The sequence below is a fragment of the Acipenser ruthenus genome, chromosome 4 (genome assembly GCF_902713425.1).
Source record: "Acipenser ruthenus chromosome 4, fAciRut3.2 maternal haplotype, whole genome shotgun sequence".
Classification (NCBI taxonomy): domain Eukaryota; kingdom Metazoa; phylum Chordata; class Actinopteri; order Acipenseriformes; family Acipenseridae; genus Acipenser; species Acipenser ruthenus.
In genome coordinates, this window is record NC_081192.1 from 37,016,219 (window position 1) to 37,160,397 (window position 144,179).

General features: G+C 37.8%; 2 protein-coding genes across 6 annotated transcripts; both read left to right on the forward strand.

The window, feature by feature from the left end:
* The first annotated feature begins 2,325 nt into the window (after window positions 1-2,325).
* LOC117400435 (zinc finger protein 40-like) lies at window positions 2,326-102,955 on the forward strand. Of its 5 annotated transcripts, none has more exons than XM_034000403.3 (9): window positions 2,326-2,394; window positions 3,968-4,126; window positions 59,039-59,092; window positions 69,712-75,584; window positions 76,135-76,271; window positions 79,852-80,027; window positions 84,470-84,571; window positions 98,573-99,081; window positions 100,006-102,954. In XM_034000403.3, exons 2-9 carry the CDS (start codon window positions 4,087-4,089, stop codon window positions 101,212-101,214), a joined length of 8,100 nt encoding a protein of 2,699 aa, XP_033856294.3. In that variant the 5' UTR covers window positions 2,326-2,394; window positions 3,968-4,086; the 3' UTR covers window positions 101,215-102,954. The 5 variants fall into 5 exon arrangements, with proteins under 5 accessions (XP_033856294.3, XP_033856297.3, XP_033856293.3 ...); XM_034000406.3 differs by having other exon boundaries at window positions 2,343-2,471; window positions 69,712-75,575; window positions 100,006-102,955; XM_034000402.3 differs by having other exon boundaries at window positions 2,343-2,471.
* A 23,047-nt stretch (window positions 102,956-126,002) lies between these two features.
* LOC131736862 (endothelin-1-like) lies at window positions 126,003-131,018 on the forward strand. Its single transcript, XM_059022331.1, has 5 exons — window positions 126,003-126,353; window positions 127,453-127,603; window positions 128,157-128,315; window positions 128,581-128,688; window positions 129,376-131,018. Exons 1-5 carry the CDS (start codon window positions 126,293-126,295, stop codon window positions 129,512-129,514), a joined length of 618 nt encoding a protein of 205 aa, XP_058878314.1. The 5' UTR covers window positions 126,003-126,292; the 3' UTR covers window positions 129,515-131,018.
* Window positions 131,019-144,179: the final 13,161 nt, after the last annotated feature.

Below are 144,179 nucleotides of genomic sequence, written 5' to 3' on the forward strand. Positions count from 1 at the left end.
ATATAGTACTGTATTAAAATAAAGAATGTTATATGTAAAAAGCCAGTCTTACAAGTAACGACATTCTTTAAAAATGTAACTCTTTCAACACATTGTAGCAGGCTTGTTTCTAGTCTGTATCTGAGTCCCCATTATAGAAATACAGTTATGGACAAAAGTTTTGCATCACCTAGAATTTTAGGATTGAAACATAATAATAATTTATATATAATTTAGATATTTTATTTAACATCATGTAATCAAATAAAGAAACTACAAAATGATATTGCAGTCTACCGGAAGCCATAATAGTAGTACATTATTCCATGTTACATTTTGAAATGTCACATTTTTCAATTTAATTTTGTGTTATGTATATGGAAAACTACAAAGCAGTATGTATTTCGATATGTTAACATAACATTATTCAGCAGGTTTCATTTGATTTTATGAAGCCAAATTAGTTAATTCTATAGGGTGAATGGCTATAACTGTAGGGTTTAACAAGGCAAGATGGAATTTTGTTTACATTGAACTCTACAAATTGAATAACATTTGCATAACTAATGGGGATACATGAAAGGAAGTGGATCCTAATTTTGGAACCAAGACTAAAAAAAATATTTGTTATTTTTCCTTTTAATTCTGGTCAATTTATTATAGAAAATATGACACAGGCTCTGGCTGATATCAGGTATGGCGCCTGACAGACTCATGTGAGGTTCTCTTGTTGGTCTCCCTGATTGAATGGCTTTTTCCAAACACATTACTGCAAATGGCATCCCTAAAGCATGATATTTACACCCATTAGTGGGACTTGGACAGAATGTTGTGAACTCTTCTTAATAATAGCATCCCGTGCTGCAGCATAAACAGAGCAGCAACTGAAAGAGATCAGGGCTCTGGTATGAGAGCAATCATTCTGTGAGGCTGCCAGTCTGCCCTGTCACAAGCTGTTAGGAGACCATTTAAAATAGTGACAAGGCCACCAGGGAACTGCACAGAGATGTTCATGTATAGTTTTTTGGAGCAGCAGTGTGGAGTAGTGGTTAGGGCTCTGGACTCTTGACCGTAGGGTCGTGGGTTCAATCCCCGGTTGGGGACACTGTTGCTGCCCTTGAGCAAGGTACTTTACCTAGATTGCTCCAGTAAAAACCTGACTGTATAAATGGGCAATTGTATGTAAAAAATAATGTGTTAAAAAATAATGTAATTGTATGTAAAAATAATGTGATATCTTGTAACAATTGTAAGTCGCCCTGGATAAGGGCGTCTGCTAAGAAATTAATAATAATAATATAACCAGGTTACATTTTTTATTTATTTGTTTATTTATTTATTTGTAAAGAGACATTAATACTTCATAGAAAATGTTAAGTGCCAGGAGGCAGGCCCAAATAAAATAATGAACGAAAAGAAATTAAAAAAAACAGGACAAAACAAAACAAAAAACTAGCACCGTCGAAAACACTAGGGTATAATTTGTACTTTAGAAAACGGGACTCTAATTTAGTACTGTTTTATATATGGGTGATCTGTCTCTGGCAAGCGGGGAGAAATGCAGAATACGGCTTTTCTTCCTAAATCACAAGTGCCGCATTCCAGTCTATGCAGTATGTTTAGTGTTTAGGGGCTGCATGCTTTACGGAAGTGAAAACAACTACGGCCACTTCTGGTTCTATGCATTGAATGTGCTTCTGGAAAAGGTATGCTTGTTTCAGACCTGCATCAGTTCTCAAAGAGAGAAATTCTTTACTGTACCAATGAAGAAAAACCAGCTGTTGTCGTAATCCAATGAGTGTTCTGCAACCTGACACCATTCCCAGAAGCTTGGCAAAGCATCGTTAATGCAATTTTGAAAAACGTATTTATTCTCTGATTTGAACTTGGAACACATCCAATTAATTAGTTTGGTGTGTAAAGTCTTCCAGGGGCGACAGGTGAAGTGTTTCTGTCTCTTACTAATTTACCTTTAAATGAAATAAACCCGAGTTTAACGTTACCATGCGTTGGGTTGCTGGATTAAGGGAGATCTGAATGGGAAAGCCCAGTCGGTAGTGAAGGGACACAACATGACCTGACAACAAGGAACCTCCGGGATATCCGTCAGTCCTCAAACTATGTACAAAAGGGAGGTAGCAAGGGGACCAAGACATACAACTCTTATGTACAATAACGTATTGTATTACATAATGTTCCAAAAATCTGAAAGACATGAGTAGAGTTTATTTATATTTAACATTTTTACTCCTGTGGTGTTCTTTAAAAAATTAAAATAAAAAAAAAGTGTTTCCTTTATTGATGTGCGTATATCACAAACCTCCCTTCTTACGTTTCTCCAGTTGGGAGGCGGGGACGGGACCCCCGTTGACGTCAGTGGGCCTGTCTGTTTCCTGCAATAGAAAGTGAGCGAAGGTAAAGAAAAAAAAGCAGACCTTAATTACCGTAAACGTTTGTTATCAAAAACCTGAGATTTATTAAACTCAAGTCTCGTAAGTATGACTGTTTAGGTTTCCAACCGTTGCCTTTTTAGTGCGTTAATGTTTTGGGTGCATTTGTGTGAGATGTGTAAAAAGGGTTGTGTGTGTAGTCAAGTCAGGACGTTGCAAATATGAAAAGGTCAGTTGTTTGTTTAAGCTGCAAAAAATGCCTAATAATTTTACGCTGACAACGGCAAAGATGCAGTCGTGATAATATACTTGTGGTCTAAACCAGCAGGCCAGTTATCAATCGTTGCAAGCAACGTTGCATTGTTTTGGTGAATTTTCATGCAGTATTTAATTTTTTTTCAACGGACGGTATTCTGTAAATTCATTGTTTTTATTTTTTGTTTTGTGGTAATAGTTTTATTTAATTTAGTTGATACTGCGTCTTAGAGAAAACAATAACAAATGTTTTAGTCCAATTATAATTGTATTATTTTTGTTTGTTTGTTTGTTTGTTTGTTTGTTTGTTTTGTTTTTCCCTTTCCTTTTCCAGTAGGGAATTGTCTTTTAGTTTTACACGGTTGTTGCAGAGGGGTTTTCCCAGGCTCCTCCCCTTAACCACATTTCTGTTCTAGTGTTATAAAAATGCAGTTTAATCCCGCGCAATTATTTCTGATGAGATTTAAACGAAAACGCAAAGCGTTTTTACCTCCCGAGCCTGCACCGGAATGAAGCGTTTTAGAGCCTTGTCTAGACTTTTTTGTTAAACATAACCTCGTTTTCAGAACTCAGTCTGTTTCAACATGACTTGTTTTAGTTAAAAACAACCCCCCGAACAGACCATTTAGCAATTAATGTTTATTAATTTTAACAGAAGAATAGCAATAAATACAAACAAAAACGTACCCCCCCCAACCAATATATATATATATATATATATATATATATATATATATATATATTCGCTGAAATGCCAATTGTCATGCTTTGAAATTTAAGAACTGTTACTGTAAATACATCATATCATATTGTGGAAAGCTGTGTTTTTATTGCGGGCTTTCTAAGGGTTCTTTTTTTTTTTTTTTTTAGTGAGGGAAGAATCCTCCGTTAACATGGTAAACTCACAGTAAAACCAGTTTTGAATTGTTCAATTGTCTATGTAATCCTATTCTTAAAAGCCATTGCACACGGGAAATGTGTCATCATTGGCTGCAGTGCCACCCTTAATCTGTAAGTGTTGTGATACAGATTGCACAGCAGATGCGTTTGGGGGATGCTATGGCATGAAGGTCAGGTGTCTCCCAACAGTAAATATCACTGGTTGCAAATATCAATGCATCACTCTTGTATTAGACAGTAGTGTGCAAGGTACAATAAGAAATGTGTGTTACAACATTTTACAGGTTTTGGTAATAAATAAAAGTCACCATGGCTGATTTGTAGGTAAACTATTGTCTTTATTTGCTGCTGGGTATTGATAATGTCATCAGTAAGGGTAAAGGTATAACATGTGTGAGAACTATTTAATGTTTTCTTCCATTCCTACTTTTTTTTTTTTTTAGACAGACGACTTGATGTTGTTCAGGAGGGTCATAGGAGGCTCCCCTCTTCCTTGGCCAACTGACCTTCTGAAACATAGTCAGCAGTAATGTACCAGTGATTGGAAATATAAAAAAAAAAAATGCCTCGAACAAAACAGAATAATCCTAAAAACCTGAAAGGTAAGTTACGGCTGTTGCTGTTATCTCTTTACTTATTTCACAAAAAGTATTTTAAAATAATAAACATATCCATTGATAACTAAGCAAAACTTGGAATTTTGTATATTGGGCAATGCAACACATAACTCCAGTGGTTACAGCAATTGTTTTACATGAAATGGATGGATTTAAAAAAAAAAAAAGAAAAAATCTTAATACCTGTACATTATATTTAGGGCTTCTGATTTTCATTTTTAACCGATAAACGATAAAACACCCCGGATACAAAAAAATTAAACACTGGAAAAACACTGGAAATGGTTACTAAATTCACATTGACTTGACCCCTTGTGCGTTTTACAGGGGTATACCAGGCAGCATTTCCACTACCCTAAAATATCTGGCTCTGGCAGCATTTCATGACACAACATGCGGGTGTATTAACTGCTTAAGGGCCAACATAAAAGGTATATGAACATAAATAAATAGGGATGCACATAGTATGACATAGCAGCTACTGGATAACACAGAAATTGGAATTTAAGGCCACCTTTCAAAAACTTGTAGAAAACAGTATTGGACCCTATATAATATAAAAAATATACCATATCTTTACTATTGTATTTTGTATGGGAGGCTTTGTTTGTCAATCAGCATGGTCCCATCTATAATATTTATGCTTTCTTTAATACTTTGTATAGGTCTGAGTGAGGAAAATTGACAACTTGCTGTAACTCAATTGTTGTTTCCTTAATTTGTGTCGGTACTGTATATATAGTTGTTGTGCCATGTCTTCAAACACATGCTCCCTTAAGAAAGGTATGAACTATTCCAAAATGTTGGGCAGTTGGTTCTTTTGGGCAAAAAGAGGGGGTACACATACAGAACATGTATATTGATCTAAAACAGGCTTTATAATTTAACTGTCTATAGTAGCTTGATTTTTACACATCAAGAATACATCGGATTGAGTCTGATGTTTTTTATTACCAAGGAAAAACTGAAAGATCAATACCAATTTATGTTTATAGCTACAGGTGTAAGAAATAAAACATGGTTATGCTGATGACCTTCTAACCAGCTGAACAGAAAGTAAGCAGCATGTTTCTATTGTTCAGTTAAACTGGCATATGGAAAGCCCCATCGAGAGACAGCTTATTGTTAAAGTTGTACTGACAGCTGGCAGGCACCAGGATTTATCATTCAGATATTTAAAAAAGCATGCAAAATATCAGCAGTTGGAACCATATATTAATTCATCATCAACAGGTAGAATCTTCTACATTATATATGCTGTAATTTATACAGTATACTGTTCTATATCTTACCTTGGTTTGCAGAAGTTACGTGTAACACTCATTTAAATATTGTGCAGGGGGCACAGCAGGCAATTTGTCGCAGGGGGGTGAAAACAATCAACTACTTAATGCCAGCTCTAAAAATGCAGGGATTTATATGAAAAATTAATTAGCCTCGCCACAATATTTTTAAAATGGTGCACAAACAGTGCCTGTATTTTATGTATAGTAGCTTGACTAGAGCCCTTCTGTGACTTTTGTGTCCCTCAGGTATAGGAATATTGCGATGCCACTATTTATATAATCAATATTGGTATATGCTAAGAGAAGATGAATGACCCAAGATACCTTGAAATATTCAAATATTCATGTGCCCAAGCTGTTGAATACAGGGTTGCTAATTGTTGGCAATGAAAGTATACATTGTTACGCATTCTATTATTCTATTAATTTCCTTTTGAGAGAGAATTCTGTATGTACAATCAATTTTATGTACATTTAAAGATACAAATCAGTTATCTATGACTCCATTCAGAGTAGCCGGTTCAGGTGAGCCATCAAAACCTCAAATAACATTATGGGCTGTATTCTGATCACAGCTCAAGTGCAAGCGCAAACGGCGCTTGCCCCCGATTCTGTGCCGCAAAAATGGAGTGGAGACGTAAAAAAAAAACCCCACTGCGCTGAAATGGTATTCTGAAGACATGTCCTGTGCCGTTATATAGCGCTTGCCCCATCGCCACATGTCGGCATAAATTTCGGGGCGTGGTATCATTAACATATTCGCCGAAGCGATTCTGATGACAGCGCAATGGGGTCCCAAATAGACAATTGAGCACTGCGTTAAGACCCGCTGAAATCAGGTTTATTTAGTGGCGCAATCAGGAACTTTAAGAATTGAACACACTATTAAAAGCAAAGTAGTCCTAAGTAACAACTGTGTGCGCTTGGACTGACATAGAAAGAGGAATTCAAAGAAAGAAAAGACAAAAAACGACAAAACATAAGAAACTAACAATATTATTTGTAAATGAACTATTTTGCAGATACAACGGAGTACTACATTTATTTTCATGAGGACTGTAGCAATTTATTTTCATGACAATTATTACAAGTGAAAATATTTATGTACAGTATATGGAGAGCAGCATAACAGGAGTGCCACTTCTGTATCTGTATGTGTATGTCTGTCCTTTCTTTCCTTGGTTGTTGCTAGTGCTGTGTGCGTGTGCGTGTATCATGTGCAACTTTAAACAAGTTAACTGCTGTGTAAACGTAACACAATGTATTTGCTTTGTCTCCGTGATTGAAATAAGTCACTACTATCGGCAGACCTGAAACAAGATATCGGTTTCGCTGTGTTATGAGCTTAACTAGTTTGAAACATTGTAACAAATTAGAAAATTAGAGATTTCCTTTAACCTGATTGGTCAATATGAGGGCTTAAATCTTTCATGAAGGATCTTGAATGTTATCTTTCAAACTATGTTTAATCACTGTTCCAAATCAACCCGCCGAAAATACGTAAGTACGGTATTTGTTTATTTTACCTTTTGCCTGCTTGTTGAAAGAAAGTCTCCATTCTTGTAGTGCACACACCCTCTGAATGTTGTCTGTCAATTCTGCTTCCTCGCTGTCCTATCTATTTATTTAAATTTAGTATAGCAAATAAAGTAAAAAATAAATAATCGAGAAAGCGTTTGCTGTCAGTGGCAATACAGTAACCACAATACTATAGCAACTAGTCTCCGTTTTGAATGACGAGTTGAAATCAAACAACTGCACGCAGTCCGATTACTTTCAGCAACTTTATTTAAGCATATCACAGTAACAACACAGGCACGTTCATCTCTTCTAAAGCCAGGAGAAAGAGGATTTGACTTTATGAACACACACTGTGAACAAGTAACTGAACAAACAGCATGATCAGGATGAACACATATTGCAGATAACTAGATTATTTTTAATGACCTAATACGGTATCTTAAATACTGAAATGTACTCAAGTGCACAAACATACACTCAAATGAATGAATAAATAAATAAATAAAGAGTTAGCTGTACTTTTATTCTTTCCATGATCTTTTCACAAATTGGGGGGGGGGGGGACGGACACGGTTGGGCTCCAGGAAATATTCCATGAGAATTAAAGCCCTGGTTATATTGAAACTCTAGTACATTACAAGCTCAGAAAATTAATCCGCTGCTGCTACTGGTAGAAGGATCAGGGAGGGAGTAAGTATTTTACACTTTACATATAGTAATGTCAATGCCATGAAATCATGTATCTTGTGTAATTATTATAAATAATAAATGATTGCCCTATGTGCCTCTACCTCTTCTATTAATATAGCAATCTCCTGTGTTGTGAAGCATGATTTACGTGTTCTCTTGGCGAGTGACCTACTACTTGCTCTTCTGACTTACACTGTTTTTTCTTGCTCTATGCTACTGCCGCTCGACATGATCACCACTTCTACATTCAAAACGGAGCCTTGCGGTGACGGAAGCGCATTCTGTCTCTTAAAGGGATTTTTGCCTGGCCCTGATTGGATAGCAGATTCCCCAGCCTAGTCAGCATTGATTGGTTGGACACTGTCACTGCGCCACTAAACGCCCTTGTGCTGGGTTTTTATTTTGATTAGAATCGCACTTTTGGAGAGGCCACGCCCTACTAGGCAGACGCGTTTGACTTTAACCACTGCGTCTGCGATTGCACTCGTTTCATCAGAATCGAGTCCTATATATACTTGTGAGTTGATTACTGTTGATGGTGGGGGTCATTTCACTGTTACTTTGTCTAAAAACAAATCAAATGTTATTAAGAAAGTACAACATAACTAGTAATGCCAGTAAACATGTGCCTGGTGAAGTTGTTTTTAATGCTTCTGACTCTCAGATACTTTTTGGTGTGCAATGATTCAAAGACACAAGTTCAATGAACTTGAACCTGTACAGGCAGAATTTTATTTTTTAGTGATATAGCTAAACGTCTTCCCGTCCTGACAACTTTTTACACTTCTAACTTTAAAGTCTGTTTCAAAGATATTTTCAAAATGGCCGCTCTAGTGCACTGGGGTTTGAGATCTGCCCTGTAAATCACTGCAGGAAGAGCGATTTAAAAAAAAAAAAAAAAAAAAACCCAAAAACCATAACAACAAGTGCTCTGGCTTTTCTGTTCTGTACCACATCATGGGTAGTTATTGCTGTGTTACCTGTATGACAGTGTGGACAATAATCCTTACACTATCAGTGCACTAGAGTGGCCATTTTGAAAACAGCTTTGAAACATACTTTTAAGATACAAGTGTAAAAAGTTGTCGGGATGTTAGCAATGAAAATAAAAATTAAATTACATTATTTAAACAGTTGTAGCAACACATGGGGACGTGTAACGCTATATTTCTCGGAACCCCGATACTTACTCTTTTAAAGGGTTAAACTTTTGGCTTTACTTGTAGGTTCATGTTGTTTTTTGCTTAACCTGTAAGGTATTTCCTCAGCACTTAAATGTGTATAAAGCAACCAGTGTACAGTATTGGGAATTTCTCTCCTGGGGACATATTGAGGGAAGGTTTTTAGCAACTGTAACTACAACAACTTTTTAAACAGAAACAGGTTCAGTAACATCTGCTTAATGGAAACCTCTGTGGAACAGCTCGACTTTCGATTTTACATGATTCCAAGTGCAAAAAAAGAATCTTCATAATTTGTTCTTATGTTTGCACTGACTTTTTTTTTTTTTTTTTTTTAAAGATGAATCCCTTCCATTGACAAATGCAGTAAGTATTGCATATTGTAGCAAATGTTATATAGTTTAATATAATTAATATTTATATTTACAAAGTTTAAAACAGTACCTACTCTCAGTATTCAATAATGTATGTAATTTATGATAGGTAAACTACTTCCATTGCTGTTACAAATGGCTTTTGACATCCTCCTATAATTATATTTTTATTCTGATTTTGAGATAAATGTACAGAATGTACATGTTTTTATTTTATTGTAAACAAAATGCATTCATTCAGCCTTCTTTGGCTTGGGGGGGAAAAAAACTGTGCTTTGTTTAAAACTAAAATTGCCGGTACTTGGTTTGAAATCTGCCTCACCTTTGTCTGGATACATTTGTTGGTACAGTAATTTTGCCTTCATGACCAGCACGCCACCTATCTGGTTGCATTGCACAAATGGTTGAGTGATTGCATACTTCCGGCTGAAAGGGGTGTTCGGTAGACCGGTCACTTCGCAAGTTTGGTGTTCGTAACTCTGAGTTTCTACTGCAATTTTATTTTCTCTGGTTCAGATTTTTTGACAGATCTTTGAAAATCGATTTCTTATATGTATTAAAAATATTTTTGGTTGCAACTTCCATTTCCCTGGTGATGCACAGCCTACATAATATATTGTCAAATCTCAAAATATGTAAGGTATTTACTATTCGCAGTAAGAAGCCAAAGCTACAATGAGCGTAATGGAAACTATCACACATGTCCTTGGTAACATAGCAGGAATTTGAAGTTAACTTTTGTTATGTTGCTATATTTATGTAGCAGAGAGGGTGTATCAACTAAACCTCTTTATCTTCTGTTATTGTCCTATTTTTTCAAAATCGTGACTTTAATGGTATGGTGATTTATAACTTTACACCACTGCACACATTTAAATGACAGTCATGGACACCCACTGAAATGAAATGCGTTAAAGTAGTGGTTCTATTTATAGTTCTTCTGTTCTTTTGTCTCCACATATCAATAGAATAATTGCCATCCTCAACTGATTGAAGCATAACATTTCCTAACTATATTCTGGTTAACAATTACAATTTTATTAAGAGAAATTGTATGCTCAAGATTGCTGTTTAGACAGTATACAGTAATATACAGCAGGAAGTGGCCTCCCTATCTCTGAAATACTAAACACATGGAGGTGCTTTCCAAAAGAATGTAGAGTATATCAGCATCATCTGCGATAACCTGGTTGAGCACTGCTGATTCAGTATCGGCTGTTGCCACTCACATAATGTTGGAGAATCCCAGTGTAACAGGGTGATGTTACTTATGTGGGTTGTCGCTGAATAATAACAAGGCAGATACAGAGCAGTGGGTGTTGACACGGCACACCTATTTAATAACAACCCAAGTGCTGCTACCAGGGTACAATTGCTAGTGTCAGATTTAATAAAGAAAACAAAACAAAACAAAGCTAACATGGCGAGCACCAGCCTCACTAAAAGAGACGTCCCGGAATCTACCCTACGAAACCTCTCTTTATTGGTTGTTAGAATCAAATCCCGTAAACTAACCTAGCCAAGTCCCGGTGTCCTCCCGGCGACTCCGGCCTCTTCCTGACGGCCTCGGCTGGGCAATGGCTTCATGAGCAGCGTCTTGGAGTGGAAGGGTTTTGTGCAGTAGTTCTCTCCTCCTCGGTGTACACAAAGCAAGCATTCGCTTAGTGCCCGTCTGTATGGCTATGGCCGTGTAGTAGCCTCTAACGTCGGCACTGCTGCGTTCCCAAACAGACATAGGCTCCCTGGGCATGCCCCCCCCCCCCCCAACCAATCAGCAGCATAGCTGAACCAGTGACAGGGTCCTCCCTGTCACACCCATACACAGGTATTAAGGTTGAAGTGGTTTGTGCACCATGCATGAAGTTCAGACCTTTCTGGGTAGATCTCTACATTGATTTTAAGTAGGGTTGCCTACTTCACAATTTCAAATGCTTGTTCTTAGTTTAAGCGATGCACCTAATTACCGATGGAAATTAGATTTAAGAAGTTCATACTTAATTGAGCATTATTTTAATAATATAATCACAAACATATCAATGTGTTAGGAAAATAGAGCTGGAGCTATATCTATTCAATGCTCTGTGTGTTTGTATCTCAAATTAAGACAGTAATAAATAGATCATGGTGTTCTGTACATTTATTATTAACATTATTATTATTATTATTATTATTATTATTATTATTATTATTATTATTATTATTATTATTATTATTATTTCTTTCTTAGCAGATGCCCTTATCCAGGGCGACTTACAACTGTTACAAGATATCACATTATTTTTACATACAATTACCCATTTATACAGTTGGGTTTTTACTAGAGCAATCTAGGTAAAGTAACTTAATCAAGAGTCCAGAGCCCTAACCACTACTCCACACTGACTGTAACCCTTTCAGCTTTACAGACACGCTAGTGTCCTAAACTGAAAAAGTAATGCTGTTGAAAGAGTGAAGTGTGACCTGGAAATGTATGTATGATCATGACACATATTATTTTTAGAGGGAGGATGGGAAAGTTTGAGTTGTCTTCAAACTTACTTCGCAAGTTGCTTAGCATGAAAACACAAAAGGTCACAATCTACATATTATTTATTGCATTTATATAGCACTTTTTATACAAAAGTATCGCAAAGCACTGTACAGAGTACATAGCAGAAAAGAACAAACCACAATACATTTGTATAGCATGTCACACATACAACTCATACAACTGCCACAGTCATACCATTTAAATAACAGATTTAAATAACAGTATACACATAATACAAAAGCAGCAATTTTAAAGTTACATTTAAACCCACAAAGATAAGAAAGCCATTTTATAAAAGTGTGTTTTTAGTCTTGACTTGAAAACTGCAACGGCCCCAGCTTCCCTGACAAATGACGGCAGAGCATTCCATAATCTCGGAGATCTATGAGAAAAAGGCCTTGTCTGTTGAGTTGGAGGTAATGTTAAGGCCAGGACTAGCTGTGTATTGCAAATGTTAGAGCTGCATTAGCAGGAAACAAAAATAATCCTACATTAGAAGAGGACTTGCATGACTGACTAAAAAAAAAAAATACATTTCATATTTGTAACCAGTTCAGAAAACAAATTAAGCTGAACATTTTTTATCAAGTTGACCAACATTCTAATGAATGCCAATAGCAACCACAATTTGTAATGGAAAGTTGGAAGAAAAATTATTTTGATAAAATCAGGGTTGTCCTACAAGGAACTTCTTGGCAAAGGATATTCAAGGGACCAAATGAAGGTACTGTAGCAAGTTGGTGTATTCAAATATTATATATTGATTGAAGATTATCCTACCACTAACCTTTGAAGCGTGAAACTCTTTCTGTAACTGTGCAAAGTAAAAGTGCAAAGTACAAGAACATATTTCAATAATGACTTATACACTTTTGGGGCATTTTAATTGTTTGTGGTTTGCACTGTAGGACCACAATACTATATCTCACTGTTTCTTTTACGACATTTTTGTGCTGTGACTTTATTATTTCTGCTGTGACATTATTTCTGCCTCTACCATACCTTTATCCAATATCGGAAAAAAAATAACTCCACAGCAACAGAAAATTTAACATATTACGGAATGTCTGCTTGACAAAGGGTTCAGAAGTAAGCTGCTGCAACATCTAATATAAAAAAAGGTAGAAGCAGAAGGGTAGGTGCAGTGGGCATGAAATTAGAAGTAGCTAATGTTACTGCTACTTTTTTTTTTTTTTTTTTTGCAGTTTTCAAGTTGGAATTTTTATTTATCATCACCTCTGCATTTCTTGCTAAAAAAAAATAAAGTTCCAATTTAGTGCACTTCAATACATTTAAACTGTGTTTTTGATGTACTGGTTCAGATTTCTGTGTAATGGATGTTTGCTTTGAAGCCCAGCCTGTGTTCTTTTTTTTTTTTTTTTTTTAAATAAATAGGTGTGGACAAAACATAAAGAGCAGAAAACGGTGACTGTATCCTCCAGGAACAGTTGACTGCACAGTGCATTGTCAGTTATTGTTAATATTCGGTCGACATTTTAAAAGATTTTTTTTATTTCGACAATAACAATGGTCTTTTAGAGCTTTTAGATCCAAAGATATTGCTTTTTCTCAGTTAAGATCATTTAACATGCCTTTAAATTTTGTACCTTTGTACAAAATAATATGTAGAAATTTGAATCCTGGTTTAAATTTTCATGTGGCACAGATGATTCCATTTCAAGAGTTTTCCAAGATCCTTTGTAATAACGATCTCTTCATAGAATTGATTAGCATACCCTGGTGGATAGAACTCTTGTATTGGTAGCTGAATAAGAATTTGTATGAACAGGCACAACTCGTATGTCTTTGGTTCTCTTCATTACTAATTTTGTTAGTCAGGGTATCTGTGGTCTCTGTCTTAGAACTACTGAAATGTATCTGTATTCCCGCTGTGTGATTTACCATTATTGTGTATAATTTCAGACATGGCCTTGGGCCTGGTGGATATACATTTTGGAACTTACTATAATGTAATGAAAAGCTAATTTGGGAAGCATCAAGTTTTAGGAAGCCCAATAATCCCATGCTGTACTGTATGTTATGAACTAATTTAAGACCAGCTGATTAAATGCACAAAGGTATATATTTTAAATAAGTGATCTACAATCAAAAGGTGAGAATAACAGCAATCGTAACATATTTAGGGATCAGATGGAAGAGACTAGTTTAATAAGAGGGACATATCTAACATTACAAACCACAGCTGACCAGATGAGGAATGGCTTGTATCCTGAAATCTGAATGAAATTTCAAGCAAGATCCAAGTATTTGGAACCTGCATAGTCGCTACAGTAACAAAAATGCAAAGAAGTACACATGGTTTATTATTATTTGTTTATTTAGCAGACGCCTTTATCCAAGGCGACTTATAGAGACTAGGGTGTGTGAACTATGCATCAGCTGCAGTCACTTACAACTACGTCTCAGCTGAAAGATGGAGCACAAGAAGGTTAAGTGACTTGCTCAGGGTCACACAACGAGTCAGTGGCTGAGGTGGGAGTTGAACCGGGGACCTCCTGGCTACAAGCCCTTTTCTTTAACCACTGGACCACACAGCCTTCTATACTTAGTATTCACATTGTGTCAGGGTCAAACGGTCAAGTGCAGACAACAGCACATTTAATAAATGTGCCCTACTGCATGCTTTTGTGAAACACAATATCAAAATAACTGTTGAAGCTTTCCTTTGTAGACCCAGTGCCTTATAGTGATTCAGGTGACTCAGAACTTGCTTTTGTGAGAGTATTTCCACTAAAAACATCCTCTCTCCTTTTGAAGATTTAGGAGTGTCTGGAATAGTAAGCCTTTGTTAACCTTATACCACCTGTGCCATCTGCTTAGTTAGATCCCTTTCATACCTGTATAGGTAGGTGCGCGATGCTGTATAATTCTTTTCCTGGGACGGTGCTTGGTGTTGTGCCCACCATGCCAGAGGAGAGTATGACAGAGACTTCTAGGCATCTTCCATGGCCACCCCAACCCCGGATCTCAATCCAGTTAAACTTATTCGTCATCAGTTTCCTTTGCCTACCTTTCTACACACATTGTTTGAAATAATGTGAATGAATGGGTTAACATTCCTTAAGACACCTTCTAGCACCCGACAGGTACAGGTCATGTAAAGGATACCAAAAAATTCAGAGTAGAAACACAAACATTGTGGAATGGATGTGTGTTTATATACATATTTTTTTTTATAAGTGCTAAGTTATGAAATGTGTAGGGTAAGGCAAAATTGATTATGGCATTTATTTTATTAAATGTATGTTTTTATTTTTAGAAAGACAATCTTATGAACAAGCTGCAACATACAAATGCTTATACAGAAACAATACACAATAGAACATTTAAAGTATTTAATACAGGAGACACTGTTTTAAAGGGGTGGAATAGTTTGATGCTGGCAGCATAAGCAAGCCTTACTGTAACCAGCCGCATGAGTAGCTGGCTGTAGGTGGTTTCCCCCATGTCATGTTGCCTGCAGGAGTGTATAAGATTAATTGGCAGGGGTGTTGAGAAGGAGAGAGCTGGCTCAGGGTCAAGAAAATAGGAACAATCCAGAGAAATTGAAAGGGCAGAAAAGAACACAGTATGAAGGAGAAAGGCTGAAGAGCAAAACCACAGAGGAAGTTGCAGTTGAATGGTGCATAAAAGAGGCAGAAAGTGGCATGGAGATGTGAAGGATAAACAATAAGTAACACTGACAGCAGCAGAGAGAAGCCGAACATTTTCTGAGAACCGTAAGAAAAGTAAAGTGGATTAGGGAAAAACTAAATTCTGTATTTTAATTATATATGTATTCAATGTTTTTTTTATGCAATGAATATAATCCAGTATAAAATAGATGAAGATAAAAGTGTTAAACGAAAATATTTAATGATGTGGCTTTAGACAATCAACAGATCCTTTTTATTTGGAAAAAGACAAAGTCATCATCAGTATACACACCCTGATTCTGATACTGTTAATAAGTTGTGCTAATACATGCAGACAGGCTAATATACCCAGCATTCTAATGCTCTCAATAACCTGATAAAGAAGATTCTTACCTCATGCCAAACTCTGAAGCCCCTACGATGGCCTCCTCCTCTGGCAGGGAAATGCATCCCGAGTGGAGGATAACTGGCAAACTTGCCTAGTGCCTGTACTGGACCAGACCAGGGTTTAAACTCAAGGGGTCAATTGCAGCGTACCAAATTTAGTCCACTTGATGTGTCTAACTAGTGGATTAAGCAGGTTTAGTCCACTTGAATGAAGTTAGTACACCTTCTAATCCCGTACCAGAAGTTAATCATCACATGTAGATCATCTGCTAAATCAGGTTAAACAAAATCCTGAATGCAGCGTACCAAATCTGATTCGTGATGATCCTGTTCAAGTGGACTAACTTATTACGCTTGCTTGTCCTAAGCATTTACTGCTTACATTGTTTGCAGAAACCGCTGCATTTTTCCTCTGAAATGATAGTCCATCTGAAAACTTTATTCCGTACATTTCTTATGTCCGTCACGTTTGGGCAGTCAGATCTGTCAGAATATATATTATTAATCATGTTCCTTTTGATACTGTTTTCAGTTTAACGCAATACAATTTCTGTCAATATACCTGAACTATAAACAACTAATGGTCCATTATCACGCAATTAAATTTTTTCTGTGTCGGCACCTTTAATGCAAGTATGATCTGCCAGTTTGAAATGTGCATGAAAAAGTGCACATGACATTTATTTTTTACTTAAATATGTTTGATGTAATGAAAATGTGTCTGTATGAACATCATTTTGATCTTTTTTTTAACATCAGGTAATCAAAGAAACTATAAAATGTTAATGCAAAAGTCTACCAGAAGCCATAATAGTAGTACAGTGTTTTCATGTTAGATTTCGCAATGTCACATTTTTCAATTTTTCAGTTTTTTGTTAAGTATAAGGAAAACTACAAAGCGGTATTTAATTGAATGAATTAACATAATATTATTTAGCAGGTTTCATTTGACTTTATGAAGCAACATGTGTTAATTCTATAGGGTGATGCAAAAATTTTGGCCACAGCTGTAGGTTAGTCCCCATTATCGGTCTAACTTGTTCCACTTGTTCCGATGACTTAAACCAATTACCGGGATCATCTGTTTGATACGCTGCAATCTGGATTAAGTTAGTAGGATTTTCTAGTCTGCATTTTAGTCCATTTGATGTGGACTTAGTCACTGGTATGCTCCAACTGACCCAAAGTTTTGCGCTGGTATTTGTAAGCATGTTTTTATTTTGAAAAATAGATATGGGTACTGCAGCCAAGTTAGAGAAAGGCATTATATGTAGCTAGTTATTACCAACAAAACAAAGGCACGGCAATGCCATCATATTTATAAATAAATCATCATCATAATAATAATAATAATAATAATAATAATAATAATACCACAAAACAAATACAAAATAATAAATTGCACAGGGACAGAGGGGTATCCCATTCTAAAAATAAACAAACAATCATGTACAGGGCTCCTCACCCTGTTACATATCCACCCCCCCACCCCCAACAGCCACCCCCCCCCTTAGTCCAAAAGTCCCGCTTCACAGTCCCGGAACAGGGGCAGCAATGGGCCATGGGTGGCGGCCACGGTGGGAGATCCACCTCCCACCCCAAAAAGCTGTAGCGGCCAGGCTGACCGCACACAGGCCGGCTCCTCCGGCCAAGGTAATTTTAGCAGCCGCCCAGCTGCCTGTGGTCTCCGGACCTCCTCCTCTCCCCCCCCCCCCCCCCCCCCTTTTCCATGGCCGACAGCTCCCCATTTTGGGGCTCCGGCCACATGAGCTCCTGCAGCGAAACTGATGCGGGGGGAGCGGGTCTCCTGACCTCTTCCCCCCCCTTCTTCATGGCCGACAGCTCCCCTTTGTGAGGCTCCGGCCACAGTATTTCCTGCTGTAATGCGGGACCGGCAGCGACCCCAGGCGAAGCGGGACTGTTGGCAACCCCAGGCGATGCGGACGTGGCATCCCTGAGAGGAATGGGTGCAACTTCCCCGGGCGAAGCAGAGACGACGACGACAGCTCCTCCCCTTCTGGCTGCGACGGCAGCAGGGGCTCCCCCCCTTCTGGTGGTGGTGGAGACAGAGGCAGCTCCTGCTGCTCTGCTCCTGGCGGTGGAGGTGGTGGAGGCAGAGGCAGCAGGCATTCTCCCTCTGCTGGCTGAGGCGGTAACAGCAGGCACCCTTCCTCCACTGCTGGAGACCTGGGTTCTGGATCTGTGGGCCTCCCCTTCCTGGGCTGTGGCTGCACCGGCTCCCCCCTGCAGTACCTTTTCTGGCCTGGGTCCTGGAGGCGCTGGTGATTGCACGATGAGCACCACGTGTGACAGGGTAGCCGATGTGGTGACGTCAGGCCAGTATGCAGGAAGAAACCAAACACAAAATACTGCGGTGCAGCGCCGTTTAAAAAACAAAAATAAATAAAATATTTAAACAAAAACACTTGCTCACAGAGCGAAAATGAAAGTTTAAACAAAATAATCACGAGCACTAAACACAAACATTAGGACAGGCTGGGCAGTTGCTGTCACTGTTCCTATTTATATTTCAGGTTTGTTTATAATATTAATCCACTCGCTCACTCTGCTTGCGTTCTCCACTTCTGAACACCCACCCTGGACTGAGAGCGCTGCAGGTTTATATACCGTGGCTGTGGGGTTTAATTAGGTAGTAATTATTCTATTACCCCTCGGCCACAATCTGCATGAGTTTTTTTACTACTACTGGCAGAGGACTAGCTGCCGACCTCGCTTCTGCTAGGAGACATTTAAAATAAAAATAACAAAACAAATGCACGCTATGCTGTCATATTTATAAATAAATAAATAAATAAATAAATAAATAAATAATAATAATAAAAATAATAATAATAATAATACAACAAAACAAAAACAAAATAATAAATTGCACAGGGGCGGAGGGGTACCCCGTTCTAAAAATAAACAAACCATCATGTACAGGGCTCCTCACCCTGTCACAAGTAGGTTAAAGAAAATTATGTTCATTTTATTTAGTATTTCATTATGCCAAGCATAGTGCTTATTCCCTAGAAATAACCATTACAGAAAAACAAACAAACAAAATTAAACTCTCCCTTGCTGTTTGCAGTTTGATGGCTGTAAAGGGGTTTCAAATGCTGCCTATAGGCTTCTTTGTATGACTGCAAAGCTGCTACCTGGTAGAGAGTGTGTGCGTGTGTGTTTGTTTGTTTACGACATGCTGGTTCAACTTTGGTACAAGAAATTGGTTCTATTACAGTACCACAGATTTAAGCTTTCTTTTGACACCTCAAATGCAAATAAGGGATCTTTACCTTTTAATTCTGTGTAGAGACTGCTCAAGCAAGCAAGAGGGGAGGAGAGGACGACTGCTGACATTTGTAGACTGCTGACAATGTTTCATATTCTGTCAGGTTGCGTAACATATGGGTTGTCCTTACTATAGCTACTGTTACCATGGAGAGATAGCGGGGTGGATTTCCTAGAATCCCTAAACCTCTAAGGGAGGGAGTTTGTTTACGTCTGGGAATGGCACACTATATATACCACTGTGACGAGGCAATTCAGATGTGCCTTTGCATAGATGATAGGGGATAATGGTAATGTAACTGTTGCTGCAGGTGTAAATAAAGCAGAACATCCTGAAAGCTTGCAGCATACTGTATCTGATTGAAACCGTATATGTTTGCTTGTAGCATGTGTTTAAATGTGAGCTGCTGTCAGGCGTGCTGCACATTTTGTCTGGGCTGATAGGATCAATGCAGGAAAGGATTGATGCATATTTTTAGTGCTCATTTAAGTGTGGAAGGCTGTGTGCCACACGTAGGCTGTTCTTTGTGGTTATAAGTTAACGGTACAGAAGCTGCATGGATAGTGCAAGTGTTGTCTTGTATATTGAACTGTAGGGTGTCCATGTGTAAACAAGACAAAGCAAGTGGATGTTGGTAAATGGCAGTCTAACGTCACTGGCATAATTGATGGCAGTAAGCCTTGATGTACGTAAAGGGAAATGACCAAGAACCACCCAGTGTCTGTGTAGCAGAGGCTTTTAGGTAAGTTCACAGCTTTAATGCTGAGGTTTCTCTTTGCTTACGTTCTGTAATTTCTGCTTTTTGTGAAGTGTGAAGTGCTGACCATACTTTTCAAGTATTCTCTGAAAACACGGTTAGGACATTTCCGGAGCATGCTATTTGTACTTATTGTCTCCTTTTATCACTTATTTGAAATGAAATATATGATAAACACCTGTGTTGGGAGCTTGGCATTTCAGGTTAATGTAAATATTGTTATTTTAACAATATTATGTGCTGCATAAAGTATTTACTGATTTAACAGAACAGTACATTAGAATTGATTGGGAGGAAATAAAAAGGAAGCTTTTTAAAGATTAAGAAAGCTAATTATTATATGTGAAATAAACAGCATTCAACTAATTTTGCCATGCATGGAGTCTTGCTCTCTGTACAGAGCAGAAGGTCTCTGTGTGTCAGGGATTCAGACAGTTTGGAAATGAGGTGCGTTTGAAGAACTGTATTTTGTTTCCCAAAATGAGCTGTAGAGAGTGAGTGTTTTTCATGTGAAAGGGAAAATACCAGGAGATCCTTTGGTTTGACCTTCGAGCTGGCAAATGATCAGGGACTCCCAACAACTGGTTTAAGGAGATTCATTTTAATCTGATCTCTTACCAACAGAACATTGCTGTAAAGCTTTACTGATAATCTTTGAGTAGACATGGGGTTTAAAGGTGGGGAATCTTCCCCCTTATAAAGTATTCTTATTTTATGAGCTTTTTATTTTAAACATTTAAGAATTCGAGTGAGAGAACCAGCAAAAAAAATGGATAAAATAAAGATTTGAATGTGATTTGGGACAAAGAAAGAAGGCTGGAAAGCAGCTTAGGTTACTGTAGTTGTCTTTGAGAAATTGTCTCGGGTACAGTTATTTATTGGATGTTGCACCGGTTTTCATTTGGTATTATTTACAAACATGCAGATTTGCAGGTGGTAAAAAGTAGTGTGGCAAAGTGGTTAGCAGGGTACAGGTGTAGGAGTGAAGTGGTGCGCAAGGAAGAGACAGACAGTGATAATCCTATCAGAAAAATAGATTTCATTTACAATCCAGGTCAGGTGACCAAAACAATAATCCCTGTTTAAAACAAAGGGTTTGCAGTCCCAAATAATAAACACAGTCCAGTTACAAACACAAGATACAAACACGGTCACCAGTCCTGGGTGCGTGCTGCAGTGCTTGTGGTGCTAATACAGTTATTATCGTGACACAGATGTAGTGATGTCCGGGTTCATGCAGGCCTCAGACGACAGCTCCGGAACATGTTAGCCGTCTACTAATAATAACAATCAACAATTAGAGACGAGACAAAACAAACAAAATACTCACATACGATATCACAACAATGGGCCTTCCGGGTCATGTCCTTAACCATAAACAAAGGAACAGATCCCATATTTGTACCGTCACACATGACCCCGTGGTAAACGAGTGCAGCTGCTCCTCCAATCCGCGGCTGCCACATCGTTTCCCTTTCGGGTCGATGAGTTAGTGCACCGGAGTTCCGCCCCCTTTCTAGATGACCGACTTCCTTTTAACCCTGGGAATGAATTCTCAGGCCAACCAGTCCAGAAACTAAAAACTGACATTGAAAAATGTGACATTTCAAACTCTTTAACATGAAATACTGTACTACTATTATGGCTTCCGGTAGACTTTTGCAATATCATATTGTAGTTTTTGATTACAAAAGATCTAAATTATGTTCATGGTTTTTTTTTTTGTCTCAGTCCTAAAATGTTGGTGATGCAAAACTTTAGTCCATAGCTGTAGTTACTGTTCAATGATTTAAAAATAAATAAATAAGAATAAATTTATATATATATATATATACACACATATATATACATATACTTGTAGTAGTAAGTATTGTGGTACACACCCAAGAAAAAATATTGACAGACCTTTGTGAAACATTTGACAAAGGCACCTGACACTAACAACAGTAATGCAGTGTTCATGTATGGGCCAATAATGATTTTAGTATTTAGCTACAAGTATATTAATTTACCCGCTTTGTTACTGACACTTCATCAAATGTTCGGGAACATGTAAAAGTCTAGGGTAATCAACTAGTGCTTCTTGCAGAACAGTTTATTCCAAAGCTAAATCAAAATGTGCAAATCCAACTTTCCTTTGTACAGTGCAAGGTAGTATTACAGTGGTACAATACTTGGAGATTGAGATTTCTGATCATTTGCTGTCTTCAGATGTACATAACAGCAAATCCTTGAATAATAAAGAAAAATATTGTTTCTTATTTGTGAGTTCAGTCTCATAGATTTATGCTAAGATTTTGGTCCTTCAAATGGCATCTTCATGACAGTAAATTTGTTTTCAGTGAAAACAAAATACAATAAAAAGCAAGGTACCAGGGTAATCAAGAACATTATTTTTATAAAGTGATTAACACAGACATATGTGCTTATTCGTCAGTGTGCTGTGCATTTTTATTTAGTTTATTCAATATGAATCTACAATTGTGTGTAATTTACGGTAATTTCGTAGCTGTTCAGTTCTGGCAAGATTTAGCCCAGACAATAGAGCAGCGAGAGGTTACAAGCACATCAACAACATCAATAAATTAAGCCTGGTACAGTGTGTAAAAAAGAGAAAGAAAAAATGCCAAAACGTAATTTAATAATAATAATAATAATAATAATAATAATAAACGCAATATCAAAGTAGCAATATGTATATAACACAATACGGCAAGTTAAACTAATTAGCCACAAATTATATACCTGTGAGTGTACTGAAATTAGCCAGCTGCTTTAAAATATATATATATATATATATATATATATATATATATATATATATATATATATAAGTAATACTAAGAGTGAGATGATGGCTATTTAAATAACCATTACAATAGCCTATATTTGAATTGTTTAATTAGTCTTATCTATTATTTAACAGTACACCCCGGTTTTGAGCTTTGAAAATCTGGTCAACCTATCTATCAATCATTCTGTTGAAATACTACATTTATAACCATCCACATACACTAAAGTGAATAGCAGCAATCTTTATTTTTGGCATTATTATATAAAACTAAAAAGTGAAAGTGATTGACAGTCATCCTTACAATTATTTTTTGGCTACACTGGGCATGTGCAGATAAAGTGGTGAGCTAATTGCTGCTGTTTTGGCAGGGACCATTGACAGCGTAGGATTTCAGTAAATGCATCTTCTGTGTAGGAGGCTGACATTTGCCCTGCTTTCTGATTTGATATATATATATATATATTTTTTTTTTAAACACCTACACACTTCTGCTGATGGATTCCAATACGAGTGAATCAGGTTTGCATTTGTCAACCTTCAGAAAAAAGAGTTTGAAAACTCACTGTATAGAAACTTTATGTAAACATAGGAACAATGTTCTGTCAATTCTTGATAAATAATTGTACCAGTGACTTAGTCCACGTCAAGTGGACTAAAATGCAGACTAGAAAATCCTGCAAATCTGTAGTAACTTAATCCAGATTGCAGTGTATCAAACAGATGATCCCGGTAATTGGTTTATCGGAACAAGTTAGACCGATAATGGGGACTAACCTACATTATAGAATTAACACATTTTGTACCTACATCACCCTATAGAATTAACACATTTTGCTTCTTAAAATCGAATGAAACCTGCTTAATAATGTTATGTTAACTTATTGAATCACATACCGCTTTGTAGTATTCCATAACAAAAAAACAATCAAAAATTGAAAAATGTGACAATCATGTTTTTATAATTTTAAATAAAAATAAACATTGATTTATCGACTGTAAATCATCACAGTAATCATGATTATCGTCTGAATAAATAAAATATATAAACGTTCTTATAACTTGTCTTGTTATTGCTAACAAAATAAAAAAGAAAAGTTTAAAAAAATGCTGAGTTTTCGAAAATAAAATTATTGGTGTTAGGGTATATTTTATGTTTCATATTTATTCTACCATAACACTTTTCTTACATCTTGTACACTAGGTATTCGGTAAATATGTTATTGAAGCAATACAACTGCTGTAGGTATCCCCCCCCTCTGTGCCGACTCAGCTACACCATTGCTGCCTATGGAAAATAGTACCGAAATCTATCTATCTATCTATCTATCTATCTATCTATCTATCTATCTATCTATCTATCTATCTATCTATCTATCAATCATACTTGTAGGACGAGTCCGGGACTCTGACTCGAGTCGCATTTTTCGTGACTCTGACGAATCACAGCCGCAAAAGACTCTGACCCGACATGTGACTCTGACTCTGACTCGAACATTTGGGATCCGTGACTCCAAGATATAAATGACAGGTAATTTTTTTTTTTTTTTTTTAATTTTCTATTATACCAGTAATATTACAGTTAGTAGGAAACCCACCCAACAAAAAAACATTGCCCAATCACTGGTTAGCCCTGTTGTCTTTGCAGCCAATCATAGTAAGATTAAGAAATTGGAAGCGAGTTAGGTTGTAGTGTAAACACACAAATCCAACTCAACCATCACACACCAAGTTTTTTTTTTCTCTTTTGCATTAAGTTTTATAAGGAATAAATAATGTCAGCATGGTAAATTCATAAGTGAGGGCTGGCACACATTTTATTTTTTGTAGTAATGTTTTAATAATAAAGACAACAAATTTTATTTCAAATGAAAAATGGGGTTGATCACTTTCTTTAATTATAAGATGACCGTATAAAAAGAAGTTTCTGACGAGTGTGCTGCCAAACCTGTCTCTGCGGCTGTCTGACAAGTAAGAGTTTGAAAATTATATACTAAAGAACGTTGTTGTAGCGCAGGCACCTGATACTACATTTCATTTCCTCATGGATAGCGCCTCATTTAAAGAGTTTGTATAAAATTAGCTGTGCACGAATGACACTTGAATTTTATATATACACACACACACACAGTGCTTCCTCGCTGTAACGCGGGTCTCGAGGGACACACAATATGAGCGTTATAACCGAAGAGCGTTATAACCGAAGAGCGTTATAAACGGGGGAGGGGGTGGGGGGCGCCGCGGGACACATAACACACACCTGACTAAAATACAAAATAAATAAACTCCCTCTTTACAGTGCACATAGAGTGAAGCAAAAATTGAACTTTCCGTGAATTAACCATGCATGAAGCACCATGTAATCAACGCACATTACAAATAAAAAAAAGGTAACATTCCCACTCATGGATCATTTTAATTAGCAGTTTTTAAACTATAAATAGCCTGGCTAAACGGCAGCTGGGAGTTCAGTTCGAAGTGACAGACAAGCAAACTAAGTGTGAGAAGGAGAGTGGGTCGGTAGAGGGGAAAGAATGGGCTCGCCCCAGGTTCGGCTGCCGGAGCGGGGCTGAAACGTCTCGTCCCCCTGAGAAAGCTGCAGCTCCTCTCGCAGCAAAAAAGTAAATACATTAAGAAAGATAACCACATAATAGGCCTAATATTTATTTAGTTATAAAATGAATGCTGAATAAGATGTCTGTGTTATAAAGTGCCAGCGTAGCTTTTCTTCAGTTCAGATACTGTATCAAAAGAGAGAAACAGAAGTGGAAGTTAGATTGAGAAGTTGTTTACAGTTTGAACAACACCGGTACTGTATTTACTGTAGAAATATTGCATGAATCACTTGTATAGGGAATTGGGGGACATGCTATAGGAGCGTTATATCCGAGGTGCAGTATAATCGAGAGCCTTATAACGAGATATATATATATATATATATATATATATATATATATATATATATATATCGTATTACTTTGAATTAACGCCTCAGATATCAGTTTTTTAATAGATGCCGCCCTCGAATAAACGCCGCTCTCAATAAAGAAACGTTAAGGTATTTTTTTCTACCCCTGCTCAAAAAATAAAGAACGAAACACACAACTCTGTCTGTGTACATGACACCCCCGAAGAGACTGCAACCTCACTCCAGCATGTAATACAAACTAATGTACACCCACCTTAGTAAGCAAATGTTATTTTATAGTACCGTCCCGACACACAACCCAAGATGAACTACTTACAGAACAGCAGTCCTTCACATCCCTTTTTTTCCAGCAGAGTTCAGTGCCAAAACAGCAGGGGATAAAACAAGGGCTGTCTGTTTACCTCGTCGTGAGCTTGGATGGTGAAAACTTACTCAGAGGAACTAGAGAGCTTTGCCGGTCACTCTAAGCACTGGAATTTTACTCAGTCCTATACAATTATATATATATATATATATATATATATATATATATATATATATATATATATATATATATATATATATATATATATAAAAACTTGCTTACTATCAATGAGAAGATTTAGTTTCAGTTTCTCTTAGAGAAAAATTACAAACAAGCAGGTAAATTACAGTGAGAGAAAAAAAAGAGTAGGATATATTTTAGTTTTAACAGAATTCAAACCGATAAACTACCATTCTCTCTCCTCTTCCTATCCCGCCCCATAGCAACCAATAAACACTCCTGATTCGCTGGTACACTCCCACTTAATAGGCTCTTGTTAACTGTCAGTAAATGTACTGTATTCAAGCCCCAAAAACACACAAGAGTATAGACGTGCTGCAGATTGGAGCCTCTCATGGCACCGTTTCTAAAATGCTTTAAGTCATTTAATAAAATATTGCAGCATTTGTAAAGCATAGTATTATTAATTAAGGCCACCCTCGTATAATCGCCGCCCTCATTTAAGGTCCGCAGTCATTTTGATCAATTTAAAATATATATATATATATATATATATATATATATATATATATATATATGGGCGAAATCGTGAAAAGTGGTCCTAAGTCAAAATCTAGATTTGTTATACATTATTTGAAAGCCAGAAGTCTCTAGTTTATGAATTTTCACTTTTCAAGATGAACAGGTTCAGTGACAATTAAGTTTGTATGACATGTGTCAGCTAATTGGCTACCTAACCTGAGTTTTTGCTTTTTTATAATAATATTTTCCTTATTGAAAAAAAAAGTATAATTAACTGCAAGCCAGTTGTGTAATGTCCGTCACGTGTTTTTCACAAAAAGTTTTATTACAGCTAAAGTATGACAGATAGACACATCCATTTTTAAATGCAAAGCACATTTGTGGCTACCAATAGCTTGGTAAATTTGCTTAATTTTTTGCCTGTTCTTAATACTTAATTTTGCTGTGACGGACCTGGGGAAAGGGTTAATTGTGCACTGCAGTATTTATAAAAGATGTCTGCCTCACCCACACCACAGCATAATTATTTATGGCAAAGACATATCAGAAAGAATACAATTAAATAATAATAATACCGGAAATAATAGTAATATGAATAATTTCTTGCATAGCTCATTGCATACCTTGTATGTATTTGCCATAAAAAATTCTACCAGCTTTTTTTTTGCTAAATGCTCATTTTAAAAGCCTCCTTATATAACAAAAGTTGATGATGAGCCCCCTCAAATCCTTTTGAATAAAAATAGCCATCAAGTAAGAATTGCCTTCTCCCTCCTTTTTATTTTTCCAGAGAGGTACAATTATTTGTTTCATGTGCAAAGTTACAAAAAGAAGTGCGGTTTTATGGCATACAACTTGGAATCTATTTTCTCCAATCTTTGTGGTGAAAGCTCAAACAGCAATTTGTATCAGCTTGCCTTCAGTGATTCCCAACAGATTAGGAAGAATAGGATTTTTCTGTCTGGGTCCCGTCCGTTGTATGAGATCATTATGACTGTAGCATTATTACCAGCTCAAATGTTATTTAATAACAGTATCAGATTTTTCCGAGTTCTGTGGTATTAATGGCAAAGAAAATATGCCAAGTGCATTTCAATTACTGTAAATATTACAAATACATTTGATCAATTCTGCTGCTCCTCTGCAAATTGTTTAAATTAACCATCCTTAGTACATTGAAACAAAATGTAAAATTCTGAGAAAACATAACAGTAATGTACTTATTTACTTAAATTAGTTTACCATCTTAACTACATAGGAGCCTGCTGTTTACAGTGCCTTGCATAAGTATTTGCAAAAAGACTCACAGCTGTAATTGCTGCCAAAGGTGCTTCTACCAAGTATTGACACAGGGGGGTGAATACTTATGCAACCAACAAATGTCTTTTTTTTGTTTAATTAAAAATATTTTGCACCTTCAAAGTGTTAAGTATGTTGTGTAAATCAAATTGTAAAAATCCCAATTAAATCAATTTTAATTCCAGGTTGTAACACTACAAAATGTGGAAAAGTCCAAGGGGGGTGAATACTTTTGCAAGGCACTGTAGATTGAATAAATCAACTACATGGTTCATGTTTATGATTTTAATGTTCTGAAACCATGGGCCTTATTTAGAAAAAATGTTTTAAGGAATGTATTGTTAAGGACACCGTTTTCTATATGTTAAATCTTTAAACTAAATATTATACAAAATAGTTCTTGATTTCTTTTTTTAGTTTTGTCAACAGTACATGCAACCAGAATACAGAAGTAAGCTCAGAGAGAGAGAGAGAGGAGCAACATCACTACTGTTCAGCGAGTCTGGAATTCCCCTAATTGCATTGCACTTTGAGGATGTGGTTCAGGCTTGGCTCTGGTAGTTCATGCCTCAGCTTCGAGCTAATTGGAAGGAAATTTTAATGTTCTGAGAAACAGAGGGTTATTCCTGGTTGAGAGGTTTTCAGACACAGGGTGGATGCTTGTTGTGTGGAGTTAAAAAAAAAAAAAAAAAAAAAACTTCCCTGAGATTTATATATGAAAAAGAATTTGGTCTGAGGAAATACTTGCAAGGTTGACTTGTTTCCCTCATTTAATATAAATATTAAATTCTCCATTAATTGCCATGATACAAATGGAATTGTAATGATTGCTCTTAAATGACAGCCATTATGAATGGGAGACAACTTGAAATTGAATGACATTTTCTTGCAGTGTTTTAAAAGTTTTTCAAAGTATTTATATGGAATATTGTATATGTAATGTCCACTTTTGCTGCCATGTTTAAATGTAAATAAAGACTCGTTATAGTATTTTTTTTATTACATGTAATTTACACGTTTCGTGCCAGAATACATTCATTTTAAGGTACTGTATTTATCTGACCAAAAGAAAAAAAAAAAAAACAATAAAGAAAAAAAAAACTCTCATGGCAATGGCAATTAAACCTTAAAACATGTAGTCAATTTAAATCCCTACAAGTCAGCAACATCTTCATTTACTAGGAATTTTTGAAGAAGCTGGGTCAACCTGGGTGACAGAAGTAAGTACACAATGCGTGTACGCAATGCTGCAGAAGCAGCAACGTTCACATGACCACCCTTTCATCTGTCCAGGCTTTCAACATGGTATGCTTGTTACAGACACTTCCATCCAAGCTTCTCTGGATTGAAGTTTCGGCCCAAATGTTGATTAGAGCAAATTTTCTTCATCCCTGCTGCAATCTGGTTCATGGTGTGTCTCAGTCATCAGAATATGGCTAACCAGAATGCCCTTAGCTGATGACAAATGTCAAGATAGAAATATACTGTACTTTCCTGTACATTTTCTCTCATGTTTTTCCTTGAGAAAATTACAGCTTTACTTGATAGACCGGGGGTTCAGGATTTCAACTGGCAATATTACATTTAAAAAAAGGGAAAGATAAAAAAGGATTGTTTTAGACAGTTATGTTTTAATATACCATTTTTAATAACGTTATCACCTGCAGTCCCACAGTTGCTTCCTTCTATATAATTTGTCTTGCCAGTTCTTTCCTTGTCCCGCCCCTATCACTACTAATTATTTTTATATTATATGTTAATTATAGTAATTATTTCATTGGCTTCTATGTGCAAACCTTGGCACTGTTTTTTTTCATTCAAATATCTGTATTAAGGATTTACAGCATAAATAAGCAAAAACATTTTTAAATGATTCTTTTTTTAAGCTATAACAGGCTTCGGAGTTAAAACGTTTAAGCTAACTGCAAAGTAAACACCAGGTTAAGCTGAGAAATAGTAGCTGTGATGGTAAGTGATACAGCTCTTCAAATTGTAGCATTTGTTAATTGTGCAGCATTTCACAGAGCACCCTGAATTAATTTACACAATAAAACTCTCATTAGGTTTCTGTATTCTTATTTAACCCTTTACTAATTACTTGCAGTTGCATAACACTGTCTGTGCTGACTTTGCAACTGTCAGACGGTATTTACATTCAAATTAAATGTTTGTTATCTGAAGAATCTGAAGATTATTCAGGTTTCTTAGAATTGGGGGGGGGGGGGGGGGGAGGTTAGGTTTTGATTTTTTCAAAGCAAACCAAAAATATTACTTTTCAAAAAATTTGCCAGACGAAACCGAGACCTTAATCTTTTCTTTGGAATTTTTTTTAGATTTCTATTTTTGTTAAGATGTAACTTCCTTTTGTTTTCTTTCAAATGTATTTAAGCCTAGCGCAAACCGTTTTTGAGTAAGATTGGTTTTTGACCTCTCTACTTTTGACCCCTTGACCTGATCAGTCTGAAAATGTAAATATTATCTTGTTTGCCTGAAACAACACTAAGAACCAAGATTGTTTGTAAATCGGAGATGGTAGGGTTTAAAATCCAACTATTTTTGGGGTGATTTGTCATGGAATGACCCTACTGTTACACATGGAATTTATCCCAAATGTTGACTGGTCGACAAGCAACCCACAAACATGACTTTTGACAGCGTTCTGCTGTTGCACAACTGTGAGAGCCATTATGCAAGAAAAAATATTTGAATCATTAATATATCTATGTGTGCTTTTGGTGTTTGAACCATTTCTTGTTATCAGTCCTTGCACTTAATTAGTTTATATAGAAACCCAAACCGTATAGCCCTTATTGTAGATAGTCTTACAAAAAGTTCAGTATTGTTGGCATGTTTCCATCTCAAATTGTCCTGGTAAAATATTTTCAAATTGAATGATTTTTGGCTAGCCTCATTCATTTTGACTAATTACTATACTTAGGCCAATTCCCCAACACATGCATATTGCACAAGGACCCTGAAAATGTAGTGCATTCCTTTTTAATTTTTTCTTCAGTACAGCATTAGTCTAGCACATTTTGTTTATTGCCCTACATCAGTCAGTATTATTGATGAAGTAATATTCTTATAAATCTAGTGTATTTTATCTTTGTCAGAATGTACTGCCCTTTTTTTTTAATCATAAGCAAAATGTGTTTTCAGATTGAAACTAATGAAAATTGCTTCCTGTTTGATCTGAGTAAAGGTTGCTAATGAAAAGCTTTTTGTTCAGTGGTTTTAGCTCAGTAAAACACTATGGTGAATGCTAGATTTCAAACACAGTAGAGAAATTATAGGGGTAATTTTAATGTAAAATAAAATAAGTTTGACATTTTTTGCTTCTGCATGATGAACAGTACAATACACATGACCATCGACAAGTTTAAAAAAAGACGTACATTTCATTATTTTGTAGGGCTGCAAAGAAGTGTACATTTTGACCTTCGAAGGTTCGGAACACATTACTGAAGGAAGGTTCGAACCTTCAATGGTACTCATTTGCATAATTTACTGGTGATGTCACCATAGCTACTTATTTATATAAAAATCCTATTATTTTACGGGTAATCCATATAAATGGAATAAAACATTCACATGCAGTTTAAAAATGTTATATAGAACAGTAATCATGTTTTTATCATTTAAATAAAAATACATGTTTATTTACATGTAATTGAATATGTTTGCGATACATACAGTAAGCTTGCATTGCACAACTGCAGCGGACTTAGGAAAAACAAAGCTTTATTTAACAGTCACCGTTCCAAGCAGGTTATCCGTCACATTTTACTACTATTCAAAATATTAATAATAAGACTAATAATATGAACTTACGCTTGTCAAGTGACCCCGGAGATTGGTTATACCTCCATGATGATACGAGTTGCTTGCACAGTTTGCATTCAACTTTTTTTTTTGGTCGCCTGGGCATTTAACAAAAAAATCAGCAGAGGTGTTTTGAGACATTTCTTTCAATACAGCTTACGCTATACAACGCTTTGCTGTCGTGATAGATAACACGAGCTGGAGGGGGGAGGGATGGACAGTGCTCTGTTTTCTAAATTAAAATAATTAGTGTTGTCGTAGATTTTGTATGTTTCAAACATATTCTACCATAGCACTTCTCTTACACTGTCTTGTACACTAGATATTCAGTACATATTTTAGTAAAGTACTACAACCGTACCTCCCCAGTGGTTTGGATACTATACCCTGCTCCATACACTCCATATAGGAGGCTGTGTGGTCCAGTGGTTAAAGAAAAGGGCTTGTAACCAGGAGGTCCCTGGTTCAAATCCCACCTCAGCCACTGACTCATTGTGTGACCCTGAGCAAGTCACTTAACCTCCTTGTGCTCCGTCTTTCGGGTGAGACGTATTTGTAAGTGACTCTGCAGCTGATGCATAGTTCACACACCCTAATCTCTGTAAGTCGCCTTGGATAAATGCGTCGGCAAAATAAACAAATAATAATAATAATAATAATAATAATAATAATAATAATAATAATAATAATAATACACGGCAGCGGCACCATATAGAGTTGCTACATATAAAGATTTGGTAGCAGATTTTAATACAACAACTTTTGTTTATGTAATATGCATTATACAAATTAAAGATCGAATTTTGCATGTGAGTGACATTTAATGTGTGATTTATAGTATTCATATATATATTTCTGTTCGAAAGTTTAAAACAACCTCTGAATCCCTGGCTAGCGAACGAACCTTAGAACACAGCCCTATTTTTTTGTGAGGTAGCCAGGGTCAATACGGTTTTAGTCAATTGCTTACTCAAAAGCGATGACTCAATAATTAACGTAACTGACTGTAATAATAATAATATATCTATTTTTATATAGCGCCTTTCATAGTGGACCACCATCACAAAGCGCTTTACAGAGGTAGGCAGTGAACTGTACATTATATGCAGAGTCACTTACAATAGGACATTGATTTAACATCTCATCCGCAGGATGGAGCACAAGGAGGTTAAGTGACTTGCTCAGGGTCACACAGTGAATCAGTCAGTGGCAGAGGTGGGATTTGAACTGGTGACCTTGTGGTTACAAGCCCTGGACTTTAACCACTGGATCACACTGCGTCCTACATGTACATTTACCATAATGATTGACTGTAGTTTTCTTGTATTTGTACCAGGCTACTGTGTGTGTGTGTGTGTGTGTGTGTGTGTGTGTGTGTGTGTGTGTGTGTGTGTATATGTGTATATATATATATATATATATATATATATATATATATATATATATATATATATATATACATATAATCTCACGCACACACACACACACACACATAAAATATATATTTCTTTTTTCATTAAACAAGTAATGCAACTCTCTTTCTCTAGTGAAACGTAAAGTATATGATTATATGATTTTAATGGAGTTTGTGTTTGAATAACCAAGTGACTTTTTGCATGGACAGTTTTTGAGATAAAAAAAAAAAAAAAAACTACATCCAATATAAACATGTTATTAGTATTGACATAATGTAAGTGCCGCTATGAGAGTCCTCAACGTCAGCATGATGTCACTCAGTTTGTAGTTGGCAGTGTGGGAGTTTCGAAGGCCTGGTTTTGTTTGATACAGATTTGAGTAGTCGTAGGAGGAGGTGGTAATTTGATATAGCAATTCAAGTAGTAGGTGGAAGCAGCTCAGTGTGACCATAAAATACAGAAAAAAAAAACATCAGAATGACGGAGGTAGAAAAACAAGAGTGGAGAAGAAACAAAATGAAGAGACAATAAGGGCACAAAGGTAGATTTTCATAATATTATGATTTTACAAAATGTATTATTTTGTGTGATGTGTGATGCAAATAATAAGTTGCATTAGAAAACTTCCCAACAAACTAAATCTAAGTAACCCATATATTTTAAAAAAAAAAATTTAATTATATATTGGTGTGCCAATATAAAACTGCTTAAAAACATCATAGTACTACACAGAGATATTACAGTTTTGTAAAAATATGTGTTTGTTTGTTCCTGTTCACTGTATGGTGCAGTATCATTTTAATCTTCACCGTGTTTTCAAATAAACTTTTTTGCTTACATAACACCAATCATTCACACTGTATATTGTGATGCTGAGAAAGAACCATCTGTAAAGAACCTGGAGTTTAATGCAGTTGCACCATAAATTGTAATGTCATTGCCAGTAGGGCACAGCACCTGTAACAATTATGATTTATAAAATATGATTTTTTTTTTTTTTATATCAATATGATAAAGAAAATAATATTCTTATTGATATTTTATTTGGTCCTATTTTTAAGGAAGTCCAAGGACAAAGGCAAATGTTCAATAAAGATAATAATATTTACAAATGCAAAATATAATAGTATTAGTAATCCTCCCTGAAACTAAATTGGAATACATTTTCTTAAAAAATAAGACCATTACATTATGTCTTACCCCCAATTTTGCCATTTTAAAATGAAAGCATTTTTGTTTACTCTTGCAAATATGTTTTAGGGTACACTGTGTATTGCAGTGTGTTCCTCATACATTGGCTTTCATAATGTGTGAAAGAATATGAAAATCTGTCTTGCTAAAAGATCTTGCCAGTTTTTTAAAGAATAAATATGTTATCTTCTACACAGAGTATTGCTGTAGTGACAGTTCTGCTGTGAGTTCACTAAAGGTTTTGCCGTATCAATTTTTCAACAGTAGCATTTTTTCTTCTTCTGCAAAGCCGGTATGTTTTAATATTGTTGACTATGATGCACACATTGCCTCCTGTTAGTATTCTCCTAAGAGAACACTTTGCCTAAGGGAACACCCTTGTGGTGAAACAGATTTTTCCCATTGTAAATGCTTCAGCTAAAGAAACAGGAACTTTGCTTAAAAGAACACCTTAGCACCGCTAGCGATTCGCTCACAATGGATACAGTACTGTTTTGTAAAAAAGCGACTTGTCATTGCGAGAGTGAGAGTGTCTTGAGGGACACTGATTTGGTTTATTAAATTTTTCTGAGAACCGCCATCATATCATTGAATTGTTTTGTATTCTGATATACACGACTGCACCTCATCGCTACAAAGTGGCATGTAAACAAACGGCAAAATGCACCACTGTGTCTCTTGCTACACAAAGTTGGAAATGGTTCAAGCTCTTGAAAAAAAACCTTAATCGGACACAAGTCGCCTAGCAATTTGGTGTTTCCTGTTCTAATGAGTTGCTTCACCATTCTGTTAAATAATGGGCATGTCTTGTATATTGCTGCTGCATTTTGTAACTTGTGTAGGGGTGCTGTGTTAATTTAGTTTGATAGTTAGTTTATTAACACTAAGTTAACCCTAAGTAACAACCATTATTTTTGTCTGTGCCGTTGTGATAGCCCGAAACACACCTGGCCAGCTAATTTCATAGTATATAGAGATTTAAGCCTTTTGACTGTGTTGTTTTGCTTTAGTTTTATTAACGCTAGTTTGTCTGTTACTTTATTATTATAGTTTATTAACATACATCTGCCTATTGTTTTGCTTTTTACTTATTCAGTTCATTTCATATGTTGCTCCATGTGCAACATGACAAGTAATACATATGTATGTATGTATGTATGTATTTATTTATTTGTTCATATTGTGTTTGGTGGCTAACTCCGTCGGCTATAAGAATACTTTGCTTGCTTCCCAAGAGGTGTAGCTGGAGACTACCATACCGTGTACTATTCTGGAACCACAATTAAGTCCAAAGTCATGTTTTCATATTTTAATGAGGTTGATCATTGAAATAGTTATCTATTGTGTATATTTAAAAAGGCATTTTATACAACATTAATATTCCGTATTGCTTTGAATTTAGGACATCCTCGAATTTAAGACGCAATTTGAGGAAAAAATTAAACATCAAATAAATATGCATTTACAAAGATACAACCTCAGTTACGCATATGGAGGCAGTTTGCATCCGTCTGCTATCGCACAGAGCATTATAGTTCTATACTGCTTGTCCTTTCCAGTTGTGATTACTCCCACCTGCTTTTCTCTCTGCCTGCATTACGAGCAATATAATGGCTTTTATTACTTTTTGAAAAACGAATGAATATCCAAACAAATATTTAAATTATGAGCATATATTCGAACATGAGAATCCCATGTTCGTCCCAGCACTATTTAATATACATTGATATACTTTGAGCTTATATATATATATATATATATATATATATATATATATATATATATATATATATATATATATATATATACAGACGTGCTCAAATTTGTTGGTACCCCTCCACAAAAAACGAAGAATGCACAATTTTCTCTGAAATAACTTGAAACTGACAAAAGTAATTGGCATCCACCATTGTTTATTCCATATTTAATAGAAATCAGACTTTGCTTTTGATTTTTTATTCAACATAATATTGTAAATAAGAAAACAAATGAAAATGGCATGGACAAAAATGATGGGACCACTAACCTAATATTTTGTTGCACAACCTTTAGAGGCAATCACTGCAATCAAACGTTTTCTGTAGCTCTTAATGAGACTTCTGCACCTGTTAACAGGTAGTTTGGCCCACTCTTCCCGAGCAAACTGCTCCAGCTGTCTCAGGTTTGATGGGTGCCTTCTCCAGACTGCAAGTTTCAGCTCTTTCCATAGATGTTCGATAGGATTCAGATCAGGACTCATAGAAGGTCACTTCAGAATAGTCCAATGTTTTGTTCTTATCCATTCTTGGGTGCTTTTAGCTGTGTCTTTTGGGTCATTATCCTGTTGTAGGACCCATGACCTGCGACTGAGACAGAGCTTTCTGACACTGGGCAGTACGTTTCGCTCCAGAATGCCTTGATAGTCTTGATTTCATTGTGCCCTGCACAGATTCAAGGCACCCTGTGCCAGGCGCAGCAAAGCAGCCCCAAAACATAACCGAGCCACCTCCATGTTTCACTGTAGGTATGGTGTTCTTTTCTTTGAAAGCTTCATTTTTTCGTCTGTGAACATAGAGCTGATGTGACTTGCCAAAAAGCTCCAGTTTTGACTCATTTGTCCAAAGGACATTCTCCCAGAAGGATTGTGGCTTGTCAATATGCATTTTAGCAAATTCCAGTCTGGCTTTTTTTATGTTTTTCTTTCAAAAGTGGAGTCCTCCTGGGTCTTCTTCCATGGAGCCCACTTTCGCTCAAAAAGCGACGGATGGTGCAATCAGAAACTGACGTACCTTCACCTTGGAGTTCAGCTTGTATCTCTTTGGCAGTTATCCTTGGTTCTTTTTCTACCATTCGCACTATCCTTCTGTTCAATCTGGGGTCGATTTTCCTCTTGCGGCCGCGCCCAGGGAGGTTGGCTACAGTTCCATAGAATAAAGTTAACATACACAAGTACCTACTGATATATAGCTGTTCTATCACATTATCATACAAAATTACAAAGCTTTACAAATCATTAAATTAATGCAATTCAGTAAAACTTTAACACTTACAGTTAAGGTAATGAAATACTGTAATTAAATGTACCATAACCAAGATTTAGAAAATCATCAAAGAATACAATTCAGTCAAATGTTTCTATACTTTGATACTTGCTGTTAAGGCATTGTAATAACATGCAATTGAAATGAATAAAATAAAAGATCTGCTCAATAACATAGACAGGATCTCCAGCGCTTACTGACAAAATATAAGAGAAACCAAGAACAAGGCTTAATTTGCTTAACTGCAACAGTTTAAAGCACACAATGTTCCATCTAAAGTTTTGCTGGTCTGAATAATTCTGTAACTTTCATTTGCCTCAGTCTGCTGGTGCTTTTTATGGCAGCTAAATCTCGTAGCCGTTGTAGCAGCAGAAGCTGTCTGCGTAATACACCACACGTAGTTCATCACGTGATTACAGGTGCGCTCGGTTGATTAGACAGTATGGTTGATCAAAGATCGACTACTGTGTGTGTGTGTGTGTGTGTGTGTGTGTGTGTGTGTCTATATATATATATATATATATATATATATATATATATATATAAATACCTATCATTTCTTTTTCACTTTTAAATTTTGAGGAGGCACTGCCTCCCTTGCCTCCTCTAAGGATCCCCCTCTGGTGTGTATATATGTTAGTGCTGGGACAAACATTGGATTTTCACGTTCGGATATTCGTTGAAGATTTACATATTCGTTTGGATATTCGTTATTTTTCAAAACGTTGTTAAAGCCATTATATGTATCACTGTATTAAAGATGAAAAATATCCCAGAGGTAAGAAAGGCCTTATTTACCCTTGTCAATTAACTACAAAACAAAGAATGCAATACAGTAGGTACAGTTTTAAAAAATAATCCCTGCCATTGTTGTGTCTTCGCAATAACCACAGAAACATTTTCATAAACGTTTTCATAATAACATTACATTTATTTTTATGTATACATTACACTTAACAAAGACTAGGATCTCATCATGAAAGAAAATTAAACGCTGATTACGAGTCATTTCTTTTGCAAGTTGGAGTAATGTACCCGACCTGTAACATATTGTAGACAGAAACAGACCCAGAATGACTTGCTTCCTAAATCTGAAGCAGCACCGGTGGCAACTTCGCAAGTATACACACACGCACGCATGCACGCACGCACGCACGCACGCACGCACCCACACCCACACCCACACCCACACTTTAGCTCAAAGAGCCAGGTGCCCAACGTTTCGATATGTTGCGCATATCATTCTCAAAGGAGCATTGTGTGTGTGTGTGTGTGTGTGTGTGTGTGTGTGTGTGTATATATATATATATATATATATATATATATATATATATATATATATATATATATATATATATATATATATTATATATATAAATATACTGTATATATAGTATGTTTATCCAACATTGGGAAAGTTAATTAAAATATGACACCTGAAGCAGGCCTAATTTGTAATAAAATAAGAAAAGATAGGTAATTGATATAAACTCTCTATATGTTTACATTCAGGTTCCCTCCTGAGTTCCTTGACACCCACTTTAGCACATCGCTCGCTGAAGCAAGTTCCCTGCAGGCTTAATCGTTTATTTCCAAATGCATTAAGGAGCAGTACGAGACAACTTACTGTGACTTTCTCCCACGCAGTCCTCACCACCCCCTCATTCTCAACCAGACTTTAAGCAACTGGACTTGAATTCCAAATAAAAATGTGCTGCAGTGTATGCTCAGTTTTCCTGTCACACAGTGCTTGTACATGTTTGCTCCTTTTAGCTGCCTGTATCCTAAGAATTTGTGTTGCTGTAGATATTGTCTGGAAAAAAAAATCCAGAGTCAGAGTCAATACATCTACAGACAGGATAAACACTGCCTTTTGTTGTTCCAAGCTGATAAATGATTTTCAAATCTAAATAAAAATGATAGAATTAAGCTTATATTTGATCAGGTAACCACACAAAGTAATGTATGATGTTGTAGTAGGCAAGCCCTTCTTTTCCAGGTATTGACATTTTTTTATTTCTTTACTTTCCATGTAATTCATGAGGTTTTGGGGCATGGTCAGATCCTTTGACTATTGTGGTTAGGTGATTTATGTGTGCCTTTATCAGCCTTAAAAGCAGAGCTTTTACCTTTATTCTTTTCTGTCAGGGCTTCTGCAAATCAAATGTTTCACAAGCATTGAGTAGCATTTAGCTATTAAAGTGCTATCTTTAAGCACAGGCTGTTAATTAATACTGCTCTTCGTTTCTTTGTGTGAAGTTTAAATAGAAGCAGGGTCACAAGAACTGCCAGTCAGGGAAACCAACAGCGGAGGAGTCCTCATTGTACAGTCTCCTTGTTGTTTTTTTTTTTTTTTTGTCTACAGAAAATAGTATTAACATATTAATGTACAGAACAAATTAAATATGTTGCATAATATCCTCGTAAATATTGACTCTCAAATTACCTTATATATAATTACCATATAGCCTATATATATATATATATATATATATATATATATATATATATATATATATATATATATATATATATATATATATATTACTGAAGGTATTGTAATGTTGGAATGTATTTTCTATTGTTCTGGCCAGGTTACAGTATTTGCACTGTTCAGATTATTTTATTAATGTTATTAGTGTAGAATAATAGTTTGCAGCGATCCTGAATTTCTAAAAGAGCACTCTGTCGAAACCGACATGTTTAATTTGTTTTTGTATTGTTGTTTGTAGCAGGAAAACTACTAGAGTGTATTTTGAGAAGTGAAAGCATGTTTAGCACGCAGGATGAACTTTTGTGATACTGGAACTCATTTTGACAGTGGATACACGTAAAGTAACCCTCTTTCTATCCAATGAACTGTTAGAACGTTTACAAAAAATAAACTTTCCATTCACAAGCCATTCAGCTTGAGTGCTTTGCTACATAATGCGGTTCCGTGACAAATGTTACATTCAGTCCTGACATGCACTAAAACGGTGCAGCAGGAAATTACTTACGGAATGCTAAGAGGGACAAAACAGTAGTGCTATTAACATGCGTTAACAACATTAAGCTCGCAAAAAATGTAATAACTGCAATTAATTGACAGCCCTTTGTATATATCTGTGTATATATATATATATATATATGGCTGTTCTTAAGACTCCCTCTTTATCACAATTGGAAATAAAACGCTTTACGCTGTGTTTCATTACAAGTGAAGAGTTTCAGCTAACAGTAATGATGCATAACATACAGTACTTGCATAACAGTAAAAGCTCACTCACAAACTTGAACAGCCACTACAGCATTTGCAAAACGACAATAAACCTTCAGGCACACAATTTAACAGTAAGTACAGTACTTGCATTACGGCCCACAGTCTTCTTTCCCGTTGCTACCTTTCACTGTATTTAATGTATTATGCATTTTTCACCTATTCATGTGTTATGCATTGTTGTTGTTTTTTTGTGTGGTGTGTTTTTTTTTTTTTTGGTTTGTGATGGTGATGGTGGTCCACTATGAAAGGCGCTATATAAAATAAAGATTTGATTGATTGATAACACTGCCTTACATCAGCTGTGACAGAAAGAGACACTTATTGCAAAGCAGGAGTTTTTGTTTGTTTGTTTGTTTGTTTGTTTGTTTTTTCTGCACACGCTTCCCACCCCTCTGTTACCAGGGAAAGTCAGGAAGCAATTGGCACAACGCACAAACATACTAGATGCTGATAAAAGCCTGGTGTATTAATACAAAAATAAATTAAAAAAAAAAAAAAAGAAAACGTCAAGAAATAAAGACAAATGTATTATCTTTGATTAATTGACAACCCTAATTATATATATATATATATATATATATATATATATATATATATATATATATATATACACACACACATACAGTGTATATATATACACATACATATATATACATATACACACACATACAGTGTGTATATGTATATATATACACACACTGTATGTGTGTGTATATGTATGTATGTATGTGTGTGTATATATATATATAATATATACATATACACTGTATGTGTGTGTGTATATGTGTGTGTGTGTGTGTGTGTGTGTGTGTATATATATATATATATATATATATATATATATATACACTGTATGTGTGTGTGTATATGTGTGTGTGTGTGTGTGTGTGTGTATATATATATATATATATATATATATATATATATAAAAAATTATATATTTTGTAGCAAAGCACTCTCTGGCCCGCAATGAAAGGAGCACCTGCCACTTGATTTACAGCATTTACAGCAGATGTCCCCAACGCGGTTTGATGATGTTAAGCAGCATTCAGGCAGACAGGAGAGGACTACGTAGGAAGTCTCATAATATAGGAATATATTTTTGCATGTACATGAAAGTTTTAATTTATTGAATTGAGTGTTATTGTCACTGGCAACAGGAATACATGCTAATGCCATAGGTTAATGTTTACAATTCCAAAGTTGGGATTTTGTCAAAGAAATTTGTACTAAAAGTCACAGAGCAGATACGGTAAATTTGTTCAAAATCACGGAGGAAGGGGGAAATGTTGTGTCACTGTTTTTCTTCTTTTTTTTTAATACATTATAGTAGGCCTATATCTACATAACAATACAAACAGTCTGTCTATATAATTAGGAAACAAGTAAAATTAATCAATTTTTTTATTATTTATTATTGGTTTTCACAACATGAAGTTAAAGTTTTAATCCTGTAAATCGGTAAAATTTAGGCTATACGCTGTGCAAAACTGCACAGCGTATACAACTATAAACAAAAATGTTCGTTTTTACATAACGTTTTATACAAGTCAACAAGCAAAAACTAGGTTTTCATACCTTTAAAAAAAAAATAACGTTTAAAGTTCAAAAAGACTGCCTGTTTGTGTGGATCTGTTGCTTCTACTGTGGTACAGTTTGCAGTTATTTTACATTTTTGTTTGTTTACATATTATTCTGATACAACAGGTATGTTCGTCTTTCGCCGGTCATACCGAAGTACATTTTTGTGTGCAGAAAATGATCTTTCTGCGTCAACACTATTTACTGGTACTGTCAAACACCTGACGGCAATTTGAACAAGAACTGGGAATCTCGTATCCATGTTTTTTTTCCAGAACTGGTAAACTTCAAATTTCATTTCACTGACAATTTTGTACAAGCACGGTATTCACACTGTGTTACACAGTTGTCTTCAAACAGTGGAATGGCGTCAAACACTTACGGTATCTTTCTCAGCTATGCTGAGATATGAGGTCAAAGACCGGACCGGCACTGAAAAATGCAGCTGCAAGTCAGGCAGTAGAGTAGCACCTGTATGTATATTTCAGTTTTTTTCACCGCTGTCTAGTATTGAGTTAGTGTGAACGGCTACTGCAAAGTAAGGAAACACAGGTATTTCAACATCATTAGCACAACAGAATCAGAATCCCTGACCACCGGGACTTAACCCCAGCCTTAAGAATGACTGATGCAATGGTTTCCACGTGCATGCCAGTTCGTTAGATTGTGAACCGTGCTACGCAACCAATGACAGCAGCGGGAAAAAAAAACGAGAAGTGCAAAAAGAGTTTCGAACGTTTCAGCTGACAAAAAATATTTTGTGTTTTGAGGGCAAACCTCTCGGTCTAATGTTAAACGCTACTACGAAACAAAACACGCAGCATATGATCAATAGGTGGGTGAGCAGAGGAAAAGGTGGGGCGGAGTGTCTGCAAAGAATTAACAAGTCTGCAATCATTTTTTAAAAAATAATGACAATTTACACATTTTAAAGTTTAAGATACAATTGATTATTGTTGAGGGCCGGGGGGTATAGCATTGTTTATTTGCGATAACTCAAGTTATTTGACTTGACATGTAGAATACCCATCGCCTCAATGGTAATCGATTTGTAGAGTGAAGGAGTCTAAAAAACACTGTTTGTTTTAGTCCACTCCACTTACCGTGCCCGCAGATGGTAATCATATTATTCAGAATTTATTGAATCGTTTTTTGTAGTCACTGACAGCAAGAATAAATGTTAATTATTTAATTTTACAGTTTATTGAATTGGCTGTTACTGGCATTGTTAATAAATGCCAAGATTTTTTTTTTTGTATGTATTAAATTGACTGTTATCAACAATAGTAGTATAGTAAATGATTTGATAATTTTAATTTATTGAATTGAGTGTTATTGTCACTGGCAACAGGAATACATGCTAATGCCATGGGTTAATGTTTACAATGCAGCGTTACCCATCACACATCACTCATATTTATTTTTCAAGTTATGTTAGTTAATGAACTCCCCAGTAATGTTGTTGAAGCTGACACCCTGGGATCCTTCAAGAAGCTGCTTGATGAGATTCGGGGATCAATAAGCTACTAACAACCAAACGAGCAAGATGGGCCGAATGGCCTCCTCTCGTTTGTAAATGTTTTTATGTTCTTAAACAAAAAAAAAAAGAAGAAATCAGACTTCAGGATACTTGCCTTTCTAATGTAATGTCCATGTGTGTTGCAGAATTAGGCAAGATACTGAATCTGATGAGATTTGCTCCGAATGGTGCTTCAGCTATTGTGGATTTGCCCTAATGTTTGCATTATGTACTTTTTTAATACACCTTTCGCACTGAACTTGATGGTATCCAAAGTACAATCTATATATTTTTTTCTGAAATGACATCTGAAAACATTTTTAGGTTTAAAAAAAAAACATTTTAAATACTATTTGGTACTGGTTTTGCGTTTGAGCGAACACAGATGAACTCCTGACCACACTGTGACTACTCTCTATTTTCAAATATACCTGTTATGCTTGTAAACCTAAAATTACTAAAAATGAGAAATAACCACTGAACCGCCATAGAGTAATCTGTCTAGTGCAACAGCAGATGATGATGGATTGCCGTATAATGGAGCTGTCAGATCTGTTTTACTTGGCAAGATTTCTTCATTACCTTGTCATCTTTACTGAATGTCTCATCTTGACAAACATTTCATGGCCCCACAGCGGCGGCTTGCTATGTTACTTAATTCATTAAGAAAATGGTTGCTGTCAAAGCAGATACTTGACAGACTTTTCTAAGAAATGTGTTCTTTAGTATGTCTTTACTGTCGTGTAATGTTGCTTTTTTTAATATGAGGTGTTCATCTCCATCATGTGCATGTGTTAAATATTGAATACTTGAATAATGAATTGGCAATTATTGAATAAATTAACCAACTCTTAAAAAATAAAATCGGATGTTATCTTTGATCCAAAAGCACTGACCAGAAAGGTATTATTTAAGTAAATAAACAATTGTGGTTTAGCATGAAGACAGTTCTCATACCAATTAGCATCACGTACACTATATCTGTGGGACATTACAGATTCTGTTGCAACAGAATGTAATGTTAGGTCAGGTGTGCTTACTAATGACGCAAGAATGTTGATACAGTCATTTTCCCAGTGCTGTGTGACGTGCGATCATCCTGCAGTAAATAAGTCGGTAAAAAAGCGGTGTTTGGATTTTTTTAATTTTTTTTTATTTCTGAAGACAACAATAGGATAGCGAGTTGTGTGCAGCAGAACAGACTTGATACTACATTAAATCCAATGATGAACTGTTAGGTAGAATATTATTCTGATGCTTTAAAAAAATAGGTTGAATCCTAAATAACATTGATGGTTTAAGTTCTGTGGACTTAGTCAGTGTTTTAATATAAATTCTACTCGGAAGCCAACTTGGAATTTTGGAGCCTCTTGGAATGAACATGCTATTCTGACATCATCTTAACATCATCCTCAGAATTCACTGCACTGTCTATTACTTTTCTTTCTACACAGCTGAAGAAGGGCTTTTGCTCAAAATGTCCTGAAATTAAATGTGTTTTTTTTTTTATCTTTTAAACTTTGTGTGTACATCTTTTAAAAAACATTTGCTTTCATATATATATATATATATATATATATATATATATATATATATATATATATATATATATATATATATATATATATATATATAGTACTGTGCAAAAGTTTTAGGCAGGTGTGAAAAAATGCTGTAAAATGCTTTCAAAAATAGACATGTTAATAGATTATATTTATCAATTAAACTAAATGCAAAGTGAGTGAACAGAAGAAAAATCTAAATCAAATCCATATTTGGTGTGACCACCCTTTGCCTTCAAAACAGCATCAATTCTTCTAGGTACACTTGCACAAAGTCAGGGATTTTGTAGGCATATAGTCAGGTGTATGATTAAACAATTATACCAAACAGGTGCTAATGATCATCAATTCAATATGTAGGTTGAAACACAATCATTAACTGAAACAGAAACAGCTGTGTAGGAGGAATAAAACTGGGTGAGGAACAGCCATACTCAGCTAACAAGGTGAGGTTGCTGAAGACATTTTACTGTCAAAAGTCATACACCATGGCAAGACTGAGCACAGCAACAAGACACAAGGTAGTTATACTGCATCAGCAAGGTCTCTCCCAGGCAGAAATTTCAAGGCAGACAGGGATTTCCAGATGTGCTGTCCAAGCTCTTTTGAAGAAGCACAAAGAAACGGGCAACGTTGAGGACCGTAGACGCAGTGGTCGGCCAAGGAAACTTACTGCAGCAGATGAAAGACACATCATGCTTACTTCCCTTCGCAATCGGAAGATGTCCAACAGTGCCATCAGCTCAGAATTGGCAGAAAACAGTGGGACCCTGGTATACCCATCTACTGTCCGGAGAAGTCTGGTCAGAAGTGGCCTTCATGGAAGACTTGCGGCCAAAAAGCCATACCTCCGACGTGGAAACAAGGCCAAGTGACTCAAGTATGCACGAAAGCACAGGAACTGGGGTGCAGAAAAATGGCAGCAGGTGCTCTGGACGGATGAGTCAAAATTTGAAATATTTGGCTGTAGCAGAAGGCAGTTTGTTTGTCGAAGGGCTGGAGAGCGGTACACGAATGAGTGTCTGCAGGCAACAGTGAAGCATGGTGGAGGTTCCTTGCAAGTTTGGGGCTGCATTTCTGCAAATGGAGTTGGGGATTTGCTCAGAATTAATGGTCTCCTCAATGCTGAGAAGTACAGGCAGATACTTATCCATCATGCAATACCATCAGGGAGGCATCTGATTGGCCCCAAATTTATTCTGCAGCATGACAACGACCCCAAACATACAGCGAAAGTCATTAAGAACTATCTTCAGCGTAAAGAAGAACAAGGAGTCCTGGAAGTGATGGTATGACCCCCACAGAGCCCTGATCTCAACATCATCGAGTCTGTCTGGGATTACATGAAGAGAGAGAAGCAACTGAGGCTGCCTAAATCCACAGAAGAACTGTGGTTAGTTCTCCAAGATGTTTGGGCCAACCTACCTGCCGAGTTCCTTCAAAAACTGTGTGCAAGTGTACCTAGAAGAATTGATGCTGTTTTGAAGGCAAAGGGTGGTCACACCAAATATTGATTTGATGTAGATTTTTCTTCTGTTCACTCACTTTGCATTTTGTTAATTGATAAATATAAACTATTAACATGTCTATTTTTGAAAGCATTCTTACTTTACAGCATTTTTTCACACCTGCCTAAAACTTTTGCACAGTACTGTGTGTATATATATATATATATATATATATATATATATATATATATATATATATATTTTTGCTCTTCTGTTGATTTTGCACATTTGATTCTCTGTTGCCGAAACTAACTGTCCTAAATATACATAGTTATTGACTTCTTCAAGCTTGATCCCATTGACTTCAATTGCCTGTGGAATGGTATATTTATTGAACATGACTTGAGTCTTCTTCAGGTTCATTTTCAAGCCCACTTTGAAGCTAACTTTGAAGCTAGAGTAGTTCTTGTGTTTTTGTTTGTAATTCTCCGGGCATGTTGTAAATATGAGGATGTCATCAACAAATCGTAGGTGATTCCGGTAGGCTCCATTGATCTTCAGCCCCTTATTTTCCCAATCCAATGTTTTGAAAATGTCTTCTAGGGTGTCCGTGAAGAGCTTTGGGGAAATTGTATCTCCTTGATGAACTCCTTTTTTAATCTTGATTTTGTTGCTGTTTTTATGGAGTCTTACTGTGGATGTTGCATTCTTGTATATGGTGCTGATCAAGTCTCTGTATGTTTTCTCAATTCCTTGTTTTTTCAGAAAGCTTAATGGGTGATTCTCACCAAATCTTGTCTGTTTGTGTTTTTTGTGTGCAAAAATGAAAAATGCTTTTTCCATCAACAATTTATGTTAAATGCTTTGAACAAAGTCTCAAGTATATTATGCAAGTACATTTTATAATTCAAATACTTGAATTTTGTATTTTTAACATTTCATGTGATTAAGCAAAACATAATCTCATCACCGTAACCAATTCATTTTTACATTAAAAACATATAATTATATATTTCTGGCAATTTTGTGATAATTACTTATAACAAGTTATTTTCTTAAACATATCAATAATTATTTATGTATTTTTAAATAAATATAAAAAATATCAACACTTTTCTATCATTACAGAAAATTGACACATTTATCAAATGTCTTCTTTTGTTTTACTTACTTGTTTAATTATGGCTATTAAAATACACATACATATCTTGTGTAAACAGAGTCAAAAGCTTTTTCATAGTTGATGAATCCCAAACAAAGTGGTAGCTCGTACTCGCTGGTTTGAATCACTTGCTGTACAACTTGAAGATGATCCATTGTGCTAAATCCACTCCTGAATCCTGCTTGCTCATTTGATTGTGCCTTGTCAAATTTATCTTGAAGTCTGTTGGTGAGTATCTTGGTACACTTGTTGTAGATTATAGGAAGTAAGCTAATAGGTCTGTAGTTCTTGAGGTCTTCTTTATCTCCTTTCTTATGTAAAAATATCACCAATGTGTTGTTCCAGTCGTGTGTCATTTTCTTTCACTTAATGCAATCTGTAAAAATACGCAACCATATTTTTGTGAATTCTTGTCACAAAGACGGCCGGAGTGGGTGGTGTCAGACCAGAGCCAGGAAATAAACAGACAGAGATTTGGGGTTTGGTGAAGCTGAGCGAATGCTTTCGCTCAGCATTTAATAACAGAACAGAAAATAAAAGGTTTTAAACACAAAAACACGGGACACGGCACTTGCGCCAAAATAAAAGGACAAACAAAACGTACTAACACACAAACGGTGGATGCACAGACAAACAAACAAACACGGTGAGTGAAAACAGTATTTTTACGTTACGTTACGTTATTTTACTTTTTCTTCTCCTCCTCTCTCCCGTTCTCCACTCACCGAACACCCAACCCCGAGTGAATGCTACGTGTCTCTATATAAACTGTTGTGCTGGGATTCAATTACTAATTAATTATTCACTTGAATCCCAGCACGTGAATTAATTCTGTGCAACCCCGTGCTTACATATTACATTTAACCAGCACGTGAAGTGATTTGTGCTCTCCTCGTGCCTAAATACAAATCTACACTTTTTAAATACACGTGAAACACAGACCCGTTTATATCCCGTGTACCAATCTATACACCAACATTAACACACGCAACACGCAACACACAACACATAATATGCACACAGGGGCGGGGCACATTGCCACAGTTCTTCACCTACTTCTTTCACGATGTCAATCATTGCCATCTTCTCCGGGCGCCTTTCCAGTATTCATATGTTTGATAGCATGTTTCACATCTTCCGGTAGATTGTCTGGAACTTCTTCATCAGGTTGTATTTTTTCCGTCTCGTCTTCGTCATCTGCTACGTTGCTCTTTTCATCAAGATGCTACATTAAAAAATACATTGATGCTACTTTACAAAGGCTGGAGTGCCTTTGGAAGATTAAGCATGGTTGTGAAAGGGAAACTACCCTTATGCCTCAAGAGGAAAGTCTTTGACCAGTGCGTGCTGCCAGTGCTAACTTACAGATATGAAACCTGGACCCTCAATGCAAAAATGACTCAACGGAGTATGGAAAGATGCATGCTGGGAATAACAAGAAAGGAAAGACTGGATAAGAGTGCAAACAAAAGTATGCAATGTTATTATAAGAGCGAAAAAACTGAAATGGCAGTGGGCCGGACATGTAGCAAGAAGCTACAGACCATTGCTGGACCAAGGAGATACTAGACTGGATCCCAAGAGATATAAAGCGACCAAGAAGTAGACATCCAGGAAGATGGCAAGATGAAATTAGGAAACACGCCGGAGAAACATGGATGAGGGACACAGCAGACAGGCTTTTTGTGGAAGAATCTTGGGGAGGCCTTCATCCAGCAGTGAATTGAAAAAGGCTGAAGATGATGATTATGATGATGTATAATATAAAGTTATTGATGGGCAACAATATAAAAATTGTATATCGATATCGTGCACGCATTTCGATATCGGTCTTCCAAAAAAATATAATAACAATTGCAATATCAAACGTGTACATATATAGACATTAAGGGATATTTACATATGAAAAGCAATAACTTACTTTAAATTAGTGGTGCTTTACTTCACAATATCAGTGGAGAAAAACAAGGTCTTCTTATATTGTTTTACTATTCAATCATCACCCACCTCAAAACCGAAATATTCCTATACTTCACTGCGCAGACTTCAGGGTTGTTCATTTTCTAGCCAGTGCGGAAGTAATTGAATCTTCAGCTGCTCTGCGTATAAATGCTGACTCACAACACCTCTGAAAGTATTAAGTTCAGTGTCATGCTGAATTTTGCATGTGTTTTGATGTTTTAAAAGTACATCTCATTTATAATACCGAAAGTTCACATTTTAAAAATACATTTAATAATAGCGTAAGTAATAACACAGACACAATGCAATTAACCGCTGACACATGTTCATATTCCAAATAATGCCAATAGTGCTTAATGCAGCATGCAAATAGCGTTTGGTACCTAAACACCAATCAATGGAATAAAATGGTTAAATAATACTTTAGTGTGTGGTGTTTGCCTATGAGACTCACAATGATAGGCATGTATAGGGTTTGTTGTATTTTAATATAAAATAAACTTGATTACACTGCATTTGTCTCTACAAGCGTACGCAAATCAAAATATCATTCTGTCTCGGGCATATATCATCCTAAATCCTTAAATCACCCCGAACTTCAGGACGACAGCTGGAATGTGTGAAGGTGCTTTTCCGTGCAGCATCAGAGACACAGCAGGAACCATTTGTGTGCACTGCCATGCTTGTGTATTGAAAGCGTTGAAGCTATTATGTTAGAAATGTTGTTCTTGTTCCATGGAGCAACTTAACCGCTGCTTAATAAAAAAGGATACAAAAAATAACAATAGCACAGTAAGGGGCATATTAAAGACAATTTGAAAGGGAAGGTTATCCCAGAGTACCAGAAAAATTGAATAACACAGAGATCACTGGCAACTAAAATCACAGCATGTGGATCTTAGGTTTCCTGTAATGGGTAATTTTTAGACGGCTGAAATCATATTTGATACTGTTATACTTGCTGTAGGTTTAACAGATGTCTCTGTTTAACATAGCTGCTTAGGTAACTTGGAACTTCTTTTAAAATAAATTAAAAACAAATTAATTTGTCTTTTTCATTCATTATGAATTAAATCAAAATAATAATAAATCTACACACAGAGATGGCTTATGAAAGCTTGGTAACATCTGGGTATCTGACAAGGAACATCATCTTTCCTTGTATTATTTTTTTTAATGGCAAAAGGTTATTCGGAATATATAGAGAGCAAGACAAGCCAAGAAGCCCTGCATTAAAAGTTCTGAATGTTTCTTATTGTATAAAGATCTTGTGCCATTTGGGTGGGAGAACCATGAAGTGAAGCTGAGTGGTTCTTGCTGCTCAATCTGTGTGAAATAACCTCTCTTAATGAGACACCGTATTGATTTCTTATATGTGATTTGTAATACAGCAAATAATGTACCATAGTCTTTAGAGTATAACATTCAACCCTTGCATTGTGCACATCACTGCACAGTTTCATTTACACATTTGCTCCTCTTTATATGCCAAAAGCAAATGGGGTAAAGCTTAGAATAATACTTAATGTAGTAGTAATACTATATTATCAATTAAGCATAAGCTGTAAATGTGTTATGAAGTCAGACAATCCCAATTTAAAAAGTTTGGTTTTAGTTGTATTTTTTGTCAGACACAAATAAACTTTTAAGTATTCATGTTTCTGACTTATGATACACATGTATACTGCATGCCTCGAATAGCCTATAACATGCATTCTAGTGGGGTAACCAGACCATAAAGGATTGAACTACATTAGTACAACTTAAAAATCAAAAAATCAAATGTGCAGTGTCTCTGTCAATTAAAAGTAAAAGTAGCTGTTTTTATGAGTAGCAGTACAATATGCTTTTTTTCTGTACAACAGAACTGATTTTAAAAAGGAAAAAAAAGAAAGCAGCATAACTGGTTAAAAAATAGCAAGGACAGTGTTACAAGCACAGCATAGACTTTGAAAATAAATAATCTTGTTGCTGTAGTACTCTTTTGAGAACATGTGGGAGTATTTACCTGTCTAACTAAATGGAATCTGAAGCAGTTTCATTTTAAAGCCGTCTCTGCATGAATGGGATTTTTTTTCTTCTTTACATTCAAATTAAATTAGTACTTGATGTCTCTTGGCTGGGAAAGTTGGTTATTCTTGACTTTGTTTTGTCATTTTAGTGTCAGCTGCTTGTTAGCCTGAAAGTGCTATTAAAGGTAAGGCTGCAAGTTTACACAGAGGGTTAAATTCTTCTGAAAGTGGTGGTTGGAGTTTTGAGCGATTTATAGTCATTTTCAGAACAGCTGATCTGTGGTGTTGTCAACCACTACACGTACACAGTTGAGGATTAACTTGCACCAGGGTACAGGAGTTCCAAGAAAATTATGAACTCTTGTCAGGAATAGAAAGCACACACACACCACTGCTGACCTGTGTTCAAAAGAACAAGTATTATGGCTTGGTATCAGTTTTGTGAAATTCAGGAATAACCGTATTGGGGAATATAATTTTTTAAAAGTTCAGATTCCAAAATATGGTGTGTAGCTTGCTTACAAAACTGGAAATTAACCACAGTCTTATGAAGTTCATTAACTAACAAAATTTAAGTAACTTGAGGTTACACAAAGTAAGAAACCAAGAAGACAAGAAACTGCATTTGCATTTTATAATGGAACCTTTATCTTGTTTCTCATGAGGAAAAAACAACCTTGTTAGTATTACCACCTTTACAGTTACATTTCCCAGTAATAGAGCCAGTAGTTCATATGTTTTGGCAAATATGCTGGCCAGCTCCAACACAATTGCAACACTTCATGTCTTAGAAACCATTTGAGAAACCCTCTAGTGTGTGTTATCTGTGTATAGAAATGTGCCTTTGTTGTTTAAAATTGTTGAGATATGTGTTCAGGTTGTTAAAAGATTAATTAATTTGATTTAAAAGAATTTCTTTGTGTTATAAGATTGCATGCTGTTTTTTAGAGGACATTTTCTTTTTTTTTTAAAAAAAAGGGGGGGTGGTTCCTTTCTGGTTTAGGGATGCTTGGAGACTAAAATGTCTTTGAGTGAAGCCATATAAGCCTTATAAGCAATTAAATACCATTTCCCAATGTTTCCCTTGCATATAACACTTACATTTACTGTTTCTTTGTGCTGATTATTCTGTTTCAGTAGCGCTGCTAAAGGTGGGAGCTCCCCGAGACTAATGCCCTGGGAGTTCTACTGCAGTGCAATACTTGGATCTCTGCTGATTGGATGATACTGGTTAACACACGTCAGCTTCATAATCTGATCAGATTAAGGAGACAGAACCACCAGGAACAATACTGGCAATACTCTTTTAAAGCACAAATGCATTGGCCTCAGTAGAAATTCATAGTAATTCAGATTGATTGGTTCATGTGTTTGGGGCTCTGTCATCTAGTATTATTGTTACATTTGTTCTTACGATGGAATGTTGTTTTATAGTTCAAGATGAGCGGCTAAGACAATGTGCTGATTAGCCAGTAAAGTAAACCAGTGGAAAATACAGTCTTTTATGCACTGGCCTTGTCTTTTGGTATTTGACACTTGGTCCTATATATCACCCGTTCTGCAGCTAATTGGCTTAGAAATTCTCAGAATACAAACAAAACAAATAAACTCACCCATTTTAAGGGGAGGGGGTTAAATGTCAACCCTATTACTATTTTGTTTGCTTAGCTATTTGTTAATAGATGCTTAACTTCTACAAACAGACTGCACAACAAGCTACATTCAATGATGTATGTAAAACCTTGAAGCACCAAATAATAATATTTAACAAATACTTTGAATCCATGCTTAAGAAATATAATAGCAAACATAATAAAAATGGCTGTTTGAAATGATTTATATCATGGTTTTGTATAATTTAGATTAAAATTTGTTTACATCAGTACAGTAAATGCTTGACGAAGGAAGCCACAAACCAACTGATTTTGTAACTAGGCATCCCTCTTACATGCATAGAGTTGTATGGGTAGTTCCCTTTTTTTCTCTCTCTCTCTATTAGGCTGAAGCAAGTGCTTTCTCTACCTCTTTTTTGCATCAGTGTTTACTACAGGTAGTTACATGTGTACAGTATGTAGCTAATACATTTGCCTAGAAGGAAGTGAAAGAGTTCCCTGGCTGCAAACCAAAAGGGTTTTTGCCAAGTCAATTCCTGCCAGCTTTTCTCCCCTTTTGGCTTTATCGCTTACAGTCAGTCTGATCAGAAAAATGTTCCTCTAACACCTGTATTATTTTTTTTTCTTTATTGAATATGGACACCAAGGGGCCCTTTTTAATTTGGAATAAATCACTGAGGAATGTAAGAAAAAACATCTTTCGATAGGTTTCAAGTTACATTTTTCTTGTCTGGTACATATACTATAAATATACAAATTTTAAAAAGCCAATTTATAGTGTTGCAACTGTGTTTGTTTAAAAAAAAAAAAAAAAAAAAAAAAAATGATCAGGTTTGCGTATTTTGTGTAAATCCAAAAAGTACCTAATTGTATCGGCATAAACATATTACACTGGTTTCTTTGTTTTCTCTTTTCAAATTGTTATTTTGAGATTATTAAGTCCTAATCTTAAATATGTATAGTTCTACTTATTTTTGTGTTACTGATCACTTTTCTTACTAAATTGTGCACTTCTTTAAGTCTGGGCACAATATTCTTTACATGTCACATGATTAGGGAAAACTTAAGAAATTATGTAAAGTATACAAACATTTTGGCGAGTGGCTTCATCAGTGCACTAATATTGTGTTTTTAAGTTATGGACAAATTATGGATACTTTTATTAAAAGATATACACATTTACGCAATTCCCACCTACATGTTCTGACCTGACAGAGAGCTCGAGATTTTTTTTTGAAGTGTGCTCATTCACCTTTATTATAAGTGAATCCATTCGACAAGAGCCGTGCACTCACCACTTTAATATCTAGACTGTTTCTGCATAAATTACAAATGAAATTAGTCGACTGGAACAAGTCAGTCAGTCATGAGTCTACTTGAAAGCAGGAAGCCAATGAAGAGGCTCTGAAATGCTTTACTGCTTTGCTTGGGAAGACTTTTTAATGCCATACAGATCATGTGTACACTCATTTTTCATAGTGAGTGTAATTTTACAGAATTTTAACACCAATTAATGTACAAATGAGATTGACACAAGACTTCTTGTTGAAATGTTTGTTTCATTTTGTTACTTTTTTTTATTACTGTATATTTTGTGATGACTGATTTTAAAGTTCCCTTTCAGTTCGAAGACAACCACCAAAACATTACGTATGGGATATGCCTGCCTATTGGTAGGTATTTACCAGAGCTCGCGTTGCAGGCTGCTGCTTTCAATCTGTGGTATTTGAGTCGACTGCCTGTGCAGCCTTGATTTAAAGGCGTGAGTGTTGTTGTCTTTTCCAGCCTTCACTTGTGTGGGAGCACATCCTCCAACGGGGCTAGGCTTTGCCTTACCCCTGCTGTTGAGCGACTCTTCTGGCTGCTGTTAGCAGTTTAAATATATACAAAATATATATTTCTTGTTGACGAAATAGCTTGCTGGCACATCTGCAGTGTACACGTGGTACTCCCGCTTGCCTGTGTTGTGCTACAGCTTGAAAAACAAACAAACAAACAAAAAAAAACAGCAGGCCTTGTCCTCCACGGGGCTGCATTTTTTACTAGCCCAGCAGTAGAGTAGACCGTTTCGGCTGCCTCGGCCCACCCACTTTGTGCGTTGGGGCCTTCAAAAAAAACGAACAGCAGCAGCAGCAGTGTGTTTCCCACTATTATTGTTTATTGTACTCCGTCCACAGATTCGCCTTCTGTGGCTTCGGCCTGTGTGTCCCCTGGTATATGCCCGTGGTACTTCGGTGCTCGGTGCTTAGTGCACTCGGTGCACCTTGGTGCATACATTACCTCGGTGCGCACGGTGCTTAGTGCACTTGTTGCGCTCGGCGCATAGCACCCCAGTGCTCGGTTCCCTCGGTGCGCGTAGCCCAGGTCCACACCAGCTCCAGCCCCTGGGTCTCCCATGGGACCCCAGGCCGAGCCGGAGCCGCAGCCCTTGATGGTGGAGGAAGACACGCTATCCATAGCGGCCTTCTGGAGTGAGGAATCCTTCCCCACGGAGATGGAGGAAGGAGAGGAACCGGTTGCCTCGGAGATTAGTTTGCCACCGTTGTCCAGCTCCATGTCGGCATTGATGGGGCGCACTGTAAAGTTTTTGCAGTTCCCCTGGGCGACACTGGCAGAACCCCACCGGACACAGGCGGACGCAGGCAGTGACTCCCACAACGCAGCCCTTCCCACCGTTCCTTGATTTTATGGAGGAGGTGCGCTCCTCATGGGATCAAGGTGTGTTGAAGCAAGCAAGTCGTACGGCTTGCTTCATTGGAGGGTGCGGAGAAGCTGGGCCACGCATCTTCCCGGAGTGGCGAACTGGGCAGCGGACCTCCTGTCGAGGGAGGGTGCACATCCATCAGAGTGTCGCCTCTACCCATAGGTGGTGAAGCACATTTGGGAACGGTTTGGGAAGGCGCAGGTCGATCTCCTCACCTCGGAGGAGATGACAAATTGCCTCCTGTAGTATTCCCTCCACCGCTTGGGTGGTCCACTCGGTGTCGACGCCTAGCCCACGAGTGGCCCAGGATGTTCCTTTACGCATTCCCGCCAGTACCGTTGCTCCCGGCCTTCTTGGAGAAGGTCCGGTTAGAGAAAGCGACAGTTCTCGTAGTGGCCCCTCGGTGGCCCAGGAGAATCTGGTTCTTGACCCTATGCCAGCTCATACAAGGCCAGCCCCGGGAGATCCCGCTTCGCCTGGATCTCCTCAGTTAGACGAGAGGCACTCTGGCATCTGGAACCGGGCAGGTTCTAATTATGGGTCTGGTCCCTGAACGGGACTGCTGGACAGCCCTAGGGTAGTTGTGGGCAGACTCCACTAGGTCGCTGTTTGCCTGTAAGTGGAAGTATTTTCAGAATTGGTGTCTGACTAGCCTCACTGTCCGATATATGTACGGCGGCTAGCAGGGCTACGCTGCATACATTCTCCAGGTTCTACCACTTGAATGTGGTAGATTTATTCGTTGCTTTCAATAGGTACGAGGGTCCTTGAGGTTGCACGCTTGTACCGCTAACCTAGGGTTAAGCAGTTCTGACGTGTCCCTCTTATGCTTCTTCGTTCCTTCTCCCTCACAACGACTCTGGTATACATTTCCCATACGTAATGTTTCGGTGGTCGTCTTCGAATTAAAAGGGAACGTTGGGTTACTTACTGAAATCCTGGTTCCCTGAAAGAGAAGACGACCACCAACCACGAGGTCGCGTTTGTCGCGCTCACGTGTTCGATGCAAAAAGAGAAATGGCTTCCGTGGAATGATCATCCCAGGATGGGGCCTATCAGCAGCTCTGGTATAGAGAGCTCAGAAAATACCTACCAATAGGCAGGCATATCCCATATGTAATGTTTTCGTGGTAGTCTTCTCTTTCAGGAAACCAGGGTTACGGTAAGTAACCTAATGTTATGTGTAAATACCATATATAAATACATTGGTTATGCATTTAGCCTGCTATATGTATTACTTATTAGTCATATTTCATATTTGTACAGTGCAAAATCATCTTCAGCAATCTGACGTGGTTTGGATTTTTTGTGATTTGATTTTTTCTAGAATGAAGGTGCTGGATGCTGAAGTTCACTTTATGTATGCAAAGACACAAATGTGAGCCTCTCCACAAGCTCCAAGCCACCTTGCAGGAAGCACTCTCTTAGGAGTGAGTGAGCAGTCTGGTGTTTTTGTGTGACGTGAAACACATTTGACTAAGTCAGATTTAAACACAGACCTCCAGAGACAAAAGGCGAGTGTATTAACCGTACCATCTAGCCCAGTTTGATCGTTTTCTACAGCTTTTTTTTTTTGTCGTCTTTTATTCTTCACATCAAAAGCATTTTTACAGCTCAGATTCCTAGTGTTCTGCAGCCATTAAAACCTGCCCATGCTGCAATCTGTTAGCACACTCACCACATTGAAGCTCGCCAAACAATTCTTCTTGAAAGTGTTCACACACACACACAGACACACACAAGATCCGGAATCTTCCAGAATTGGGGTGATTTTAAGCACAAGAGAAAACCATGTTATCATTAACATGTTTGCAAATGTTATCAAAGACCGCCGGGATGTGGGAGAAAGTAAGAGACAAAGGGAGCCAGAGGGCCTGTACGTTTTCTGTAGCAGAAAGAGAGATTTGAAAACACATATTGTGTGTTTTGATAAATCTACATTACTGAACAGAGCCATTCTAGGAAAATGGTTAGTTTTGTTACATTGCTAAATCATCGATGTCAGACTAAGGGCAAGCCCACAATTTTAATGGTCTATTCTAATGTACGTAGACAGAGCATTATCATAAACATGTATTGTATAGCTGTTGTTGTGCATACAATGCATTCAATACATTCAGATGTTACACAAGTTTATTTTGTAGAATTTACTATATATTTTGCAACTGTTTCCTGTTGTGTAAACGTGTTGATCATTAAGTTAAACATTATTGTTCTACTCGAATAGCCTTTTTCAACTAACTGCATTTTGTTTACTCTGGGAGTGCTAAGGCTGCAGTACCTTTAAATAGATATCAAAGTACCTTTACTATTGCTAAATTTGACATTAAGCTGTTTTCTGCATGGAGAAAATAATTGGTTAGAACAAAGGGAGCACTCATTAACTGGATGGACAGACACTGTTCTCTAGGGACATTTTTGTAGAAAGTAATGGTGCCAACTGGTTTATCGGTTTTACTAGAGCTTCAATTGAACTGTTTGTATATTAAATACACATTTATTTTTGTACTTGTGCTGATTTGAAGAATGGTATTCAAATTGCCTGGACATACTTTTTTAATAACCAGATCTCTTAAGTGAATAGCCTTCTCTTCAATGGAAATACTTACATTGAGACAAGGAAATGTCAGTTGGGTTTCAAATATAATACCATTTTAATTTCTACTACGGCACAAGATTTGCAGAGGGCCACGTGGCTTAATTCAGCTGCCTCTTGATGTTGGCATGTACTGTACCAGCCTGTATCATTCCAATACCACAATTACAATTCTGACTTTGTTATGCCATGTTAATTGAAAGCACATTCCGGTGAAAAAATTGTTTTAATGGATTGTTGTCACAGTAAACTTAACAGATCGGAATCCTATATTAGTGATTTATCTTCACAGAAATACAAGGATTTTTTTTTTTTTTTTGTTACTGCAGATAAAATTGAAGAAGCACAAAAAGAACTTAATGAGCCAGAAGACGCTGAAAAAGGTAAAATCTAGAATACATTAATATGGTAGTTTTAATCCCTGGTTTAAAAAATGTTAGCTCAACAAGTCAGCTGCAGCATTTAGAGAGTTTTGCACAGAACTGATTTTGTAGTAATCTCCAATACCATTCACGTGCTGGAATTTGTAAGGCACTGATTATGCTTCTGTCTTTAAAGCCAGTGAGCAACCAACTGAAATCAACATAAATGTCATTTTATTTTATTTGGAGAAACCAGTTCTAATGTCCCATTGTTCTTTTACACTACATGTGTGCACTAGAACCTCACATGTGTATACCTAGACCACACTATTAGGGGTGTGTGCATGGGTATACTGTACATGAAGAACAATACAAACTGCACAGGGCACACCTTGGATCAAGCACATGAAGAAAAGTGAACACGCGGGTGTTTATATATACTGTATTAGTAAATATGGACTGGAGAGGAGGGCTACAGTGGAAAATTATTGACCCAAGGGGAAACCGCAGACAGAGGGCATTGCACCCTGGAGGTAACAATAGTCTTCCCGAGGGGCATTTCATTTTCCACTATGAGCTGAGTCTGCAGTACATATTTAATATATGAATCCGTCAAGAAAATAAGTGAGATAAGGTTGGATAGTAAGTACGGCTTTATATATATATTGTTTAAATATAGCTGATACAGCATAAGTACATAAATAAATATTGACATATATTTTGTTTAAATATAGCTGATACAGCATAAGTACATAAATAAATAACATAAATAAATAACAGAAAATGTTTCTGAAGTTCATACCGCATAGTTATCAAAGTTGTTTTGGCATACAGCTCTCCGTCTGGTTTGCTGACTGCTGCATTATCCAGTTTATATCCCGTCCGTCATATTTGTTTACATCGTCGAGTTGAATTTGTTTGAATTTCAGAAAGTCAGAAAACAGTGACAGTGATGTTTTAATCACCATTTTATTGTTTGGAGCATCTTTCTTTTCTAGTATGTTTTTGTAATTTAATTTTCTGTTAAGTCACAGAATCAGTGTTCAGCCACTTTCTTTTGTTGTGAGGAGTAGTGATGAAAGACGTTCCTTTATGACAGATGGAGACTATTGCCCGGTGGTGTAAGGATGTTCTGGCAATAGTTCAATCTATTTTTTCTCCTATGATGACGTTTTAACCAATCACAGGCCAGGATTTCCATATATGTATATAATATACACATACATACACACACAGTATATATCTGATGTTAAAGCAGCAAGGATGTCCTACATTTGCATTTGTACAGTACTAATGTTTTAATTGTAGAAAAAAAAAAACAATTGATGATAAATTGTCAGGTTGTAGTGGGAAAAATGGTCTTGCGGAATAGGTACCCAAAAAGTCTGATTTGCATTTTCAGCAGGCAGAATGTTAAATGTATGCCTGAGAGATCATTAAGCTGTGGGTGTTCTCCACTGGGCTCCAGGCTCCAACTGGAAGGTGTTTATGCATAGGCAGGCTGTTACAGTAGCAGGGACAGAGGCACTGAAAGTCGTGCTTCTCTCAAAGGTGCAGTGGGGGATTTTGGAAAATCATTATTCATCAGCCAGTAGACACTGGGGTAACAAAGACTATTATATTCAAAAACCAACTGGGTTTAGCTTCGTATCACAAAGGCATTCCGTAACTAAAATGCACTGGCTGGAATCAGTTGTATCTAAAGGTTCACTGACATATATACAGACTATTAAATCAAGTATACTAAAACTGTTCTATCTGGCAGTGTAATATATAAGTTAATCATTACTTATATAGTTAAAAGGTACAATCCCTTATCCAAGTTACTGTATGATTTTTTTTTTACAAAAACTGTAATGTAGTTCATTTGAAGTTCTATAACAAAGGTAATATAATTAGGGCTTCTGACTTTCGATTTTAACCGATAAACCCGATAAAACACCCCTGATACAAAAAATGAAATCAGTGTATATCCAATAAACCCTGGAAAAACACTGGAAATGGTTACTCAATTCACGGTGACTTCACCCCGTTCCCTGTGAAATAAATAAATAAATAAAATAACCTAAAAAAATAAAAAAAAACTCCCAGTGCAGTTGGGCAGTGCCCCTCCTTCCTGACTTGTATCTCTCATTGATTCGTTCTGAATACTTTAAAACCACCCAAACTACTGAGTGGCAGCAAATTCCTACATTTCTTTTGTAGGACTGTAACACGCTTGCGAGATTTAATTACAATTTGAAACGAAGAATTGTTCTTGCTCGCAAGTTTTTTATTATTAGAAATTTAAAACGGTATTGCAAATTGTGGCGAAATGTAAAAAAATGCCTAAACACACAAAAACCCCAGAAGAATATGCCCGTGACCATAAGGATTTCGTAGTGGAAGACAGCAAAGGAAAGAAGGTACAATTGAAGTGTGCAAGTACTGTCAAATTACTATACATATTGTGACATTTGGGGAAAAAAAACAAAAAAAAACAAAACAAGAATTTTGATAGGTAACCGAAAACAATCATTTCGATCAGAGAAAAAAAAGATTTTACATAAAAATTGCTAAAGATCCTATACAATCTAATTTTACACGGGCAATAATTGTAGCATAAACATTTATATTGTGGAATTTATATTGGGCTTGGAGTTTCCTAGATTTGTTGTAGTTTTTCCCTATGCAATGCCTACCTCCCACAGCATTTTTTTTTCTATTTATATAATATAAATGGTTAATAGTTTACATTGGCATTGAACCTCAAAGCATAATATTAATAAAATATACAGTAGCTATTGGTAACCCTTAATACAGAGTGGGTGCCTTAGAGTGAAATACAAAAACAAATGTTGCTATTTTAAATATAGCTAAATGCACTCAGCAAGAAGCTATTTTTTTTTACTCTTCCAATATATGCTGCAACAGCCTCCCCATCTGCTCTAGGGTGAGCTGCATTAAAAGTATTCAGCGAAAAAAAAGTGTTTACCATCAGAACACGCTTTTTCTTCAATGACTAGGGAGCAACACAGAACAGAACCAGAGTTGCTTTCTGTGAAGTTAAAAATAGCTGAGGACCCCGGAACTCAGTGATGGCTTTTTTGAATACTTCTTTTTTGAAGCAACCCCAGGGCCTCGGGGGATCCCAGCACCAGTTGGGGAAGCCCCAGATGACATTTTTATTTTTTTACATTGGGGTGTCATCTCCATCATCTGTTCTGTAAGTATCTGTTCTGAGTATCACTATGCTACTTTCAAGGATAATAGAACCAGAACAGAGTACACTTATGGTTCAAAATACACAATCATTACAAAAATGAATTCCTCTCAAGTTGGTACTTCAAGGATCTCTAGTCTGCTTTGAAAAAATGCTATTAAGTATTTTAAGTGGTAGGACTTTTTTCCCAAACAGAATGACACGTAGTTAATACCACAGCACAATATTGGTGGGTTAGTGAATGGCCTGTTGTAGCTTTTTTCTATTCGGTGTCGATTTGTACAAGCCCACAGCTTATTTAAAAAAAGGAGAGAGAGAGAGAGCAATATGGAGAGAGAATGTGGGTGTTGTAATAACGTGTGGGCTTTAGTAGATCCAGAGACATGCAGCTCAGAGAATTGCTAGAACAAAACCATATAGTCATTTTCGTCAAGCAAATAGCTGAATCGCCGATGGATTTCAAGGGACAAAAAACAAAGGTAATTTCACTTTATGTTCCTTGTTGAAAGTTTGCTAATGAATTGGTAAAAATGCTAATTTAGATGGTATTCTTCGAGACCCAGTTCTACTAAGGATTCATTGACTGTCATCACCATCATTGTTTTTTAATTTTTTTTTAATTTTTTTTTTTATTAAGATTCTATGCTTCATTTTGATATGCATAGCACATAAAGTACTAACAAGAAATATAGCCTTTCCTACCTGCAAAGCTATTTGATAACTTGGTGCTCATGTAGATGGAATTATGAAAACAAAGCTTGACTGGTGGGAATAATTTGTGGGAAACAGACTTACAAGGTAAACATGATGTCAATGAGAGCCGTTAATAAAGCTTTTTGATATAATGTGAATGTGCAGTTTTGTTATGAACTTGTAATGCTTGTTGCAGGTATGTTATGTAAGCAAATAAATTACTTTTGTCATAGAATGGCAAACTCTGCCACTTACTGGTAAAGGAAAGCAAAAGTTTTGTTTTCCTGTAATAGAGTAATGTGAAGTTAACCTGTTCAGGTATTTGCATAGATAAGGGTTTGTTTCAGAGCTGATTATGTGTTATACATGTGCTAAGCTGTTTTTCATGTTAATTAATATTTACTCCAGATATTTAGTTCATTTTTAGTATTGTAGTACTTCTTAGTATTGTATCAAATGTGTTTCCAATGTGAATTTGCCTGCAATCATTTATGATTTGTCCGTCAATCTGACGGGCAAACCTCTAACACTGTGGCAAAATGTGTTTGCCCCTGATTATGATAAAACTTGGTGCAAATGGGAGCTGACCAACTTTGTCCTTTAATGCTATTTTGGTGACATGCTTTGCCCCATCCCTTACATGTTAGTGCCAGTGGTCGGCATAACTTTTGGGGTGTGGCCTCATTTGCATTGTAGCTTTGAACGATTTTGATGAAGGAACAAAGAGGGGCAGCTGCGTTTTCAGTTTATTTGAAACACAGGCGCTGTCGATCCCGTTGCGAAAAGGGAACAGCAAGTGGTGATGGTGATGGAGCAAAAATGTTCAATGCTATATTTTAAAATAAACAATAAATAATATAGCTGTGTGAACTGTGATGTGGAACATGCAATCTTTAACTTTAGGTCAGTACATGGGGAAAAAAATTATGAATTCAAATATACATCATACTTCATAGTTACTGGAAGTAATTTATTCCAAAGTGTTTTACATTGGAACATGCACGTAATCATTAGCTGTGTGGCGTCTTCTGGGAATTTGCAAATATTTCAAACTCCACAGAATAAGAAAAATAAATGATCTGGAATACATTATTTCACAGAAGTATGAAGTATTGCCTTTTTATTATTTGTCTGCCAGAATTTTGCAAAGCAGCATTACTGTATGAAGCTGGTATAGGTCATTCTGTCTGTACTCTGTACATTGTCGTTTGGTCCTAACAGCTGTAGTGGAAAGACATGATTCATACCTAACTTTAGTGTTACTGTGAAAAGTTAATCCTTTGGAATGATGCATTAGGTTAGCAAGTAACTGAATTTGTAACGATTTATGCAGTACACAAAGTTACCTTTTTATTGCCTTCCTGAGCCGAATCTAAAGACTCCAACCTTTCAAATGGGGCATTGGATTAGCAAATAACTACACTTATAGCAGTGCAATACACAAAGTTACTCATTCATTGCCTTCTCATCGTACTGACAGCAATGTATGAATGTGCAGAATGTGACACTTCCGATGACACTATTTGGTATAACACAGGGGTATCTGTACTTTTTAGGGGGTGGGGGCTCTGCTCCACCACTTATTTAGTTTGTGCATTTTAACTCAGTTAGAATTTAATTTAATTAAATGCAAAATGTAGTAAAGGTTAACTGCTCACAATGTACTATTATTGATTTTTAGGACCACTCCGGTGCATTGCTTTGCCGCTACTTTGTTAAATATTTTTAAGTGCAACTTTCTGTGTCGGGTTTGAAACGCATACGAGGAAATTATGAAGAGGTGTAATCATATGTGTTTTAAAATAAATGTTTCATACATTCTTCTTTTTTTCACAGCAGTTCTAAAAGCCATATTCCAAATCACAGTTGTTATTATTATTATTATTATTATTATTATTATTATTATTATTGTTATTTGTTTATTTAGCAGACACCTTTTATCCAAGGCAACTTACAGAGACTAGGGTGTGTGAACTATGCATCAGCTCACCCGAAAGACGGAGCACAAGGAGGTGAAGTGACAATGAGTCAGTGGCTGAGGTGGGATTTGAACCGGGTACCTCCTGGTTACATGCTCTTTTCTTTAACCACTGGACCACATAGCCTCCCAGTTCCCATATAAATATTAAATAAACTCAATATTGCAAAGGCTGGAAGAATAAAAAGAATGTTTATGAATATAACGAAACCTTGCAGTCACATATGCCAGAATTGCTTAATTAATGTAAATATTTTTAAATAATTGTGGCAGAGTGGTTGCTGATTATGTACAGGTGCAGAGGTGATGCAGTGCAGGAATAAACAGACAGAGATTTGTAATCCGGTATGGAAAATAGTTGTTTTATTTTTGTTATAATCCAGGTCTTGTGACCAAATAATAAGATCCGGTAATACACAGCAATGTGTAAAACACAGAGTACAGAAAACGGGGATTGCAGCCCTAAATAATAAAGACACGTTATCTGCCCCACAATAATACTTGCCACGATCACCTGTCCCGGTGCGTGCAGTAGTGCTCATGGTGGGTGATAACAATTTATTATAGTTTGTGACAGTTTTAGTGCAGCGGTGATCCGGTTTGGTGCTGGCCAAGGCGACAGCTCCGGATTCGTGTTAGCTGTATGGTGGTACAAAAACACAGACAGTTACTAACAAATTACAAACCAAACAAAACACTCATAAATATTTATTTTAACACACAAGTCTCTGTGTCTCTCACGGTCCTTCCAGTCTCTCAATAAAAACCAAGCGAAGGAAAAGATTTACAATTCTCCGGCCCCTTTTATGCGATTATGCATGACCCCTTGGGAAACGATTGTAGCTGACTCTATACCCTGCAGCTGCTACCTCGTTTACCTTCCAGGTCAATACATTCCTGCAACTGAGTCTTGCCTTTTTCCAGGATAACTGACCTCCCGACCCAGGGAATGAACTGTCAGGCCAACCTGTCCAAAGCCTTTCCCTTTCGCAAGTATAAACTAACCTTCTCCAGTTGTATGATCGACTCTTAAGAGCTCTCTCTATCGAGTGTGTCTGTAGTTCCCTTTCAATTTTATTGCTGGAAGTCACCTCGCCACTTCCCCGGAATCAGCTGAAGATTGAGCTAATGCTACGCAACTGCATTTCCTCAACGATTCTGGCGATTGTAGTCTGCTTTCACTAACCTTGCAGCTTGCTGCATGTGTTTCTATCTTTTTCTCTACTTTTTGCAGCTGTTTTGAAGGTAAAATTAAGATAAGGGAGAACGTGATCCTCCAGCGAGACCCAGCTTTGCTGCGCGCCGCTGTTGACTCAAAGACTCTGGGAGACTTAGTGCCCCTACAGATTGTTTGTTACTATTGTTTTTTCATTACCTCTTACAGTGAAAAAAAAAAAGGCCATTACACTACAGCTTGCTGTTGAGTGTCTATGTGTACTACTGCCATGCTTCCTCCAATAGGTCTGGCATACTGTTGAGCAGACCCTATGTACATTCAAACTACTCACCCATAAAAGCGGTGTGTAGGTCCAATATTTTATTCTCGCTCTCTTCTGTCTTTTTTTTTTTTCTCCCGACTGTAGGCTGTGCAATCCCGCGCAAGCTACACGCTGCACCGGTTGAATACTGCACGTGACCCAGAAGGCACCATCAAACTACAGTGCTCCACTCCGCTGTAAGCTTCGCACTGCATCGGCTGTGTGACTGCATGCACTGCGCTGTCTGTAGGCACCACACCGTTGCATGCTACGCACTGTTCCGGTTGTGTGATTGCATAAGCCACAGACTAGACACACAGCTCAGTACTCTCGGTGCTTGAAGCCCTCAGAACTTGGTGCTTCGGTGCCACAGTGTCTCGGCCTTGACGCCCTTGGTACCCTCGGGTCTTCAGTGATCTACAGCCTTGGTGCTCAAGCGCTCCCCTGCATCAGTGGCGTCTATGCCCCACGGTGCTCCATTGCCTCGGCGCTTTGGCATCCTCGAGGCCTTGAGTGCCCTTAATGCTCCCAACACCTCGGTGCCTATCCCTCAGTGCTTAAACACTCACTGCATCGGTGCCCTTGATGCCCCCTGTGTGTAGGCAGTGGCCCACACCGTTGCAAGCTACGCTAAGCTTTCCTTTTACCTTAAATAAATATATAACAATACAAAGAATTTAAATAATGTGTTGTCTTTCGTTGACTATATCTGGTTGTGTTTTTTTTTTTAAATATTCTACATTTTCTTTTTAATTACTGTTATTATGGTAAATGCTTATTTAGGCACTGTACGATTTGACTGGGGAAAGATAACGTATAGGTTTATTGGAGTTAACAAAACAAAAAAACCGGAAACCTTTTCACTTATTTTAGCTTAATTATTGAGCTTATTGCTGCATTTAAATTGTTTTCTTTATGTTAAGTTTTCAGGGCATTTTTTTAATGAAACCGGAGTATAATAAACCATCACCTCTGCACTTAAGCATTTGTATATCAGCTGATATCCCAGCACGCCTTTCTTCTTAAAGGTGTATCAGCCTCTATACATACACCCCCAGTATTGCCCAAATGTTAGCAAAGTACCAGCTAACTTGGGAAAATGTGGCCTCGACTTGCACAGATTCTGCTTCGTCATACATGCCAGGGACTTGGGTTGCCACCTGAAGAGCTGTGTTATGTTATTATTATTATTTATTTCTTAGCAGACTTACCATTGTTAGAAGATATCACATTATTTTTACATACAATTACATTATTTATTTATTTATTTATTTATTTATTTATTTTTACATATTATTTTTACATACAATTACCCATTTATACAGTTGGGTTTTCACTGGAGCAATCTAGGTAAAGTACCTTGCTCAAGGGTACAGCAGCAGTGTCCCCCAGCTGGGATTGAACCCACAATCCTCCGGTCAAGAGTCCAGAGCCCTAACCACTACTCCACACTGCAAATGAAAAGAAAATATAATTTAATTTATTGTAGACATACTCTGTCTCAAACTGCGGAAATGGTCTATGGCATAATACTCTCACAAGCATAGCTATACATATTGGTGCTTATGTATAGCTATTATGTACCATATATCACCTTACAGGTCAATAATACAACAAAAAATGTTCTGAATGATAATACCCGAAAATAATCTTAATATGCTTTTAATAAAGTAGCCCGTGCAAATCTAGTATCAGGCGGTGGATTGCGCTTATCGTCAGCTTGAAAATCCTGCATTCATTGTCACTATTTTTGCTTTGAAAATAATCGGTTATTTTTTTTTAAGCAGTTGTTTTTTACGTTTTAGCCTCTCGAAGTGCTTAACACAGAAAATCCACCCCTTCAACTCTCTGATTTGGTTAAGTGTTGTGTCAATATGTTAATGTAACAGTATTCAGCAGGTTTAATTCGACTTTATGAAGCAAAATGAGTTAATTCTATAGGGTGATGCAAAACTTTTGGCCATAGCTGTATATACTTTAAAGATAAGCCCCCCCAAAACAAAAAGTAGGATCGCTACCTAACCCTAACCCTAATCCTATTTTACACAACGTGAGTCCCAAGTAGTTGAAAATGCTTCAAACAATACAATTACACTGCTTTAGGTAATTGCTCTTTGGTTTAGTTGGTTCTTGTAGATATGTGTGAATTTTAAATACTGCTATGCGGGAATAACATTTTGAAAAATACGAAAATGCCTCTCTATGCTTGATTGTTATGCAGCAGTAGAATGACTGATGCTATATTGTGGCACAGTAATTGGTGCATTGGAGTGGGAAATTTGACAGAAGATGTGGGTGTTACTATATCTGCCAGTTACATGATAAACCCAGTTATAAACATAGCAATGAATGGAGTGTTTCACTAGCTATCTTAAGGAAAATGCCTGGAAAGTGACAGCTGGGGCATAAAAATGCAATTTCTGTTGCAGTTTTATTGCATTTCTACTGTTGTTGTCTGAAGTGATTTTATGAAGCCTACTACCAACTACAGTGGGTGCTATACCCCATTTATTCATATTCATCTCAAAGTTATTGTTTAGACAAACAAAGTATTTGCAGGTAAACATTTCGATTAATATCTGTAACTTTTTTTGTGTTTTGAAACATTGACCAAATACTTAATAAAGGATTTCTTTGCTTATTTTCAATTTTTAAAAAATATGAACTACCATATTTGAACTTCTGTTACTTATATGTCACTACATAAAAATACAGTGAATTAATGTACACAATTTTTTTTTTTAAATAGACCACATTGTGAAAAATATATCACTAGTGAACAGAGTATATATATATAGAGAGAGAGAGAGAGATTTTCCTCTCATCCTCAGCACTGACATGTTTTCTGCTGTACTGACGTATAGAGGCTATAAACTAAGTAAAAGTGTCATAATTTTAATCAATATTTTAAACTGTCCACGACCCCCCATCCTAGCGCACGCTTTATATGCTTTCAGAAAATGCTGAGAATTTGGGACAGCCCCTAAATATGTCAACATTTTTTTTTTTTTTTTTTTTTTTAATTGGGAAACTGTACTTGAAGTTTCACATACTGTATTCTGTTATTGTAATAGAAGGTGACAGGTTCCTGCTCTGACTAGGTAGCATACATTTCCTGGAGGTTTTTGATAAGTTGACACATGAAACATCAGTTGTATGCCTACTGCTTTAGCTTCTTACTTATTTGCCTTGCTTTAACTCTAGAATGGTAATAAAGTTTAAAATGAATGAAAGCATTATGGTCCATATGCTGTTAAGAATTTTACAAAGTATTCCATTTGTTCAACAGGTATCAATGAGCGTGGCAGAAGAAATACAGAAACCATAAAAGGTGTAAAGCGAAAAAAAGTGGTTTCTGAAAATCAAATAAAGAAAAACCCCAAGTCACCTGTAAAGAAACCTCCACAGTCAAAGATTTGTACATCAACAGCATCTAAACTTAAAGTAAAGGCAGACACATCCTCCAGTTCGTTACCTGACCCATCAAATCAGTTACGCAGTTCATCTGTACAAAATGGAGACCTGCAAAATGAAAAATCTGCAGTGCAAGATGTCCTTCAGAAGAAAAGAGTGAACACCGAGTCCATTGTGGAAACAACAGATTGTGAAAGACCAATGCAGGCAGAGACCCCTTTGGTGCAGCAGCAGTCATTTGATCTGTGTAATGGGGAAGTAGAAGACTGTCAAAACGGTAACAAATTACAATGGGTAGTAGCAGATAAAACGTTCATGTCACAAGAACAGCCCGATTGCCCGACTGCCACCACGTCATTGTCAAATGAAAACTGGAACTTTAATCCTGCAGGCAGCACTTGCATTTCAAACAGTGCCTCTTCTTCAAATCCTAGTGCTTCACTTGAAGTCTTGTTGAAAGCAATGGAGCCAGATCTGAGCTCTTTGACAAAGAAAAAATCCTCTACTTGTGGTGCCCATATAGGAAAACCAGGACTAAATGATGGAATATCAGACAGCAATTTAAGTGTTCGAAATCAGTCTTCAATGTCACAGCCTGAGTTTGTTTCTGGGTCCCATTATTATCCCAGTATTTTACAGACAGTGCAGTTGCCTTCAACAAAAAATGAGCAAGCACATAATCAAATTGCATCTCATTTACAGTATCGGCATGCATCAACTGGGCAACAAAATTCACAGCAATCTGTTCACTTTGTAAGATCAAGTGGCAACCAACATGGCCAAGAAAAACATTGCCTGCGGCAACCTTACAGTGTGGCAGATATCTCTTCCCTTACTCATGTTCCTGATTCTTCAAGCCCTCAGGATCTTCACCAGAGTCAGCCCATGGTTCATACATGTCAGTCAGTGTCTGCCAGTGTGCCCAGTTCTATACAAGTTCCTGTAACTCCTGGATATAATCCGATACAACTGGCTACAGTTCTGAATCATGGGGTAGAACAGATGTCAAATATCTCTGTTAGGGACCAGAAACCTAAAAAACAAGGAAAATACGTTTGTGAATATTGCAACCGGGCTTGTGCTAAACCCAGTGTCCTCCTAAAGCACATCCGGTCCCACACAGGGGAACGGCCCTATCCTTGTGTCACATGTGGATTTTCTTTTAAAACTAAAAGCAATTTGTACAAGCACAAAAAATCCCATGCCCATGCTATCAAGCTAGGCCTGGTCTTACGTCCAGATTCTAGCAGTGGGACTCTATCACAAGATTCTGACAAAGCACTTAGTATTCACTCAGATGTGGATGAAAGCGGTGAAAGTGAGGAGGAAAGCACACCTGACGAAAGACACTTAGAATCGGAATCAGCACAAAGTAGTATTATGTCACTTTCTGAGAACAGTTTACAAAAAACAATCTCTATCCCAGCCAGTCAAATGGATAAAACCTTGGTTGTTTATGAGGCAGCAGAATCTGGAATAGATCAGATGTCATCTGAACCCAAAGTAACTGCTGCTTTGCCAAAAGTGGTAGTTTACCCTGTAAATGTATCCCCACTGAGAGCCGACAGTCCAAAAGTAACAGACTCTACCCCCGAGCTAGCCACAGCACAGAGGCAAAGGGAATTCCAAACAGCAAGTATAAGGTCAAGCTTATCAGTGATGTCTTCGTTAATAAAGGTTGATAACACAAACCTGCCCCAAGATGACATGAGTGATATTGAGGTGAGGCACAGTAAATCACCTGGAAGTGGGCATGCACAGTTACAAAGGCAACAGGCAACAGACTTTTCACAACAGCAGCAAGGCAAATGCCTTTTAAGTCCAAGGAGCTTAGGCAGCACAGATTCTGGTTACTTTTCAAGGTCGGAAAGTGCAGATCAAACCATAAGTCCTAGTCCCTTTGTTAAGTTAATACCTCCAGCTGAAATAGATATAAATAAAAACATCTTGCCTTGTCCATCTCACACCACCCAAGTCATGGCATCAATAGTGCAGTCTAACTACACAGAGAAAACGTCTGCTCTATCTGGCCAGATGCGTCCACCAATTGAAACAAAGTCACTTGAAGAGCGAATCTCAAAATTAATTTCAGATAATGAAGCAGTGGTTGATGACAAACAGTTAGACAGTGTCAAACCAAGAAGGACATCTCTTTCAAGAAGAGGGAGCATAGACTCTCCAAAATCTTATATATTCAAAGACTCTTTCCAGTTTGATTTAAAACCTATTGGCAGAAGGACAAGCTCAAGCTCTGATGTACCAAAGTCCCCTTTCACGCCCACAGATAAGTCAAAGCCAGTGTTCCTTTTGTCTGTCCCTTCCCAGTATCTATCTATGGACAATTTGCCAATAACTAGAAGTAATTCTATGCCTACAACACCTGGATACTCAACTCTCCCCCCTAATGTAGCACCCCCACCTCATCCACTGCGAGGTAGTCAGTCATTTGATGACAAAATAGGGTATTTTTGTGATGATGTCTTTGTATCTGGTCCTCCCACTCCACTTCAAGCAGTTCATCCCCGTACACTTGTGAGACAGACAGCTATTGAGGATTCTTCAACCAGTGAAGGTCACAGTCTTGCCTCAACACATTCTGTGGATGAAAGCTACCATGGGTCCATCTTGACCACAGAAATAATGCGAAGAAGTAAATCATGTGAACAAGGATCACCTCCAGAGAAGAGTAAAAAATCACAGCTAGGCAGAGGGACAATGTATGAATGTGAAACTTGCCGAAACCGATACCGCAAGCTGGAGAACTTTGAAAATCACAAAAAGTTCTACTGTTCAGAATTGCATGGACCAAAAAGCAAAGGTTTAGCTGTGCGAGAGCTGGAGCAGGATATGTTACCACGCAGTACACAACACCAAATTTTTCATTACAGAGTGACGCCGGCCACAGATGTTGTGGAGCAAACACCATTGATAAGAAAGAGAAGAAAAATGAAAAGTGTTGGAGATGACGATGAACCTTCACCTACTGAAAGTAGTGCTCCATTTTCTTCCAGCTTTGATTCTGTGTCAACCCAGCTGTCCCAAGAAATGTGTAGTAGGTTTTTTGGTAAGAATGCTGCTATTGAGGGAGAATTACAGCCCACCAACATTCCAGGGCAAGGTTCTCAAGTGCAACTAGTTGCAAGAAGTACAGAGGCTGTAGATTCAAGATTGTCTCCCATCAGAGAAACTTCTAAAGAGAGAGGAGACTTCAAAAGACAGGGCAGCGGTATATCTGTGATTCAGCATACAAACTCATTAAGCAGGCCCAGTTCATTTGAGAAATCTGAGTCTTTTGAGAACTTTTCTCCTGTTAATTTACAAGACAAGGAAATTCAAATTATAACCAAACAGCTGTCTATAACAACAGTGAATGCTAATCAAGAGAAAAGCCAACAGACAGCTATACTAGAAAAGCCCCTGCTTGACCAGCAGAATGATGAAAGAACAGTTCCTGGGGAAAGTACCATTCCTGTACATCAATCAAGACTAGTTCGCCAACACAACATTCAAGTTCCTGAAATTCTGGTTACCGAAGAGCCAGACAGGGAGCAGGAAAGCCAAGCACCAGAACAAGAAAAGCCATTGGAAACATTTAACTGGCCCCAGCGTAGTGAAAGTCTGTCTAAACTGCCAACAGAAAAACTCCCTCCAAAGAAAAAAAGAATTCGGTTAGCTGAAATGGAAAACTCATCTGCAGACTCAAGCCTTGAATCTTCGTTGTCTAGAAGCCTTAGTCGGGAAAGCAGCTTATCACGTTGTTCTAGCATGTCTGCTTCTTTTGATAGGGATGAGGTGCCAAGAGCCGAGAGTCCTTTGAAGGCAGACTGTATAGGCAAATCCTCTGAGTTTCGTGTGCTGCCAGTGGCCTCCAATACCTTGGGTGTTCCTAGTTCACACTTCAGAGAAATGAGAAGGGCTACGTCTGAGCAAATCAGTTGCACTCAACCTTCTGTTGAGGTTACCGCAGAATATCGCAGTAAGTCATTTGATTGTGGAAGCATTTCACCCACAAGATCGATATCCCCTATGGAGACAGTTTTGCAACAGGCTTCTGCAGTAGTAGTAGTAGGAGTTCAGGTGCCTCTTATAGAAAGGAGAAGAGGTCCTCTTGTGCGGCAGATGTCTTTAAATATTGGTCCTGAAAGCCAACAGTCCCATGGCAAGCTCCCAATGTCCTTTAAGCAGGGTCCTACAGTCAGCATGGCTGCAGTAACACATCAGAGGTCCCAGGCTGCTTGTAGATCTTTGATGGCAAATCTAATTGCACAACATTCGATACGAGAACCTGTTCAGAACAAGAGTGAGCACTTTGTTCAGGGTGTTAATTTGGGCAGTCAAATACATGTGCAGCAGCCCCCAGTCCATGGACTTCCGCATCCATGGCAATACATTTCCACTGGTCATAATACTCTACTGTCACAGCATTCATCAGTCCCACAAATTGCAGACCAGAGAGAAATACAGAGGCCTTCTGTCGAAACTTCTGATTCACAGCAAAATAAAACCTATACTCCGAAGTATCAGTTGCATGTAGTTCCTCTAGAAACTGGTCAAATATGCATGCTACCAACTACACAAGTTTCATGCAGTACCTTGCCTATAATAAATATTCAAGTTTCAAATGAAGTAAACAGTAAGTATAAACCACCAGAAGAAATATCAAGTTTATATTTGATGCCCCAGGTTCACCAAGTAATTGCCAGTTCAAAACCAAATGATCAGGTGAACCAGTCTCCTGGAACTGCCCCTGTACATAACACTGATACTGACATAAGTAAAATGTCACAAGTTCACCAAGACGAACCGCAGACTTTAATTCATTCTCAAGAAAAATGCCTCTCTGTTCCAGGGATTCAAAAAAACATTAATGACACAAGAAACTCTTCTGCATCAGGTTCCTTGCAGTGTGTTCAGAAAATGTCATCTGTGGGTCTTTTTCCACAACAGGAACCTACTGCTTCAAGTAAACGGATGCTTTCCCCTGCCAATAGTTTAGATATTGCTATGGAAAAGCACCAGAAACGAGCTAAGGATGAACATGGAGCAGCCTGTACCACTGAAGGTAGATCTTTGAATTTCCAAAACACAAGAGCTGCAGAGGTAACTAGACAAAGGAAACTTATGCTGGTTAGACAGATGTGCACAACAGAACCAGTGGAAAGCCTATTATCAGACCTGGAAATTGTCCCACAGCATCAAGGGGAACCTCATCAAGACAAAATGTCTTCTGAAACATCAGATAATGAAACAGTTTCTCCTTTATCAAACTCTCTTACAAGGATTTCACCTGGGCCATTGGTTTCTCTACAGCTGGTGAATTCAGATTTGAAAACTTTAGGCAAAGGTCAAGAGAGAAGGTCTCCTGTGAGTACTCAATTCAAACCAGTTGGCTTTCAAGGCCAAGTAAAACTAGCCTCATTTGTTTCAGTGGTGAACACAAGAGATAGCCATCGTTTGTCATTTCCAAGTCTGAAGACAGCAACAAGTTTCACTTGGTGTTTTCTGATGAAAAGAAAGCCTCTGCACGTGCTGCAAGCTGACCAAAGGGTTTCTGCTTATTCCACATGGGCCATTAGTGCAAACAATCCAAATCCTCTTGGACTACCAACAAAGGTTGCTCTGTATCTCTTTGATTCCAAACAGAAGGCAAAGAAGATACACTATACTCAAGCAATAACTACAAGTTCTAAATTTGACATCTTGGCTTACTCCAGCAAGTTGAAAAATAGCTTGCCCAAGGTATGCAAGGTATGATAAAAAAAAAAAAGATAATATAAATAAATATTATATAAATATATATATATATTTTTTACAATTATTTTCTGCATGCAAATAATGATTAAATAATAATCAGTCAAAATGAGCATTCATTTGAAATACTAGTAATACAAAGTAAATAATAAGTAATAATACATTATTGTGTTTATTATGTTTGAATGGAACGAGAATAAACTGAAAGTATTACACTTTGGTTATAATTTGAAGGAGGCATTAATCTTATGTCACCGCTAGTTCTTACTCACATATAAAAGGAATAATGGATCATTAAGATTATAAGCAAAATGCATCGGCAGCAGTAATTTAGCAATTTCAATGTTTAACTGTTGCAATGAGAATGTTACATTTCTTTGATAAGTGCCAAATGCACTAATCATCTAATGCACTGTGCCATCTAATGTACAGCAGACTGATATTACTTGTATAATAAAAAATAGCTGCTTATCTCCTTGCATTCATATGATTTAAAAAAAATAGATATAAGGTAAATATATTTAATATTTTTCGTTGTGCTTCACAGGTCTTGAGCCCTCAAAAAACATTTATAAAGGATAGCAGCAGCAAGGACAAGGTTGAAAATCAGCAAACCAATGAACCAGCCAAGGAACAGTCATTAACAAAAAGTGAACCAGCACGAGTCAGAATCTTTGATGGAGGGTATGTACAGTGGCAAAGATGTGGCTTATAGTACAAGAAGGGAAAAGAGCATACATTATTCTGTTTGTTTCCTCTTATTAATTAGAAATGGGTGCCACATTGCGTCTTTAAAGACACCAACATTAAAAATATGCATTTACTCTGATGGTGGTAATTCTCTGTGTCAGATGATAACACCTTTACAGCCAAGCATTTTGCCATAGGTGTAACTCTACAGCCAAGCGTTTTATGACCATTTTTACCACACTGTTTTTAAAGATTTTATTTATTCAGCAAGAGCACTTCTTAAAAATAAATTATGTTACCTTAGGTACCCTAGATTAAACTGAAGGGATATTTTTTTCTTCGCAATTTAACCCCTTTGCAGCCTCCGTCATCTATGTTTGATTCCCCTAGTGCTCTTTGGGTAGCCTCTTTCGGCCATGTTCGATTTTGCGTTATGCATCCCTTCTTAGCTATGCAACTAAGGCATTCCGTCATTGAATTGCACCAAACTCTGTATATAGACAGTCAAGCCCTTTGCAAACCTGCCAGATGTGTCTCTGTTTACTTAACAGCTTGATTGGTAGGCTATTTGCTTTGAAGACATAGTGGCTTTGATTGGTGTTGTAGTTGTCACACACCCACGTTCCCAGATCACCTGCATGGAGTTTTTTCAGCCAAAAAAAAAACTTCCTATTTGTATTTCCTATTTCAAAAGTACAACAAATGTATCTAATACATGGAAGGAATTCATTGTGTGACATTCTAAACTTGTAGAAATAAGTTTATGTAGAAGTATATGCATGTATAAACTGTAACATTCCCATGTGCCGTAATCTCTGTATTTTACCGCATATATGAATTCCTTCTGTTTATTTGATATATTCTGTGAAAATAACAGTAACTGAATTTGTTTTATTACACAGACATGCAAAACACAGATGGAATGTAATGCAAGTAGGAGGAGACGCTATGGATGATTCATATTTCTTTATACTTTTTAAATCTGTATTGTGGGCGGACATATAATGTAATAATCAAATGTAGAAACTAGAGTGTGTGTGTGTGTGTGTGTGTATATATATATATATATATATATATATATATATATATATATATATATATATATATATATATATATATATATATATATATATATATACACACTGAGTGTACAAAACATTAGGAACACCTTCCTAATATTGAGTTGCACCCCCTTTTGCCCTCAGAACAGCCTCAATTTGTCGGGGCATGGACTCTACAAGGTGTTGAAAGCGTTCCACAGGGATGCTGGCCCATGTTGACTCCAATGCTTCCCACAGTTGTGTCAAGTTGGCTGGTAGTGGATCTCTACTCCGAATAGCTTGTTCCATCTCATCCCACAGATGCTCAATTGGATTGAGATCTGGTGACTGGGCAGGCCACTGCAGTAAGCTGAATTCACTGTCATGTTCGTGGAACCATTCCTGGACATTCCTAGCCTTGTGGCATGGGGCATTATCCTGCTGAAAAAATCCATTAGCAGATGGATACACTGCTGCCATGAAGGAATGCACCTGTTTGGCAATGATGTTCAGATATCCTGTGGCATTCAAACATTGCTCCACTTTTATCAAGGGGCCCAATGTGTGCCATGAAAACACACCCCACACCATCACACCACCACCACCAGCCTGAAATGCTGACACACGGCATGATGGATGCATGTACTCATGTGCTTTCCACCATACCCTAGTCCTCCCATCAGCGTGAAACAGCAGGAACCGGGATTCATCAGACCAGGCAATGTTTTACCAATCCTCCGGTGTCCAGTGTTTTCGTTCCTTAGCCCACTGCAACCGCAGTTTCTTGTGTTTTGCTGAAAGAAGTAGAACTCTGTTAGGTCGTCGGCTGCCATACCCCATTCGTGTCAAGGTACGACAAGATTTTTGCATTCTTTTATGGGTCTTTCGGCACCAATGTTGTACTGGACTGTCAGTTGACTAACTGTAGCCCGTCTGTTGCTCTGCACAATTCGTGTAAGCCTCCTTTGGCCTCTTTCATCAATGAGCCGTTTTTGACCACTGGCTTGCCGTTGGCTGGATGTCCTTTGGGTGGTGGACCATCCTTGATACACACGGGAAACTGTTAAGCGTGAAAAACCCAGCAGCGCTGCAGTTCTTGACACACTCAAACCGGCGCGCCTGGCACCTACTACCATACCCCGTTCAAAGGCACTTAAATATTTTGTCTTGCCCATTTACCCTCTGAATGGCACACATACACAATCCATGTCTCAATTGTGTCAAGGCTTAAAAATCCTTCTTTAACCTGTCTCCCCTTCATCTACACTGATTGAAGAGGATTTACATCAATAAGGGATCATAGCGTTCACCTGGATTCACCTTGTCAGTCTATTTCATGGAAAGAGCAGGTGTTCCTAATGTTTTGTACACTCAGTGTATATATATATATATATATATATATATATATATATATATATATATATATATATATATATATATATATATATATATAAAATGCATGTTTTATTTTATTCCTTTATACAGCTAGATCTGTATTATAATAACTATGTAAATGCATTTGCTGTATGATAAGGATGTAGAGGGTGACAGTATTTTTATATACAAGTTTATTGATATTATATATATATATATATCATTCATTCATTAATGTTTGTATTGTTGTGCAACCTGTTGACATTTTCATTTTATCATGTGGTGAAGCCGTTTATGTTGAGTATAATAACTACAGGTTCAATAATTAATGTTAAAGTGCGTTTTTGCGGTCAAAGACATTTTATTATATTTTTCCTTGAAAATAGGACTTGATTCGATTTCTTTGAAGAACTTTGAGCATTCTCAAAATCATCCTGTTTATTTGAAGAAACATCACTGAAACTTCACGCCCAAGTTCACTCTGATTGGTTTTCAGAGTGCAATGACAAATTCGGCTTGCTTGTTTAAGGAAGTACAGATAAATGCGTGTGTGGAAAGTGTTAACATTTTAGAAGGACACAGATTTCAGAACAGAAACCAACATGCACTGAAACTGGAAAGAACAAAGGGAAAGTAAACCATACTTCCTACAGTAGCCGAATGCTGTGTCATTAGCAAAAAACTAATTACTTTGCAATTTATCAGGGTTTTCACAGATTTTTCAGTTGTTGATTTGATATAAACCAACTCTGGAAGTTCTTTATATGCCACAGTTAAACACTGAGGGTGAGGAGCCTGTCCATCTTAATCAACTATTTTCCAGTTGATATAGAATTAAACTTATTTTTATTTATTTATTTTTTTAAGAGTTTTCAATATTATTAACAACATATAATTAATAATAATAAAAAGAAGAAACTTATTTTTTTAAAAACAGGCAACATTTTGTTTCTGTGTCTTTTAATCTAAGAACTTCTCTGTAGTTTAATATCTGTGTTTGGCAGCACTAGACTAGTTAACATCCTCTTTGTAGTATATTCCTGATTGTTATATTCCACAGTGAACGGTGCAATCCACAAATTATGTACATAAATGTTTCAATTGGAAAACTTCATACATTGCATGATAATCTAACAATGTTGGTAAAATATTGTCACCAGGTATAAGTCCAATGAAGAGTATGTGTATGTCCGAGGCAGAGGAAGGGGAAAGTACATTTGTGAAGAGTGTGGGATACGGTGTAAGAAACCCAGTATGCTGAGGAAGCACATTCGAACGCACACTGATGTTCGGCCATATCACTGCAACTATTGTAACTTTTCCTTCAAAACAAAAGGTGAGAAAATGTTTTTAACAGCAGCTTTTAATATAATTAAAGTATATATTAGATAGGAATCATTTACATATGTATATACAGTCAACCTCGGTTAACTCGACTGGTGGATAAGTCGACAGGCAGTCTTGGTCCTGAATTTTCTCCATATAAAATGCCTCTTAATTGAATTCGACACCATGTTTTACTCGCCACTTATTACCGGTATTGAAGGGATAAAAACTGTTAAAGATTAGTGGTTAACTCGACTGTCATTTCACATGACTGACCTCTGTCTGGAAACGATCGTTCATGCATTCATTCGCAACTACCAAGTGCAGCTGGTTACAGTGTCAGTTCACAATGAGTGAGAAGTGAAAAATGTCTTCTTGTTCAACTGGCTTTAAAGCTCAGGTTATTCGGGATGACAAGCTTGTCAGCAGAACTTTCAAAGCGCGTGTTTTTGCATGCGAAACAATCGACAATGTTTGATTTATGTGTGAAACTGTAAGTTGTTTATTATTGTTTTTGTTCACCAAGTTAATTCTATATAATGTACATTTGTTAACTTTTGCTGTTTAAGCAGTCAAATTAGACACTACAAACCAACACCTAAAAGTATAGTCAGAAGTTTGTACACAGTTTGTGGTTGGATTGTTTTCATAAAAATAACGCTGTCGTTATTTTATTAATTATTATTTCAATTGAACTATACAAGTGGTACCAAGTTTGTACAGTACTGTGTACTGTAATTAATTAATTCATTGCAGTTCTTTCATGAGGACATTTAACTAAAAATAAACTTGTAAATACTGTAATACTATAAACGTATTGTGTGTGTATATATGTATGTGTGTGTATATATATATATATATATATATATATATATATATATATATTATTTTCCTCTTATCCTCAGCACTGACATGTTTTCTGCTGTACTGGCGTATAGAGGCTGTAAACTAAGTAAAAGTGTCATAATTTTAATCAATATTGTACACTGTCCCCGTCTGTGTTTTGGGTTTGTTATTTTATATTTTATATTTTTAATGTAAGAACAGATACAAATAGACATTGTTGGGGAATAAAGCATATCAGTGAATGCAAATAAATAATATCAGGCTAAGTTGCATATTATTTTAAAGAATTCTATACTGAAGACCAGGAATCATTTACTGGTACAGTAAAATGTTTCTGGTTAATTTTTATTTTGAATTTCAGTCTGGTTATCATGTATATAAGAAAATATATTTTTAAAAAAGATAATTTTACTTAAGTAGGATATTTATTTAGAACCCCCTGATACCTTGGTTACCTTTTTTTTTTTTTTTTTTTTAGAAGCATAATTTAAGAGAAACATGTGTATTTTTCAATCTGATAAAAGGTCAACATGACTCAGGAAAGTGTCACCCGCTGCCTACGTACACTGGGAAATGGAACAGCAAATCATTAAATCTGCCTACATACCTTCAGGCCTGTTCTACCAGTTACTCATAAAATATTCTGCTGTACCATTGAGAAAGAGACATTCTAAGAAAAAGCACTAATATATTCTGTGGTTTGTTATTCTTTGGCCCCTTAGCAAAGCCAGAAGCTTCTAATTTTATTATTTAAGATTAATGGCTCTTTCAGAGAAGAAAAAAATAAAATAAAATTGAATGCCTCCTTTTTAAAGTTTCTCACCATAAGTAACCATTTCAGTCCTACTTAGAAAAAATGAACATTAAACACCATAGGGTCCATTTTAATAATCTAAACAGCAAACATAATGCTGGTTTTTCACCAATAATGAGTTATTTACCCCCTTGTTACCATCAGTAAATACAATAAGAATAAAGTGGAATGAGATTCGCAAATAAAACAGGTGTGTAGGTTTTGGGGGTGGTTAAATTTCGTCATTGTTTAGTTGATTAAAATATCAATAAAATGCAAGTTTCCTAAAAAGCAGGTTATCATGTCTCTCATTTACAAGTTAAGATGTAAAAATATTCTGGACCATTAAAATGAAATTCAATATTATTTGATCTAGACAGGTGTTTTATATTTGTATTCATGGAGTATAATACATTATTCTTAACCATGAGTGAATTTTATGGTATTTTGGGCAGTCCTCAAAAATAAAACCAGATAATTAAAAACACCTTTTATATTTTATGATGTCTTTCAAAGACGCAACATACAGTACTATAGTAATATGAAAATTCATTAACCTAATTCCATTAACTTGTAGCTTTGGGTTTTCAAAAAATAAACAAAACTTGAAGCAGGGCTGCAGAATAGTTGCGCACACGCACACAATGTGAGCCAAAGGATTTGGTTGGGACCCTAAGATTTTCTTGTAGCTATAATTTTTTGGTAGCTGACAGGAACATTCTCATGTCAGCATCAGCATCAGTTGCTGCCAGAAAACCCCTTCTTAGCATTTCTTTTTTTTTGCACAGCTAATCGAATCTCTTATCAGATTCAAAGGGACATGGAAATATTAAGCCTAGCCTATAACTTTTCTATTTTGTTAATTCTAAATGTATAATTATTTGGTTTGGAATTTCTAGTAGGCCTATGTTTGGAGTCTGGATCCTGAGCAGTAGCCAGTAGTTTCAAGTGGTGTGTTTGATTGACTTGTCAGTTCCCAAGGGTGGAGTTTCTACTGTAATTGAGGTCCTGTTTTACAACAAATTGAGTGTACTGTTCTGTGATTTATATACTGTACTATACCAGGAACCTGTCCTTGTTTAGTTGCATTCACTATAAAAAAAATAAATAAAAAAAAACTTGAACATTACAAGTGGCCTAAAGTCAGATTTAAGACTATGAGATGATGAACAAAAACAATTAGTTGTCAATCATTTTACTTCAGATAGAGATAAAGGGTCTGATTTAGGGTGTTCATGATGTGATTTATGGTGTTCTGTGCAAAGGCTTGCTGCATGGTTTAGTGGTGGCCTGTCTGTTCAAGGCCCTGATCAGCTTGTTGTTAATAGAAAATGATGGAGAAAAGAGTAACCCAATGCGATTAAATAGCAAGAACAGTTCATAGTCAAAGGACCTGTTTGCAAACGATTCCATGATAAATACAAGCAGAGTCTCTCTGTAAGTATCTGTAATTGGTGCTATTTTTATATCCTTTGGAAATTGTTTGCCAATTCATATTTGGCTTTCTAGATGTTGGTCAGAAAACAATACTTTACAATACAACTATAAAGTATTAATAACTTTTGAAATTTAAAATGAACAATGGTTCAATGTATAATATTAGTTCATAGTTGTAGAATTTGTATGTATTCTTTTTATTAATAAATACTGTACTTTCAGTTAAATCGAACATGAGAAGTAGTGAATATTGTATCCGGTGATCTTGTTTTTTTGAGATTTTTGCATTATATAAGAGTGTAGATTTTATATCTTTCCTGTCCAACCAGTGCATGTGCTTTTCATAAACAGTAGTGCATGTAAAACTAGGATCAGTTTTAATAAAAAAGAAGTAAAGCTGGCTCCCATTGAGACATGTTTTTTACTCTTCATACCAGAGAATTAGAATGTAAAGCAAAACTTGATAAATTAGGAATTATTCGTTTATTTAAAAATGTAATCTAAAAATGTGGGCTAAATGTCTAGGCAGATCAATTTTAAAAGCTCCCAAAAGTATTTGACTTTTGAGGGCAGTAATAATAGTATTCGGTTTGCTTTGAAATGTATTTTATACATTCTCCTAAATTCCTTATAGTAGTTGCAGTTATATAGAAGAATCTCAAATGGAGTTTGTTTTATTAAAATGTAAGGGTGAATACATGTTTTTGTATAGTTGGAAAAATACTACTGCTGTCACAAAATGTCTAGTAACCGAGAAAACCAGGGCCTATATTTATCATTCGTACATGCACAAGTTTTCTCTTCTAAACTGTGCGCACGCACATTCAAACAGAGTATGTGATTTATCAGCACAGGAGTTTGTGTGAGTGTTTGTAGACTCGCGTACAGTCTGGACCATGCTTACAATCGTTTCCTTGTGTCAAATGGTACTGCAAGATAAGATTAAATCAGCTAAAGATCGGCAATTGGGCAATATGTAAAATAATAATGTTCTCATTAGGTATTATGTATTGCTGAAATTGCGATGTTTGTCGCATATAATTCTTTCATATATTGTTGCGGATATATTAATAATATTATTGTTATTAATGTTTTTGTGACTCCCTTGTTTCAGGTTTACACTGGTATGTAAGCTATTAAAGAATCTTTTTTTTTGTTCTATAACTTTGCATTTGGTAATACATCAAAATTGATAAATCAGAATTTCTGAACTTCATGTGTACAAACAAATCAAGTCATTTATTCACGCACAAATGATAAATATAGGCCCAATATAACCAGTTATATTTCCAGAGAAGTGGTCCATTGTCAAAGGTCATTCTTGACCCAGCATGGCAAGTGTTATAATCTAGCATTTTATTCTTTTACAATCAAAGGTAACTTGACGAAGCATATGAAATCCAAGGCACATAGCAAGAAATGTATGGATATGGGTGTCTCAGTGGGCCTGATAGAAGATCAAGACACAGAAGAATCAGGTAGGCTTTCTGTTGTTTTTAAAATGACATCTACAATATAAAGAATTCTCAAGTATATTTAATATTCTGATACATAAAGGTAAAGACTGGGTATTATTTTTAAATAGAATACACTTTAAAACACTAAAGGTATAATGTTACCTGTGACTACTGTCAACTGTGCAAAGGCCATCATGTCATTTGTACTGTACTCTTGAATAATTTTACTCGGCTGTATTTAAGCCAAATGGTTGTGTTATGAGAACACTCTTCTTTAATGTAAATAAATATAAAATAATAAAATAAAAATGGCAAAAAATGTTGGATGAATCAAAACTATACGCATTTTATTATGTAAAGTTTGTTGTATTATAGCCATAGTTATCTGCTTTTCTCTCATTGCTTCTCTGCACATATTACACGCTATAGTCTGCCAGTACCCTTGTTTACCAAGTGCTTCATACACCAGCACCTATGTGGTCTCCTTGCTGGGGTAGTAGCAGCTGCAAGGCTCCCCACAGATTCTCCCTGTCATTGCCTGATTCCATAATAGCAGTTCCTACAATGCTTGATGGTGAGAAGCCAGCTGGCTTTGTTTTTGTTTTTTTTTATTATTATTTCATTTTATTTCTCATCCATTGGGCGGTTGACCCATCTCTTGGCAAGTTCAGATCCCACTCTTGCCAAGTTGATTGTTTATGGTTTTCAGTTTTTTGAGTATGATGCTCTTTACGTTTAAATGTATATTCTTATTAATATGTCTATTAAAAAATAATAATAAAAAAAAGATCCTTTTCAGTGGTAAAAGCCAGAGGCGTTATTTGGTTAAACCGTGAAATCATGAGCCTTGTTTAATAGAATAATGTATATTGTGCTTTACATGTTGTTATTTTGCCCCATGAGTGCTTTTGATATATTGGCTCCATTCCTCAAATGTATCCTAGAAAAAAATGTATAAAAGTGTATCTTGCAGCTGATTTATTGCAATGTGTGGGAGTTTTAAAATAATGATAATGATGGTTGATAGTTTTGTTTATTGGAATAGCAATTAAGGGTAAGGTTGATTGATGCTTTCTCAGCCTGCAGCCTATGGGTAGACAAAAGTAAATCAGCTAGACTTTGTACCTAAATACTGCTGGGAGAATGACTCGCATCCATTAAATATTTACAACTCAGTACTATTTAAAATACTAACACAATGGCGCTTTTAACCTTTGTGTCAAGCTTGATGTTCTTTCTATTAAAGACAAAAATCTATGAAACACTAAAACGCTTTTGGATTATACAGGAAAATATATTCATGCAATTTAATTGTAAAACAGCAGTCGCAGTGAAACTTGAATAAATGGGATCACAGAATTCTTCTTTTGGGTCCCCGAGTGGCTCATCTGGTAAAAAGCGCAGCCACGTGGTTTGCAGGGTGAAGTGCAGGTTCGCATACTGGCTGTGTGGCGTCGTCTGTCTTTGTTGGGGATTCCGAAGGGAGCGTCGCATTGGCTCTGGTGCTCCCGTGGGTAAGGGAGGCATAACCGACAGGGACTGTTTCTCCTCATCGTGCCACAGCAAACCATATTGGCCAGGCGTCCAGTGAACTCAGAGCAGACACCTGCAGGACTGGCCTTTGTCCTGCAGAGGCCGGTAGCTCGCTGACATCCTCTCTCAAGTTCCTGGGTTTAAAAGAGGAAGCTAGCTTGGTTGTGAGATCAGAGGATGCCCACTGAACTTTCAGATCTCTTGAGCTGTGTGAGGAATTGCTGCTGTGAAAAGAAAAAAAAAATTGGAAGTTCCAGATTGGGGAGAAAATCAGAGGGTAAAATAACTGGGCGCATTTGTTTAATAAAAAATTTTAAAAACATACAAAAAATAAATTACATTGTAGCTGCAGCAAACTGTTTGGCCGAAGGGACTAAAGCCGGGTACCTGGTGGCTGCATTGAAGAGGTGGTGCTGGGGGTTCTATTGGACCTAGATACGGAGGGGCAGCAAGATTATCCAGACCCTGACAGCAGCCCTCAGCTGACAGTCTGGGACTGTGGAGCTAGAGGCGGGGCTGAAGCAGAGGCTTAAGAGCAGGCGTCTGGCTCCAGGGGAGTAACTCAGCGGCTGACATTTGCTACCTCGCCCAGAAAATATATGCATTCCCCCCAAGAGGTGCGCAGTGACCTGGCAATGGGAGTCTTCATCTGGGGTCTGTCACCCACTGAGCGCCAGTGCCAGGTGCGGCTAGCAGGACCAGCCAACCTCTCGAGCAGGTTTTAACCATAGCTGAGCTGGGTGAAACCGTGCTAGAGGTAACCGCACGGCACCTTTTGAAGAGCACTTCGCAAATTGCCAGGCCCTTGCACCGGATCACAGAGAAGGGAAGCCGGTGGGAGGCCCTCACCAAGGCATCAGTCTTGGCCTTCCTCTACCCCCAGAGACGCTTCATCCTAGATACGTATAACAGCAACATGGGGATCAGGGCGGTGCAGCCCAGGAGGGCCCCCGACGGAGAACAGAGTTGGTGGCTTACTACTGCCACGCTCTCAGCAAGGCCAAAAGCTTCTCTCTGTAGTCCAGGCCATACAGCACAATAAATTTAATTTATTCTGTTTTTGTAAGTCTTGCATAAACCGTACTGTGCAGGTATTGAATACAGTAGTACTTTTTGTTTAAAATTTTGCATCAAATTCAATTTTAGGTTTTAAATGTAATCACTATGGGTAAATTGCAACATACCACATACTTAGACTATTATCTTGGTACTAAATTCAGGTCTGGTTCAACCCCAGTTTAACCATTAAATTGGTCTACATTATACTGTCTTCTCAGTACAGTCGGCGCCGCTGTATCGGTACGCCTCGGGAGAAGTAAAAATATCCCGAATAAGCGGCTGTCACAATTAAGCGAGAGGCATTTGAGATGACATTAGTTACACTTTTTTTGTTGTTGTTTCTAAATGAAAATAATAAAATCACATCAGGATTAAATGTTAAATACATAATTAAAAATACGAGTCAATTGTTTTTTGTTTGTTTTTTTTATTCCTAAACAAAATGAATCACTGTTTTTTTTCTACATGAAATAAAAAAAAAAATGAAATCGCATCTTATCACAAAGAGAGGCACCTGCAATGTTGACAGGGCAACTTTTTTTGCGACAGCAGCATGAGAAACCACAAGGGACTTCAGCTCCTTCAAGAGTTCAATGTGGTTTACTCAGTTTACGCAAGTCACAGCGTAATTATCAAGTACTCTCTGCACAGTGCTACGCGAAACTGGCTAGCTCTGAAAAGCGATCTCCATTCATCATTTGAAAATACTGTATCCCAATTAAACGACACAAATAGCATTGGGAAGAACCGTCTGCCATTAAAGCGGACATCCCGATTATCAGTATCCCGATTAGGCAGTGCCGTGATAAGCTAACAATGTGCACCCTATGGACTGGGTTGGAAATATAACAATATATTGGATCCAAGGTGATATCTTGTTAAAAAAAAATATATATATATATATATAGTATTTAATTAATTGAAATATACTATATATACTAGGTCAAGCGATTAAAAAAAAGTAATCATGATAAAAATGTTTTATCTTAATCTTGGTTTTAATCGCACATTTCATTGATACAATTACTGAATATATCTCATTCATTTGTTTAATTACTGATGCTGTATGGTTCAGTGGTTAAAGAAAAGGGCTTGTAACCAGGAGGTCCCCGGTTCAAATCCCACCTCAGCCACTGCCTCATTGTGTGACCCTGAGCAAGTCACTTAACCTCCTTGTGCTCCGTCTTTCGGGTGAGACGTAGTTGTAAGTGACTGCAGCTGATGCATAGTTCACACACCCTAGTTTGTGTAAGTCGCCTTGGATAAAGGCGTCTGCTAAATAAACAAATAATAATATTATTATTATTATTATTATTATTATTATTATTATTATTATTAAGTTCTTCTTATTACCTATAAGGCCTTACATGGTCTTGGACCTTCTTATCTTCAAGATCTGCTGGCCTCATATGTCCCTGGTCGTTACCCAAGATCAGAAAATGCTAATCTGACAGTCTGTAAAATTCATTTGAACTCGGAGCCAGGGCAATGCCTCTCGTCTTTGGAACTTGCTCCCGATTGAATCTTTTAAGTCCTGTCTGAAAACTTATTTGTTTGGTTCTGTTTATTTGTAGCTGGATTATATATTAGACACAGGATTTTTTAAATTTATTTTGTAAAGCGCACTGGAATTCTTGCATGAAGTGAAATTATATAAGTGACATTTGTATAGTATTATTATTTGTTGTTGTTGTTGTTGTTGTTGTTGTTATCCAAAAAACAACCCAGCATAAAAAAATTTAAAAAAAAAAACTTTTAGCCTATTTCTGGATTAATATTGTTGCCCCTTTTATAGTTTTATATTTATTTACATAGAATTAAATTCCAGCATTTGCTGTTAAATAGTTTGAACCAACTGCTAAATCATAGTGGTGGAGTTATATATATATATATATATATATATATAATTTGTTTATGATAATAATTATCATTTTATTAAAAAAATGATAGCAGCCATTAGAAAGATCATAGGCATTTCTCTCTGTTTCATTTTGTTGTGCTGGCTTGATGGCATATTATAGAACACTTTATTTGACAAACCATATATACAGTTAAAAAACTGTATATATAAACACACACACGTGTACATTATTATACATGACTATATTATTTCTTTTGGCAACACACTATTTGTCAGGTTGAGATGAACTGCTAAGTTTTCAGGTACCGGTAATGTATAGACTGTCAGCATTAATATATACCAATATTTACTGATATGGGAATACATATTGTGGCTGAGGAGGGGGAAGAGCCAGAGGCACCTGGTTCAAATTTAATTTAATGAAGCCCTGTATAAAAGGGAGGGGGAGGGCAGGCACCCACCCTGCAGTGAGCCAGGCTGAGTAAAGCTGTGTGTATCAAGTGAGGTACTGTAAATCTGTGTGTGTGTGTGTGTGTGTGTGTGTTTGTTTTAACCCTGTAGACGGTGTAAAGACAAGTGTTTGTTTGTTTTTGTTTTTTAACTGGTAAACGGCGTCTCTGTCCAGTTTGTTTGGTTTTAGATGTTAACGTTATTTGTTTATTATTTAGTTATTTGTATTGTTTATCTGGGGGGTATAAAGAGCTTTTTTAAAAAAAATTGCTAATATTAGAATACAGCTGGTGCTTGGGCTATGGGATTTGTTTTCTTTCCTTACGACAGTCTCTTGCAAACTATGTGGGGGAAGGATTTTTTTTTTTTTTACAGCTTATACTTTGCTTCCCATCTAATTAGTTACCTAGAGCCCTGCACCACTGTTGTGGGCGAGTGACAGGGATGAAAATGGTCCCATTACACCCACGCTGCTTCCATACAAGAGAATATGACAAATCGCCTCTGAGAATTTCTCCGGCAATCTATAAAATTGTTTTTTTCTGTTTCTGTTCCTTGTGTGATGGCAGCAAATATAGCTCCCAGACCTTTCTCAATTAATGAATGTGCCCAGTACACATTGCCTAACTGCGACAAACTTACTAATGATAATATCTTCATTTAGTTAATCTCTTTCTCTGCACCAATTTTGATTAGCTGTATTAGTCATACTTGTAATACGCGAAAGCATCCCTTTTCCCTGGCCAAATTCCTCTCTGTAAACTCTCCAGGCCCTACCTGTAAATGTACATCCCCTACTTACACACAGGGCTACACAGTATTACAGTGTTTCTTTTAAATCCCACTTCATTCTGTGGTCGGTAAGACTTGGATGGAGCAGTTGTTGCATCCTTCCTCCTGAGATTTGTAAACCAAGCGGTGCTGCTGGCTGTGTTTCTGAGATGTTGGAAAGCTCTTCCTGTAGTGGGTGATGGATCATTTCAAGGTCCTGTTGTAGTTGATATCATGACACAGCATCTGTTGTGTTATTCTAGTGTTGTTGGAGTACATTCATTAAACAATTCTGAGTGTCCCACATGTCATTCAGTGAAACCCCGCCTATGGCTTATTCTTTTGAGGCTGGAAGAGAAAGCATTTCTGAAACTTTTTATCATAGCAACACAGGCAGTGAAGTGGTAATGCTGAATGATAGAAATTGGCTGCTAAACACGTACTGTATGGGAGATATTTACATAAAGTAACAGAAGACAAATGTTGCTGTGTGATTTGTTCAATTTAGTCATGGAGTCCTGACATTTACTTCAGTTCCAGCAATCCAAGGTTTTGATGCTTGTTTGTGAGGTAATAGTAGGGGGAGAACAGCTGTATTTCAGATACATATTTGGTGCATTTAAATCAATGTTATGATGTCTGAGCAGATTGTTGGGCTGTTTGAGCACTGCCACTTGAGCAATTTCTTCACATGTAGAATTTGTTGGTTTTTTCTTGTATGCCATTTAAAGAAATATTTATAGATATATTTAACAATTTATATTAATTACCTTTCATAGGCATACATATGTTCATGAAGTGATATTGCTGATTTTTACTGCTCTACAACCAAACTGTAATATAGTGGTTCAGCTGATCTTCTTTTCTTGGCTCACCCAAACACTGACATCATAAATACATTTTCTTTTGTTAAATAAATAATTTCTCCCCCATGCGTCTGTGCTTCATATCCAATGGAAGTGTGTACTTTCAAACCACTGGAGGGTGGCAAAGAGTATTCTTTGATATCACTCCATGAGCTATCATTTTGCAGTTAAAATGTTAATTTTGAATTTTGACAATGAATCCTTTAACAGTTATTCCTTATTTAAATATTTCTAAGCAAGAACTATTGGATAGTAGTATGAGGAGTGGAGAAAATCAGAATTAACACTAGAGTGAGATTGTAGTCTTGAGTCCAAGTCCACAAGATTATTGTATGTTAAAAAAAAAAAAAAAAAAGTTAATTGCCTGGGATTTAATTTTATAATACAGTATAAGATACACTATTTTTGCAACATGTGATACCTGTGTGAGGTAATGTTAGAAAAAGATAAAATAATAATCTAGCTTTGTCCTTGTCCTTGATTACACGTGCCAGATTGTGCCGCTCCAATTTAATCAAATAATTCTCTCTTTCCATGTTTCGCAAAAGCACCTGTTGTATTCAATAAATCATTGGTACCTTGAGACCATCTACTGTGATTAATTAAAATTAATAATTGCGAAAGGTAAAGCCCCCTAGAAGACATTTCAATAACTTAAATAACGTTGTATTACAGAAAATGTATAGCAGTTACAGAATTACAGTACTACACATTGACATATGAAAAATACCCACAGGATCAACACCTCTTAGATGTTACTATATTGAACTAAATTTAGAATATCTGAAACTAGTCAGAATTAATATTTTTATTCAATGTTCCCGTAGTGTATATGAGCTGTTTTAAAAGGGAAAATAGGTTTGAGGGATGAGTCCCACTGTGCATATCGAAGGCTGGGGCATTATAAGTAACTCCTCCTGGCCCCTTGTTTTTGCGGAAGAAAATTAAGAAACCATAATTTATGAGCTGCATTCTTTCACAGTCAGTCCTGTGAGACCAGGAATAAGTGGCACTTCTTAAAGTCTGTACAGTACGGGCTGCATTTTGATCACAGCGCAAATGCGAGTGCAAGCGCAAACGGCGTTTGCCCCTGATTCTGTGGTGCATAAATAGAGCAAAGATGTAAAAAAAAAAAACCCCACTGCGCTGAAATGGTATTCTGAAGACATGACTTGCATCGTTATAGAGCGCCTGCCCCATCCCCACGGGTTGGCGTTAATTTCGGGGCATGGTATCATAAACATATGATCACATTACTCCCTGTCTTGCCCAGCTGCACTGGCTACCTGTGAAGTTCAGGATTACTTTCAGAATTCTCCTGCTTGCCTACAAGGCCCATCATCACACAGGTCCAGAGTATCTCTCCAAACTGCTGACCCGCTATGTCCCTGCACACAAGCAGAGGTCCTCTGACTCTGGCCTGCTTATTATACCCAAGCAAAAGTGCACCGCACTCGAGAGAGTGCTCTTTTAGCTTCATGGCCCTGACTGGAACTCTCTCCCAGCTTTAGTGTGTGCAGCTCCCACAGTCGCTCGCTTCAAATCAACTCTCCTAAGACCAACTTGTTCTCTCTTGCTTTCAATGCTCTTTTTAAGCCTGAAATCTGTTAGCTGTTGTCTAAATTGCTATTTCAGATTTTTCACTCCATCTTATTCGTATGATTCTGTATGTCACACACATCCACAATGTTTAGAATTCACATCCTAGCCCTGTATTTAATGTAATATGCCTGTAGTTAATGTATTTGCATTGTTTTTACTGTTTGTATTTAATGTACTATGCCCTGTTTTTCACTGTATTTAATGTATTATGCATTGTTTTTTTTACTGTATCTTGTAAAGCGCTTTGTGATGTTGGTCCACTATGAAAGGCACTATATAAAATGAAGATTGATTGATTGATATTCACTGAAGCGATTCTAATGCGCAATGGGGTCCCAAACAGACAATTGAGCACTGCGTTAAGACCTGCTGAAACCAGGTTTATTTAGTGGCGCAATCAGGAACTTTTGAACACACTATAAAACAATTGAACACACTATAAAAAGCAAAGTTGTCCTAAGTAGCAACTGCTTGCGCCTGGACTGACATAGAAAGAGAAAATCCAAGAAAGAAAAGAAAAAAAGAACCCAAGATGAAAAAACAACAAAATGTAAGAAACTAGCAATATTATTCGTAAATTAATAATAAACAAATATATGCATTTTAAAAAGTCCTCTTTTGCAGATACAGTGGAGTACTACATTTATTTTCATGAGGACTGTAGCAATTTATTTTCATGGCAATTATTACAAGTGAAAATATTTACATACAGTATATGGAGAGCAGGATAACAGGAGTGCCACTTCTGTATCTGTATGTGTATGTCTGTCCTTTCTTTCCTTGGTTGTTGCTAGTGCTATGTGCGTGTGCGTGTATCATGTGCAACTTTAAACGAGTTAACTGCTGTGTAAAATTGACACAATGTATTTGCTTTGTTTCCGTGATTGAAATAAGTCACTACTATCGGCAGACCTGAAACAAGATATCGGTTTGGTTGCCTGATAATGTACGAGCTTAACTAGTTTGAAACATTATAACGAATTAGAAAATGGATCCACACAAAAATGCTTAAATACACCTATACAATATTTGCCTGCTTGTTGAAAGTCTCCGTTTTTGTAGTGCACACGCCCTCTGAATGGTGTCTGCCAATGTAAGATATTCTGCTTCCTCGCTTTGCTATCTATCTATTTAAGTTTAGTATAGCAAGTAAATTAAAAAAATTAATAATCAGAAAGTGTTTGCTGTCAGTGTCAATACAGTAACCACAATACTATAGCAACTAGTCTCCGGTTTGAATGACGAGTTGAAATCAATCAATTGCACGCAGTCCGATTTAGGCTGTGATTGGCATATGGATATGGTTTGAAATCAGGCAGCCAAAAACCAAACACCCTCTTTAGCTCCTGTCAGTAATAAGGATCAAAGGGAAATAATTTGGTGAGATTAGTTTGTTCACAAGTATCAGCAGCTGCACAGTTCCAAAAAAAATGGGAAACACAAATGTTAACGATGTTACTCTCATCATTGACAACAGTAAAGCCCCCGCTCTTTGAGTTGTCTGATTTAGTTTTTAGTTTTATTCTGTGATTTATGCACTGTATTCTTCCTAGCGATGAAAACAGCCCTGGTTTCTTCATTGCTAAACTATCATTATCTATATTATATTATTAGATTTTATATCACTATCTGTGTTACGGTATGGGATCCGCCCCTTTTTTCGGCTTCTCTCGGCTCTATCGGTCTCACTCGGCCATTGAATGGTTTTCTTGGCTTTTTCCAAAAAAAAAAACGACTAGAAACCTGTGCTTTACGTCTTTTTGATGATGTCGAACAGGGTCCGACATCGGACCGGAAACGGAAAATTGTAATGTAGGACCTGGTCTGACATACGACTGCAAAGAGTTAATACTTCCTGAACCTTATCCAAGTGGGTTTCCCAGTCGATGCTATGTATGACTACATCATCTAGGTAAGCATCAGCATACTCTTTGTGAGGCCTCAACAATCTGTCCATCATTCTCTGGAATGTGGCCGGTGCCCTGTGTAACCAAAATAGCAAAACAATATATTGAAATAAGCCTTCAGGAGTCGAGAAAGCTTTTCCTTAACGCATTGTTAGGGGAACCTGCCAATAACCTTTAGTTAAATTGATTGTAGTAATGTAACGAGCAGTCCCCAACCTACCTATCAGCTCATCAACCCTGGGCATCAGGTATGCATCAAACTTTGAGATGTTGTTTAATTTTCGGTGATCGTTACAAAACCGTATCGACCCATCAGGCTTAAGAACTAGAACTGTGGGGCTTGACCACTCATGACAACATTGTTTTATAACACCCAGTTCTAACATGTTCTTTACCTCTTTGGGTTCTGACAATTTACCACCAGGAAAGTTAGTTGTTTCCAGGGCTACCAATGATTTCTTACCTTTCCATGCTTTCAGCAAATTGATGTGGTATATTTGCTCGGGATTTCTTATCCCTGATTTCCTCACCTTATAGCTTACTTCCCCATTTTTTTTTCAATTACCTCTTATGGCCCATGGGCAGCAGTCTGGAGTAGTGGGGCAGCAGTGTGGAGTAGTGGTTAGGGCTCTGGACTCTTGACTGGAGGGTCGTGGGTTCAATCCCAGGTGGGGGACACTGCTGCTGTACCCTTGACTTTACCTAGATTGCTCTAGTAAAAACCCAACTGTATAAATGGGTAATTGTATGTAAAAATAATGTGATATCTTGTAACAATTGTAAGTTGCCCTGGATAAGGGCGTCTGCTAAGAAATAAATAATAATAATAATGTAGCCAGAAATTTGCTTTCATCCATGCAAACTAAAACTAACGCCCGGTCTCCCGACTGGAACACCTGACCCTGGCAGACTGATTTATAGGAGTTTCTTTGAGCCTCCTGAGCCTGTCTCATATGCTCCCTGACAATTGGCATAACTGACATAATACGCTTTTTCATCTGGGTCACATGTTCAGCAACACTACGGAAAGGGGTAGTCTCTTGTTCTCAGGTTTCTTTAGCAATATTTAGCAAACCTCTAGGGTGCCTTCCATACACTAATTCAAAGGGGGAAAAACCGATGTAACTGTGGTACCTATATAGTCCTCTCGAATCGAATGAACTGAAGCATTGACTCTGTACAGTGACACAGATCAACTCCACCTTCTTCCCCACATCGATTGGCTGCCAGTGTCACAGACTGCAGAGGGAGGCATCGTTGAAATGAGAGACACTTCAAACATTTTGTTTGCAACGAATACTGCCTGACACTATTCGGCCATTACTAATATTAGGAAGAAGACCATTATTCGTGCATATCCGAATACTCTTAGTCCGTAACCATAACAGAGATTGCTCGGCTACATCCCCTGTCACACCCCCTTTGGTAGCGAGTGCAATTACGTCTCCTCCAATCCATGACTGACACATCATACTGCATACTGCGTACAGTATACTGCAGTAAGGCGCTGACTTCTAGTATTGTGGCTTTGCCCCCTTTTTGGATGGCCGACTTCCGACTGACCCTGGAATGAACTGCCAAACCATCCAGTCCGGGGTACACTGTTCCTGTTATATTGTGCCCTTACATGTTGGGAGGGAGATCGTTGACTCGGATTCATTCGCTCTCTGTCACATTAATCAACAGATCAAAAACACAAAAGACAAAATCCTAGCTCACTTTTAACTAAACAATAATATTAGCACTATCTAATAGGCTAAACTGTTTACAGACCACCAAAAAAGTACAAAGTTATTTCCAGTACACACAGTACTTTAAGGTTTATTTTCCTTCATCCAGTCACTTATAGGCCTCAGCCTTACCATGGTCCCTGTGCACAAGGTTTCCTTTCCTTTTATACAGGGGGTAAGTGTATACAGATACAGGTACTGGTAATTGATCAGCCCACAGTCAGCGCAATGCACGCTGGGGAATGTAGTCCTGATTCCCTGGTTTAAAGTCAGGACTACATTTTCCTCTATCCAGCTTCAAAGGGAAACATGCCTCGCAAAATTCCTGGGCTAACATAAATTCCATCAATTATTTTACCCTTTACTTTACCATTTAGCTGGATTATATATTGGACACAGGATTTTTTTTATATTTCTTTTGTAAAGCACCCTGGAATGCTTACATGAAGAGTGCTATATAAGTGAAATTTGTATTATTATTATTATTATTATTATTATTATTATTATTATTATCCATCAACAGTCGAAAGCACCTTTGACCATTGTTCCGTAGTCCATTTTCTGTGTTCTTGTGCATATTTTATCCTTTTAGTCTTGTTCCCCTTTCTTAACAGAAGTATTCTTACTGCAACAGATCCTTTAAGTCCTGATTTCAAGAGTGACCTTCATTAATGGTTATATGTTAGATGTTAGCATGTTTGCCTAGCACGCCAATGATCAGTGGATCGAAAACTGGTGAAACCTTTTTTTAATATTAATTATACTTTTGTACTAACATAATTTATTATTTTTTTTTCATGAGTGTAGACATCCAAAATGCTAACATGTATTACATTTTATATATTAAATATTTTAATGGTTATAGTAAAATTTAAACGTCCTCGCTTGAAAACGACCTGTTATGTTTTTACATTATTATTTTTTTTTGTTTTTTTTGGATTGAGACAAAAAAAAGTCTAGATTAACATAATTTTGATGTTTTATTTAACATCATGTAATCAAAGAAACTATGGAACAATATCATAAAAGTCTACTGGAAGCCATAATAGTTACAGTAGTATTTAAGGCATGTTGGATTTCGAAATGTCACATTTTTAAATGTCACATTTTTTGTCAAGTATGGAAAACTACAAAGCAGTATGTAATTCTATGTTAACGTAGCATTATTCCACAGGCTTCATTCAACTCCATGAAGCAAAATGATTACATGCAATACTGGCAAAGTATAATGGAGTAGCCTCGATTTACAATGGTCTGTACTGTATAGCGAGATGTTTTTATATATTTGACCCATAATATTAATGTTATAGTTTATTACATATGATGTAACTACTGTTCGGAACTTTTTGTCTAAAGAAAATCTCCACAATGCACACACAGCATCCCCAATCACTGTCAGCCAAAAGGCTCAAATCTGTTCTACATGGAACAAGCTGAATGTGTCAGAGTCATCCTGCCCCATATTCAATGCCATTACTGATGGTAATATATGACAGATGATCAAAATTCAGTATTTAAAAAAAATAAAAAATAAAAAAACATGCTTTTGGGATATTAATTTGTTAAGTTTGTTCATGGAATGATGTTTTTCGCTTATGAGTTGTAACGAATGCATTTGTACTGTGGGCTAGGTTTTGACATGCACATGTTTTTTTTAGCTCATATCCCATCACGCCTTTCTTCTTAAAGGCGTACAGCCTCTATACATGAACCCCCAATACCTCTCACAAGCACCTGGGTACATATTTTTACAATACTACTACAAAAGGAATACGCTTTATTTGTTTATTTATTTTGGTGCATATGTGTAGCTATTATGTACTACCATGCATTCATTGTCACTATTTTTGCTTTGAAAATAATTGGCTATTTCTTTGAGAGTCATTTTAACGTTTTAGCCCCTCGAAGTGCTTAACACAGAAAAATCAACCTTCAACTCTCTGATTGGTTAAATGTTGTGTCAAGACGTAACACAGCTGTCATGTGGTTCCAAGATTTTTTTTTTCACCCAGCAACGCACAAGGGATCTAGTCTGCTAGAAGCTCAATCAATCATGATTGTTAAAGGCACAGTAGCATCTGCAAGACGGGCAGATCAGTTTTTTTCAGCTGGGCGGCGACAGCCACTTTACTGAAAAATATATACACACACACACACTAAAACTGGTGTTGCAGTTGCAGTTTTATGCAGTTGCAGTTTTAACCAGACAAAGAAATAACATCTCTACTTATTTTTTGTCACAGGAGATAGAGGGAGGTACAGATATGAGAGACAAGGCTCAGATGCAGAAGACTCGGAAGGTCCAGATGACGATGACAATGACAATGAAGAGGAGGATGAAGAAGACAGCCAGGCAGAATCTGTACTGTCTACCACCCCATCCGTCACAGCGAGCCCACAGCATCACCCCACAGGGAGCACCTACAGCGAATCCCTGAGCTACACCAGTGCTGAGGAGGACTTCGGGATTACAAGGGATACTGCAAGGCTGGAGACGGCTCTACTAGAAACTCTGCCCAAAGCACTACTGACCCAGATGACAGTTTCAAGTGCCACGTCAAGCAGTCCAGCAGATAGTTTATTATCCGAGAACCAGAAGGAGACCAGTACTTACGGTACAGCTGGAATACAAACAGAAGGGCTGTTGGTAACGAGTCCCAAGTCTCCCTGCCGTCAGATGTCAATAGATTACCCCGAGCCTGATGAAATCCTGTTGCCTTCTGCATTAAATAAAGTTAAAGAACAGCCAAAGGTAAGTTGTATAAATTGTGATATTTTGCTAATACATATTTAAAAAAATATATATATATATTAACTTGGTGCTTGAAGAGTTGCTTACAGTTAGAATTTGTAGTATATTTGTATGTATAAACTTGTGCCAGTTCTGGTGAACGTTAAAAATCATCAGATCTGTATGCTTGAACTCACACCCTGGTGTTATTTTGTTTCACAAACCTATATCTCTCTAATACTGTGCACATGTTATCAGTGTTATGTAAACCCTGCATTTTAGCTGAATAAATTTAAGTAATATATTTATTTTTTGTATTAAACTTTTAGAGATAAAAATGATATATTAAAATATAGACATACAGCTCCCACATACATACAGTATGTCACACTTTCTCATTCATTGTGACAGATGGTTGTAAATAGCGGAATGTTTTTAGATCACTGAATTTACTTAATTATCAATTTCTTTACAATTTTAGGAACTTGTATACAGATTTATTTACAGTCTATGCCCAATAGTTTCAGTTATGACATTGTCTGCTGAAATGAAAGACTTCATTGTACAATTGTGTTAAGGTATAGTGATACCCAATGGTCTGACAGATGCAGTTACTGGGAGTTTTTCATTTCTGCTTCATCATTTACATGGATTAGAAAGGTAATGTTCAAATAGAAAAAGTACACACCCATGTCCCCACACACCCCTGTTATAATGTATGTGTACAAATTTAAACCATTTGCCAGATCCCTCTTGTAAATAAAGTAGTAAAGCAGAGCAATTCACTACTTAAACTAGTATCCTTTCCTCCCATTTCTGCTACAAACTAAGGCAGTTTACTGGCAATGTGGTTTTGTCAATGTGGATTTTATTGTGTTTACTGTTTTTGAATTCTTAGGTTCTATGTAATGTATCATACTTTACTTTAATTTACTTTATTTTCAGGTGCCCTTGCCTGTTAGCCAGTCTTTTGAGTCAAGTGAAGTTGGTTTGCCTGTCGATCGCAGCACACAGACAACATTGCAGCCTGCCTCAGACTACTCAAGTTCATATGTATCAGAGTACCAGCCACAGCTGCAGCACCAGTTCCTCCCCCAGACTCAAATTCAATCTGCAGCCCATCAGACACACTTGTTCAGCCACCTTCCCATGCACTCCCAGCAGCCAGCCAGAATACCCTACAGCATGATTCCTGTTGGGGGAATCCAATTGGTGCCTGCAGGCTTGGCAGCCTACTCCACTTTCGTACCTATCCAGGCAGGGCCAGTACAGCTCACCATTCCTGCAGTAAGTGTCATTCACCGAACAGCAAGTCCACACAGTGAGAAGACCCCAGAAGGAGGACCCGGCACTACAAACCCAATGGGTGTGGCAGAACATGTGAATAGAGTCCTGCCTTGTATACCTATTGGCCAGGTCAATGTCTCTGGCTTACAATCACTCAGCACTCAAAGCCTGCAGCCTCTTCCAGCACTGGGCCTGGAGGCTGTCAACATTTTGGGGCTTACAAACTCAAATATTGCCCCCCAAATGCAACCTCAAGGCCTCACCTTAAATGCTTTAGGACTGCAGGTTCTGGCTGCAAACCCATCAACTCAAAGCAGCCACAGTCCACAGGCACACATGCCTGGTTTGCAGATACTGAACATAACATTACCCACTCTGATTCCATCAGTTAGTCCAATAACTGCAGAAGGCCAAGGATGGCCAGGAAATCCAACAACAAAAGTTGGTGAGGGAAGGCCTGAGCAGACACCTGTCCATCTTCCAGTATCTGTTAATATCAGTCCTGTAGGCTGTACAAAAACCCCACAAATATCACCCAGTGTGCAGTTGAAGGCTTTGGATCCTGTGATTTCTGGTAGACTGAACTGGCAGACAGATTGCAGAGACCAAGCAGATAGTGTTCAACGGATTGAAGTTGCATCACAACCTAAGGTCGGTCAAGAACCCATATCTGTTCATAGTACCAAAAACTCTCCCATTGAGCACTTTGTAAAGGGGAAAGAAGAAGACATTTCGAAGCAGCAGGCTTCAACATCATGCTCGTATGACCCATCTCAGAAGCGCTTAGGAGCATTGCGACATCGGAACATGGTTCAGTACAGCGATATGTCCAGTGATGATGAGGACAGACTTATAATAGAGACCTGATCGCTTGACTAAACTTTCTTTTTTTTTTTTTTTTTAATTCCTGTCACTTTGTGAAATTGATAACACTTTGAGGTTTGTATCCATGCAAACCATCCTTTCCTTGAAGCACATTTACTGAAATTTCATATTGTATGTGCAATCATAAACGATGACCAATCTGTACTTTTTTATTTTTCTTGTCAGCCCCAGCCATTTTTTTTGTATGTGTTGTATAGACAATTGTGCCTTTTTGGAGTTTCTTGTTTAGGAACCTGTAAATATTATAGAGAATATAAATCAAGTAGTTGCTTGTTTATTTAAAAAAAAAAAAAAAACATAGATTTATTTTACAAAGTGTAATGTCAAACATAAATATATCAAAAGAAAGTATATATGTTGCACTGAAAATGTAAATTTTGATGACCTTGGGGGCAGTGTTTGTGTACAGATGTAGTATGTGAAACTATTTATTGTATTCATCTTTTGACCATGAAACATGGGTCTGTTTTTTCCTTGTGTAAGAGAGTAGCTTTACATTTTAGTATCTCTCTGATAAATGGTATCAGTAAAACCTTGTTTACAGACAGCACTGATCATTGTGTCTCCTTTGTTGCATTAGCGTTCATGTTGCCAGTTGGACTGTTTTCTTTATTTCTGAGGTCATTCTTGACTAAGAGCTATTAGGTTGTACCTGCCTGAAATATGAGCTGTGGTTGATTGAAGTGAATTTAGATAGCATGTAAACTGGTCAGCGATTTTCAAGTCAGCTGTTTGGGCATGTCTCTTAGTTGGCTGTAGTGTTAAAATTAACGTTGTTTTTCCCTTGGCTAATCAGTTATTCTAGTGACGACCTGCTTGGATTGTGTTTTGCTGTTTGCACTCAGAAGGAAGAAACTAGCGATTTTGGTAAGTACAATTGAATGCTTGTTGCTGATGTAACTACATCAGCTGGTTGAAGGAATTTTCTAAAGTGTTCAGAGCTGTGGTTGATTGAAGTGAATTTAGATAGCGTGTAAACTGGACCAGCTGTAGAGCTGCAGGACAGCATAAATTGGCAAACAGTGTCTTAGAACGACAGCCGTTCTAAGCACCAGCTGTCCAAGGGCCACACGTCCAAGGGCAGTCTGAGCTGTGGCAGTCCGAGTGAGAACCTTTTCCAAATCTCTCCCAGTGGCTACTAGAGGCCTCATTCCAACTCTTAACATTAGCTGTACTTAAGGGTAGCAGTGTGGAGTAGTGGTTAGGGCTCTGGACTCTTGACCGGAGGGTCGTGGGCTCAATCCCAGGTGGGGACACTGCTGCTGTACCCTTGAGCAAGGTACTTTACCTAGATTGCTCCAGTAAAAAAACCAACTGTATAAATGGGTAATTGTATGTAAAAAAAAATAATGTGATATCTTGTAACAATTGTAAGTCGCCCTGGATAAGGGTGTCTGCTAAGAAATAAATAATAATAATAAATAATAAGTAACATTATAAAGGTGGTTTTGTTTTAATTAGGTGATCTGCTGTTTGTGATTAGTACCAGGTGAGTGCGGTTCAATTGAATAGAGGTTGATTTGTTATTTAGTTGGTTTCCACACAGTGTTTTGTAGTTGTGTGATCCCATTGAAGTGCAACCAAACTATTGTATCGCTTAAGTATTGTCTTTAGCGCAGTTTAGCATAATAGACAGCTAGCCTATTTGTGCGCCAGCACGAAGCTGCAGCCAACCGAATAGCATCTCTACCAAAGAGCCGGGAGTCTAGCTGTGGGAGTCCAGCAAGGAAAAACCTGCGAGGAGAGGCTGTTGGAGAAAATCCGAACCTAGCAGCGCTCTGGAAGACGCCAACTACTAGACAGGTCAGTACCCTCCCCCCACCACTCCTGCTCCCACTACTACTGTACCTATCTGTCTCACCTGTCCTGCTATGACTGTCTCTCACATCCCTGTTATTCTGTCCTCTCTGGACTGGTCTTCTCCTCTCTCCCTCCTAACTCTTTTCTGTCCCCTCTGAACTCTCCTCACTCTCTGTTTAACACCTTTGAATTTCACGCTGTCCAATAACCTCTCCCTGTCAACTCCTGCTAATTGTAATGTACTGTCCCCCTGGACCTCTCACTCACTTTCTCCTCTCCTCTCCCCCCTCTCTGTCTACCCCAACTGTCCTGTTAGATGATTTCAATATCCATCTCTCCAACCACACCCACTCTGTCGGATTCTTTCCTCTCCGTCTGGCCGTCTACTGGACCTCACCTTCTCCAGGGCCTGCTGCCCCTCCACCCTCTCTGTCACCCCTCTGGACCTCTCTGATCACTATTTCATCTCTTTTTCTCTGTCTCTCCCCTCTGTTCCTACTAACCCTACCCCCACTGTCACCTCCCTCCGTAAACTCTGCGCTCCCTCCCCCTCTGTCCTTGCCTCCACCGCTCTCTCTCACCTCCCTCCTATCGACTCCTTCTCCCAACTCTCTGTAGACTCTGCTACCTCCACCCTCTTCTCCTCCCTCACCTCCTCCCTAGACTCCCTCTGACCCCTCACCTTGTGACCTGAACGCCCCTTCCCTCCCCAACCCTGGCTCTCCTCTGTGCTCTGTGCGGCAAGAACAGAACTGTGCTCTGATGAAAAGAAATGGAAGAGAACCAAACTCCCTAACCACTCTCTGCTCCACCCTCTCCAATCTGGTTTCTGCTCTGCTCACTCCACTGAAACTGCTCTCCTGTCTGTCACTAACTCGCTAAACTCTGCCCGTGCTGCCTCTCTCTCCTCTGTCTTAATTCTCCTCGATCTCTCTGCTGCCTTTAACACTGGCGATCACTGTATTCTCCTATCCTGTCTCGCTGACCTGGGAATCTCTGGCACTTCTCTAGCCTGGTTCTCTTCCTACCTCTCTGACCACACCTACCAGGTAACCTGGCGCGGCTCAGCCTACCCTCTCAACAGGAGTCCCCCAAGGATCAGTCTTGGGTCCTCTCCTGTTCTCTCTCTACACCCGCTCCCTGGGCCCCCTCATTGCATTCTGTGGTTTCTCATAGCATTTCTATGCTGATGATGTTCAGATCTTCCTCTCCTTCCCCCCCCTCTGACCCCACCATCCCCTCATGTATCTCTACCTGTCTGTCTGCTATCTCCTCCTGGATGCACTCGCATCACCTCAAACTCAACCTCTCTAAATCTGACCTCCTTTTCTTCCCCTCCTCATCTTCCCCCTCCTCTGATCTCTCTATCTCCATTCCTCTGGAATCTACCACGCTCTCTCCCTCCTCCTCAGCCAAGAACCTCGGAGTAACCCTGGACCCCTGCCTCTCCTATCCCCAGCACATCTCCACTCTAGCACGCACCTGCCATTTCTTCCTTAGCAACATACGAAAAATCCGACCCTTCCTCACCAACTACTCCACGCAATTCCTCGTCCAGGCCCTGGTACTGTCCCGCCTAGACTACTGCAACTCCCTCCTGGCCGGTCTCCCTGCGTCCGCCACCCGTCCGCTCCAGCTCATCCAGAATTCCGCTGCTCACCTGGTGTTTTCTCTGCCTCGCTTCTCTCATGCTACTCAACTGCTCCGCTCACTCCATTGGCCCCCGATCACCGCTCGCATCCAGTTCAAGACTCTTGTACTCGCCTACCACCAGACCCTAATCTCTCCCTACACCCCCACCCGACCTCTCCGCTCCGCCTGCACTTGAAGACTGGCTGTACCTCCTCTACACTCCCCTGCCTCCAGAGCCCGCTCCTTCTCCACCCTCGCCCCCCCAGTGGTGGAACGACCTTCCTATGGATGTCAGGACTGCCCAGACTGCCCTATTTTACTGTATTTAATCCTGCATTTAACCCAATCTGTAGTATTTTGTATTTCACTTGCACTCGTATCTAACCCTGATGTAACTATCAACACTGTTATCTGCCCTTGAACTGCCCCGATATCAAATCGTACTGTGTTTTGTATTTGCTGTTATTAGGACTGAAGTCATTGTATTTTGTATCTTGCTCTTAATTGTACTGTGATTCTTGATATGTGTTTTTTGTATAAAACTGTAAGTCACCCTGGATAAGGACGTCTGCAAATAAATAAATAAATAAATAATAAAATATGGTATTTATCCAATAAATGTATACTTATCCCTTGACAAGGAATGCAGCCGTTTGCAAAACAAAAACAATATTATTATTATTGTTATTATTATTTTCTTTTTTTTTTTTTACTTTGTTCAGCTATACATATAACAAGCAATATTAATCCTTGCCACAGTGCTACTTAATTCTCTTACAATGATGTTGACAAAATGATTTTTTTTTTTTTGTGAACATTTTAACTGAACTAAAACTAAAAGGCTGTTGGCTATCACAGCAAATCACAACAATGCGTCATTGCAAATGATTAAGCTCATGGACTGATTAGGTGCCAGCAAGTAGGGTTTTCAGGGTTTTGGGGAAACTCTTTATTACAACAATCTGCTCTTGTGCATGTTTAGTTCCCCCACCATTATGAATCTGTATACAGATTTTCAGATAAATCCAACAAGTAAAAGCTTTATAAAAAAAAATATCTCACACCCAACACGACAAAAATGGTTTAAGTAGGGTCTGTATGGTCATATTATTTCTAGAACTCATACTGTATATAATTTCAGATTTAACATTGATATAATATGCTACATCTTTTAATAACCAGGTTTCTTAAGCATTTTCTCCCCCTGTATAACCATTGCAATATTTAAATGAATATACTGTATTTAGTATATTAATTTAAGTGAACATAAATTATTTAATTTAAATTATAATTGATAGTAACAGTTATCAGCTCAATGTTTTTTCTTTTCTTTTGGTGTTGATGTAAACTGCTTTTCACCCATTTGTTATTTCAGGGATTCACTTGTATTTTAAGACATTTTCTTCTTTAAGTTGTGCATAAGGCTTTAAGAAGTGCACACTAGAATTTGCACACACTGACTAACTTTATTTTAATACAAAATACTTATTTTACAGTAAGTATGGTAGTTCTAGCCTTTCTTTGAAAAATGATTGATTTGAAGATAAGAATCATACATCTTTTACTAAACACCCTTTTTTTTATAAAGTTCATGTTACAGTGTAGCACTTCTGATAGCTGGAACGCTCAGTAACCCAAAAACAAAGCACATATTAACTAAATAAACAAATTCTCACTGAATTAGTAGTAGTGGTAGCATATTGGCACAACTTTAGCATAACATAGTAAGTAATCATGTTTGTGCTTTGAGGGACTAAATAGAAACATTTAACAAATAATTACATTTAACCGTCCTTGGTGAAATAAAGAAACGGATAACCAGTAGAACACTCCAGTTACATCAGCTGTAAACCCGGATGGCCACTGTTAAGTAAGTAAATGGAAACGTTTCTTTAATATCATTCTAAGCTCTTACAAAGTCATTGTAAACATTATTTTTAATGCTATATGTATTTAATTATTAATACGTTCTTATGATGTGTGCTATATTAACTATTAACATAGCCCCTTCTTAATTACCATACAATGACTCCCATTTGCATGGCACATAGAAGTTTGTTGTAAACTTTTGTCAAAATAAAAACACGGTAAAGGGATTTTTTTTCAGGAATAATAATGCGACAGTCACAGCGTGCTTCCTCTATTTTCATTGCAAATGTAGCTATTATGTGTCTGTAGGACTAAATTGTAGGTAAGCAGACAAGGCCTGATCAATGTTTGCATAAATTATTTTTTGTGAATGTATGAAATTAAAACTGAGGTAAATACATATCAGGATTTCTGACAAAGAATTTACTTAGATATATTGGATTAGGTGAGATGAACTTTACCAAAATATGTAATTGACAAGAAATTTAAGAATTGAAACAGAATGAATAAAAAATAAATAAATAAAAGTATTGTTAATAAATTAAAAAGCCACTCAGAAACACCATACAGTCACCACCGCTTAGAACAGGCGTGTTTGTGTTAGCATGATTCGCCCATAGCAAGCGGTGGACGATATAAACTCCCACACAATAACCTGACATTCAATAACCTGACATTCCCCCAATCACCAGTACAGTAATCAAAACAAACAAGCGTGTATGTGGTTAAAAATCTATTTTAAGACACTCATTACACTAATAATATATATATATATATATATATATATATATATATATATATATATATATATATATATATATATATATATATATATATATATATATATATTAAAACCTATGAATGTAATAAAAAAAAAAGTAATGCAAGTGCAGAAATGTACAGAACAGGTAGGTTACATTAATGCAAGTTGTTTCCAGCGAAGATACGTTTCTGTCTGTTTTTGCAAGTATGGACTGCAATCTTTGTTAGGGTTTTCTAAAAAATCCCAATTCAGCTTTATATCCGGATGCTGCTCCAAAGCACGCCACAGTGTTAAAAGCGCAGCACACACGCTTACGTCATTGCCGTCTGTTTCAGGCAGAGCATCCTGGTCGCCAAGGTGACACAGCTGAGAATTCCTCCTCTGACATCCCCTCTGTTGTTGTCAGAGTTTCAGTTTTGGTTGTATTTTTGTCAGCACTCTCCTCCTCTGCTATAGAAACCCCAGCTTTTTTGAAGTTTGCTGACTGACAGAGTTCCAAGCATGCTTTAGCAAGCGCACAGCATCTAACAGACATTTAATAACCACTGAGTTAGATGTTAATGATTCATTTATTTACAGTGATGATTTCCTTACGGAAAATGTCTTCAGCTAGCTGGAAGAAAACTAACCATGACCAATATTGCAAGTAGGGTTCTGTTTATTTTCTCAAGTCGAACACAGTAGAGTGGAAAATATGTTTTTTTCAAGAGCATGAAGAGGGGGGTTTTGTGTGTGTGTATTTGTTGTAAGTAGTGTGTGTAAATATTGTAAATTGTTAATGAAGAACCTGACGTTTGTAGTGGATTATTTTCTTATAAGGTATTGCCTAAATGGCATTAAATAACTCAATAAGGCTAGACACAGCATTAACAGTACAAATAGCTTATAGATGGAACAATGAGGGTAAGAACTAGCCCTACCTGGTATCTCTAGGATACTGGGAACTGAAATAAGATAGAAAGGGTAGTTTGTGTATGTTTATTTCTCTTTTATATTTTATATACTTTTAGAGGTATGACAGACATAAGTTTCCTTTTGGCACAGCGCCACATGTAACTGTTGAGAAGCTTCTAGAAAGTCTGCCTGAACTGCCCCCACCGGCAGGAGTAGCAACAACCAATCAGAGACTTATTATTAACTTCTCTATTCAGACGAACCAATGAGAATCTAAAGTAAACAACCCTTGTGGGTAACAAGGAGCAACCAGTAAACTAATTTTAGCTGTCATGTCTAGCGTGCACTTGTCTTATGACTGTTTGTATGATATATGGTGTCCACTTCCTTTTAAGTCTTATAACAAATCCGTATATGGTTACACTGTTTAATTTCCTTCTTGTATGATGTACCAGAAAACTATATAAGCTGCATTTAAAATTAGCTCGGTGTGTGTCTTTGCTGATTGCTAACAGAGTCCACGTTACTTTGTTGAGCACACCAGTTTGCAAACTTATTAAAACTATTGATTGAACTACAACGTCTCCTCATTGAGTCAACACGCGGGCTGGGATAGAGAACCAGGAAGGGTGACTCCTTACCAAACTTAGGTTCAAGGAGGAATTGAAAACTTCCATTACACGTTCCTGGGAGAGCCTGCTGTGTGTGATTGTCAGCTGTGGTTACTTCTAAGCAGGTAGGTGTGTTCCAGCAGGGCGTTGGGTATAAAAAGGTCCCATTTATACACCTCAGGGCTGCTGCAAGTTAAAGGATTGAAGATCGTCCACACTACCTGGACAAATATGAAAACATCTTGCTGAAGTCCTCTGATTGCTGTCAGTGTGAAAGCTGAAAGAAGCTGAAACCGCCGACCCCGTGTGTGTAACCAGGATCAGGGTTTGTTTACTAATCAGGTTTTTGGATTGTAGATCCCACACCAGTATAGAGAGGTATATGAGCGGGGCCTCTCGTGTCTTCATGGCACCTTTTATTTGTAGTTTTTCTAAAGTGTTTTTTAGTTTTGCCTTTTGTACATTTTTATGTATGTCCTCCTTGCGCTACCACTGCTGGTAGTGTCATGTGAGCTGTGTTTTGTTTTGGAAATAAAACCTGCGCTCCTGCGGGCATGTCTCGATCTCCTGTCTACCAAGCAGTGAATACACACACGCACATCTCTCCACTGTTAGAAACAGACTCTACAGTATACTTATAGTGCATTAAAAGGATAATCGTTCTTTACATTCCTACTGTCAAGTCAAATTTGTTTGGAAGTAAATCCATTAGCTAGGCCTACTTAGCTCTTATAGTCAAGCAGGTCAAATGTTAAGACTTTTTTATTTTAGTATTAGCAGATATATATATACACACACACACACTACCGGTCAAAAGTTTTAGAACACCTCCATTTTTCCAGTTTTTATTGAAATTTACGCAGTTTAATGTCTCAATGTACTCTGAAATTAAAGCATAGAACAAATAAACAACTGGAGATAAAAAAGAAATCATGGAATCGTTTTGTTTAACAAAATTTAATCTAAATTTTTGACTCATCAAAGTAGCCACCGTTTGCAGATATAACAGCCGAACACACTCGTGGCATTCTTTCTACAATGGAAATCAAATAATGTTCGGAAAGTTCTTCCCAAAACTGTTGCAGAAGTTCCCACAAATGTGTTGCACTTGTAGGTTGCTTTGCTTTCACCCTTCTGTCCAGTTCATCCCAAACCAGCTCGATGAGGTTTAAGTCTGGAGACTGTGCTGGCCATTCCATGATTTGAAGCCTACCGTCTTGTTCTTTTCTTCTAAGGTAGTTCTGACATAGCCTGGAGGTATGTTTTGGGTCATTATCTTGCTGTAGGATGAACCCCTGACCAACTAGGCGTATACCAGAGGGTATTGCATGGCGCTGCAAAATGCTGTGGTAGCAGTTTTGGTTCAGGGTGCCACTCACTCTGTGCAAGTCGGCGACTCTGGATCCAGCAAAAGAGCCCCAGACCATCACGCTTCCTCCTCCATGTTTGACAGTTGGTGTCACACACCGAGGAACCATCCTTTCGCCTACTTGACGACGTACAAAAACCCTGCGTGATGAACCGAAGATTTCAAATTTTGATTCATCAGTCCATAAGACCTTCTTCCAGTCTTCAGTAGTCCAATGGCGGTGCTTCATGGCCCAGGCAAGCCTCTTTTTCTTATTTTGCCATCTTAGCAATGGCTTTCTTACTGCCACTCGACCTGTCAAACCTGCAACTCGAAGTCTTCTCTTCACAGTTGAAACTGAGACTTGCTTACTTCGACCAGTGTTAAGCTGTGCTTGAAGCTGTTGTTCTGTGAGCCGCCTATCACACAAGCTGTTGACTCTCAGAAACTTGTCTTCTGATTCTGTTGTGGCTTTGGGTCTGCCAGACCTCTTCCTGTCAGAGTTTCCTCCAGTTTCCAAGTGCCTTTTGATGGTGTAGGAAACTGTACTCACTGACACCTTGGCTTTCTTTGCAATTTCTCTAAAGGAAAGACCTACACTTTTAAGGGTTATAATGGTCTGTCTGTCTTCCTTTGTTAATTGCCTTTTTCTCGCCATTATGAGAGCAATATACTACTTCCTGCAGTACAATACTGTCCAAATAATGCTTAAGAGGGTGTAGTAACACAGTCTGTTTCAACACTGCTTTTATACAGACAGAGGGTTTGTAAGTAATCAACAAAAGTTGGGACACCTGTAGGAATTGTTAGCAGCAACTTTCAAGGCTTAATTTACTTCCATTGCTGCAGAACAGCTGTAAGCTGTTAACCCATTATTTGTTCCCTGAAAAAGGCCTTTTTGTATAACTCTGAAATGTACATTATTTTTCAGTTTTTGGTAACCTAAACTTTTTTTTTTAACCTCTGGCAGTTTACCGCTTACCTTTGTACCATTTCAGGTTATTCACTGGACTTGAACTGCTTAAATTTCAATAAAAACTGGAAAAATGGGGGTGTTCTAAAACTTTGACCGGTAGTGTATATATATGAAAAAAGAGAAAAGGATATTTCAGGTACTTAAAAAGGTAGAATAATTGATTACAAATCAATTATCAGGACATTTCGGACTACAAGTCCTTCATCGGACGAATACAAAAAAACAGTGCTTTAAGAAGTTGATAAAAAACAAACAAGTAGTCTTTATAGCTGTTATTTGCTATTTAAATTTTACATTACAACAAGTTTGTTAATATTTACTTGATTTACCAAGGGTAGCCCAACTGTAATACTTTCTACAGAGTTCATGTATGCACAGTACTGGTACCTACCAAAGATTAGGATCCATGTCATTGAAGCACATTAATTTACACATTATGAAAAAGTAGAATAGACCACTAAAAGCCATAATATACTGCCTTACATATAATGTGGCCTCTCCCATAAAGCTCTACCGACTCTGGTCACTTGCTCAAAGGGGCCTGAAGACAATTCAAAAGCCTGTCACATTTGGCTGAAAGGTGTTTTTATGCCCAATAATCAGGGACAACATATGTGCAAGCAGAATTTGGACCAGTGTATTACGCCAGCTTCTACAGAGGGCTCTGAAGTTTCTTGTGGATAAACTGGTAACAAAGTACAATTTCTCACTCTTTTTGCACTACAGTTTAAAAGGCAAAATTGAATTGCGTCCAGCAGCTTGTGGTTATTGTCAAATAATCCTAAAATAGAAAACATTCAATTACTTATAACCGCTCAAAGCAGTTATTCTTTTTATTCATTATTGCCTCTTTTATAATAAGACTTTTTTGGACCCTTTAAGGCAGCTGGATGTACTATGTTTCTCTTGTGGTGTCTGTTTTCCAATATAAAATATTTGAAAGCCTGAGGAAACGGAGCTGACGTGCAATGGGAAGTTGAGCATGTTCCAGCAACAATTAAAATTTTAAGAATAGAACCACTAGCGACCAACCTGCTTGGATTGTGTTTAGCTGTTTGCAGTAGACAGGAAGAAACTAGCGATTTTGGGAAGTACAATTGAATCCTTGTTGCTGATGTAACTACATTAGCTGGTTGAAGGAAATCATTTTCTAAAGTGTTCCTAGCTGTGGTTGATTGAAGTGAATTTAGATAGCGTGGAAATTGGACCAGCTCTAGACCTGTAGGACAGTATAAATTGACAAATAGTGTCTTAGAACAACAGCCATTGACTAAAGGCCACACGACCAGGCAGTTTGTGCTGTGGCAGTCTGAGCGAGGACAGATAGGGCAAAGACATTTTCCTTTTCTAAATCTCTCCCATTGACTACTAGAGGCCTCATTCCAACTCTTACCATTAGCTGTAGCTAAGTAACATTATTAAGGTGGTATTTTAATTATGTGCTCTACTGTTGTGAGTGTGGTTAAATGGAATAAAGGTTGATTTGCAATTTGATTGGTTTCCACACAGCTTTGTGTAGTTGTGTGGTCCCTTTGTAGTGCATTGCTACTATTGTATTACTTAAGTATTGTCTTTAGCGCAGTTTAGCAGCAGTTAACCAGTTCCCTTGCATAGTGAGGGTGCGAGGAGAGGCTGTTGGAGAAAATCCGAACCTAGCAGCGCTGGAAGACGCCAACTACAGGACAGGTCTGTACCCTCCCCTCACTGCTCCTGCTCCCACTACTACTGTACCTATCTGTCTCACCTGTCCTGCTATGACTGTCTCTCACATCCCTGTTATTCTGTTCTCTCGCTCCCGTCCTCTGTCCTCTTTCTGCCGCTGCTCCCCCTAACCCCTCTAACCTCATCTCTCTGCCTCTGCCTCTCCCCTCCCGCACTCTCTCTGGTGCCCTCTGGAACTGTAACTCTTCTGCTAACAAAGCTGATTTCAGCTCTGCCTTTGCCTACCACCTGTCTCTTAATTTCCTTGCTCTCACTGAAACCTGGCTCTCTCCTGATAAGACTGTAACTCCTGCTGCCCTGTCCTCTCTCTACGTGCTGTCCCATACTCCGCGTCTCACTGGTCTGGGAGGTGGGACTGGTCTTCTCCTCTCTCCCTCCTTACTCCTTTCTGTCCCCCCTGACCTCTCCTCACTCTCTGTTAACACCTTTGAATTTCACGCTGTCCAACAAACCTCTCCCTGTCAACTCCTGCTGAGTGTACTGTACCGTCCCCCTGGACCTCTCACTCACTTTCTCGATGAACTCGACTATCTCCTCTCCTCCCTCCCCTCTCTGTCTACCCCAACTGTCCTGTTGGGTGATTTCAATATCCATCTCTTCAACTCCACCCATTCTGCCGGATTCCTTCCTCTCCTTCACTCCTTCAACTTCTCCCTCTCCCAATCCCCTCCTACCCTCCTTCTCCTCTACTCCTCTGATAAACGCTTCTATTTCCAATCTATTATGCAATCCTCCACTAACCCCCAGAAACTATTCTCTACCTTTTCCTCCCTCCTCAATTCTCCCCCACTCTTCCTCCCTCCTCTATCTCTTCTGACAACTTTGCCTCTTTTCCTCTTAAATCTCTGATATCCGCAAACTCTTTAACACCTCCTCTCCCTCCCCCTCTCGCTCCAACCCCAACACCCTCTGTCTCCCCTACTAACTCACCCTCCTTTTCCTCCTTCTCTCAGACTCTGACCTCTCCTCCAGGGCCACAAACCCACCACGTGCGCCCTGGACCCCCTCCCCACTCACCTCTTTCAAGCTGCTGCTCCTGCTCTACTTCCCTTCATCTCCTCCCTTCTCAACACCTCTCTCCTCTCTGGCCTCTTTCCATCTGCCTTCAAACAAGCCTTTATTACCCCCCTCACTCCACTGAAACTGCTCTCCTGTCTGTCACTAACTCGCTAAACTCTGCCCGTGCTGCCTCTCTCTCCTCTGTACTAATTCTCCTCGATCTCTCTGCTGCCTTTGACACTGTCGATCACTCTATTCTCCTATCCTCTCTCACTGACCTGGGAATCTCTGGCACTGCTCTGGCCTGGTTCTCTTCCTACCTCTCTGACCGCACCTCCCACAGCTGCCACTGAATGACTCACTGTGTGACCCTGAGCGAGTCACTTAACCTCCTTGTGCTCCATCCTACGGATGAGATGTTAAATGGTTGTCCTATTGTAAGCGACTCTGCATATAATGCACAGTTCACAGCCTACCTCTGTAAAGTGCTTTGTGATGGTGGTCCACTATGAAAGGTGCTATATAAAAAATACAGTGCACATAGTTATGGTTACTATTACAACACATTTAGGAACATTCAAAAATTACCCTGATCATGACCTTTGACCTCTCCTTAAGGTTAAATGTAAAATTAGCTTATAACTCCTTACAGTGTGTAGATAGGGTCATGGTTACTATGGTGTTTAAAGTTATAAAGCATCGTGAGATAATGAACTAATGCAGTATTTTGAATTGAAACTGCTCCATAAAACTAATCTGTTGCTGACACTTGTGCTGCAATGCTACAGTTTGCCAAAAATTCCAACTGGTACTGAGCTTGGAAGTCGTAAAACTGCCTGGCAATTATTATTATTATTATTATTATTATTATTATTATTATTATTATTATTATTATTATTATTATTATTATTATTATTAATGGTCTATGATATATGACTCCCAACTGATTTACATCTGCTGGTATACACTGCTGGTATACACAATACTTATTTTTAAGTGCAAAATAAGTATTGAAACTTAAAACAGGACATTGCATTTCGAGATGGGTCTGGGTTATTAGCTGTTGTCACTATTCAAGCACTATTTAGGTTCAGAGAACCCAGGGGAGGCTAACAGGGAGATATATAGATGGTTCAACCCCTAAGTGCATAGTTTGTGTAATGGCTTAACTTTAAACAATGTGTAATCAAGAATAATCACACAGACCCATTCAATTTGAAGTTTGAACAATTCAGAGCATTATTAGTACTCCTTCAGTTTATTAAATGCTTAAAAATGGACAGAGTGGTTACAGACCATGTCGGATCCCATCTAATAGGCAATCTGGGAGGTCCAGTACCGTGTACAAACTTAACAGCATTAATACTTCAAACAATTATGTTTAAAACATATTTTGCCCTTGGGCTAGACATGCGAAACGCTAATAAATGCCCACCGCTACAAATCCTAAAGCATCCAATATGTCATTCTCTAAAGCTAAAATATAATTCACATCCCTATAGCAATGCTTCAATATAAGTAAGATATAAATTAAATCTTACCTCCCAATTTATGGAAGTTTTGTGTAGAATATAAGTATAGACAAGAGCTGTCTTCGAAGGCAGAGGATTCTGAATACACCCAAACAGCAACCAGCTTTTTCAGAAATCTTCTGAGAATGGACCAAACAGCTTGTGTTACCAAGTTGAATGATACTTGACGAGTCTTGCCTCAGCTTTTATATAACTTTTCCTCAGCTTCGTGTGTCAGAAGACTTAATTAAATCTAAAAATGGGTTTGTTTTGGCAGCTTTTATCGTTAAGTGAATAATATATTGGATATGATCTCATGTCCTCTACCTTACCAATCTCTAAAATATATTAGGTAATCCTCATAATGATAACATATTTTCCGGTACCACAGAGTTCTTATTACTTATTAAGATACAAGTATATATATTTCCTTCTTGCCAGTAAAAGCATACTTTTCAGTGTGTTGTTTTAATAAGTGTGTTTCCTTTTCATTTATAAATGCGTTTTAACAAACTTGGCTTCTCTCTACCTAAAAATCCCCTGCTTCAACAGACCTTAACAAATAATAGATAAGGATTCGAAGGGCTCTGCTCTCCAGCCGGAGTTACGTTAATGTATAACAAACTTCGACTGCAAGCACTTTCCCAAATCCATTGCATGAAGTCATGCCTTGGCCGGACTTAAGAAACTGCCCACACCGGTATGTCCACTGATAAGAAAAAGCTTACATCCTAATTTTACAACTAAGCTCTCATTAATTTTATAGATAACATATTGAGGTAATTCCTTGTACTATGCACTACTTCTCATTAGTAAAATATAACAGTGTATCCAGAGCAAAAACCTTGAATTGAACACAGCGCTTGACCAGCAAATCCCGATTTTGGATGCCAAAATTTATTTTTCCCTCATCTCCAAAGGTCTAATGCTGCCTCACTCATGCAGGCAAAAGTGAGGGGCCTTTTTCAGCAAGTCAACTGATAAGGGCTTGTAGCTTCACGCATTTATCAATGGTTTTTAATTTTTAAGGTCACAGTTTGCCCTGGATTGTCTCTTTTTTAGACTTAACAGTTTCCCTGTTATAATACTTCTGATCTCTATATCAGCAAAACCTTAAAACAAGTAAAACACTTATGTTAGTTCACATGTTCTATTTCAATTTACCCAGACATTTTAATTATCTCCTTCCAAGGTTAACACAGGCTTCTGCACTGTAGCTCTCAGATAAGGGAGGCCCATGTCTTAAGTCTGACCAGTTTCCAAGGAGTTCTTGCCTCTTCCTCTCAAGCTTTTCTCTAATATTAGATAACTGCCTTCTCTCCCTTTTCTGCAATAGTTTTTCTGCTGGCTTTATAGCCTTTAAAACACAGCACAGAGTTATTACAGTATTTTAAAATTGTTGCAGTTTCACAAATGTTCAATTTGTATCCCAAAGATCGGCCTGCTTCCAGCAGGAATGACAGTCTTGGGTAAGGCTCTACTCTCAGTAAGTCTGTCAAAGCCACTACAGGATCCTTTATCCATTTCTGCACACCACAGGTGTGGGTGACAGTCTTTAAAAGCCTGAACCTGCAAAAAAATGTAAACCTTGTTAGCCGGGCTCCCATCTTTACATTCTCATCTCCATCATCAGTGGGAAAACTTCAAAGAAATTAAGCTGGTTCTATCAAAGATTCATGCATCTCTGCCGCATACACCTTTCACTCAAAAAGGTGCTCGCACCTTGTACAAGGGAGGAAGGGTTTTAGGGTCACACCTGACACTGTGTAAATTAGCATATATATATATATATATATATATATATATATATATATATATATATATATATATATATATATATATAATTACACACACACACACACACTGGCTCTCAAAAGTATTCACCCCCCTTGGACTTTTCCACATTTTATTGTGTTACAACATGGATTTGATTTAATTAGGAGTATTTGCCACTGATCAACACAAAAAAGTCCATAATGTCAAAGTGAAAAATAAAATCTACAAATTGTTCTAAATGAATTACAGAAAATAATGGATTGCATAAATATTCACCCCCTTGAGTCAATATTTGGTAGAGGCACCTTTGGCAGCAATTACAGCCATGAGTCTATTTGGATAAGTCTCCACCAGCTTTGCACATCTGGACACTGCAATTTTTGCCCATTCTTCTTTGCAAAATTGCTCAAGCTCCGTCAAGTTGGATAGGGACCTTTGGTGAACAGTAAGTTTCAACTCTTTCCACATATTCTCAATTGGATTGAGGTCCGGGCTTTGACTGGGCCACTCCAGGACATTGACCTTTTTGTTTTTAAGCCACTCCAGTGTGGCTTTGGCTGTATGTTTGGGGTTATTGTCCTGCTGGAAGATGAATCTTCTCCCAAGTCCCAGGTCTCTTGCAGACTTCAGCAGGTTTTCCTCCAGGATTTCTCTGTACTTTGCTGCATCCATTTTGTCCTCTATCTTCACGAGCTTTCCAGGCCCTGACGCAGAGAAGCATCCCCATAGCATGATGCTGCCACCACCATGCTTCACGGTAGGGATGGTGTTCTCAGGATGATGTGCGGTGTTAGGCTTGCGCCAAACATAGCGCTTAGCGTTGAGGCCAAAAAGCTCTATTTTGGTCTCATCAGCCCATAGAATCTTCTTCCATTTGGTCTCAGAGTCTCCCACATGCCTTCTGGCAAACTCTAGCCGAGATTTGATGTGAGTTTTTTTCAACAATGGCTTTCTTTTTGCCACTCTCCCATAAAGGCCAGTTTTGTGAAGCACCCGGGCTATTGTTGCCGTGTGCACAGTGTCTCCCAGCTCAGCCGTGGAAGACTGTAACTCCTTTAGAGTTGCCATAGGCCTCTTGGTGGCCTCCCTGACTAGTGCCCTTCTCGCCCGGATACTCTGTTTTTGAGGACGGCCTGTTCTAGACAGATTCACAGTTGTGCCATATTCTCTCCATTTCTTCTTAATAATGGACTAATACTGTGCTCCGGGGGATATTCAGTGCCTTGGAAATGTTCTTATATCCTACCCCTGATTGGTGCTTTTGAAGAACCTTATTCCAGATTTGCTTTGAATGTTCCTTTGTCTTCATGATGTCGTTTTTGTTAGGAAATGTACTAACCAACTGTGGGACCTCCCAGAGACAGGTGTATTTAACCTGAAATCATGAGAAACACCTTAATTGCACACAGGTGGACTCCATTCAACTAATTATGTGACTTCTAAAGACAATTGGTTGCACCAGAGCTTATTTAGGTGTGTCATAGCAAACGGGGTGAATACTTATGCAATCAATTATTTTCTGTTTTATATTTGTAATTAATTTAGAACAATTTGTAGATTTTATTTTTCACTTTGACATTATGGACTTTTTTTGTGTTGCTCAGTGGCAAAAACTCCTAATTACATCCATTTTGATTACATGTTGTAACACAATAAAATGTGGAAAAGTCCAAGGGGGGTGAATACTTTTGAGAGCCACTGTGTATATATATATATATATATATATATATATATATATATATATATATATATATATATATATATATATATATATATATATATAAATTCCTCCAAATGATTTCATGAATGTCGCCCAAATAATCAAGACACAGGTACAAATTGTAAGTTCCCCCCATGAATGTAAGCACAAAAAGTAGCTGTGAACCCCTGATCTCGAGAACCGTACTCAAAAATGTTTTAATTAATCCGGCACAAAGCACCCACACTAAAGTACCGTTTCATGTTTAGTCGGCTTAATGTGTACAAACACTATTAAAATAGTGTGGTTACAGTTCCTAGCAGCACAATGGACTGTGGGACTTAATATGACATTATCCCACCATGCACTGTATTTTCTGTTTACAACCGGGCAAATATGGAGCCCGTGCCCACGGAAGACATAGCGATTATTAACATGAACAATATGGCTTTGTTTCTTAAAAACACAAGGTACATTTTAACATAATATGTGCATTTCGTTTTGAACTCTGAAGTTCTCCTTGACCAATTTCATCGCTCCAGATATAAATGTGCCTTGATTTTGGCATTTGATCACGTTGCTCCATGATCCACCATTTTACAACAAGCCTCGGCTGCTTGCACAATGTTAGCATCAACAAAGTCTTTCAGTTCAGCTGCTGTTTTCTGTGTTTACTGTGCTTCACATGTGACCATGTCTTGACCTGTGCAGCGGGGCTGGGGAAGCTCATCCAGTGGTGGCGATTCATGGCCAAACATGAGTCTAAATGGACTAAAACCTGTAGCTGAATGGTGCCCTGTTCTATACGCATAGAGGAGGAGGGGTAACCAGTGTTCCCAGTTGTGACGGCTTTCAGTGTAGGTTTGCAACATCTGTAGTTCTGAGTGGTTTGCTTTTCTCCTTGAGTGTGGTAAGCTGTAGTTCTGGATTTCTTTATGCTGAAAGCCTCACAGGTGCTGCGCATCAAGGAACTCTCAAAATGTGCACCTTGGTCAGAATGTAGGATTTGGGGAATCCAAAATTGAGTGACAATGCCCAGGACTGTTGTGGAAATCTGGATCTGGAATAGGTATTGCCTCAAGCCACTTACTGTAATAGTCATGCAACACCAATAAGTACTTGTTGCCATTAGTTCAGATTGGAACTTCCAGGGTATCAACTGCAATCATTTCCCACGGGTTTCCAATTGGCATGCTGATCAAAGGGGTTGGCATTGCGGCTTTAGCTTTTCGGCAGGTTTCACAGGTGCGGCAGCGCTCTTTAATGTCCTTAGCCATGCCTACCCAATAGGCTCAGTGCAGTAAGCGATCCAGTGATTTGCCTTCTTGACGTGAAAACAACTTAAGAGCTTGTGCTTGAGTGTCTCTGGTATCACTATTGCTGTGACCGCTGGGGACCCTGGGCTCGGACAGTAACATCGGTGTAGTATGCCGTCAATGACCCTGAGCTGTGGCCATAATTGGGCATATCGGCGGAAAGGAAACTGTTTCAAATCTATAGGTTTCTTCCCCTGTTTAACAGCATGAAGAACCTTGCAGAGAACCGGGTCCTCCTCCTGTAGTGTTTGCAGTTGCACACAGGTCATTTCAGATTCCAGCATGGTCACTGCAATGCAGTCTCTCTGTCTGCAGGTCTGTGGTTGCCTGGACGACATGTCAGCATTTATGTTTTACACCCTTTTATATACTTAATGGTGAAATCAAACTCTTGAATTGCCACAGACCATCGGCATAACATTCCTTCCATTTTCTGCGACTGTAACCATTGTAAGGGTTGATGGTCTGTAAACCATCCCCCAAGGAGATAGCATTCCTTTTGAATCGTCCCATAATTTTTCTCACTGCTAGTTAAAGTTCTGCTTTTGTAAGCGGTAACCTTACCACTTTGTTCCAGTACAGTGCCTAGGCCGGTGTCACTAGCATCTGTAAAAAGCTGAAACTCCTCATCAGGTTTAGGAAAAGCCAGGACTGCAGCGTTGGTTAGGGAATGTTTAAGTGCTCTGAATGACTGCTCACAGTGTGCATCCCACAAGAAGGCTGCTGCTTTTTCCAACAACTGGTTGCAACTGTACTGAAGTGTGGCATATAGCGGGAAAAGTAAGAGGCAATATCAAGAAACTGTCGCACTTCTTTGGTATTGTTAGGTGTTGCCAATTGTCAATTGCTTCAGTTTTCTCTGGATCCGGCAACATTCCCTTGGAAGAGAAAATGTGTCCTAGGCAACACTCGACAGGCCAATTTTACATTTTGACCCTTCAGTGTAGTCCTGCTGCTCGTACCCTGTCCAATACAAGTGACAGATGTTTGATGTGTGTTGCAGTGTCTTTTGAGAAGACTAAAACATTGTCTAGGAAAACCATTACACAGTCCAAGCCCCCCACTATAGTGTTCATTAAACGCTAGAATGAACTGGAACCTCTGGTCACCCCAAAGGGCATTCTACAAAATTCATACAGTCCTAACCCCGGCACAGGACAGAATGCAGTTTTGGGCCTGTCCTCTGGATGTTCTTGCACTTTCCAGTAGCCTGACCTCAGATCCAAAGTTGAAAAGATGGAAGCCCTCGCCAGCCGGTCCTGCACTTCATCAGGTGGTGGAAGTGGATAAGCGTCCTTTTCAGTTTGTTTGTTTAGCTTCCTGTAGTCGATACAGATGCATATGTCCCCGTTCTTTTTCCTGGTGTAAACTGCTGCCGCTAACCAGGGGCTGCTGCTGGGTGTAATTATCCCAAGCTGTAACATGTCCTTGATTTGTGTAGTGATCTCTGCTCGCAGGTGCATGAGCATGACCCTGGGTGGTGCACGAACTGGGGAATTATTGCCAGTTGGAATGTAATGATAAGCAAGAGTAGTGTGACCAGGTGTAGTTAACCATATATCCATGTATTGCTGAGTAAAGTGCACAAACAGAGGGGGTGTCTCTGGTAGTTCAACTGACCTGGATCCAACAAATGCAGGTTTAGTGCAGTCCTCCATATCAGCCCCATCTGAAATTACTACTTGCACGAAGGCCAGAGAATTAAAATCATTGGTATGTTTCCCATTGCTTCTGTGACTGCAAGTAGTACTCAGGTCAGTGCTATTGATGTGCTCTGGTATGTCCATAGGGATAAAAAATCCCTGGCCAGTGATATAATCAGTTTGAAAGCCCAGCTGTATGCCATATTTTATGAGGAAGTCAGTTCCAAGAATGACAGGTGCCACTAAGTTTTCTGCCATTAAAAGTTCATGCGCTGTAGAGAACTGTCCAAATGTCAATATTAATGAAACCATATTTTTGGGAAAAAATTGTTGCTTGGATGCTGTAAGCATCTTTATGGGCACTGGAATAGGTTGCCATGATCGGTGGTTCTGTGCTATTTTAGTGTCAATCAGAGAAACAGTAGATCCCGAGTCAAAAAATATAGTCAGATTTTGGCCTCCTATTTTTGCACGTGCCTGGGTGGACCATTTTCTTTCCTGTTGCTGCTACAGGCAACATTTCAATTTGGGTGTCCTCTATTGATCCTTCAGTCCATGCAGAGTGACCCCCTTCCACGTGGAAGCCCCCTTTCCCTGGTTCCCCGCTCTAGGCCTACGTTGACAATTAGGACATTGACAAGCTATGTGCCCGTAACCATGACATTCATAACACTGGGGGCCCCTGTGTTTGTTGTTGTTGACCAGTAATGTGAGATGAAGGCCCTCCTCTACAGTTTTAACAGAAGGTTGGAAACGTATGCGTTTCCCCACAGAATCAGATAGGCCGTCAACAAAATGGTGAAACAACAGTTTGTCTTTAGCAGCTGCCGGCAGGCCAGGTAGTGCTTTATCTAGAGTTCGTCTTAGATTATGCAAAAACATTTGCAGCGAATCCCCCGGGAGCTGTTTGAGATTCAAAAGTACATAGATAGTTAGGTTAATACACCTCCGGTAGAAACACAGTTGTGGGAGGCTGTGTGGTCCAGTGGTTAAAGAAAAGGGCTTGTAACCAGGAGGTCCCTGGTTCAAATCCCACCTCAGCCACTGACTCATTGTGTGACCCTGAGCAAGTTACTTAACCTCCTTGTGCTCCATCTTTCGGGTGAGACGTAGTTGTAAGTGACTTTGCAGCTGATGCATAGTTCACACACCCAAGTCTCTGTATTAATGTGCTTTATCAGGACATTGCTCACCGAGGTTATGGTCTAGACAGTCTTGTTTTTCTGTGAGCTCCTCAGCTATGTTGTAATTCATGTAACCAGAGAGTTACCTCTGTATTGCTTTTATGACAAAGGACACACAAAATATATATATGCACGCATGCCCAGGTAACTATTTGGTTTTGTGCATTGATGCTATGCATTCAAGTATCCAATCCAATAAAACAAACATGGCCTAGCATCTTGTATACATCTCTTTATTTATCCTTACATTAATGTAGCTGAGATCATCATCTATCATATATGCTAAGCACCGCAGGATACTGAATGTATTTATTGTGATTAAGGCGCCACCTTGTGGTTTCACCATAAAAATGGCCCCAAGGCCACTGTTCTAGATTTCGTACCTCACAATTATGCTGCTTTGAAATGTATTCATTTTTTAACACAACTATTGATGAAGCGGATTATTAATAACGCCCTCATTTCAGCACACTTTGTTTTTTGGTATATAAAACGTATTGTGCCACATTTAATGTCCCTGATTGATTGTCCCGTTAGTAGATAAATAAATAAACAAATAAAAAATAGCAAATCAACGTTTTCAGTTCCTGCTGTTGGGAGAAAAGCAAACTATTAAACACTACCCGCATACATTACACTTAGCAGTCTTCCGTGGAAGCAATGGTTATCTTAGTCGGAGTCAAAGTCCACACATTATTATTATTAGAATACGCTACATAAACCTGTCACTTCAATTAGCTTTAAAATAAAGGTATGAAGATCACACGCACCATTAACTATTTTTCCGAAATGCGTCACAGTTGTACTGTGTACCATCCTTTCAATTCACACGTGACTGCAGGACAGGTAATTGTTGTATTCTGTTTTTAAAGTCAAACAATAACCTTCTATTGATCTTGTGAGTTTGGTATGTACTTGACTTGGGGTTCTGTTGTAACCGCTCCTGTCAATGACCCATCTATCACTAGTCTAAAATGCAAATATGTTATCTGAGGAATTTTCAACATCTTACAACCAACATTTATTTGAATACAGGATGTAAACTTTGATCTCTAAACTTCTTATGTTCTTTTTCTTCATCAGATGCATGCTGCCCCTTCCTGTATTACAAAGAAGTGTGCTATATAGCTGGGTCATTCTACCATTAGAGTGCCTTTTGCACCTTGTAAAAACATTGAAAAGCAACTTGTATTTTTGTCCCTAAATGGAGTTCTTGAAACATAAAATAACAATAAGTTTAAATAATATTGCAGAATCTATAAACTGCACTTTCAAGCAGTTAGGTTTGTATAGAAAATGGTAAGAGATCAGTATCATTTCCACAAAATATTTGGGATGGATCATTCTCTTCCCTTCTGTCAATCAACAAAGCAAGTTATGTAATTATAAAACATAAACTAAGATATTGTGGAGTAATATATTTGCAAGAAACATAGTTGACATCAGAGTCACTGTTGACAAAAGTACCAGAATTGACAAGACAATCAGTGCAATGGCTGTTTTGTTCATGTTTAACATGTGTTCACATAAGGTGTACTCACAATATCATTGTGATACAGAGGAGTTGCAGTAAACATCATTGTGGCTTAACATTGTTTCAAGCTGAATCCGGGAAACTAATTAAGAGTTATTAGATTTTGCAACTACTATACAACAAAAATGCTACAGTACAATTAACAATGCATGTGCTTTTATCAGTGAATTGTTATCTTTTTACAGCTTATTATTGTTAACATGTAAAACACAACTGGGAGGGGGCTGTACTTAAATTTGACGGAACAAGAGCTTTACAATGTTAACAATGCACATACCGGCATTGTAACACACCTTATTAGAACACCTAACACTTTAAAGTTATCAGTGAGAGTCGAATTTGACATTTACCTAAAAAAAATTACACCCATAAATTCTTTACATTTTTTTCTATGCAATGTACATTTTGGTTTTCCATAGTGTTTATTCACACAGCTATGTTGGACTATAGTTTGGTCAACAGTGTGGAGTAGTGGTTAGAGCTCTGGACTCTTGACCGGAGGGTTGTGGGTTCAATCCCCGATGGGGGACACTGCTGCTGTACCCTTGAGCAAGGTACTTTACCTAGATTGCTTTAGTAAAAAACCCAACTGTATAAATGGGTAATTATATGTAAAAAATAATGTGATATCTTGTAACAATTGTAAGTCGCCCTGGATAAGGGCGTCTGCTAAGAAATAAGTAATAATAATAAATATTTCTTTGGAGATCTCTGCATGGCGGGTAGTCACAGACTGTGGAGGTGGAATCATACATACCATTTTTGGAACGCTACTGTACATATTTTTTTTATTTATACCACAAGCGTGGGTATATCTAGCGTGGGATACATCTTTATTATTCCACTTAAGTGTGCTTACTGGGACTAATTTCGAATGTGTCTTTGCTTACATTCCAATCCAGTGCTGTACTGTTGAGATTCAGGACGGAGCTGTGTTTCGTTAGTTCAAACACTACTTTAAAATGCATGAAACGATGTCAGATTTCTATTGTTTTGATTTGAACGCCGATTTCCTTAAGAATGGGTTTAGTCAAGAAATGCCAGTTACCGACCTGCCTATGTATTATTTAAATTCCAGCAGATTTCATTCTAGAGAGATGTGCACCTGGGCTGCAAACCGACAGACTGAGCCTCAATTTACTGTTGTAAATTAAAGTAAAGGTCGACCAGGTAAATTGTTATTTGTTGACCTTTTACGACATTGCTTTATTAATACGGTATAACGTTCTCAAGTTATTCACTGCTAGTCACAACCTAGTTTAGCAGCCTTGCATAAAAATAGTTCGCCGAGCTTAACGAGAAATGTATGCACATTCCTTTTAGTAAATTTGGAAGACTGGTAGTTGGTTACTTGAAAACGCTCCCTCTGCTGTTAAAGACGTGTAACAGGTTAAATTCTACCGAAACTTGACTCTGGTGAAGCCCAGCCCCTACCGTCAATTTGCGTCTCCATCCCTCTGAAGTGCTGGAGAGATTTACTTGCTCTTATCTCAGTCTGCACGTTGCTTGATGGTGACTAATAACAAATAACATTGTCTCATAATAAACCAGAAGTCAGCGCTGTTTACATGCGTCTTGGGGGATTCAATATAAAAAGGAGAGCTTGCAGAACTAGAATCACTCCAACTGGAATACCGACACACTGATTGAAACATTATTGATCTTGAAGCACAGAACCCAATCTTTGCATTTGACGGGTTTTAAAACATCGTGTCTGTTTTGGGTTAACGAAGTTATTGAATTCTATGACTTTCAAATTTGAAGAATTTTAATTGATTTCAAAATGGAATTACGCATGTTTTTTTCACTAATGTTTGTGATCTATTCTGGACTTGTAGATGCAGGTTTGTTTAACTTCTTAACTTTCTTTCATAACTGGAGAACGGGGGATACTTGTGCATCAATCTATAATACTTTGTTTTAAACATAGAACGAAAAGTTTTGATGATAAAAATGGTTTAAAAAAAAATTAAATGAATAAGGCAATATTGAAAGCTAGATAAGGTGCATAAAAGCCTTTTTAATGGCACACGTTTAAAATTAACCAAATGCCTGAAGTTGGATAACGACAAGAGAAATATATTACAAAGTTATATAATTAGCCTATGAAGTTGTAATTATGAAACATTTTTATCGGCCATATATTGATTCAGTGATTATTAGAATTTGATTTTATCTGTCAGATTTCCCACAAAGAATCAAACTTAAAGCTTAATGGAAAACCATGGAATACTATTTTTTTTTCCAAATGTTTTTTCCCCCCTTTCTATCGATAGCAAGATTGTTTCAATACCAATACGTATACTTTGGTGTTATCATTTTGTAATTTTGTTTTACATTTAGGTATTGTTTTACACAGCATATCTTTTTTTTTAAAAAAAAGCCATAACGTTTTAGGTATTTCCTTAAATTGAATAGCGTCCTGTTTTGGAAGCCAGGACCAGCGGGTCAGACATAAACACAATAGTAAGAGCAATAGATCATGTCTTCTTTTGGACATTTCTCACACTGTGTTCAAAGTTGCATTTTTGTCATTGTTACGGAGACTGCCTTTTTCAAGCCGTTTGATATAATGAAACATTCTTGCATAGTTCTGTTTTATAGCTACCTGAATATATATTATTATACTAGTATCAACCTAATACAAGACCTGATTGTGAATATTAACACTATTATTTGACTACATAGCCTAGTGGTATAAAGTATTGTGAAATGGTTTGAGCAGTTTTTGAATTTGTAAATCATACAGTTAAACCATTTAAAAACGATGCAAGTTAATAACACGTTGTAATGTCTTTAGGTATGGACAGTAACGTCTTGAGATAAAATGAGGATTATGGTGCTCATTACATTACAACGTTTCAAAAGCGAGCCTGCCTGTGTCCTTTGGTATTCCTGTAATTATTATCTTGGTGAGTAATTTATCATTTCTTGCATTTCCAGTTGCCTCGGCTGTCTCTATCTCCGAGTTCCCGACTGTTTCCAGTGCCCCCTTGCGGCATGTCAGGTCAAAACGCTGCTCCTGTTCTTCATTCTTGGACAAGGAGTGCGTCTACTTCTGTCACCTAGACATCATCTGGATCAACACACCAGAGTAAGTGTCCAATAAATTAATGTTTTCCGGGTTTGGGGAGTATGAATGGTGATAAAAGCATCAAAGTAGGACCATGTACTTAAAAAAGGAATACTTAAAATATAAATAGCAGCAGTGGTTTAATAATGGCATATATTCTTTTTATTGAGTCTGCTTACCCAAAAGAACATGTTCTTAACCATCTTAATTATATTATATCAAAACAAAAACTGTAGTATCCCCATAACATATTTTTTACCAAGCATTATCGCTTTTCAGTTTATACTCTTTATTGACAGACTGGAACTTGGCAGTAATACAACAGATAAGTCGGTTCAGCAAAAGCAAATATTTGTTATCTTTAATTGTGTGTACACACAGTGGTTCTTACATGTCCAAGAGCTTTATCAAATTTCCAAAGAAAAGTAGAATGCCAGAAGGCATATTAATTGATTCAGCAACCTAACATTTTGTATTCTGCTATATTGGACCAATATACTGTAACAAGCCACTAGATTCTGTTTCCCCTGTACCTAAAAACGTAAGTAACTAAATAGATGTGTATTCTTTGCAGACGAACTGTCTCCTATGGACTTGGAAGCCCTCCAAGAAGAAAGCGGTCACTTCAGGAATCTGTTTTGGACACGCTGGTAGATACACGCCCAAGATGCAAATGCTCAAATATGAAGGACAAGAAGTGTCTGGATTTGTGTCAGCCTGAAATAGACTTAAGGTATTTTATTTTATTATTTAACATCAAATTAAAGTAAAAAAAGTAAACATATTAAGTACATACCTGTATGATGTGCTCATGTAACCCTATATACCTTATCAGAGGGTCTTGTAAAATGTTTTGTATTGTTTTTTATGTAAAAAAACCCCCAAGGGTTTTAGTTTTCTATACATTTTTTATAGTCAATAAAGTTACAACTTGGAGGCAGTTTTATGGCCTATATAGTTTCTTTTAACTTATCCTGTCTCTCTGTTTTCATCTTTAGGATGCTACCCCCACAAGAAAAACGGGAAAACTTCCAAGAAAAAAGCACAGATTGTGCAGGAAAGCAATGCATATATAATCTGGCAACCAACAACAGGAACATTAAAAGGTATTAAGATCTAACATTAGAACACCACCATCCAGACATCTGACAAGATGAAATTGTAAAGAAAATGTGTCCATAAATTCACAATGCAGCATTCAATACATAAGAAAAACAACTTCACTTTAGCAAAAAGTGCATCGAATTGGTATAAATAGCTGAAGCATTATATAACTGGAACTGGAGATATAAACAAACAAATAAATAAAAAAAATAAAAAAATAAAAAACCCTTTTAAAAGACTATATGTGAACCCCTTTGTTTAACATGTACGTCCCATTAGCTGACGTTGGTTTCAAGTAGTACTCTGTTGTACCCCAGATATCTTGCCTCATCTTTTGCTAGCTACAAAAGAGGAATCAGAATTCAAACAAACAAAAGACAAGGTTCAGAATTATGAACAGCATCGTATCCGAGCCGTATGTCAAATAAAAGCAACTACCCCTTTACTTATATCGAGGAAAAATGTTATTGTAAACATTCTGTTAAGTCAAAAAGTGTTTTAAAACACAATAATTACAAAACCTTGTTTTGAAACAGCTGAAAATGCCACAATGGGCTAATAATCCATCCAATGTATGTTTCCATCTAGAGAAATGACCACATTCTGTATGCTACAGGTATATATTCATTTTTTGATAACACAACCATTATCATTATTTTACTAATGCCACCTTTTTATTATCCATGCAGGTTAAAGTACAGAAGCCACAGCAGCACCCTAGCATTGATTGTGAATGCCAAACTGAAAACCAGGCTTTTATTAGAGAAGTGGAGGAAAGGCTGGAGTAACAGGTCTAAAATGTGGGAGAGTCTGATGGCAGCCTCCTAAAACCACCGGGACAGCCAAGTCTGGATTGTTTGTTTTAGGCATATCAGAGAAGCTTGTTGGTATAGCTCTGTCAAAACAGTGTAGCCTTCCGTTCTGGCAAGAGACCATGGATAATTGTTTAAAGTTTCTGTAGCAGAAGGATATATGACAGGACCATCTTGCCAACATCCCACGGAAAAGGATTGGAGTGTTAAACACCTGGTGTGAGGAGGACTAGGGGAAATCCCTTTAAAATATATTGCTGCTTGAGGAGTGTTAGTAAAAGCGAGAACCTTTTGCGAATAAGCTGAACTAGAATGTTATACTCAGGCAATTGTTGCATGGTGGCTTTTCAGCATGCATACATTACCAGAATCGATGGATGTGAACTGGGTACTGGAGGCACAACCTCTTTTGCACCAAATGAAGAATCTGCTAAATGCGTGACATTCCTGATCAGACATTTCCTAAATGACGTGCCTACCTCTTTCACACTTGTCTATGCATAAGTGCCCCTGCCTGCAGTGTGCTTCGGCTGCTTCTGTGGGAGCTTTCCTTCACCCTGCAGTTTAGTTACTGACAAATCCATGCATTTGAAAAAGTATTCGTACTCACACTGTGAGAATACGTTGGACCTAAAAGAACTAACATTTTGTGTTTGTAAATAATAACTAAAAGTCACAGTTCAACTAAGAGCAATCAGCACATTGCTCTTACTGAGCTTGGGCAAGAACATTGAAACACATGCAGTATGCAAACATGACTGATATTTCACTAAGAACTCTAAAAAGTCATGCCTCTATGGGCCAGTCTGGAGAATAGAATTAGCTTTTTCCACTCCTAGCTTTCCTGAATGAAATATATCCAGAACACTTTGTAGGCCTTGTAACCTGCTGTCCAGGCTGTCCATGATGTTATGTTATATATTCCTCTTTTTTTGTCCAACCCCTGTACATGCCTTGCTGTTACAGGATGAATACCCAGTGTTAACAAACAGTGCATGGACACGTTTGAGTCCTTAAATAAACCTTACAAGTTTGTTTGCTAATTGTTTTGTAAAATGAACCATTCCATTTTTACTTATACAAAATATGGAACAGATTGTGATCACTCTGTCACAAAATGGAGTCTATTTTAATGATCTTAACTGTGGCAGATCTAACACTGACATTCTTAAACTCTGCATTAATCCAGCTGAGGTGACGTATTAACATTACTACATACAATTAAAAAAATACAGTGAAATGACACAGAAAATCTTATTCAAGAGCTTAGCTAGCTAACCATTGTCTTTCTAAAAATGTTGTTATATATATATTTTATATAAATATTTATAAAAAAAAAAAAAGTGGTCCCAGTATTTTCTTGAAATGTATATGGCTTTTAGTATGATTTAACCATGTTAAATATGTGTTTAATACAGGCCATGTTGGTCTATGATCTGTATGTATTTCTTTACGAAACGTTTCCAAATGCTGTTGTACCCAGAGGGGAAAATCCCTTTGAAAATAAATAATGAAATACATTTTTTGAACTTCTGTATTGGTCATTACTGAGAGGAAACAATCCTGTTCGTAGACAACGTCAGCATATCCAATCCAGGTCTTTGTTCCAACCACGTCCATAATTATAAAATTGAACCAATTAATCCCCTGACAAGGCCCTAAAGCAATGATTTAATTATACCAACTAACCCTGGAATGGAATGGCACTGCAGAAGCAGCTGCCTACTACCCCTGTTGTAAACCACACCTTTTTCATACATGTTTGCGTTACAAATAAAACAGCAGAGCAGACAGGTGAAGACAGGCTCTGCATGCATAACCTATAACTGATACTGACAGAAACTTTGATCTTTTCCTCTGTGTGGGGTCATTACCAGTGACCCTTTGATTCCATGACCTAGGTCAGGTGTGAAACAGCCTCATTAAAGTTCTTTGTAGCCTGGCAGGGGCTGCTGCCTATAAAACATACCAGCCAATGACCTTTGGTGATGTTTGGTCTACTACAAAAAGAACACATGACACATGAGTTTGTAGACTTAAAGTTAAGTCCCAGGGTCTGTGCAGGGCTGAAAGGAATTTTAGTTAAAGCGAAGTACCCTTTCCATGTGGGAAAATAAACACCTTATTTTGGCTGCAGCTTAGATCTTATTCACAATTACACAATTCATCAACTGTGCTGGTGTCAGGGAGATTGTTTTATCCTACCTGTTTAGGTGTTCCGAAGTAAAACTTATTATGGCCAGATTCCACAGAAGAAATACTTTTCATAAACACTAGCCTGACGAGTTTCACCTGTTTCAATAAACAATTCCAATCAGCTTGTGTGGTATGTAACAACTGAAGGTTAACCATTATCAAATAAGATACAGTAAATAGAAAACATGGGCCATCTTGTATCCTCTATGTGTTGCTGGTGTGCATTAGCACTTTATTGTTGATTTACTGTTATTTTGTGTTTTTCGCTTGTATATTGTTTTGTTTCTTTCATCACGACATGAGTTTGTATTTCACAGTGCACTATTTATGATTGGTTGTGTGATGTTTTGCTTTTGTACTTGATTTTATTTATTTGCACTTATGATTTGAATCACGGCACTTGCCTGGACGGTCTTCCCACCTACTTAACAATGATCAGTGTACTGTCTTTGAAGTGCACTTCCACACGTGGGTCTTTCATTCATTTTAAGTGACTTAGGGTTTTAAAATAGAGAGATGTGGACAGAGAAGAGAAGAGACGGGGAGAGACGAAAGGACATGTGAAAGGAAAACTGGGATAGAAACCAAGCGAAACCAAACTAAAAAGAAAGCGCAAGCAAGAACCACACAGAGTCGCACCTGACAGAGCTGAACAAGGGTGAATGTTGCCGCCGCTGTGAGATCCAAGCCGGGGAGCAACTAAGGAGATTGCTGAGCGCATTGTTCAAGGCGGACTGAGCATTAAGAGGGGAAGAGACTGATATACCTCCCCCCTCACGAAGTTAAGTGTTCAGTCTGTCTCTCCTTTTACTGTGGTTGCTCCTAAATTTGTTTCACTTTCTTAGATCAGCTCTGTCTCCAGCTGACGCCCCTCCCTAACTACTGGAGCTGCTGTAGTCTACCTGGGTCTGAACTGCTTTTGAGTCATTGAAGACGGCTTCGGGACTCACATATGTAACTGAGATGGACTTACCAGTGAACAGGAGGATGATGGGAAATGTAGTTCTGAGAGGTCCATGCAGGTACATGGGAAGCCATCTTGAGGCAGGGAATGCAATTTAAAAGTTTAAAAAAGTGGTCAAAATGTTAAAAAAAATAAATAATTAAAACACCTTACGTAAACAGTTGTAGCAACAGATGGGAACATGTAACATAATAAAATAAAAAGGTCCTTATGTGTCCTTTAACTTGTCGATAATACACAGAAAAAAACTTGTCAAGAAATACATTTTTTGCCAAATAAAACAATTTAACCTTGGCATAATTTTCTCAACCACTTGGCTGAGCAAATGGACACAGGTTTAAAAGTACTCTGTAAGAACGTCTGCTGCTGCTCAAGCATGAAAGGATCTGTAAGAAGTTGTATTTAAAATTGTCCATACTGGGAATGTTCTTCATTTAAACTGTAACAATATCTGCAGGAATATATATTATGTACTGACGTATATTCCTACCCAAACCACTTGCCTTAAAAATGGCACTATTGCTGACTTAAAAAAATCGATTAAGAGCCAGATTGACTTAATAAGCCTTTCTTTTTACTCCAGCAAATGATGTGTTGCACACTTAAAATATTTGAATTCAAAGTTTGTGTTGAAAGAGTCATATTTCTAACACCAAAACAGTAAGGAGAAACACACACAAGTAAATACTGCATTCTTGTTCCTGCTTCTTCAAATGAATGCAATTACAAGCATGTGTATTTTAGTTTCACTTTCATATGTGATTTTTCAAATAATACAAAAACACAACATAATTATTTTACATCTCTGTTGATAACCAATTTAATTTCCAAGCAATACTCTGCAAACATAGTAAACCCGATATATTTTTTTGAATGTATAGCTAGAAAAATGTATTAGCTCGTTTGCCAGATATCCATGATGTAATTAAGAAATAGAGATGGTTTACCAATGCTAATTACAAGCTTTAAAGGAAGTACAGGACACAAATAAACATAGTAAAACTTTTTATATAGCTTACTAAAGTAGGTTATTTTGGAAAAAAGGGCAAAGTTTCATTAGTTTCATTTTATACAAAACTTCATGCACTTATCTAAATAAACAGATTACCGTAGGCTTGTTTAACAGTAAAACAAATGTGGTCATGCAAAGCTTTACATGCTACGTTTAAATCTGAATTGTTTAGTATTTGCTTCTCACAATGATATAAATTATTTTAATTATAGAACTGTAAGGTCTACAGATTTTTTTTTTTACCAGATTAAATAAACTCTAGTGTTTATCCACTATCTGTCATGCAGATCGAACTAAGAAACTGTTATGTTCCATTCTGTTTTCCATTCCCATAGCCATAGAAACTGTGTTCTAATTTAAATTAACCACCGTTTAAGAAAACAAATGTGTTAATACACAACATTGTCACATCGCCACACTGAGGACATTAAAAAAAAAAAGGCAGCTTTATTTTTCGGGAGTAAAAGTACAGGGGCCAAACCATATACTCCGGCCCCCCCCCCCCCCCCCCCCCCCCCGTCGGAAAAGTGCAGGGGCCATGGCCCCTCTGGCCCCCCTGGTGGCGGCGCCCCTGGTGTGATGTTACAGCACATGTTATTTAGTTCCAATAATGAAATTACAATTATATGATGACACATTTACCCTTTATAGATGTATAGCACATGCAATAAGATATCTATTAAATATGCAGATATGCATTTTAAACTTATGTATGCATCTTGTGTTTATCCATTGGAATTATCTGGCTTGCTCTACTGCATCATAAAAGCAGTTATTAACAGCATTAGTACCCTAACACGCACACCAAACCCTTACCCTAACCCTTGAATGACGTTTAACAATTCCTGTGCAGATTACTTTTGTACAGCTTTTCTTTCAAGGTATTATGATACTAATCACCAGTATGTGAGATTCCCCTGACTTTTAAACAGCATTTCCAGTATCTCAGTAATTGCACTGAATTGTACGGCGTCCTGTTGTGTGCTTTTATCTTCTGTAAGAGGTGGTTTGAAGAGGGATGATCCTGTCTGCTGACCCAGAAGCAAGGCAAGGTTATTTTTAGTCCTTTTATTATGAATGGTCAATAGTGCTATCAGTTTTGTCAACCACGAAAGCTGGTTTGAAACTTTGGTAATCTCCCTCCCCCACCACCACCATTCAAATCATGAACAAAGAGCCTTATATCACAGAAAATGATGTTGGTATGAATTCCTCGAAATGTAAGCCAGTCCATAGATTAATACAACAGTTCCCTAACTGCCGTGCAGGTTGTCTACCGGAAGCCATAATAGTAGCACAGTATTTCATGTTCAATTTTGAAATGTCACATTTATTGTTAAATATATGGGAAACCACAAAGCAGTATGACATTCAATATTTTAACATAACATTATTCAACAGGTTTCATTTTACTTTATGAAGCAAAATGTGTTAATTCTATAGGGTGATGCAACACTTTTGGCTATAGCTGTAGACTTTTCTACAAGTTTCTACAGTCATCTACCATGCCGGTACTGCCCTGCAGCTGGGCTTCCAGATGGGTGAAGAAAGCTCTGCACTTTCCACTGTCTGTTTAAATCTTGAAAGAGTGTACTGTAGGTGGTGAATCGTCTGCTATCTCATCTTCCCTGCTTCTGCTGAACACTGGGTGTCAGTTGGGTGCACATGTTTTTTTTTTGTTTTTTTTTATGAAACCTGATTGGTTTGCTAATATAGTAATGTAAATAGGTGAACAGCCTGTTGTAGGTGTAACTAGCAAATGTCTTCTGAGGCATTTTTTGAAGACTTTAAACTTAAAGCCTAGAACATATATGATGGTTACATTAACATCAGTAACTCGTCACTATACATTATTAACCAAAAGAGACCATGTATTATTATGCTAATCTGGTTAAAGTTGCTCTACAATACATTTTGATACAAAAGGGTTAACTATACACTGTACGTTAGCACATTCTAATTAGCCACTTGCATGCATGGTTACAGGGAGCTGTTATTTGCTCATGTATATTACAGAGAACTATACTATCCTTACTGGGTACATGATAAAGGAGATAAACCTTATGTACTATGGCAAGCTAACACATATTTGCTTTATGATGTGAAGGCATAATTAGATTGAAGGGACATGGGTTACACTTTAATTAAAATAGAATGTATACTGACACCCAGTTTCCTCAAAATGTAATCTTGCAACCCTGTAGTGCGAAATCCAAATATATTTTCAAAAATCATTAACAGCAGGCATGAAAATCAGAGAGTAGCTAGAATGGAAACAGAGTGATTCTGTTTTATTTATTATTGTATATCTTAAAAAATAACTGACGATTTGAAAACATCATTTATTAGGATGGTGTGGCAGTGTGCCTTGCCCCTGTGTGTATTTTATGTTTATCTGTTGTATGTAGTGTGTTATTGTTGGTGTATGTGTAAGTGCACGGGATATAATGTGGGGTTATATAGCAAATTATATAGTTTAGACACAGAGGATTGCACAATCACTTCACGTGCAGATAAAATGTGTATTAGTATGTGAGCACTGGGAGTGCACAGATTAGTTCACGTGCTGGGATTCAAGTGAATAATTTGCATAACCCCACATTATATCCACAGGTGATGGCGAACAGGCATCCCCAGGCTATGGCGAGCTGGCCTCCCCAGGCGATGGCGAACAGGCATCCCCAAGCGTTGCAGGCTCAGCAGCCCTAGGCGTTGCAGGCTCAGCAGCCCTAGGCAATGCGGGACAGGCAACCCCAGGCGGTGGGGGACAGGCAACCCCAGGCGGTGCGGGACAGGGCCAGAGCGGTTCCTCAGAAGGTGAAGCCCAGAGAGGAGCCCCCGGCCAAGAGGGCGGCAGTGGGAGCTCCACTTCTCCCCCAGGTGATGGAGTTAGGACCAGTCGTGGTGCTGGGGTTGGCCACTCTGGCAGTGGCTGTAGCGTTGCTGGCCCTCTTCGCGGCTGGGCTGTTTTCCGCCGTGCTCCCCTCAGCAGACTATGCAGTAGCTGCTGAGGAATACCATCATCACATCCTGGTACTTCCTCGTGTGTTGGAGGTGGGAGCTGCAGGTAGTTCTCCCATGGCGGTGGAGGTGGGAGCTGCAGGTAGTCCTCCCATGGTGGTGGAGGTGGAAGCTGCCAATAGTCTCCCTCTGGTGGTGGAGGTGGACACAACAGGCCGTTTCCCTCAGTCGGACTCAAGTCCGGCCAGTTTTCAAAAAAACTCCTTTTTTTCTTTTTTTTTTCTCAAACTCCCCTCCCCCTTTTTTTTTTACAAAAAAAAAACTTTAAAAAAAAAAAAAAACACAGTCCTTCCCTGGTCTGACTCATGGAGGCAGTGGTTTATCCAATGCAGGACACCATGTGTCACAGGATGGCTTTAGTGGTCACGTCAGACCACGAACAAAAACACACAGAGTGGTGAGTGAATTGCGCTGTTGCACCGGTTTATTGCAAAATAAAAGATTGAACTAAACAGAACAAACACTGATCGAACAAACAAAACGGCGTGAACAAATAGACAAACAACCAATAACAAGTATCGTGCTGGTTTAAAAGCCAGCACGCTTAGCAATTATTTCTTTTTCTTAATTAATTCTCTCCTCTCCACACCCATTTTCCACTCTCGAACACACAACCCTGAGTGAGTGAAACATACACCTACTGTATATATACAGTTGTGCCAGGATTCAATTACTAATTAATTATTCACTTGAATCCCAGCACGTGAACTAATTTGTGCACTTCCTGTGCTCACATACTAATGCACATTTTATTTGCACGTGAAGTGATTGTGCAATTCCCGTGCCTAAATACAACTATATAATTTAAAACACTCGTACTACATAACCCTACATTATATCCCGTGCACTTGTACATACACCAACAATAACACACTACATACAACAGATAAACATTAAATACACACAGGGGTAGGGCACACTGCTACAGATGGTAAAAGGTAAAGTCATCTCAAAACGCAGTATCTCTTCCCATCATACAAATTCACTCCAATCTATTATCCAGTGGTGTAGCTAAGGGGGTGGTTTTAGGGGTTTGAACCCACCCACCCCGGCCCCCGAAATGAAATATTTAATTACGTGGGAGAATAAAAAATATCAGCCATGTGGAAAAATCTCGATCCATCACCAGTTAATAACCATAATCTCACTTTGATTTTCATAGCTTGCATAGCTGTGGAGTTTAGAATTGTTTCAAGTCACAAATTGCCTGGGTTGCTATTCTGTATAAAAGTTATGCTCGGGGAAAACTCATGAGAGAGAGTAATAGGTGCATCTACTGACTGAAAAGAATGAAGGCATTAATGCCAATACTGGGGAAGATAGAAGACAGCACAGCAAGGTCCAATACATCTTACAGGTATTGTTATAACCAGTGGTGTAGTCCATAATCTGAAAGTTTTCTTAAACAAAAAGTATACAAATTCATTTTTATTTTTTCGTTGAGCTTGAGGTAACATTTAATAGATAATGCATGCATCTCGCATGCGACTTTTATAGGCTACTCCCCCTTGATCAGTGCTGTCAGATTGGCAGTTTTCCAGCCACATTTGGCTTGTTTTGAAAGCATCTAGTGGGTAAATACTGTCTTTGGTGGTTTGGTTATTTTTCTATTCCTTTTGATTATGAGGTCATCACCAGCGCAAAACCTCATTCACCATGATGTTCTGCAGTGTATCACGTCCTCCCCCCGTCTTTTTTTCTGGAGCTCTGCATCCAATAAAATTACGAATCACACAAACGTCCAGTTATTTTTTATTTGTCACGAAATTAAGAACTGTATCAGTACAATTTAATTGTTTTAAAATACATTTTTAAAGACTGTATCCGCTGACAGTTCTGGACAATTTAAATTTACTTTACATTCGGAATACATTTTTTAGTGGGCCTATTGCATTTGATCTCATCAAATAAAAACTAAAACAGTGGTTGTGGTAATTGTGAGATAAAAACAAGAAAAGCAGATCAAGTTTATAACATTACTCTGTGTTTTATATTTTAAATAAATGTATAGTACTTATTCATACTTATGTAGCAGCGGTGTGGAGTGGTGGTTAGGGCTCTGGACTCTTGACCGGAGGGTTGTGGGTTCAATCCCCAGTGGGGGACACTGCTGCTGTACCCTTGAGCAAGGTACTTTACCTAGATTGCTCCAGTAAAAACCCAACTGTATAAATGAGTAATTGTATGTAAAAATAATGTAATTGTATGTAAACATAATATGATATCTAGTAACAATTGTAGGTCGCCCTGGATAAGGGTGTCTGCTAAGAAATAATAATATAATATATATTACATCTTAAATTTAAGTGTGGTGGTTTTTGGCTGGTTTAAAAAATACAATTTGGCGTTGAAAAAATATAAATAACACCACTGCCCTTGATTAACCTCCCGCAGCAAACTCAGAGACGCAGGAAAAATATAGGCACCTCATTCCTCTCCCACTAAATCATAGTTTAACATACACTTTTTTCCCCCTACAAATTTACAATGTTACCCCCAGGGCACAAAGTGCCATACTAAGCCAGTTGCAAGGGCAGTCGGTCATTCCAATCCCCGGGTCTCTGCACTGACGGATACAAAGCAGCTTTATACCTGTGTCTATGTCCACAGTCTGTCTTCTTCATCAGCATTTTTACAAAAAAAAATGTTAGCCGTCTTTAAGTAGTACTGTAGTATGTAATATAAGTTCCTAATGTTCTCTTCATTGCATCACAAGGACGACTGACTGAATCAGACAATTGAGCAGGAATCAGGAGACGTGTGTGACTCTTGACTGCAAACATGGAAAAGATATCACTTTATCGGTGCCCTTACACCGAAATGAGATCGCTGGCGCCATATAAGCATTTTCATAATAAACCGGTAAAGATTCTTAAGTTCCGCCCCGTTCCAGCTTGACTACACTAGTGGCTATAACTTATATGGAAGTGATGCTGGCTCTTTAAGTGGAAATCAGTTGTATGACTGATAAATGGTCATAGAGCTTGTCGCAGTTTGAGTCCCATTATAATCTGGCAGGGGCATTTTAATAAGCAGAGAGTGACATTAAGAGAAAAAAAAGTTTAAAAAAATGGCAACCGTACAAACTCAAATACTTGTGCAGTTACACATCAGAAAATATTGTATGCATAGGAAAAAAAACAGGGGAAGGTTTCTATTGAAAAGTTATATTCGGATGACAAACTCTTATTTTATTTGAGCACCTTTCAAAAGGCTTTATCAGTAGTTTTAATCATATCATTTGATGTAAACATACCACAATAGTTTTTTAATTGCACATTTATCATTTTTATGTTTGCATTTCCTTGACAAGCCAAAATAAAATGCAAGTCATGATCCAAGGTATTGTAGGTTATATAAAATAAGTGTAACTTTATAATGAGAATATCATGTATTTATTTTGCTCTAATCTCTAATTATGAATACAATTCTCCTGCAAAGACCAAACTAGACTTTCATTTGGCACGCATTAATAGTCTGCTACGCTTTCCATGTCATTTCACCAAAGCAGTGTTTTTAGGGTAAAAGCATGTCACTGACTGCAGACCATGGAAAGTAGCTCCTCACACGAAAAAATGTGCTGATCGGGTGGGGACAATTTATTCTCCAGGTGAAATGGCATGCAAAGTAAATTACTGTTTAAAAGGTGGGCTGCGCGAGCAACAACATTCTATGTATTTTTTTATATATATAATAAAGAAAAGCAAAAATCAAATTCAAATGCAGAAAAAAATAATCCAAATAAAAAAAGAAGATTAGATCAGGTAAAAAAGTTTGGGAAACCTGTACAGTGTCGAGTTGAGAGCAAGTTCTGAAAGATTCTTGTCCTATGACTCAACCCAGATGTCTTCCGAAACTTGTCCTCGTTGGTAGGTGTGAACTGATAATCACGTATGCAATCTAAGGGAGCCTCTTTATGAACTATAAAATGGTTTTCAGGGAAAATCTCCAGATAAACTACAGTAGTTTAAGGTTTCAGATTGCAACTGTACTGGGTTAACAATAACAAGGTTCCTCAAATCCTAGGCACTTATTTTCGAATCATGGATTTATCCTGGTTCCTATGGTAATATTTTATAAGCAGTCTTCTGTATACTATACAATTACTACAGCCCTTTTGCGCATACATCCTTCAATAAGAAGAACAAAATGATAAAAAGAACCATTAAATATAAATTATTTAATTGTGGAACCCAAAATTATTATTGAGATAATAGTGCATGTGATGTTTCATTTTTCTTTTAAAAATATATATCGGTTTGTGTTAGTGTAGTCAAATTTCACAAGGGTGATGCCTGATCAGCAAGAACACTATTTAGTAGCTTGTTGATGAAAATCATATGTATACTCATATATCAATTAATTAAATCGATTAAGGGATTAAGTGTTTCCAGTAGTGTTTACTTCATGTTTCGTGTGTGCCACTAGATTATATTACTACTAAGTTGTGTAATCATTTTGCCAAGTAATTAGTCTGAGGTAGTCATTTATAGTAAAGGTTGACATATGAATTAAATGGATATACACAGATTATATACATTGAATTTCCAATAAAATCTTATATATTGAACATCAATCAATCAATCAGTCTTTATTTTATATAGCGCCTTTCATAGTGGACCACCATCACAAAGCGCTTTACAAGATGCAGTAAAAAACAATGCATAATACATTAAGTATAGTAAAAAATAAAAAAAAAAGTCACACAGTCATAACATAACGAACCATAGCCTTTACTAAGCATTAATATTGACTCATTTTTCAATGTGAACAAGCTCTCTTTGTGGTAAAAAAAATAAAGAGTTTAAAACATTATACATATGAAGCAATGGGGGTTTACAGTAAATGTTAATGCTAAAGATAATGCTATTGTTAAAGATTGTCAATTTCTAAGTCTGTTTTGATTAATTGAATACAGTTTGGAAACTGCTGAAACTGTTTTATCCAATTGTTTAAAAAACAAACAGGGGGCTCCCGAGTGGCACATCCAGTAAAAGCACTCGTGTAGAATGCACAATGCACCCTGTAGTCTGGACGTCGCCGGTTCGAGTCCAGGCTATTCCTTTGCCGACCAAGGATGGAAGCTCCCACGTGGCAGCACACAATTGGCCGAGTGCCGCCCGGAGGAAGGGAGGATTAGGTCAGCCAGGGTGTCCTCGGCTCACCGCGCACCCACGACCCCTGTGGTCTAGCTGGGTGCCTGCGGGCTTGCCTGTAAGCTGCCCAGGGGTGCGTTGTCCTCCGAAGCTGTGGCTCTGGGTGGCTGCATGGTGAGTCTGCAGTGTGTAAAAAAGCGGGCGGCTAATGGCACACGCTTCGGAGGACAGCGTGTGTTCATCTTCGCCCCTCCCTAGTCAGTGCAGGGGTGGTAGCATTGAGCTGAGCTAAACAGAATAATTGGACACTACTAAATTGGGGAGAAAATAACAAAAAAACCTAATTAAAAAAACAAACAAACAAAAAAAAAACATCATAGCAGGTTTACAGATTTCATTTATGAGTTAATACCTTGCAAATTAGGACCAGCATTACATTTTGTTAGTTGAATACAGAATATTACAGAATATGTTCTGAGCCTATAGTAGCACAGCTTTTCGACAAGCAGCAGCAAATCTGGTGCTGTCTATGCTGCCATTCTCTAAGCTCATATAAAAATTAACTAGTTGAAAAGATGTATCTATACAGAGAAGATGGTTTGACTTGAGTTGGTTACATCTTTTCATTTCTTACTTTATGCATGGTGCACATAAGCAAAACAGAAAGTCATGAAATGCTCTTAGCTAAGAAGTGTATGTTTATATGTACAATACGATATGCAATGGCTATAAACAGTTATCAGGTAACAACAGTCCTAAAAGACTGATAAACTACTTACAGTATAAATCAGTTACTGCAAGACCAGTCATTCTAATGAAGTTTGTCTACAATTTGCTGACCTATTTACAGAGATGTTAACTTCTGGACTTTTAGTTAACTTTAAATCTGTAGTGATGAAATGATGTAGTTACATCATACTATACCCCTTCTGCCAGCGACTTTGAATGGACTTAACATATGATAGCTTCACAACAACTGTGACTTGGCAACTTTTTAATGTCTTTACAAAGCAAATAATAGAGATGACTTTACATGCCTCTGTTTGCTGTGTATGGTATTGTAACAGAGGGATGTTACCGGCACGGGTCGTCACCGAATAATTAAGAGTCAGACACAGAGCAGTGGGTGTTGACATGCACAGGCGCGCAGATTTAATAACAGGCCTGACGCTATGGTACCAATGATAGTAATCATAGTGCCGGATTTAATAAAGAAAACATACCAAAACAAAACTAAAAATAAAAGTTTGTCCACAAATGGTGAGCGCTAGTCCCACTAAAAGGAATGTCACGCTCCAGGAACCTACTACACTATGAAACCCTCTCTATACTGGTTGGGATCAACATCTCCTAAACTAAGCTACTGCTGTTGCTCCCGAAATCCCCGAAATCCCGGCGACTCCAGATTTTTCTGACGGTCTTGGCTGGGCAGCACCTTCACAGGATCCGTCCGGCATTTGAAGGGTTCCATAGTAGTTATCCTGCGGAGCAGATGCTCTCCTCCTCAGTATAAACATGGGAGCTCAGATCAGCTCAAGTCTGTGGGTCTATGGCCTTGCAAAAGCCATGAACTCTGGTGCTGCTGCATTCTTAAACAGGCATAGGATCCCCGGGCACGACCACCCAACTAATCAGGACCTCCCAACCAGCTCAGCTCCGGGCAAGCCTTCCTGTTTACGAAAGCAGCAGTGAAGCTGAGACAGCAGCAAGGTCCTCTCTGTCACAGGTATGTTTGGAAGGAATTTCCTGATTTGGATCTCTTGGAATTTATTCCGAAAGCCAGGTATACATCTGTCAGATTTGTAATGGATTAATGTGTCAGCCATTACGACTGTATCATTAATGAACCTGAACAGAAAGTAGTGCTTCAAATCTTTGAAGACCAGACGTGGATCAAAAATGTAGGCATGTGTTTTCCTTAGAAGCAATATACACTGTCTGTCCACTTTAATAGGACCTGTACCTAATATTGTGGCCAACGATTTCCCGCATTGACACAATGTGGTATAGACTCCACAAGGTGCTGGGAGGTGTTTGAGGGATGTGAATCCACTCATTTATTAACATTTCACACGATTAGTGTACAGAGTTAGCCAGAGGAACTTGACAAATACATCAGTGAAGTCTATCACAAACATTGAGATCCGGCCGTGGGTTTGGCCATGTATTGTGGTGGCATTATTGTCTTAAAGTAGTCATCACCCTCAGGATACAAGTGCAGCATTGTTGGGCAGACTTGATCTCCAGCCATGCCTCAGTAAACTATGACATTCGTTTAGCCTTCCACAGTAATCAAGAGACACAGGGCGATGTCAAATCCAACTGGGTAGACAGGACCTAAAAAAGTGGCCATCTCATTACTTTGAAACCCTTTGAAACCAGTACCGTACTA

Coding starts and splice junctions, on each gene's coding strand:
- LOC131736862 (XM_059022331.1), top strand. CDS start 126,293: ATGGAATTACGCATGTTTTTTTCACTAATGTTTGTGATCTATTCTGGA. Junction 126,354..127,452: donor TTCTGGACTTGTAGATGCAG/GTTTGTTTAACT, acceptor TTGCATTTCCAG/TTGCCTCGGCTGTCTCTATC. Junction 128,316..128,580: donor CAGCCTGAAATAGACTTAAG/GTATTTTATTTT, acceptor TTTCATCTTTAG/GATGCTACCCCCACAAGAAA.
- LOC117400435 (XM_034000403.3), top strand. CDS start 4,087: ATGCCTCGAACAAAACAGAATAATCCTAAAAACCTGAAAG. Junction 75,585..76,134: donor GCTTGCCCAAGGTATGCAAG/GTATGATAAAAA, acceptor TGTGCTTCACAG/GTCTTGAGCCCTCAAAAAAC. Junction 80,028..84,469: donor CTTTTCCTTCAAAACAAAAG/GTGAGAAAATGT, acceptor TTACAATCAAAG/GTAACTTGACGAAGCATATG.